Source organism: Nymphalis io, chromosome 4 (assembly GCF_905147045.1).
Source record: "Nymphalis io chromosome 4, ilAglIoxx1.1, whole genome shotgun sequence".
NCBI lineage: Eukaryota > Metazoa > Arthropoda > Insecta > Lepidoptera > Nymphalidae > Nymphalis > Nymphalis io.
In genome coordinates, this window is record NC_065891.1 from 5900327 (window position 1) to 6044505 (window position 144179).

The 144179-nt window shown below is 30.8% G+C and overlaps 8 protein-coding genes and 5 non-coding genes across 16 annotated transcripts; 6 read left to right on the plus strand and 7 right to left on the minus strand.

Annotated features, from left to right (window-relative positions):
• Positions 1 to 1308: 1308 nt before the first annotated feature.
• On the minus strand, positions 1309 to 1395 carry Trnay-gua (transfer RNA tyrosine (anticodon GUA)). Its single transcript is given in 2 exon segments — positions 1309 to 1344; positions 1359 to 1395. It is a non-coding gene; the product is annotated as a tRNA-Tyr (tRNA).
• A 3650-nt stretch (positions 1396 to 5045) lies between these two features.
• Trnay-gua (transfer RNA tyrosine (anticodon GUA)) lies at positions 5046 to 5134 on the plus strand. The gene is given in 2 exon segments: positions 5046 to 5082; positions 5099 to 5134. It is a non-coding gene; the product is annotated as a tRNA-Tyr (tRNA).
• A 1759-nt stretch (positions 5135 to 6893) lies between these two features.
• Positions 6894 to 6982, plus strand: Trnay-gua (transfer RNA tyrosine (anticodon GUA)). Its single transcript is given in 2 exon segments — positions 6894 to 6930; positions 6947 to 6982. It is a non-coding gene; the product is annotated as a tRNA-Tyr (tRNA).
• Positions 6983 to 8096: 1114 nt separating this feature from the next.
• On the plus strand, positions 8097 to 8185 carry Trnay-gua (transfer RNA tyrosine (anticodon GUA)). Its single transcript is given in 2 exon segments — positions 8097 to 8133; positions 8150 to 8185. It is a non-coding gene; the product is annotated as a tRNA-Tyr (tRNA).
• An 8335-nt stretch (positions 8186 to 16520) lies between these two features.
• Positions 16521 to 16609, minus strand: Trnay-gua (transfer RNA tyrosine (anticodon GUA)). Its single transcript is given in 2 exon segments — positions 16521 to 16556; positions 16573 to 16609. It is a non-coding gene; the product is annotated as a tRNA-Tyr (tRNA).
• Positions 16610 to 31164: 14555 nt separating this feature from the next.
• On the minus strand, positions 31165 to 37249 carry LOC126781587 (histidine--tRNA ligase, cytoplasmic). 3 transcript variants are annotated; one of them, XM_050506489.1, is made up of 9 exons: positions 36967 to 37249; positions 36592 to 36870; positions 35706 to 35918; positions 35226 to 35447; positions 34670 to 34876; positions 34168 to 34462; positions 33877 to 33977; positions 32209 to 32391; positions 31165 to 31778 (listed from the first exon to the last, which is right to left on the minus strand). In XM_050506489.1, the coding sequence occupies exons 1-9, from the start codon at positions 37057 to 37059 to the stop codon at positions 31539 to 31541; spliced, it is 1833 nt and encodes a 610-aa protein (XP_050362446.1). In that variant the 5' UTR covers positions 37060 to 37249; the 3' UTR covers positions 31165 to 31538. The 3 variants fall into 3 exon arrangements, with proteins under 3 accessions (XP_050362446.1, XP_050362447.1, XP_050362448.1); XM_050506490.1 differs by lacking the exon at positions 36592 to 36870 and adding an exon at positions 36243 to 36410 and having other exon boundaries at positions 31172 to 31778; XM_050506491.1 differs by lacking the exon at positions 36592 to 36870 and having other exon boundaries at positions 31174 to 31778; positions 36967 to 37248.
• Positions 37250 to 37693: 444 nt separating this feature from the next.
• Positions 37694 to 40472, plus strand: LOC126781596 (vacuolar protein-sorting-associated protein 36). The gene is made up of 7 exons (XM_050506507.1): positions 37694 to 37985; positions 38054 to 38249; positions 38336 to 38694; positions 38785 to 38949; positions 39537 to 39637; positions 40061 to 40175; positions 40268 to 40472. The coding sequence occupies exons 1-7, from the start codon at positions 37890 to 37892 to the stop codon at positions 40436 to 40438; spliced, it is 1203 nt and encodes a 400-aa protein (XP_050362464.1). The 5' UTR covers positions 37694 to 37889; the 3' UTR covers positions 40439 to 40472.
• Positions 40473 to 41217: 745 nt separating this feature from the next.
• On the minus strand, positions 41218 to 42888 carry LOC126781598 (piRNA biogenesis protein EXD1-like). Its single transcript, XM_050506516.1, has 4 exons — positions 42744 to 42888; positions 41762 to 42641; positions 41573 to 41689; positions 41218 to 41495 (listed from the first exon to the last, which is right to left on the minus strand). The coding sequence occupies exons 2-4, from the start codon at positions 42347 to 42349 to the stop codon at positions 41253 to 41255; spliced, it is 948 nt and encodes a 315-aa protein (XP_050362473.1). The 5' UTR covers positions 42350 to 42641; positions 42744 to 42888; the 3' UTR covers positions 41218 to 41252.
• A 2395-nt stretch (positions 42889 to 45283) lies between these two features.
• LOC126781602 (uncharacterized) lies at positions 45284 to 46605 on the plus strand. The gene is made up of 6 exons (XM_050506520.1): positions 45284 to 45344; positions 45443 to 45543; positions 45609 to 45720; positions 45793 to 45879; positions 46123 to 46221; positions 46294 to 46605. The coding sequence occupies exons 3-6, from the start codon at positions 45712 to 45714 to the stop codon at positions 46603 to 46605; spliced, it is 507 nt and encodes a 168-aa protein (XP_050362477.1). The 5' UTR covers positions 45284 to 45344; positions 45443 to 45543; positions 45609 to 45711.
• An 898-nt stretch (positions 46606 to 47503) lies between these two features.
• LOC126781584 (glutamine-dependent NAD(+) synthetase) lies at positions 47504 to 62138 on the plus strand. The gene is made up of 13 exons (XM_050506486.1): positions 47504 to 47642; positions 56928 to 57086; positions 57228 to 57483; positions 57703 to 57848; positions 57944 to 58193; positions 58277 to 58481; positions 58603 to 58749; positions 58831 to 58979; positions 59129 to 59284; positions 60335 to 60549; positions 60789 to 61011; positions 61138 to 61314; positions 61638 to 62138. The coding sequence occupies exons 2-13, from the start codon at positions 56941 to 56943 to the stop codon at positions 61767 to 61769; spliced, it is 2202 nt and encodes a 733-aa protein (XP_050362443.1). The 5' UTR covers positions 47504 to 47642; positions 56928 to 56940; the 3' UTR covers positions 61770 to 62138.
• LOC126781604 (cytosolic carboxypeptidase Nna1-like) lies at positions 48029 to 54422 on the minus strand. The gene is made up of 17 exons (XM_050506522.1): positions 54033 to 54422; positions 53737 to 53912; positions 53513 to 53665; positions 53073 to 53305; positions 52848 to 52994; positions 52522 to 52777; positions 52253 to 52417; positions 51227 to 51342; positions 51004 to 51163; positions 50512 to 50831; positions 50185 to 50308; positions 50036 to 50113; positions 49478 to 49660; positions 49236 to 49384; positions 48958 to 49134; positions 48443 to 48610; positions 48029 to 48359 (listed from the first exon to the last, which is right to left on the minus strand). The coding sequence occupies exons 1-17, from the start codon at positions 54226 to 54228 to the stop codon at positions 48062 to 48064; spliced, it is 3099 nt and encodes a 1032-aa protein (XP_050362479.1). The 5' UTR covers positions 54229 to 54422; the 3' UTR covers positions 48029 to 48061.
• A 139-nt stretch (positions 62139 to 62277) lies between the features above and the next one.
• On the minus strand, positions 62278 to 70966 carry LOC126781600 (uncharacterized). The gene is made up of 10 exons (XM_050506519.1): positions 70717 to 70966; positions 70615 to 70642; positions 69805 to 69876; positions 67516 to 67617; positions 67021 to 67068; positions 66775 to 66843; positions 63864 to 63917; positions 63534 to 63563; positions 62949 to 63029; positions 62278 to 62407 (listed from the first exon to the last, which is right to left on the minus strand). Exons 1-10 carry the CDS (start codon positions 70765 to 70767, stop codon positions 62400 to 62402), a joined length of 543 nt encoding a protein of 180 aa, XP_050362476.1. The 5' UTR covers positions 70768 to 70966; the 3' UTR covers positions 62278 to 62399.
• A 7720-nt stretch (positions 70967 to 78686) lies between these two features.
• On the minus strand, positions 78687 to 91104 carry LOC126781581 (transcriptional regulator ovo-like). Of its 2 annotated transcripts, none has more exons than XM_050506480.1 (4): positions 90765 to 91104; positions 80410 to 82076; positions 79584 to 80009; positions 78687 to 79456 (listed from the first exon to the last, which is right to left on the minus strand). In XM_050506480.1, exons 1-4 carry the CDS (start codon positions 90922 to 90924, stop codon positions 79271 to 79273), a joined length of 2439 nt encoding a protein of 812 aa, XP_050362437.1. In that variant the 5' UTR covers positions 90925 to 91104; the 3' UTR covers positions 78687 to 79270. The 2 variants fall into 2 exon arrangements, with proteins under 2 accessions (XP_050362437.1, XP_050362436.1); XM_050506479.1 differs by having other exon boundaries at positions 80353 to 82076.
• Between the last annotated feature and the right edge of the window lie 53075 nt (positions 91105 to 144179).

Genomic DNA, 144179 nt, shown 5'->3' on the forward strand with positions numbered 1-144179 from the left:
CATATTACTACACATACAATATATTGACTGCCTCTATCGTCTAGTGGCTAGAGGGCAGCAGATCCGGCGGTTCTAGATACAAACAAACCACATTCAAAATAGATTGCGTTTTTCTGTCAAATCAGATTTGCCACCTCATTGGATTATGAGGGAATACTAAGAAAGAGTAAGAGACGAGAAGATCATTAATTGAAAGTTTTAATTAAACGATACAAATATTTAATTTTTAGTAATGACAAATATAATCTTATAATTAAAAAAAATGTTATAATATGACAAATATAAGATTCATATAAATACATTTAAAAATATAGAGAATGTATTATTTTACGTAATACAAAAGCATTTTATTCTTTGCAACGATATGGTTAATCCATAGCAGTCAAGTTTAAATCGCTGCAAACGAAAATGTCAGCTTGTAATCTATGTAATTAAGTGTATGTCAGGGCGGGTTTACTCATAGCAGAGTTGCGCGACTTGTGTCGGGTTAATATGAATAGAAACTTGATAACTGTATTCACTTGTTATAATATTTTTTAATATTTTAAGTAATAAAATAAAAACTTTTATGATTTTTTACTATTATAGTAATTTAGCAACATTTAATTTAAGCACGATAAATTAAATTTATGAAGTATATTATTTACTAATGTTAATTACTTACTAATATTACCAAAATATTAACGAAATAAAACATTTTTTAAGAATAACAAAATATTAAAATGTAAATGATTATTATTTTCAATTGCTCTCATAATTTTAATTTTATGAAAACAGAATCTAGTTAATTGAAGAAACAATATTAGATTTATTAAATAGACCTTAGTCCGTCATAGAAACCATGAAAAATTAAAAAAAAAACGGAAGAACAAGAAGTATAATAGTTTATAGTGTTAATTTATGCACTGCTTAAATACAAGACTAAATGAGCATATTCAACAATGTCAGTAGACGTAACACCCTCGAGATTCGCACAGACTTCGCGAGTTAACTCTTGTTAAATGAATTATTTCCCGCCGAGGTGGCGCCTCTATTGACGGAGCAAACTTTGCTAAATAGTTTCGTTCCCACTGCTATTATTGTTTAGAAACTGTCGCGTAACTTACTGAGCGACAATACCGTCTGTACAATTTCATTGCGTGCGTTTCGGTAGATAATAAAACTGAATACGTTGATACGTGTCAAAAATGTATTATAATTATTACTTATCGCATATATACATATACATGACGTTGAATAAAAACAAATTGTAAGGTTTGGTTTATTTTTTTTTTCGAATAATTTGGAGATATTTTTTTTATAAAAAGATCCTTCGAGCCGGATTTGAACCAGCGACCTATGGATTACCGTTATATCAGCTACAGTCCACCGCTCTACCAACTGAGCTATCGAAGGCACAGGAGATAGTACCATTTGTGGCAGCATGTTATACTTATTATATAAGAAAAAGTGAAAGGTGCGTTCTACATTACGCGAATGTGTTTGTACATACTAAATTAGATTATTTCATTATATATTATTGCCTAAAGTTAGTCTAATATAATAAAGCAATAACATTACGTCTTTAATAATCCTAACTAATATTATAAATGAGAAAGTGAGTTTGTTTATTTGTTTGCTATACTATCACATCTCTCAAAAATGCTTACTAGCAAAATAGATAACGCATTTCTAGAGCACTGGATGCTAAAGTCTATGTCAACCCATTGAAAAACCCTTTGTTGTATTCAAATGAAGTAATAGAATACGTAAAATTTTATTACTACGAAATATTAAGCACATTTACATCTAATATAACGGTATTTTGTCTGAAATAAAGATTACAAGGTAGAATACAAGAAAAAAGAATAAAGATTATAAGCGGCTGTTATTATTAACGGAGGTAGCTGCGCAAGAGATTCTATAGTGATCAAGTGCGAGCAAGTTTATAAGCAGGTCTCACGGATTTACGTGTTTTCCGACGCACTGGAGAGTGTTATCACTGCAAAATACCAATCTACATTTTATCGACCCAGGTTTTGAAGCCAAGACCCTGAGATTTGCAAGCCTATAATTTAGTATAACAGACCAACGAGTAAAATTTTATTTTTATGAACAATTTTATTCTGTAAACAATATATGAAAAAACATTTTAACAATGAGACTCGTCACACTTAATCACATCGCACTTGAGCCAATACTAATTAAATTGGCTATTGTACAGTTTATTATATGCCCAAGTCACAACTAGTATATAGTAAATATTCATAATTTAAAATTTTTTCTGTTCTGTATACTTATTATTTTTAAATTTTAAATATTAAACAAAATACTTATTATTATTTTTTATTTTTTTTATAAATTGACATTGACGTCTAATATACACTGTTGTTATTTTTGACCATTATAATGATTAAAAATGTAGTTTTTTAGTTCTTCATTTTTCGGATGCTTGGAAAACCTTACATTTATTTATTGCTTTAATTTGATGGTAGTAGGGCTTTGTACAGACCCGTCTGGGTAGGTACTACTACAACTACAACTACTACTACTACTACTATAGTTATTGTACTAAGAATTACTATTTATACTTATTGTTATGTTCTGGTTTAAAGGGTTAATTAGGCAGTGTAACTACAGGCACAAGGGACATAACATTTTATAGATATAAAAAACGGTTAATATTTCTTACAGTTCCAATATCTATGGACGATGATTATCACTACTTGAACCATTTACTAGCCCATCTATTTTAAAAAATAGATGTAAATTATACATTCTATGATATTATATATTTTGTGTATTTAATGAATGTTATAAAAACATCCATTGGTAAAGAGTTTCGGTGATATTACATCTCCCTGTCTTACCCCGCGATGCAATTGAATTGGTCTTGTGATCTGATCTTGTACTTGGAAGGTCATGGTTGCGGCTTCGTACAAACACTTTACCACCTGGACATACCGACAGTCAATTAGGCTTCTCTGCATGGATTCCAGAACAGCCCAGGTCTCGATGGTATCGAAGGCTTTTTCGTAGTCCACAAACGCTAGGCATAGAGGCTGATTATATTCCTCGGTCTTCTGTATTATTTGCCTTAGTGTGTGTATGTGGTCTACGGTACTGAAGCCTTTTCGAAACCCAGCCTGTTCCACGGGTTGGAAGTCATCGAATTTTCGGGCAAGACGGTTCGTGATTACCCTCGAAAACAATTTCCATACCATAATCTATACATACTATAATCCATACATTTTGACCTTTTTAAGACTTGTGCGGTGTTGGTACACATATATAGTTGGAACAACGACAATAATTACGTATGTTTCTTTAAGATTACGTAATAACAAGAATGATTTGATGCGCATTTCAATTATAATCCGTTACAGACATTCCCTGGAAGCAAATCAGCTTACTACGCTAACCTGCAGCGATTCCCAATTAATATGTTAATGTAAGTATATATTCGGGTTAGACGGTACACGTTGCATTGAGCGCAAGACGCAGAAACTCCCTCGTTCATATTCATAACCGTTACAGCTTAAGCACTTAATACTTTTCGAAACTAAAATAATAATTAATTAAAATTTATTAATTATTGCCTATGAAATAAATTTTCGCCCTAATTTAAGAAATATCTGTTTCAAGCTGAAATTTACAATAAATATTTCTCATGACGGTACACACAGGGCGAACTCGCAATACTTTCGAACACAATTTTTTTCGAAGATCATTCAAAATGAAAAAAATAACCCTCAAAATATCAATGTTAGGTCAGATTTCATTTATAATAAGACATAAACTGTACAGTTGTATAATTTTTTTTATCTCTGATGCTCAATCAATAATATTACGATTAAAAAAATAAAAAAAAATAATTAATTTAAGTTTATGAGACAAGTAAAAATAAAATAAAAATAATTACGCTTACAAATCCAAACAAAATAAACCCAATCAACAGCCAATCGTTGTCCACTGCTGAACATAGGCCTCTCCCAAGGTGCGCCAAAGCTCCCTGTCCTCCGCCTTCCGCATCCAGTTGGTGCCCGCCACCTTCTTAAGGTCGTCGGTCCACCTGGCTGGAGGGCGCCCTACGCTGCGCTTGCCGATTCGCGGTCTCCACTCTAGGACTCGTCTGCTCCAACGGCCATCGGTCCTACGACATACGTGACCAGCCCACTGCCACTTCAGTCTGCTAATTTTGCAAGCTATGTCGGTGACTCCGGTTCTTTTCCGGATAATCTCATTTCTGATCTTATCCTTCAAAGATACTCCGAGCATAGCTCGCTCCATAGCACGCTGAGCGACTTTGAATTTGTGGACTAGTCCCGCAGTTAGTGTCCACGTTTCGGCACCGTATGTCATGGCAGGTAAGACGCATTGGTTGAAGACTTTCGTCTTCAAACATTGCGGTATAGACGACTTGAGGACTTGACGAAGGTTGCCAAACCCAGAGAAATGTATTTCATTAAACTTTTATTATTTTATTATTTATTATTACACAAATAAAATATTTATATAATTTATGATTAATTGATTAATAGGCAGTAAAGGCCGGTAAGTTTCGTGCTGAAATATAATTTATGCTCAATCAATAATATTACGATTAAAAAAAATAAAAAAAAAATAATTAATTTAAGTTTATGAGACAAGTAAAAATAAAATAAAAATAATTACGCTTACAAATCCAAACAAAATAAACCCAGAGAAATGTATTTCATTAAACTTTTATTATTTTATTATTTATTATTAGACAAATAAAATATTTATATAATTTATGATTAATTGATTAATAGGCAGTAAAGGCCGGTAAGTTTCGTGCTGAAATATAATTTAAAAATTAGATAGGTAATTAGAATATCGTTCGATATTAAAATATTTATAATTATGAATAAGACATGTCGCCAAATAATGTTTAAGTTAAGTTTCATATTATATATAAATTAATGTTTCGAAGAAACTAAATTATTATGTTTACTGGTCAAACGTGATATTGTATAATTGATTATATCAGTTAAATTATACATTCAAAAAAAGTGTTGATACTTAGTTTCGCCTACATTCATATACCTTCGATAGCTCAGTTGGTAGAGCGGTGGACTGTAGAAAGTCATAAATTGTAATCCATAGGTCGCTGGTTCAAATCCGGCTCGAAGGATATTTTTTTAATTACTACAAATTATTTGTCAACAAATATTCTTACCTCGCATTATTATAGAGGTTTTTTGTATAAATATGTATAGTCAGACATAATTGCACGAATCACAAGGAAATCACTGAAAAGATTTTAATGTAACTTTGTGCTGTTATAGTTTATATCCTGGATCAAATAAAAAAGACATTTGTCTTTAGAAAAATATTAGTTGGCATTACGATAATTATTATTTCATAATAATTAAAATCATCAATAATCACAGGTACAGATTTCTAATTTTATACAAGAAAAAATAACGGATTACTTCCATTACATTCTATTCATATTCTGTCGTTTGCCCTTATTTAAAACCGCAACGAAAAGCAGAAGTGAAACAATACAACTTTAACGTACTGAATCTTAATATATCTATTAAGGTAAGTGCGGGTTATTAAGGCCTACGTAAGGAAGATTTGAAATAAATCAAAAACTGTTAATCGAAATCAACTAATTTTAATTTTTAATAAAGTTGTAGATCAACTACTACAAATCAATAAATAAAAAAGGCAAATTCTGCCGTAAACAAAAACAAAATTAAACATTTTTAAAAACCTTATTAGTATTATACTATGGTAGGGTAATAAGGCCTAAAATTTTAACATGCTTAAATAATCAAAATATACTTGGTACATTTGGTAAATGAGATCAATAATAATAGGATACACTAATTATGCTTAAAGCCTTGAGAATAATGAAAAAATCTTGGTTAACAATCATCGAGGCACTTCAAATCATCTGTATCAGCCGGTGACAAGCCGAAGCTAATTACAACCAGACTCAGGGCAAACAGACATGTTCATGCACACAAATGTTTACCCTGGGTGGGAGTCGAACCCACGACCTGCTGCGCGAAAGGCAAGTATCTACCTACCAATCACTCCAACCGACTCGTCAAATTTATAATTACTTTTTTACATTTCTAACATTCTGAAAAACAAACGAAATAAACTGTTAAAACAGACAAATGTTTGTACAAAAAAGGAGGGTGGGTAATAAGGCCTACGAATAAATTCGGTAGGCCTTAATACCCGCTGATACCATGTACAAATAAAGATTAAATAAATAATTATTAGTCATGATACATTTTTTAAACATCAAGTTAATAGAAACCAAGAATAAAAGAAAACTAAAAGGTAAATATTTATAATATAAATATAATATTTAAAAAAATACTTGCGATTGATTCGGACGAATTCTTATTATTTCAGTCGCGCAACTGCTCCTCTTTATGAACGTGGCAGAGAGCAAGCGAAAACGTGGCGATAAGTTTGAAGCAACATCTATGAGAGTTAACTGCCCACAAGGGTGACTTGAAGCGAATACGATCATTTTAAATATCATTTTTGTTATTTATGCCTTATTACCCGCACCTACCATATTTTCTAAGGGACACTCATCAGATATTCTACCGATAAACAGAAATAGTATTATTGCGTTCCGATTGAAGAATGAGTGTGCCAGTGTAAATACAGGCACAAGGGACATAACAACGTTGTTGGCGCATTGGCGATGTAAGAATGGTTATTACTTCTTATATAGCAGTATAGGCGGTAGTGACCGCCTAATTAAAAAAAATATCATTATCAGAAAACCTGACTAAATTCTTGTTTCGATGAAAGTGAATTGAATGATTACATTGTTGCTGGATATATGAAATATTATGTAATTGATTATATGAAGTAAATAAAAAAAATTAAAACTTAATTTCGTCAATATTTATATACCTTCGATAGCTCAGTTGGTAGAGCGGTGGACTGTAGATAGCCGTTAGTAGTAATCCATAGGTCGCTGGTTCAAATCCGGCTCGAAGGAAAATTTTTAATCACCTCAAAGTTTTGAAATTATATTGTAACAAATTCTAAATCCGCCTTATTGAAAAGATCATTTGTCCATACTCAGTTTTTGCACGAATCACAGGGAAATTTACTGGTGGTAGAGCTTTGTGCAAGCTCGTCTGGGTAGGTACCAACCACTCATCAGATATTCTACCGCAAAACAGCAGTACTTGATATTGTTGTGTTCCGGTTTGAAGGTTGAGTGAGCCAGTGTAGTTACAGGCACAAGGGACATAAAATCTTAGTTCCCAAGGTTGGTGGCGCATTGGATATGTAAGCGATGGTTGACATTTCTTACAATGCCAATGTCTAAGAGCGTTGGTGACCACTTACCATCAGGTGGCCCATATGCTCGTCCGCCTTCCTATTCTATAAAAAAAAACAACTGAATAGATTTTAATTTAACTTTGTGATACTATTGTTTATATGCTGGATAAAGACATTAGTCACTAGAAAAGTATTCGTAGGAGTTGGAATAACGACAATTATTGTTTTATGTTTGAAATTAATAAAATCATAGGTACAAATGACTGATTTTATATAAAAAATCTTAGCGGAATTACGTTGTATAACCACTAAAGCAGAAGTAAGAGGACTTTGTTGTACATCAGCATGCACCCTCATGTTTTTAAAGCTGAGTATGTCGTGCTAACATTAAAAAAAGACCAATATGCATAAGTGAGGACTAGACAGTCTGTCCAGGATAATTCTACAGAGCACCTTTTTTTTTTATATGCCCCGGGATGGCAAATGACTCTAATCCGCCTGATGGTAAGTATTATTGCGAAATAGTATTATTGCGTTCCGATTGAAGAATGAGTGTGCCAGTGTAAATACAGGCACAAGGGACATAACAACGTTGGTGGCGCATTGGCGATGTAAGAATGGTTATTACTTCTTATATAGCAGTATAGGCGGTAGTGACCGCCTAATTAAAAAAAATATCATTATCAGAAAACCTGACTAAAGTCTTGTTTCGATAAAAGTGAATTGAATGATTACATTGTTGCTGGATATATGAAATATTATGTAATTGATTATATGAAGTAAATAAAAAAAAATTAAAACTTAATTTCGTCAATATTTATATACCTTCGATAGCTCAGTTGGTAGAGCGGTGGACTGTAGATAGCCGTTAATTGTAATCCATAGGTCGCTGGTTCAAATCCGGCTCGAAGGAAATTTTTTAACACTTCAATTATTTTACCAAACATAAGTCCTAAAATCGTATTATTTGAAAGGAATCCACTGAATCTTATAATATTGAACGATTGCTCATTCAATATATTTTTGTACATTATATTTCGTGTGTCGAAAACGGCTCTTTACGCCAAAGGTTTTACTTTTTAGTTTATCTATGTAGCTGTCCTTCCTGAGAAAAAGTACATTTCATTTTACATTGCTAAAACAATATAGAAAATTATGATGAAATAAAAAATCGACCTAAAGTGATTCCAAAATACGAACTTGCTACCTGTACAACTGGAAATTCGCATAAGTGAGGATCCCCACCAAGGTTCGATAAGAAGAGAAATGTATAAAAACCAGCTGACCTTCTTTCTCAAAAACGTTGCTAGCTATCGTACCATTACAATTGAACTGAAGCGGATCAGCGATAATCTTTTTTGAAATAGCTTGGGAAGGTTTAATAAATTAGTCTTAATGAATATTTAACTAATTAGCATGATTTTTTTTTAAATGAACATTACATACCAGTGACCATGATTTAAGGATTTTCTAGTTTATGACAATTTAAAATGTCCGCAAGGCAAGCATCGTGAAATTACTTTATCGCCAAAACATTAGAGATACCTACGCATAAAATTGTTGATATTTAATAATTGTAAAATTTATTAAAATAATTTGAAACTTAATGTTTATTGTGTCAAGCACACACACAATTCTTAGGAATCTACCACCGAAATCGGAAAGAAGAAAAATATATTAAGAAAAATATATTAAATACTAGAAATCATTCATTAATTTTGTTTTTTATTATGGTATGCCTTTATATAAGTCAGTTGGTAGTGTTTTTTGTTTAATTAATGGTCTGTACGTACAACTTGATACTTTCGTTTCATTAGTGTTACGTTACTGTTAATAGGCTATGTTAATATTGACTAATTGAATCATCAATCAACAGAAATGTAATATATGTATATGATATCATATAAGAATGTTTTAAATTAATAAAGTGTTTCATAACTTATTGAAAACTGATTCATAAAAATGTTTTAAATAAGTTATATTAATGCAATTAATATTTCTATGTTTTATATTGTATTCGAGATTACCCTCCACTAAAAAAATATTAGTCGTTATATTGATTCGTTTATATGATAATATATAAAAATGGATGCTTAGTATTGATATACGAATGATTCGATTATAAACTATCGTAGTGTAAGATCAGCGGGCGTAAATTATCATGGAAACAGAAACTTTTCTTTATGAAATAGGTAACATATGGGAATCTGACGGTAAGTGGTCATTACCGCCCATAGACATTGGCGATGAAAGAAATATTAACCAATGCGTACATCGCTAATGCGCCACAAGCCTTGGCAAGTAAGTTTTTATCTCCCATGTGCCTGTAGTTACACTGGCTCCAACACCCTTCAAACCAGAATATCGCAATACTAAATATTACTGTTTGCCGATAAAATATGTGAACTGCCACTTGGATATATGTATATAAATAAATTCATATGAAAACAGTTAAATTTAAAACGGGGACTTCGTAAGCAGCCTAACGTGTCATGTTGTGTTGATATCTATCGAAACTCATATAGATATTTACCTAAACAAGGTAATACATTACGTCTTGACTTACAAAGTAAAAGAGTTCATTACAAATACAAAAATCATTGGACGTTAAAATATCTAAAGTTTCATTTGCTTTAAGGATACCGGTACCTAATTTGAATAGTATTGTCGCATCGCGATAAGCGGGTTTCCGGCCCGTCATCCTGCACTACTTAGGTCTTTTAGAAGGGAAACTTTTTGAAATGTCTACATGCAATTGTTTTTTGAAATGTGTACATTAATATCTAATCTTGTACAAAATAATACCCAAAAATTCATATTTCGATTACTATTTTTACAATATAGTACAGAATAGCATACGAAGAACGAAAAATCATTATATCTTATATATTTTATCATTTATATTTACATAATGGTTTTTAAAAACAATAATTGCTAATATTTACTAAATTTACTACAAACAGCGAGTTCAACGTATATTTCGTATTTTGACATAAATATAAGTTCCAAATGACATAGCGTGATACATAATGAGCCTTCGAAAGCCCTATCGTTGAATATGTATAAAATATTTACGTGCCAAATTGACAGCAATCATAGTAAAGGGCACTCCAAAGATCAAACATGAGCTTGCCAAATAATTCAGCAGGGCCCAACACTTAGCATAAGGTCAAACTGACATTTCGAACAACATTTACGTCGACGGCAATTCATAACATTGTACGGAAACAAGCGTCACGCGAGACTGGTTATAGTGAATATTCGTAAAACTATCGATTGTCGACATTTACTAAAAGTATACAATAAAATATTTCCTTTGAAATAGTTCAATGAGCGAACTGTTTCAAAAGAAACATACTTATATCATAAAGAGGCAAGTTTATTTATTAATAATTTGTTGTTGTTTTCTATTTAATAAGTTTTTGTTTTTTCATAAGATTTGGCTAATTGACATAATCATTTAGATATAATCAGTGAGAATATTTCGTTATTTTGTGAACAATTTTTGAAAACTTTTGCAAAATTATGACATTTTTTTTAATTTTTTTTTTATAGAATAGGAAGGTGGACGAGCATATGGGCCACCTGATGGTAAGTGGTCACCAAACGCCCTTAGACATTGGCATTGTAAGAAATATCAACCATCGCTTATAGCCAATGCGCCACCAAACCAACTAAGATTTTATGTCCCTTGTGCCTGTAATTACACTGGCTCACTCACCCTTCAAACCGGATTACAACAATATCAAGTATTGCTGTTTTGCGGTAGAATATCTGATGAGTGGGTGGTACCTACCCAGACGAGCTTGCACAAAGCCCTACCACCAGTAAACATACAATGTCTACAGCAAAATCCAAAATATCATCATTCCATTTTATATAAATTAAGAAGACAACCAATCACTTATAAATTTAAAATCAGAAAATTCAGTCAACGCTATTTTTTTTATTGTATTTATATAATCCAAGTCAAATTAAATGACAGAAATTTTCGTCGCTTACATTTTGAATTTCACATGTGGTTTCGCTGATCTATAAAGAAATTTAGAAAGCAAAATTAAGAAAAACTTACAGCAGGTGTTGGTGCTTGAAGACACTGAATAACACGATGTAAAATACAGACTATATGTCTTTTCATTCACCCATCACGCAGTCATCACTTGATTTAAGAAAAAAACTCGATATGCTCTTGATATTGATATATTTTTATCTCGGGAAATAAAATGAAATTCAATAACGTATCAAAACAACATTAAAATAATAAAAGTAGTAGACGAGATATTTATCCCTGAACAATGCTCTAATAGGCACAATTTATCGATACCTTTCTTATCGTACATGCTTGGCGTTAAATAAAAGGGTAGTACTACAAACGGAATTGCCTTGTCGTAGCCACCACTAAAATATTTATCCTTGAGTTAGGAAGAATGCCTGATTTAATTATTACAGTCATTCTAACTGCTGTTTGGCATGAAACGCATTTAATATACGCGGCACTCTTCTATAAATACGTTGTTACGAGATCTTCACGAATGATACGAGTTTTTATAGCAGTCTTTGCGGGATTTTTAATCGACCAAGTCTATTTAACAGACAATCATTCTATAAATATATGCAATCACGAATTCCATTTCCGTTGCAGCTTTTTCTTTTTTTATTTATTAAAAAACGGTTGTATTGCTTGAAATCTTTTTATATTGACATAGATTTACGTTAACTATATAAAGAGTGACGCATTTTCTGTGCTTTGTACTTACATTTTTAAAATGAGGAATGATATAATAAATGAGCTTTTATAACAAAATACTTACTTACTTTTATAAAATAAGAAAAACTGGATGAAAAATTATCTTAAGTGATTTCATTTTTTGTATCGTCGTATATATTTATTTATTATTATTATATTATTAAGGTATATAAAATAATGATATCTAAAAAAAAAGTTGTTCCTACTCAAACTTTTTTTGACTTTTTACTCTCTTGCGGTAGCAACTGACCTGTATAATTTCAATGTAAATGTTCAATTTATATACATTTATTTTTGATGTAAGCACGTGATGATATGACCATTCGTACAATCAGTACAGAGGGCCGAGTTGTTCGCTTCGAGTTACGCGTGCTTCACTCCGTGTTCGGTTTTCGCCGAATTCCTTCTAGTGTGCGTTGCAGGTTACAAGTAGTAGTCGCGTCGCTGCGAGCACACGCTACGTAACGCTTTGAATTTCTATCTAGCATAACATAACGTTTCTATATTATAGTCTAACATCTTTACTACACGAATATTTTACGCATATTTTTAAATGACAATGTAACATATAACGCTCTTTGCGGTGGTTAAAACAATATGGTAAAATATTTGTCTGCTTTAGATATCGAATTTAGATTATATTTACTGAGTTAAAAATATAATCAATAATTATATAAACAATTGTTATATAAACAAGTGACATAATCATTGCGTATTTACATTATTAATATTGAAATTCGTCGCAAATTGGAACATTCGAATGATATCAATATTGGTTAAGTTATGAATGTTATCTTTTAAGAAAAATAACAGCAAACAAATTCTTTAAAGGCGTGTCTATTAAAAATACTTCCACTAATTTACGAAGGCCTAATTAAGTCAATCTCCCATAAAATCCCCTTTTCTTAGCGACTCGTCTCGTCTAAGGCATAAAACGCGCGAAAACCTAATGCCATTTCACGGCGGAGTAAACCTTTCGCGTGGAGTTAATGTCTATTTAAACTCGGCTTAACTTAATCGATCGAGAAGGCTCTTAATTATGGTTTTATCTCAGTAGCAACGAGGATCGAAGTTTCAAGTTGGATTGAATTAGTAGAGTTAAAGTTTTATCCGCTGTCATTGAGCATCATTAAACAAAAAAAAATATATACTCATATAAGTAACATAACATTACTGCGTCAACTATTTGTAAAAATGCCGACCAGATTTCTTATAATAACATAATTTTAATCCTGTATAAATAAAATATAAAATTTGGCAATGATAGATTCTCTATAATATATGAACGTAACATAAACTGTCAAGCGTAGGTTTGTCTGTCTGAATTAGCGTTAAGCCGCTAACCTAGAGTGTCGCCGCCGTATAAATATTCATAATTGCTCCTTGAATGTCATTACGACGATGAGACTTGAGATGTTAATTTATTTTGGCATATCTGATAGAAAATTTAAGGTTATGAATGTTTTGTTCTTATATTTATGCAAAGTTAAATAACTAAATATATATACTCAGATATAATTGAGAGCAAACAAAATTTACGAAACAGTAAATTTATTTCTTTTACTCTTTAATAAATTAAATGTACAAATAGTATTCCTAAATTAAATAAAGACAATTATAAACATATATATACAACATATATATATATATATACTTTACTGGTGGTAGGGCTTTGTGCAAGCTCGTCTGGGTAGGTACCACCCACTCATCAGATATTCTACCGCAAAACAGCAATACTTGATATTGTTGTGTTCCGGTTTGAAGGGTGAGTGAGCCAGTGTAATTACAGGCACAAGGGACATAAAATCTTAGTTCCCAAGGTTGGTGGCGCATTGGATATGTAAGCGATGGTTGACATTTCTTACAATGCCAATGTCTAAGAGCGTTGGTGACCACTTACCATCAGGTGGCCCATATGCTCGTCCGCCTTCCTATTCTATAAAAAAAAAAAATATATATATATATTGTATACAACATTAATATTATATTCCATTCTACAACGTCATATTTACAGATTATCGAAAAATGAAATCCGTGTTAGATTCTGTGACTTGCAATCCGAGCCCCGACGGGACCACAAACCCTAATTACGACTGAGACAATACCGCCTTTATTTTTATCCATTTCCCGCTCAATCATAATTACCACGGTCTATCCTGGGATCCATTGTTGCAGAAAATCACAACCACCTTCCCTCATAATATGATTTAATAATATTGGAGCTCAGAGATTTTTTAAATAATTCTTCCTGTGATACTTAAAAAATTTCGTCTTTTTTGTTCTTATCTTTCGTATAAACTTCATACACAGGTACTTTAGAAGAAATATAAATGTTTTTACATCCCTTATGAAAGCTATATGGGGCGTAAAAGTGCAAACACTACCATATAGTCTGCATTGTGATACAATAAAAGCCTTTGAAATCAAACAACAGCTCAATAAAAGCGAGCGCAATTACCTGCGTCTCGCATATTTATCTTTTTCCCCGATATAAATGCTTTGTGGGGGTCGAACAATAGCGCGTGGGAGGAGAGGGGAAGCTTTATAATTTTTTAATTAATGCCGCCGAAAATATCAAAGTCACTGGCCGTGCCTACTAGTCGGGAATGCTATTAAATTTCTGATAACTTTTTTATAAAGCATTCTCTACTTTTATTATTGCTTAATAGTTATCCCGGGCTTCATTCGTGTTATAAAACCTCTATCCTAGTAAAATTTCACGTATTTATTATTTTATTAAGCATTAACATATATTATAATAATAAAATTGTAATTAAAATTAATATAAAGCGCTAAAATAAACAAACATAATAAAATTTATAGGAATAACCAAAACATTAAAGTATATAATACTTTTATATAATAAAAAGTAAATAATTAAAACAATAGTAATTACAAACCCAATTAGGTGTATTTATTTTATGCTTGTCTAATTATGGGTACACAATAACCTGAACGAGCCCCTTGTAAATGAAGTAATTCTATTGGAAATCCGTGTCACTAAGGGGGTGCGTGCCGCTTTAGAAGACCGAGCGTGAAAGTCACCCATTAGGAAAACTTGTAGGAAAACACGGGTAGAAAGGATTTGTCGCTCAATCTACTCCGTTAATTGTAACGTTGAGTAGATAATAATAAAAGGATAAATTTATTTCGTATTATGTTAGTTTATTTGTACTGTCATGAAACTATAAATTAACGTTTTATTCGAACAACTCTCAAAAACTACTGTACCATTTTTAATGACACTTTTATTAATTTTAAGTTTATGATTACGATCTAAAACAGGTATACTTACGTTCCAATTAATTGTTGAAGGATGGAAATGAAAAACAAAATGAAATTAAGCGTTATAATTATTCAAATAATTGAAACATAAAATACTAATATAAAATAACATAAAGAAACATTGCCAGATATGTTTAATATTGAAAATTATTTCAAAATCCATTCGTAATAATTTAATTAACAAATTGTATGTATAATTTTGCTTCACTTACAAATTCATAAAATATTTTCAATTTATTATACAATTATATAATACATACGCTGCCTGAATTAAATTTTTACGCTTCTTTGATTAGAAATAATAAATTATAAAAATAAATCATTATTCGACAAATTACGATATTAATAATTAAATTGTCACTAACGCCAGTGGAATTACCCTAGAAGGGTATAAATATAATTAAATTTGTATAACGTGCCAGTATATTTGATACTTTTATATATACAACCTTATTGTAGTTAGTAAAAAATAATATTATACAAATATGACTTACATTAAGCATGTTATACCTGTATTGGATGCCTCATGTATATTAAAATTGAAATGTACATTGAAATCGGAAAATACTAATATGTCAATTTATTTCATGGTAAAAAAATGCCATTATAAAATAATATTTGTCATAAATCAACGTTATCAATACATCCGCAGATATCAGCAATTCATTTAAATACACAATTAAAGGGGACACCAGGATTCAGACAATGTTTAATAAAATTTTGTTACACGCACAATAACGACCCGAAATTAGCGTTATTAGCCGATCATGTAAATGGCGTCCACTGTAGGAATTTATTAAAGGTAATTGATTTAATGCATCTCTTTGTTAATTACGGACACTCGCTCTGGGATTCGCGTAAAATTGAATTGTACTCGGTCAAAGAATCGACTATATTTAATCCTTTTAAACATACCTTTATTAAATCGTTAAAGGCAATAAAATATAGGTACTTTTTATCAATTATCGTATCGATAAATTATAATACATTATATAAAAAGTTAATCAACATAATATCATTAAATAGTAATAAAGGTCATTGATATTGATTTCCGAGACTCAATAATTCGCATAATACATAATTAAGTAAATATTTTTTTTAATAACAATTTAACAAATAACATAAAATCATATGTATTGCTAATATTATACTTTATTCCAGATAATAAGAAAAATAAGTCAAAAATGCTTAAACTATAATAAGTCTAAAAAGGAAATCCTTCGAGCCGGATTTGAACCAGCGACCTATGGATTACTATTAACGACCATCTACAGTCCACCGCTCTACCAACTGAGCTATCGAAGGTGTGATATGAGAACTCGTATTTTCATATACTTAAAAACAAAAGTGAAAGTCTTTTTTTTTCTGTTATCTATATAAGAAACTATAACATACAAAGTATATTACATAACGTTTAATAAACAAGTTGAGATAAATTACTTTAGTAATTTGTGATTTTTATTTCTCCAAAATTTTATTGAACTTTATATATATGTTATTAAGATAAGTTATACGTCAAAATCCTACTAGTGGTTTTTAGAAGTAGGCGAATATTGTCAGTTTTATTATTCATAATACTCATCATAATTACATTTTGATTTTAATATCATTATTAAATAATCTTTACTAATAACTAAAACTATAACTTTTATTATTAGTTTTAAATCACATTACTAATTGTTACAACAAAAAGTAGAAAATGAGTATTTTTATATGTTGTATCCATTAACGGTAACTATTTAAATTAATTATTTAATTGAAAGAAACTACATTAAGATCACTATCTTAATTTTTATATAAAACCCTAACAGGTTTAATGGTTCCTAAGTATTAATATTACCGTCGTTTCAGTAATCGTTTAGAAACAAATATAGTTTACTATATGGTAAAATAACAATCAGTAGCAATCATAAAAACCATAATTTCCGGCCACAACGAATGGCTAAAGCTGTAATTATACAGCCATGGTAATTGCTTTGCCAACAGACGCTGTGACTAGTCGCGACGTTTAAAAAATATACAGGTTTTAGTTTTCAATCACCTGGATAACTATTTACTAGATAACTTATTTTCACAATAATTGAGTTGTTAATTATTTATCCCTTCTCTGTGCTTTTGAATTTTCTTGTTTTTTTTTTTTTATTTATAAAATATCTTACACTATGTATATTATTACTAAAAAATAAATATTAATCTCCTTATTTATCCAGTTAAATTTTAATGCTGCCAAGTTCGAGGTCCTTCGTTCAAACCCCGCTCAGAACAGAGAGAAAAAAATAGGTTTTTGTGTCAAGTATCTCTCAGCAGAAGATTAAGGCCTCGTTTTAGCACCTAAACTCACTCCGATGGTGTAGAATAGCCTAGAATAAACGTTCAGCATTATTCGGACATAATTGCCTTTTCAATCTACCAGGCCAAAAAATTTCCTTCTAGTCTTGCTGACTTTTGCTAGAATTTGTCTATCGATTCAGTCTTACTCAGTACCTGTAGGTCTATATCGAGGCAATGCTTTACAATTTTACAAACGCTTAAGCTATAAAAATGTTTGTTCGAATATTAATAAAAGTATGCTCTGTACTTTTGAACAAGATCAAAATTGAAACACGATCGTAAAATATCATAAACTTATATGCGACGTTTACAGTAATAATCATAATATTAAAAAGAAACAGGTATTAAAAATGGTGTTAAACGAAGTGAGTTTTTAAAGCACTGTTGTAACGGATCTTAGTAACAATTTATTAATAATTGTCATGTATGTCTTCATTTCTTACATACATCTCCTTAATTATATGACTTTCACTCTCTCTCACACTTTAAAAATCTTATATTTAAACAGCGATTTATACAAATGGGCAGATTATACCGGGAAATCCGATAATGATCGATGTCCTTAAAATCATGACTAGCAATCCTTATAACGAAAGGAGTCGTCGAGGATTGCTTTATCAGCCCTGTTTAATTGTTGGCGGGAGACTATCTCGCGGTTTACTGGCACCGATTGCCGCTATAAAATGTTATAGCCCTTTTGTTGTGCGCTGTTGTCGCCCGAGTAATAGCGGTTTGAATTCACGTGCTTGACTTTTGTCGAATGAGATTGTTTTTCTTAATTTTTATCGTTATTATACCCTTCTATTTATTTTTTACACTTTTATATTAGCTTCACTTGTATGTAGTTATTTTACTTATCAGTATCGTATCGATTTAATTTTTATAAGTTCATATAAAATGGAAGACAATAACGAATTACAATAATTTGGTAATATCAATGTTCTGTTTATGAAATTAGGGCAACATTTTTGTTCAAATACCTTCAAGTTTTTACATTCATGTTAATGAATATCATCAAGATTGTTATCGAGATTTTTCGTACACATTAGTAAGTTCATATGTATGTATATTTTATACATATGTACAGTATACTCATTATATAGCACAAATATTTTTAAATTCGTTCAATGCAATATTAACCAAATTATAGACGAAGCACACACAAATTATAATTATATTATTTTATGTAATTTATATAATTACTATTAAGTAGTAGTAAGTTTAATATTCGACATAATTATGCTCATTATATATGTTAAAAATTCTTAAATTTAAATAAGAAAATAATGTAGTGGATGAAAAATACCAACTCATATAAACAAGATCATACTAATGTACAATTGCTACCATATTACATGCAAACACTACACAAATTATTTCATACTTTGTATGTATTTTCACGCGTAACATCTAAATTTCTAAATAAAATAAACATGCTCGTGTAGAATCAGCCTTAAATTGTTGTCGAGTATCGTAAACACGTACGATCTACTTTGAATAATTTAGTTTAGAGGGAATTTCACGCACATCCTGCTCGCAAGAACCGCACATAAGAAATACATTTACTTTGGATGTACCTATATTATGAAGTTAGGAACTTTCTTATTGGACAAAAAATAACCTGTAAATATTTATTTACTTTTCTTAATATTTAGAGATAAAAAATAATTAAATTGAGCGTGATCTGAATCTAATTTGGTTTAACATTATTTATAGTTTAATAAAATTACTTACTCATGTATATACGAGGACATGAAATTCACGCTTATCACAACAATAATCTAATTTAAGTGAAAAAGAGTGAATCTGCGAAGCGCAGATATTTATAGATAATATAAAAGCATCATACACTAAAATCTCCGAAATGTGCTGCACATTCTGATATAAGTTTAAGGTAAGCTCAAATTATTCTAAAGTATTTCTTTTAAGATGCGCAACTGGAGTGAGAATAAACGGTCAAGATGTCTTTTTTATGTTCTTCCTATAATGGTTTAGTAGTTAGAATGCATCACAAGCAAAACTTCTTCTCATTCATTAGTACAAAAACAAAAGTTTGCTATTTAAATGATCAAACATGAATAACCTCTATTGTTTTACCCCATTATATATAAATTTTAAATAAGTTTTAGTTTAAATTGTGTTAGTTATGTGTATTTATATTAAAATAAATGTGGCAATCTAAAATCTTTATAATACATTTAATATTTTTTTGTACTAAGCACGTTACTATCAACCGCCTTTTTACATCCGTACCGTACATCGATACAATGGGAAAGTTCAAACGTTCTATATATGTATGTTTTATTTATAAATATTACCATCCAACATTCAGGCTTTTGTGAAAAACACTCACGTCCATTGCAACCAACGCACCGTGATCCAATGTAACGCATGCCTCGCGAATCAAACTGTTAGGGATGCACGAGTATCGATAGGCGATTTAATCTCTTATTTTATATTTATTATGGTATAATTCATTTATATATGATAAACAAGGCCTCCTCTATTCTTAAACAGAAAGGTTGTAGCTTATTCAAACACGAAAATATTCTACAATGCGCGATCAGCTCTTGCAAGAAGTTATACCGAGAGTTCTGTACAGGCTTATTTTGTTATTTATTTATTAATCGATTATTTAATTAATATTATTTCATGTGTTTAATGTTTTTCCTTATTTTTGACCAACTGTTCAATGTAATTTATTGTTTCAATGTCAATGTTGATGTCGATGTACTTCTTAACATCTCTATATAAATAAAATAGGATTCGTCAATAGTTCGAGGTCGCTATTTGCGCGGCAAACAGGTCGCTTCTGCACTGTGTAACGTAGTCATAGGCAATAGGCACGTTTCTATGGAACAATTCACCTTTATAATATATTTTGTGAAGAACTATGCGTATTTATATACTCGTAGATACCAAAACTAATATGACTGAGCTTTATCATATGAACAGAGTTGCTTGAAAACATTTAACGACAGTAAATATTAACGACGCGATGGGCAAATATATATCTAACTAATACAGACATTATATAGAAATTTACAGATCGAAATACTGATCTTTATAATCTGTAAAAATAAATCTTCTCAGGGAAGCCAAATAAAAATATATTGAAAAAAAAAATATTGATTAGTCATATTATTATTATTTTATTACACATCGGTGCCTGCCTTACTCCTACTTTAATCTTCATTCGGGGAAATATGTATTTTTTCTAAGGTAAAAAATAATTAAAAGCATTTCAAATTATGTTTCTATTATGTAGGTACTGGTCTCCATAAAATTTGTAAATTAAAAAAAGAAATTTTCTTGTTTTTAAACTAATGTGTACCATTTTGTTCTTTTATAAAAATGTCCATCAATGTAAAATAGATTAACAAATAATAATCACCACCGAAAACTCTTGCATACCAAGTTTTGTCTAAACACTAGTTAGCTATCGAATAACGTTTACAGCATTCTATACATATACATTGTAAATATTTACAGATGTTATATAAACGAAACAGTTAAAAATAATATATGATTATGATAATTATAAAAAGTGATTACCAGAAGCACGTTAAGAAGACATATGACGTTTTGTTCTTCGCCCTACAAACGATGTTTAACCGAGGTGGTGTTACTCATGGTTAATTACATTGAGCATTAGTCTCACCCAACAAAAATACAACCGCAATTCAACAAAAACAAACGTGAGGATTGCCTCTCAGCGGTGGTAATTTGTCAGGTGTTCTGCGATCAAAGAGTATTTATACCTGTAGACTGTTAGACCGACTAAATATTTATTTTTATTAATATAAGAAAACCCATGCTAAAACCAAAGAAGTAGATTAACAATGGCTTAAATAATAATTTACTTTAAAACAACTTAAAATCAATTTAGGTATAAATTAATTAAAAAATAAAAACAATCAAACTATTGGCTACTTTCCGGCTTTTAATTATCCAAATTTTCCGTGTGTTTCGCACAGTGTTTTGTATTTTTTTTTAAACTACATAAGTTATCTGTGGTCCTCTGGGAGGTAATACATTGATTGCGAGAATGGGCGATTCTATGAGCAAATCCGTGGGAACAACCCGCAACGGTGCCGTGCCGTTGCGCCTCTAACGTCTTCTTCGAGGGGAATGAAATATCTAAACGCGAGTCTCTTAATGGTCCTCATTTATTTCTACCGAATCTCGCACTGAGCGCTCGTAATTATTGCGTTTCCAGTAGGGTTATTAAGTTTTGCTTCGGTTAAAATGAGAAATGGTCACATTTATACCGCGCTCAACTTGATATCTTTGCGCACCAAAGGGTTCAAATTTAATTTTAGATCATGATATTACGATAATTAATAAAATTGTTGAATCGGCTTGACAAATACATAGATAATATAAAGTATATGTAATTATTATATTATTGTTTTTTAAAGATTTGAACTCGATATTCTTTAGATTGGATTGCAACGACTACTTTCTTGTAGTTTTAGTTTAATAAAACTTACTTAAATATGCCTAAATGAAGATTTATATTTTTTTATACCAATATAATACAATATACACTTAGTTAAATAATATATACCTACGACAATAATTAAAATACTGCTATTTATAATAGATAATATTTAAATTACACAATAATGATAAACTATACACGTATTACAGTTTGTTTGTTATTATCACATTTGTTTTAATTATTTAATAATTAAATCCGCCTGTTGTGAAGAAAAATCATTCGAAATTCAAGAAGATTAAATTAGACAAATACCTGTATTACTAGCACTTACCAGAATCTCCTAAATGTACTCTTTTGAACTTAATTTAAATGAAATAAATATAACATAGAAATGTAAAACAACCCAAACATTGTGTAAGAAATTGTGGAAATTTGTTCCCGTGACATATTTCCCATTAATATTTATTCTTTCGAAAAATGTCATGTATTGTTTTTTTAATCGAAAAGCACAACTGACAATATCTACTAAGTTCAAAAGCATAATACATAGTAAAATTATCATGTTGTTCGCTTGTTACCTAATTTTTTCAATTAGGTTTGGCTATTTGCACAATATATTTGAACAACATATGTTTATACGTGTTTAATGAATGTTCTTATGCAGGTTTCCTTATATTCTATAACGCTTGGGAATCGAACCCCTAACATTGCTTGTACTCATTTATAATCATGCTAGTTTTTGTTTGTATTTAGATGACTCGACAAAAAAATCTTGTTGTCTTCTTATTATGTTCATCAAAACGGGTTCAATATTTAACATGATTTAAATTAATTTTGTCATTTACAATACATATTTGAAATAAACTAAATTTCACATGATAATTTTAAGGTTATTGTTGTTGAAGATAATATCAGCAGCTCATTGTCACGCAACAGCGATACGAAGTGCTCAGCTCATATTTTATGAGGCGCCTGGCGGCGTTAACAAATTCCTAACTTTGTTAAGATAACACCGCGCGGCTAAGCCTTCTGACTTAAACTTCAGCAAATCCTGCATAATATGCCATGTACAACTTTGATACGAACTTCATTTTAAAGCTAATTACGAGTTTATATACTTTAATCTTTATTTATAAGTCTTCCATTGCATTTAATATATTAAGTTATATACAATTTAATTAGACAATAACAATTCCCCAATATTTATTAGTAAAATAAGTGTTGAGACTATTTGTTTAAATACGAATCCATTAATTACCGTTACACAAACTAGGCTTACACCGATGATTACGATTCTGAATTCTGAAGTCCAGATAGAAAATTATACTAATGAGTGCTACTTTTCACAGCTGTTATAATTGTAAAATATCTTAATTTTGTTCTCGTTTTAGTTCATATGGATGCTTCGAAAAATATTTTTCAATGATCTGATAGTCGATGGGTGAATGTAAATTTAGGAATTGTTTATAATTTAAATACAAGCGTTATCAAATATCCGAAGAAGCCGGGCGATTTATACCGCGCTCGTAACTATGCGCCTTACGTGGTGTAAGGAAATTTGTGATTGATACGCCTTGATGTATACTCTACTAAGTTAATATTACTAACGACTACTTTATTATTTATGTCTACAAGCTTAACAAAGAATTACAGTTTTGATTACCAATATTTTAATTTTAAATAAATTGCAAATGTTAACTTGTATTGTGTTAGAACTGTATTAAATTTTTTTATTAATAAACGAAATATTTAAATTTCATGTATCATATTATTGATATTTTAACTTTGATGTAAAATGTAACAACTATATGTGTAAGATACTAATGCTGTAAAAATGTAGAGTAAACTGCCCGTTGAATTTCTTAGTGGCCTCATCTCCAAATGCTCCGAAAGCGCCTCGAGGCACGAATGCCAGCCAAGACAAACCAAAATCTTATCAAGCGACCGCCATGTTGGTCTCGTTAATAAGCAAAATTGCACACAAGGGCCGCCATAACTTACCTGAAGGCTGTTTGTGGAACATATTGCGCCGCGCCATACGCAAACACTACGTACCAATAACTTATGAGCGGTTGTGACGGGCGTAACTACTTTGGATCGATTGATCTAATTATTATACTGTTATGTGTGTTGCTTATATCTTCATTCTTACTTCTACGAAAGTATGAACTTATATTTAAAACCTATATATACATACATATTATTTGCGTAAATACCAAATTTCTCCTTTTTTAATATAATGTAAAATCGAAAAGTTTTTTTTTTTTAATATTTCTTTGTCTCTAAACAACTTATTTAAGACTTACACAATGTACAATAAGAAACCCTTCTCGTCAAACCATAAAAATTCCACCATAATGTTGAATACTTTGATTCTCCATTTTCATAGAAAAACTCTTTGAAATAGGATTTTCTCTTAACAATTAAAACGTTAGAGATGCGCTGATGAAAATGTAAGTGTAAAGTGCATTTTTTTCGTGTTTTTTTTTTTTAACTACGTATACCGAATTAAATAAATAAGGTTTCTGAATATCTTGCAAGCGGTAAATTTTGAAGCAATTAGTTAAACTACAAGCAATGGATTCGTCACGAGTGAATGAGTACCCCTTCTGAAAACACTTCATATATTAAGACATTTCGGCTATGTCAATTAATACTGTAAATTAACTTTATTCCATAAAACAATTTGTCGTAGTATTAAATTATTGTAATTATAGATACGTAGTTTTATTTTCGTAAAATTAAATCTAATTAAAAATTAAGTTGTTAAATTAAATAAAAGATTTTATTTTTGTTTTAAGAAAACATTGTATCTTATTAAAAGTCTCAACGTTTATAATTTATTTTTTGTTTTAATTTTTCTACTGTAAAAGTCTGATCGTATCATATAAACGGTATTACGAAAGAAAGGACTAACTTGCTCATCTAAACCGAGATGTCGGGGAATCTGTAACAAAACGGCCATCGAGCCAACTCCAGACAATAAACAAAGTCGAGATAAGCGAGTTGTGACTTCATTGTTCTGTCGGGAATCGAGACAGGGAGGCGGTTGCTTATGAAATAAGTTTCCGTCGTGTAATGTGGTTTTTAATGCAATTTGAAGGGTACTGATTTATGCGTTACCTCCATATACCTAAAATTACAACAAAAATATAAGAAATTTATAATAGTAGTTTACAATTGACGAAACGCAAGTGACGAATAACATGCATTAGCTACCTTAAGATTCATTAAAATATCCAATAAAATTTATCTCTTAAAATATAATAATTATATTCCTGAATATTATATTATTAAACACAATGCGAGATATTTAAAATCTTTTAACATTTTGAAATTAATTATTGATATAAATTATAAAGTTCCATTGTATTCAATATAAATGAGATTTTATTGAAGCTAATTTTTCCCAATCTTCATTGCGTCTTCGGAGACAACCCTGCTCGATATGGCCCATCGAAAGTTCGTTTAAGTAATGTCACTTTATCGCCCTTCCCTTTTCGAGACAACTGAGATGCAAATACACAAGCTCATATGAGTAAAAGAGACAAAGTTCGAGCGATAATATCCTATAATCACACTTTTGTTTTCCAATCGCTGCTAACGATTATTGGCATGTTATTCGGATGTCGTTTTGAAATTGCTTTAGTGCTTTGAGATAAGTCGTTAGTAAGTTCAATAAAAAGGAAATGGCTATTAGAAGTACAAAACTCAATTACATATCTTCCTTTGTAAATATTCCAATCTATTATTTAATATATACAACATTTTGTGTTTTTGTTAACAGATTCGACATGACAGTATCAGTTTTACAAAAGTTATGAAGCTTTTGACTTTTTTACATAAATTAAAATTCAACCTTTGATTTACAAAATTGAAAAGCAAATTTAAAAAGTAAACAATTTATGACAGGAGCTACTACTCATTCAGACAAAGTAACGAAAGAGGTTGAATATTTGAAATTGCAGATTGGCAGGCAATATGCATATCCTTCACTAACAGCAACCCAAATTTAACTGAATATTCATTATTTATCGAATTAATTCCAAACATTATTTTATTTAAATTAATTAAACCTATATCATCAATTAATTAAAACAATAAAAAGCTCGTAAAGATAATATTTAAAAAAAAACATTAAAAAACAAAAAAGAAGAAAACACGTAACATTTTAAATTAATATATTATGAATTGTTGAACACGTTACATCTTTTAAAGATATGTTTTGCACTCATATCTAATTTTAAAATATCATCAAACCATACATAATACAAAAGGATTTTACGAGAGCTTAACGTTTAAATTAGTTTAGTCCCCCATAGAACCACAACGAAGGGTTGAAAATTTAAATTACAAATAAAAGTACTGAAAAATATCTACGAGTGGGTAGTGCCTCAATAACGACTTCCCTTAATTAAAGCGGAAAGGGTAATAAAGAGAAATAATCTAGAAACTTGACTAAAATTATTGTCAAAGACTTTGTTAATTTTACACTCCGGTAAATATATCTATTGGTTTTTTATTGTATTTTATGTAATTATAGGTGGTCACCATCGCCCATATATATTGATGATGTAAGAAATATTAACCATTCCTATATATCGCCAATACGCCACCTTGAGAACTAAGATGTTATGTCCTTTGTGCCTGTAGTTACACTAGCTCACTCAACCTTGAAACCGAACCATAACAATACTAAGTATTTAAGTTTAGCGGTAGAAAATCTGATAAGTGGGTGGTAGCTACCCAGATGACCGAAGATGGCAGAAGCCGTACGTACCACCTAGTTATAATAAATATTTGACTTCTAATTTGTAACAAATTATTTCCAAAAATTTGAAAAGAATTTCCAATCATTCTCTTTTTGTTAAACGCTTCAAATTTTTATCCACATTGGGGTTTATATTTATGTACTTGAATTTTCTTTTCCACAATTTCATTCCTATTGGCACTCAAGTGTCCTAACGGATACGGTATGGATTTATATTAGCCCAACGACCCCGATTTGGAAGGCATCCGTCACGCTTCAGGGAACTACCCGCTCAGCTGTGACAGATGGTCCATATTGAAATATGTCACCCGACTGGCCGTCTGTCCATCACGTAGTTGCCTGGAGGAATATTCTCTTCAAAGTAGGTACCTGAATTTGAACTAAACGCTTCACTGAATATTAGCAAATATGCAATATGAATGTCAGATATTAGATATTTAGAAATACCTATTCGGGAGGAAATATGCGTTAGATATATCTCATCTATCAATCGTAATGTAAGTGATATTAAATATTTATATGGTATATTATGATGTAACTTTACTTGATTTTCATGAATATAGTTATTTTCTTCAGAATTAAGGTATTTCTTCTAGTGATTTTCTTTGAAATCAATTTACATAGGTAATTAATTTTTTAAACTTTAAAAAAAAATAGTATATGTAATATATCAGTTGTCTGGTTTCCATAGCACAAGCTGGTGGTAGGGCTTTGTGCAAGCTCGTCTGGGTAGGTACCACCCACTCATCAGATATTCTACCGCAAAACAGCAATACTTGATATTGTTGTGTTCCGGTTTGAAGGGTGAGTGAGCCAGTGTAATTACAGGCACAAGGGACATAAAATTTTAGTTCCCAAGGTTGGTGGCGCATTGGCTATAAGCGATGGTTGACATTTCTTACAATGCCAATGTCTAAGGGCGTTTGGTGACCACTTACCATCAGGTGGCCCATATGCTCGTCCACCTTCCTATTCTATAAAAAAAAAAAAAAAAAGCTTTGTACAAGCTTAATTTGGGATCAGATGGCCGTGTGTGAAAAATGTCCCAGGATATTATTATAATTATATCATCTTACATTATTATACCAACAACTAATACAATTTGCCCATTTCGGAGTATATTTTATAAGTGCCGTTGCAATATTTGTATATAATAGAATAATATCAGATTATTCTACGAGTAGGTTGTACACATTTTATAAAACTAACATTATTTAAATATTCATGAAGTAATTATATTATAACATTTTATAAAATTCCTATACAAATATTCTTTCATTAAAGTTATTAATGCAAAAAGTTATTAAACTTGACAATTCAAAGATAAAAAGGAAGCAGATATTTTTTTTTAATTCAGGCAGTTTAAATATAATTATTTATCTAAGAATAAATATACAAATTAATATTACTTATATTAAGTGACAAAGGTATGATTATACCTACTACATTAATTTTTATATTATTTCTGTGCGCTTCAGTGTCGTCTATAATTATAAACTAATTTATTTATTTTACTTGCCTCAGCGCCTTTTTCTCTAATAGGTACACTATAATAAGTGTCATCATAGCTTGCATATCGTCGCGAACTCGGTTGAAAGTCAAGTTCTACATAATCTCCTTCTTCTCGTCTTAATTGACCTTTTTCTGAGTTTGCATATCTTGGATCCTCATAAATTGTTATAGTTTGTTTCCGATGTGCAACAACAGGTGCGTTTACTGGTATTTCAGCAACTGGTTCTGCTCTAGATTCTCCGTAACGGTAACCATAGCCATGGTTGGGAACATAACCATAACCTCCATCGTGACGTGTGCCATGATCATAATACCCTGGTCCACTGAAATCTCGTTGCCATGCTGGATTACGATCCCAACCAGAGCGATCCCAATCTCTTCTGTTATTGTTCCATTTTTGCCAATCCCATTCTGGATCGCGATAATGATGAGGAGCTTGATACTCATGACGATCATGCACTTTGCCTCTGTCATAAGAATCATGCCCGTTACGATATTTATTATAATTTTCTGAATTATCCAAATAGTACTTTTTTCCGTAATCTTGATGGTTTGAATGTTTGTCACCGACATCTCCAAATTGATTTGATCCACCATTATGATAATTGTTTCTTAAGTATTCTTGTCCATTATCATGGGCACCTTCGTAACTTCGACGTCCATCGTTATCATACTTATTTAATCTGCTATGATATCCTGACTGATCGCCTTCATCGTTAATATCATCAAAATAAGTACTCTTATTTGAAGATTCGTCTTTGTGATATGAATTTTGAAAACCTTGTTTATGGTGACCTTTTTTATGTCCCCTTTTAAAGCCATCTGATTGGTTATCTTCACTTTTATCTTGCTTAGTATTGTATCCACCGTAAGCATCCTTTTCTGTAGATATCTTGCTTTCGTGATCCTTCTTGAGGTATTTTGTATCATCATTTGCTTTGGAGTAATGATTTGAATGACTGTCTTTAATTTCACTATCTACATGATGATCTTTCAATGCCTTATCTTTTTCCAATTTAATTGTTTCCAGTTCTTCATTATGAGCTATATCCTTTAGATGTTCCTCTAACGCATCTTTAATCACCGACGCGTTTATCCTTGTGGTCAGTAAAAAAACACAAATTGTTATGTTGAAGTAAAATTTAAATGGGAAATTCATCGCATAAAACTGAATCTATATAATATAATACGTTATCACTATGGCATGCAGATGTTCAATAAGAAAGACGATTACCAAAACAGTTTTATATATACAGTAGGTAGTGCTGGATTTCGCGGTAAATTAGGACACAATGTCAGGAAGTACGAAGGGGAACAATGGCCACAACAACATAGTTAGCCCGTCCGTGACATGATGGTTTTGAACCAAGACTACGAGTGAGTACTTCAATAAAGGTCACTATATCGGAAATTAATGGTATTTATCGAAGGTTATTTTTATAAGCTTTTATTTACTTCACCTGTTAATAATTTGAGGCTCAAAGCAAGTCAAGTTGCTACTTTGCATATACTTGGTTGATGTTGTTGACAACTCCCCTCGGTAGCATGCGCAAGCGATCCCGTGACGCTCCTCGTTAAGACGGAAAGGGTCCGCGCAATCCTTTATATTTTTACTTTTGTCAGCACAAGTGTGTCAATTAGTGTTGTCCTAATACGTTAACGATTCTACTTCTTATAACAACCGACTTTATTTAAGAAGAATTTTAAACGATCTTTATCATAAGCTTTAGGTATACTAGGAAAATTCTGAAAGAAAAGACAGTCAAGTGAGCTTGTAAATCCGTAATAGAGGAGCTCATACACCAATGACACAAGTTGGAAACCGTGCTCCAGCAGCAAAATAATCAATTGGAAACCGTGCTCCAGCAGCAAAATAATCAATTGGAAACAAAAATAATCAATTTATATATAGATTATAGAGCATAAGTCAAAGGAAACACCGCTAGAAACAACATCACTTCTTTCACTGCAAGAATAATTGTATAACTTTTACAGAGAGCCGCAATACTTATGTGAAAACTGATGATATCATAGCATTGAGTTTTATAATAATTTGTGTACTTCCGAATTAATAAATAACTAGTGTTACAAAGTGTGAAATTAATCTTAATTCATAATCTTGTTGATAATTTATGTAAATAAAATTAAAATATTTAATTAACACTGCGACATTTTATATTTTTTATGGAAAATTTGAATAATTGTCGTGAACTAATCAAAGCTATAAGGATTTTCCCATAAACAATTTACTACTTTTTACTGGTTTGACATATACCTAACAGAAAAGACACACATATCTTTCAATTTTATTAACTATTTATTCGCCGTATAATTATTGCCTTTTTAATATGTAAATAAAACACCAGGTTGCTTAGTATATTATCTTGCTCAACAAAAGGCCTAAAATCCTGGATATACATTCGGGCGCTTGTTTTGCTATATCACAGCCCAAAGAAGTCAGGATCAAAGGCGCGACATTCACATAGCTTATCGGCAGGCTTCGTATCAAGTCAAGTTTTTTAAACAAGTGAATAGTTTCTACATTATTTATATTTTACATGAATATCTTGAAAGGAATAGGTTTTCATTTAATCACATTAATAAAGACGAAAATTTGACATAATTCGTTTATTTTACATGTGAAAATTACACCTTTAAAAATATTTTTAAAGACATATTTCATATACCGTATATAAATATTTTATATATTATATAAAAGGCAAAAGAACGTTAAAGGTCTTGTTATAAATACTTAATTAAAATCTTTTTCTAACTTATGAAGTTATTGAAATAGTAACTTTCATTACGAAAATAAAATGCTCATTGGCAAAGGCTTTACTAAGAAATGCTTATTAAATTTAAAAAAAACGTAAACACAACACAGTAGGTAATGTGGATACATTAGACATTAATAATATTTAAATAATCATGAATAAATGTTAGAAAAAAAAAACTCAAATAATAAAAAAAAGACCCGGAAGTGCTGAATAAATAAGTTATTCATGATAACAAAATACAAACTGAGTCTGAGAAACAAAATACCTTTGAAAATATTTTTTATAAGATTTCTTAATTTCCAAATTGTATTTTATTATAAAAAATAATAGTACATATAAATTAAGCCTATATTATCAAAGAGGAATCAAATCAAAAAAAAATATTTTTAAATTTAAGTATTATTTTGGTAAAGGACCATTCATCTCTTTGATGTCTAAAACTGCGATTCTTGACTTCAACTCTTGTACTAGGTTCTCTCTAGGCACTTCCTCCTCTTGTCTGGATGTAATATTACGGATTTTGACTAGGCCACGTTTAAGTTCGGATTCACCGAGTATCACGGCTAGAGGAATACCGTTTTCTTCGCAATGTTGCAGCTGATTTAACATTTTGGGATTCTTTTTGTAGGATTGCTCTGTCTGTAAGAATAATAAAAATTTTAAATCATAATTTTAAAGGATAGTTATAATTAATATTAATTTAAATAAACTTAAATTAGCTACAGTTATAAAATAATTATTACGACTCATATCAAACGAAAAGATTTATAAATGGTGGACATTCAAACGTACATTATTCGCAATTTAGTTGCACCTGTACATCTAGAAAAAAAAATCGCGAACATATTTGAAACTGTTTTAAAGTTAAGTTTATTCAATCAAATCAAAATATGCTTCATTCAAATAGGCTCTTGCGATCACTTTTGAATCAGTAATTTAACAAGATTACATTGAATTTAAAGCTACTACAAAGCTTAAGTCTAAGGACACACCGCAAGAAAGCACTTCTTTCACTCTCTACGATACTATTTGGTATTAATATGTTAGTATTGTAAAAGCATGTGTCCACCTTAATGCCCGCATTCCACAGTTCGGCGCAAATCTTCATCCGCTCGTCGAGGAAGTTCTTCTGCGCGGAGGCGACGTACACGTCCACGTCGCTCGTGCGCACGCTGATGTCACCGGCCGCCAGCTTGGCCTCCAGCACGGAGAACACGCGTTCCACGCCTATACTCACGCCCACGCACGGGACCTGCAATATTCTCGACAGCTCATATCGGACGCACTTTATATATACGGACCATATCATATCGTTGGGCTGTACCAAGAAATGCATTTTAGTTTCAAATTTCAAAGAAATTATATACCCTATTCTAATCGAATTAGGAGTAAAGGTAAACAAAACTTAAATTTATAAATTGCAAGCGATTTGCTAATTATTCTACTGTATTATGCACTACAAACAGTTCTTGATTAATTTACTTTTATTTATAATACAACACTATTCCACTTAACTAGTTATAATCATATTAATTTAACTTTCGAAGTTCCGATTACAGCTTCACGGACTTTAAAAACGCAATTTTTTCGCGAATCCATAGTGAAAATCGTATTATTCAAGATCTCGACCAATGATATCGAGTCAAAAGTTGTTTATTTGGGTTTACTCGTCTTGTGGTTGGAATAGGCTATAGAATATAAAATGGACCCATTTTCGGAAATTTAAATTTTGACAAATATCCACTTTTATGGTCCCCCAGAGATAAATATTTTATTTTTAAAATACGTGTTGGAATGATGATAGCAACTTCAAATTAATTGTATCTGACGCTTAATTGCATTGCAAAAAGTAAGTATTAATTAAATGGCCAGTTCAGCGGTTATCGGCATACCGATGGTCGATTGAGCAATCATTTTAGAAAGTAAGACGTTAACTCGTTAACTTTCCTTTCGACTATGGCAAAAAAAAATACTTACAATCGCATTTTAAAGATAATAAATTTTGATATTTTATCTGTATTAATATTATAAATGCAAACGTGACTTTGTTTGATTGTTTTTACGCTATCACGTATTAACTACTCAATCGATCAGATCATCATGAAATTGTGCATGCAATAATTATTTTTTTTAGGAATTTATGATACAAAGTAAACTTACTGAAGGTTTGTATGTAACCTGTTCTTTCCACATGTTAGCTTGATAAAATAATCATACTGTAATTTCAAATAACTATTGAGCATTTTGTAAAGAATAGCCGTGCCCATTAAAATAAGTCTGCATTATGAAAATAATTTAATAAGTTATAATTTATATTATTGTCATATTTACTACAAAACGTGATTTTTGCTTGTTTATTTTTTATATTGTATATTTAAATATTTCGTACTTTTATTATTTAGTAGCTCTATTTTGACTACCGGTTCCGAAAAATATTATATTATGATTAGTCAGTGGAACACTAGCAAGAAGCTCGCAATGTTTGTTTTTTTTTTTAAAAAGAGGAACGGTAATTTTTGAGTTGTGAAACAAACTGTATTACCACTGTGGATAATATTGAGTTATATTAAAATAATAAAACTATTAAGACGGCGAAGAGTGTTTGAATTTTAATACCTTCGAAATTAAGAAAGTTTACACACATAACACCAAAAATATTAATAACGTAAAGTTAAAAATAGAGACTAAATATATTTTTACGAGATAACGGAAAACAAGACAATACTTATTTTTTTACCTGTTTATTTTTCGAGTCAAACATGCCAACAAGGTTATCATATCTCCCCCCACCAGCGATTGAGCCAATTGTTTGGTCTTCATTTCCTATTTTGATTGGTTCTGTAACACAACAAAATCCTCTTTAATTCTCTATCAAACCGCAATGGTCCAGCAGAATCTCCAACAAAATAGATAATTATTTTTTGACAGTTCAAAAAGTAGTGTCACAGACTTTAACTAACAAATTACATTAAATTTATTCATAGATCATCATAAACATCATCATATAATATGAATATAAAATACTTACGCGTTAAAACAGCTTCATAAATAACACCAGTATAATAATCTAAACCTCTAGCGAGACTCAAATCGAACAATATCTTGTCCTTGATACCGAGAAGCTCACAATAATTTAACAGCAATTTAATTCCTTCAAGACCTTCAACTGCACCTTTCGATTTAGACAGTTTCTCATCTTGTAAAAGTTTGTCTGCTAACTCAATGCCTCCATTTAATCTTACATATTCTCCTATACGATCAGCTGCATCAGGTGCTACACCTTTTTCATTAATCATTTCTGTGCGGACTTCATCCCATGGAGACTATGATAAAAAACATTGCATTTTTATTTGTGTAATACTTTCAAAAGGTGTGTAATGATGTTTTAACAAAATTAAAAAACAAGTTAAGAACATTGATTGTAAATTGTTGTACAAAACTATCCAAAGTATATTTAGAAAAACTCTTCCAAAAAAAAAGAATACAAAAAGAGCCATTGCAATAATCATTGTAAAATAGTTACAAATTACCTTATCGAGTTTGTCAATAGTGGAACAAGTAGAGCGGAACTTATCTGCCGATACACCACAAGCTTCAAACATGCCATCAAGTAACCGCCTGTGATTAACTTTAAGAACATACTTGCCAATATCTAAAGCATCTAATATTTCTGTAACCACTTTAAGGCATTCAGCATCGGGTACCATCATGTCATATTGACCAGCAATGTCAAAATCCTGAAAATAACAAAATACAATAAAAATAAATAAAAATTTCTGAAATATACTTGTTGAAATTATTTAATATTCAAGTACTGGTTAACATAGAATTTATCATATATAATTGTAAGTTTTTAAAATGAATAGCCACAAATATTTCATTTACACAACCAACATATCTAGCTAAAATAAAAGAAAATATTTTAATTAAGGTTAAGATTTTATTTATTCTGTTTTAATAATCCATTTATCCAAAACATATTTAATATGTTGTTACACACCCATTAATGCTTCATAATTTTTAATATGTTCATTTAAAAACAAGATAAACCATAATTAAATTTAATAAAATCATATATACACTTACACATTGATAGAATTCCCTATACCTCCCTCTTGTCATGGCCGGATTATCTCTTCTATACACCTTGGCAATGTGGTACCTTTTTAATGTATTTATTTTATTCATTGCCAGGTATCTGGCTAATGGCACAGTTAAGTCATATCTTAGGGATAGTATTTCACCCCCCTGGTCTTTCAAATCATATATCAGCTTAGAATCTTCACCATACTTTCCTGTTAAAACTTCCTATAAATGCAATAATTAACATGAATAAGATAAATAATAGATACATAAGAGATAAGAAATACAGACAGTTGAATATAAAAAATTAATTATTCACACAATTTATCATGATTAAATGAATTAAAAAAAAAAACAAACAGAACTTTAGTTTTTAATGGTACAAAATTAATTTATTTATTTATACACCAGGAAAGGTTAGTCACAAACTGCAGCATTTCAGTATAGCTTTTTGTAACTTATCATTTAATTTTTAAAACATACCTTTAATTCAAATACTGGTGTGTCAATGCATTCTGCTCCATGTCTCTTAAACACCGAGATGATTTTTTGTAATACATTATTCCGAATAGTCATCTGCTGAGGATTATAGTCCCTTGTACCTTTTGCAGTCTTGAGAACAAACTTTTGAGGTGCAGCATCATCAGAGCCTAACTGTGCTTTTAATGCTAACAATTTCGATACTTCTTCTTGAATCTAAAAAAAGTTAGATGTGATGAGAAAAAAATACAAATGATAATTACTATAATGGTAAAGTTTTTAAATAAAAGTAAATTGATATCTAAAATTAACTATGCACAAAAAATAGCAACCCTTATTTAATAAATCATACAAAACAGGAATAAAGAAAATTTGAATGTAAAAAATAGTACAAATATGTTTAAATTATAAAAAAAAATTATTAACATTTTACATGAACATACACATACCAAATGCAGTAGTAGCATATAATATAATAATCATATTTTAGATTATAAACATATACTAATTTCTATATTTATAAGCCATTACTATCAATACCTTGCAATAAGACGTTGTTGTAATAGTTTTTTTGATACTGCTTCTATAGGTCAAGTTGTGTAACCATAGCATGGTTGATCTATTGTCTAAAAGTCTCAACGTTTTATGCAACATCTTTGAATAACTGTCCCAGCTTCAAATAATTCACAATATGATTTCTCGTCACCACTGTTGTTAATGAAAATATGGACCGAAAAAATAAATGAATAATTAATTTTGTATCTTGTGTTTGTATAGTTTAGTGGTAACAAGCAACCATATGTGGAGGTTCATGTATATCAAAATCTAATCTACTTGCTTTTATTTATAAGTGCATACTGACATGTAATTGTTATAATAAACAACCAACCTGCTGATCAACATTTGTGCTATTGCCATTATAACTTTTTACCATAGAATTTAAATGATAACTCTCTGGAAATAAGGACTTCTCAGAGTCACTGAAACTCCGCATATGGTACCACCATCTCTTTAAAAAGGGATATTTTTGAAAGTCTACATTACAATCTAATCTACTGTGTATTTCAATGTCAATTTTACTGGGCATGTGGCCACTGAGGTAACTAAATTCAGCGAGGTATTTATTTATTTCTTCGAGATTTCCATAAGAACTTTTGACTGTTTTAACCTATAAAACGATTACCTACGTTAGCTTCCACATGACGCAATTTATATCTAACAACAAAGAATAATATTCAGTTGTCTTCTATAAGCTATTAATTACCTTTTCTGTTGATTCCTTGGCAGCTTTTAATTTTCTTACAAGATCGCCTTGTTCTTTAATTTTTTGCAATATAGATTCTTGAGAATCAGCCATAATTATAAATAAAAAATAGTTAAAATAAAATGTAACTATCACTCTACACTCAAGGTTATATCTAAAATAAATGTAATGCTACGTGTTCTAACTGTGAAATAATTGCAGGTTAACTTTTCCTTCAAGTCAGTCGTTCCTTTCATTTATATAAAAAAATTATTCTAGCGTCAAACAGCAGCACAAAATTGAGTGTCAAGTACTTAAGTGTCACTGTCAAATGTCAAGGCTATTATATGAAGAGTTGGCGGACTAAGGACTCTTATAAAAATATATAAGACAAATTTTGTATTAATCATTTAATTTTTTTGCTTTTTTGTTATATTTGCTTTATTAACAACTTTATTATCAAAATATTTATAAAATTAAATCACCATTTGCATATTTTATTCAAAAATTTGTGTTTCAACTTTATTATTATAAACCATTATAAATTATTAGTTTTTGTTGAAAATATAAATATAGAAAGGGTAGATATAAATCAAAATAAATTAAAAACTAAAAAGAAATGCGGTGAAATTATGATACCTACTCCTAATACGATTCAGAAAATTGTGTTTTAAAACATTACTAAAACTATCAAAAATGTCAAAGTCAATGTAACTATGAATGTAGGTAATGAACTTAAGGTTGTATTATAATTAAATTCTTATAATTTTGTATGGATGTTGTCTTTCATTGTATTCAAAAAAGAATAAATGATTTACAAATAATATTCTTGATTTAATTTTACAAATTATAATGAAACAATACATATTGATGTACGCAATTTAGTATTCAAATATCTAATATAAACTGAATAATTGTAAATTCATTAAAATTTGTTTATAAGCATGGATAGATTTGAGTATATAGAAGCCCGCCTCTTTGAAGGTGAAAACTATCTTAAACGTGATAAAAATGTTAAAATCTATGATGGAGATGATAAGGTAAAATAATATTTTATTATTCAATTGTATTTAAATAAGGAATGCCTCACTTATCTGTCATATTTTAGACACAATTCATTGATGGTGAAGTAGTGCTTACAACACACAGGATTCTTTGGGGCAAGCCAGGTGACATACCTAAGGGATTAGTGTGCTTGTCTTTACATTTATATTACATATTTTGTATGGAAGAAGAAAGTGGTGGAATGTTTGGTCTTGGTGGTCCAAAACGAATTATATTACATCTAGGACCTACAATTCCAGGTAAAATTCAGAATTAATCTTAATATCATAGCTATCATCACATTAATATAATGTTTGCTTGTAATTCTAAAATCATTTTATTTAAGGTAAGAGGCCAGGCCCAGCAGTTGTGAGCCCGTACCATTTTATAAAATTTTCATTTAAGGATGGTATTGATAATGCCTTTTATAAGGCTCTGAGTGATGCAGTAGCTGCTAAAGCATGGGAGAGAACTCAGCAAGTGTCTACTTCAAGTAACTTGTCTGCAAACTCAACTCCCAAGCCTTCAGTAACACCAATTAATTCTAAAATCCGTTCAGGCATAGTTGGTATAGAAAGAAGTATAGAAGAACAACATAGGGCTACTGATCAGAGTATAAGTGTGGCATTTCAGGATTTAAAAAAATTAATGGAAAAGGCCAAGGAAATGGTTACCATATCTAAAACAATTTCATCAAAAATAAGGGTAATTTTTCAAACTGATACTATTTTAAGCACAAGCATGTATATTTAAAAGACATCATGTAGTCCTTATATGTAATAATGTTTTTAACAGGAGAAACAGGGAGATATATCCGAAGATGATACTGTTAGGTTTAAATCTTATCTTATGAGCTTGGGTATTGATGATCCAGTAACGCGAGATACATTCAGGTCAGATTCAGAATATTATATTGGCCTAGCACAACAGATTTCTGATATGATGGTGGCAGTTTTAATTGTAAGTACATGAAATAAACATTTTGTATTTAATATGAAGCTGTATATAATTGTAACTATTGTATAAGCAGATTTTTTTTTACTTGCTATTACATATTAGCATATAACATATGCAAAGAATTTATCTATTTGAAATAGAACCAATTAGTTTTAACTTTTTTTTTTTTATAGAATAGGAAGGCGGACGAGCATATGGGCCACCTGATGGTAAGTGGTCACCAACGCTCTTAGACATTGGCATTGTAAGAAATCTCAACCATCACTTACATATCCAATGTGCCACCAACCTTGGGAACTAAGATTTTATGTCCTATAATTACACTGGCTCACTCACCCTTCAAACCGGAACACAACAATATCAAGTATTGCTGTTTTGCAGTAGAATATCTGATGAGTGGGTGGTACCTACCCAGACGAGCTTGCACAAAGCCCGACCACCAGTAAGGTACTTTATAAGGAGTTGTGATTTATTTTCTTCTAAATACCTTAAATGTTTTTGTAAAATGTTTAATAATCAATGTAAATAAGAACTTATCTTGAGTACCGAGAGGCTTGTAATATTAAATTAATTAAATGTATTATTTTTAGGACTGTGGTGGAATGATGTCTTTAGCGGATGTATGGTGTAGAGTAAATAGAGCAAGAGGCTTGGAACTTATATCACCTGAAGATTTACTGAATGCTTGCAAGTAAGAATAAATTTGTATAAAAGCATTTCACGATTATACTATAATGTATTCTGTATATGTACCAATTGTGGAGTGTAAATACTGCAACTTCCAGATTCCTGTTATTAAAAATTCTGTCCAGAAATTAGAAAACTGCCCGGATTCGAAATATGAACCAAGGATCTCAGATTCAGTGGCTTTATATTATATAGACCAACAAAGCGGTCCAGTAATAATTAAAATCTTCCATTTATATACATACATTGTGTGCCTATAAACTATTTTATTATTGGTCATGCTATGAACCATTTAACAATCTGAGACTAAACCTACTTACTGTATTTAAAATTAGTAAAAAATTAATACTCTTGGTAGGTTACTAGTTTGATGTTTCCCAATGCTAATTTGAAATTTACTAAATATCATACTCATTTGTTTTTATAGGTTGTTACAAAATGTTGGTGCACCTATGTCTTTACGCAAATTTCCCAGCGGTGCTTGTGTACTTCAGCTTAATAGTAACAAAGATGAAGAAATAGCAAAAGCTACTAGTCAATTGGTAACTGTAATTTCTCATGTTTCATTACATTTTACTATACTGATCAATATTAATTTTGGCAATTTAAAATATATCATATTTAAATATTTTAGCTCGAAGAAAATCGATTCCTTACTCCAGTGAAGCTGTCTCAAATTGCAAATGTTTCCGTCCTACTCGCACGCGAGCGACTATTTACGACCGAAAGCCTAGGCTTGGCATGTCGGGATGAATCAATTGAAGGTTTAGCTTTTTACCCTAATTTGTTTCTTAGTAAAGTATAAATAAATAACTATTAATATACATATTTTTTTCTAATATTGTTGTTTTCTTTACAATATAAATGAAAAGATTTCGTTTTTAAGCACAAATTTATTTCATTAGCAAATTATCTATACCAAAAAAGCATAGTTTATTCTTAACCTATTTCAAGACATTATTGAAGCCTGTCTATTGAGTATATGCCAAAGCCTCACTTCTTCAGGCATAGTGAAAATGAGCAAGGCTGTTATAGACCGTGTCCCAAAATATTACATTCTTAACATTCATGTTTATAAAGATAAGAACAATCTTACCCAAAAAAAGCTTAGCTTGAAAAAAATTATGCTACAAAGTTATACAATACTCAATTTGTGAGAAATTTTACATTCTGTATAAAAATAATGTCTATGTTAGTTAAAAAAGCATATTTGATTTAGTCACAGATAAACAATAACTATCGTTTTTTTTCAACTTTATAATTTCAATTCAAAACAGTAATTACAAATTTAATTATTATATCATGAATGATTTTATTTTTTGAATAATTTAGACTTAATTTTAGCAATATAAATATTTTAACCTACAATAGAATACTGATATTACAATAGCAGATAAAAATTATTATCAATTCTTAGCAAAAATATGAATTCTTAGCACTATCATTACTTGCATATTCAAATAGCTAACTTTAAGATTAGTGGTTATCTATATTAGAAGCATAAATTGCATGTGAATAATTTTAGTGATATAAAAATTTTACTTCTAATGTTCAAATAAAAAATAGGGGCAAAAAAAAAAGAAATAAGCCTAATAACTACATTTTATTTTTGTGGAATGTTAATACTCTATAGCATTCTTGAAATCCTTTGGTAATTGATATTGCTTGCCACACAGCTCCCAAGCTTTGAAATCATCACAAGAGCGAAGATTTTCTACAAAGCACTCAACACCTCTTAGGAAAGGCAACATCATTTGATCATTAATCATTTCAGAAAGACGATGTAAGTAACAAATATTCTTTGCAAGAGTTTCTTTAATACTAGTTGATAGAGGGCGCTCTGTGCACTGTACTATATCCAACTGAAATTAAAATAGAATAAAAATAATAATATATTATTAATGTACATTAATTTTTTTTTTAAATCAGCACTACTTACTTTCTCTTGGATACTGTTTTGCTTCAAACCAAGATGACTGTTAAGACATTCAGAAAAAGTTTTAACATTTATTGGTAAACGTCCTGTTTTATTTTTTGATATGATAAGATCTCCAACCTAAGAAAACAAATATTTTAGGATAAAATTTATTAAATTTCTATATATTTAGCCATATTTTTAATAACAAACCTGAGTATCAAACACAGAATTCAGTTTAACATTGTGTTTGTGGTATAAACAATCAGAAAGTTTTCTACAATCATGGACAATCTTCTTAGGATTTTCGTTCTCCAAAATTTTTTTTAAGCCAGCTTCAAATGCATGATATTGCAGAACTTGAATGTCAAATATATATATTTGTTGTGATGTTGATATAACCAAAAAAGGCATCTTACATTTCCGTCCCATATTTGCACCATCTGTACTCACAGCAATATAACTGTATTGATTCAAGTCATTGATAGCCTCATAAAAACTATGATCAACTTGATTTATATAAATATACTTCTTTGAAGTTTTTATAATTTCTTCGCATTCTTTTAGGGGTATCTTTAAATAAGCTTGTTGATTATCTTCTTGCAACTTTACAATGTTTCGTACTTCTGAGTCATAGTAATGGCAAACTCCATCATTTGGTTCACCCTCAGGTAACTCTTTAACTTCATAAAGTGATATTTTCGATTTATCATTAGTAATACCATAAAATCGACCTTCAATTATTTCGCTATTTTTTGTGTGCACTTGCAAAAGTTCACCTTTCATGTAAAGATTGTCCATTTTGTCAGACTTAAAACTATTTTGTGGGAAATAAGTACTTTTAATCTTTCTTCACAGGTTTAGCGGGCACTTTATCAGTTTCACTATATGCTTTATAAATATAGAGACCTAGGGTTATATGTAAGACGATTACTGCTACAACAGCCGAATAGACGCTGCTTGTTATAGTCTCCAAACGCAACAGGCTATCAAAAACCAAAATCTTTACTATGAAAAATGATAGCACAGGTACAATAATAATGAATAAACAGTATTTTATTACTGTCCGGAACACTTGAAAATCGGGTAGTTCCTAAAAAGAAAATAGGTTAAAAATTATATTTTCTTAACATCAAGTTTACAAAATACTGCGTTATTTTCAAATGCACACCGATTCTAAATGTTAAATACTTACATTGGCTTTTCCTTCAATCATTATAGAGCTAAAACAAAAATGAAAATAAAATTAAAACGAGGATATTTGACCTATCACTTTCATCAATAATCCAAAGACTAAGCGTGATATTCCTTTTGGACTGTCGGCAATGATTATAACAATTGTCTTTGCTTAACCATAGACTAAACACAAGATTAACGTCTAGGTTTTCCTATTAAATAATCGACTATTGCCAGCAAAAAATTTCCAAGTACCATTTATTGTGCCAAACTTGTATGGCTGCCCAAGCACCGAGTATGAATAATGTAAATATGTTGTCTATATTATCTGTATTAGTCGAGATGGCCCAGTGGTAAGAACGCGTGAATCTTAACCGATGAACGTGGGTTCAAACCCGGGCAAGCACCTCTGAATTTTCATGTGCTTAATTTCTGTTTATAATTCATCTCGTGCTTTTCGGTGAAGGAAAACATCGTGAGGAAACCTGCATGTGTCTAATTTCATCGAAATTCTGCCACATGTGTATTCCACCAACCCGCATTGGAGCAGCGTGGTGGAATAAGCTCCAAACCTTCTCCTCAAATAGGGAGAGGAGGCCTTAGCCCAGCAGTGGGACATTTACAGGCTGTTACTATATTATCTGTATTTTAAGCTAAATTAATTAGTTAATTGATGAAAGTGATAGAACAACAAATAAACAATTTTGACTTTGAATTGACCAAAACTGTAAAACTACACTCCCAATTATCTTTTCTATAAAAATATTTTTTTAAGTTGGATCTTTTTGTTGAATTTTTTTTACGAGTATGTAAGGCGGTAAATGTAAATATTATTAAATCAACATTTATTCAACGTACTGACCTAAGAATACCGAATACAATTTTAACGTATAGGTTAAATAATATGGAGTGAATTCTAAAAACGGGTTGATTTTACGGAGTTTTGTAATTTTATTATTTTATTGTTTTATTAATATATTGTTCCTGTATGTAACTTTTTAAATTAAGTGTTGTCATTTAGTAGCCTAACAATTTATTTAGGACCAATTTATGCACGTACGTACCTATTGATTAAATACTAGCTTTTTATCTATTATTGATATTCATTAACTCACTTTAAATTTTTATTTAAGAAAAATAAATAAATAATCAATAGCAAAAGAATTTTGTTCTGTCATCGATATATCTTACTATATCTTACTGTACTTATTTACATACCTATCCTGTATATAATTATTATTATTTATAATAATCCTGTACAGTATAATAAGCCTTATTTATTAATATTACCTAGGAGTAAACCTTACAACAGTATGTTAATATCATATATATATATCTATTATATATTTTTGACATATATCTTAAATTATGTTAACATAACGGCCATCGGGGAGAGATGTGAATGTTAGTTTCTCTGTCTACGGTAGTAACTATCAAATACAACATACATACATCGTTCAAATCTAAATGTATGGTACGCTATCGATTCCTAATCTTAAATCTTCTGATCTCGAATTTTTAACGCTCGTCAGTTTCATTTTGAAAAATTCATAACAAAAAATGTGAATTCAATTAGAACCATCAAATTTTAAAAAAACAGCTCTAAACATACGTACTTATGTGTTTTATAATTTGCTTTGTTGCCTTTGTTACCCACCACTCTCACTTTACGCTATACTGAACATGAATAGCGTAAAGGGATAGTGTGATAATAGTATAAACGTTTATATTTTTGTAAATTTAAAATTAGAATTCCTTGATATTATTAAAAAACTACCACTTTCAAATAGTATATTTCAGTCTGTTTTTTTTTTTTTTTTTGTTAAAATGCGTTAAATTATCAGTTCACTTCTAATAAGATTGTAAAATTTAATAAGGCCGAACCTTTAGAAGACTAAAATCGTCGGGAATCAGGTTACCGTTGATATATAGGTATACGCTGCATTCAGCTTCTCACTGATCAAGATCGTTGTGGTTTAGTCTTCCATTGGTATAAAGGAAAGGAAGAAAGAGAGCGCGTACGTTCTTAAATATTCTGCGCATATTTCTGTTTATTGGACTCTTGAGTTCCTGGCATTTGGCGATGAGGAAAGGTAGAGGAGTCTCGTAGTGATTTTTAAAAAAAAACAAATTTACATTAATTAAGTAGCGATTTGCAAGTCTTTTAGTCGCATATTATGGAAAGTATGATAATAACAGCTAAAAATCGATATGCTACATAATTAATCACTACGGAATCACGTCATAAATATAATATGAATGTACCTGCCAATTTTCTATATTATTCCACTTTTTCACATGCGTGTTACATGTTATTTGTTGGTAAAATGTTCGATATTTTATTTGATATAAAACAAGTAACTAAAACAGGCTGCGTGTTCGTTAAACCTCTTTAATAAAATGATAAAAACAGTTCATTACGGTATAATATTAACACTCCTTGTAAGTATTACTTTTTATATTATTTTGTCAAAACATGCTTAAATAACAATTAAGAGGCCATATTCTTCTCGTTTTTTATTATTTTCAACAGATTGGGATTTATGGTACAATTTTAGATCTAAACGAGGTGCAAAAAAATATTTTGCAATGGAAGAATAACTTGCTAAATTTTAGCGAGGTTAGATGTTTTAATTTACCATATTTAGTCAAACAAAATTTAAGCATATTCTGATATACACAAAACACAAAAGTGTTTTAATTTTATCTTTTTTATAGGTTGGAGTATCTACAAATGGAATTTTTGATTTAAGTGACGTGAAAAACAAGATTATTCAATGGAAAACTCAAAAAATTGCTGCCCTTTGCCCGTCAAATGGGTAAGTTTTCAAAAAATAATAAATGATAAAATAAAAAAAAAAAAAATTATTAATTTTTGTTTTAGGGTAAGGTTGCAAAATTTACTTAATCTTGCTTGTAGTACAGCACAACCTACCAATGTAACCGTACGTGATGCTTGTATAGCATGTTTTTCCAGAGTTACTTCAATGCCAGAGGTGGAGTTAAAATTTTATAAAATATGTTTTAATTAAATTTCATTTCAAATAACATGTTTTTTTAATATATAGGGACCTCGAGAATTGAGTGCTTTAAGCGTTTGTGCGGTGCAATATTTTACGAATACATCGTATGCGACTTGTGCGACAAATTTAATGGTAAGTAAATTATATACCTATTGCGCAACAAAATAGGAGGAGGTTCCATAGCTAATTAAATAGCAAGTGAGGTGAATTATAAACAGAAATAAAGAATTATACGAAAATGTTGTGGAAAACTGTCGTGCTTGACCGTATTTGAACAAGCGAATTTCGGTTAGGAGCCGCGTATTATGTGCACAGTCATTTCGGCACTGAATCGAATAAACACAAACGTACTAATATTAATAATGATTGTTTAAGGCATTATCAACTTCGGCTTTAAATGTTCAGCCTTCAGGTTGCTATATGGGATATTGTGATTTTGCACGATGCTTAAGAAGGATTAATTCTATAAACTTGGTAAGTTAACAAAATTATGTAGTATTTATATTTATTTGAAATTCTAGAATTATTTTTGGTTTTAATTTTCAGATTACACAATGCACGAGGGAAGCTAGGACTGGTATAAATATAACAATCGATAGCGATAACGTAAGATTTTTCACAAATGTAACTTCATGCATTCTTTCTAAAACAAGATGTGGTACATTTAATCCTATTACTGGAGATCCACAAACACCAGGATATACTTCGTCAGGATTAAGAGTTAGCAACGCTCTGCAGTTTTCTGAAACTGGTGAACTTAGAATATTGGCATTTTCTACAGCTACGCCGGTTTCGACTTCATTTTGCTCAACTTCAACTAATTTAACTCAAACAAATTGGCTTACAAATATATGTTAATATATTTTTACTCACATTGCAATTTTTTTTTTTTTATTTCCACCTATACATTGCCTATCATAGGTGAAAAGTATAGCTGGTGCCTCCTTCTTGATGTTGTTTGGAACCAATTGCAATGTTTGCCCAAAGTAGAAATACTCATGAACAGCTTCGAGAGACCAATTCGAGGAAAAGATTCAGCCAGGCCGTTCAGCATATACTGCAATTTCTGCACGGCTTTTGATAGACTTGACTTTTAGTTGCCCTTAGTTCTATAATTATTATGAGTGCTTGAGTGACCCTCTACGCCCCCTTCCCTTCCACGTGGTGAAAGCCGCGGGCAGAATGTTTTGTGTTGCAAGTTTATATATTTTCATAATATATTCATAATCAAACAATAAGAGAAAAATGAAACAGTTTCTTACTAATTACTCTACGTAATTTCATTGCTTTACATAACTCCTTTATAATTCTACCTTGCCTGATCAATAATATTACACAACAACAACTGTGTAAAACCGTTGAAGAGAACGTAACTGGATTTGTAGAACCAAAATTTATGATTTTCAAAAACGAGTTCATACAAATAATTGTCATAAGTTAATGTCATTTATATTACATAACAATATATTGACTAAATTAAACAAATTGTATGAAACTAATTTAGAACCTTAAAGAAACACGTAGGTATTTTAAAATTTTGCAAAATAGCTGTCAAATTGGTTTATTATGTATCAGTGCCAACGCCCACATTATTCGTCAATTATGTTTATTTCTGGCCGCAGGTTGCAAAATTCTATTTAATAATGTATACCGTCACAATTTTGATTGATGTTACCAAAAAAACTAAAATAGGCAGGTAATTATTATTTTTGAAATAATATAATGTCACTTGTCAATGTCAGTTTTTAATTACAAACTTCTCAAATGCAAAGTACAAAAGTTTTGATTCAATTTTTTAAAATTTATTAATCGAAACCTTATGCTATTTTTAACAAAATCAAGTTAACTAATACAAACAAAACTTTTATTTTATAAACTTATCGTCAACTTACTGAGTGAGTATTCAGCTTACATTATTATCCACATTGTTTATTGTCATAAAATCTGTAAATGCAATTGCTTATTTGAATTTAACGATTGTAGAATATTTTCACAGTGTATTTTTTAAAACATTTTCTTATTTAATACCGCCTATACGCTACAAGTTTAGGATTTTTTTGTCACCTTCGATATTATATATTTACAGAATATAACATCCTTTTGCTTAAGAATGTTATGATAGGAATGGTTTCACTTTTTTAATATTTTTTATTAAATTTCAATACTGATTATATTTAAAATAGTAGGAATGAAAAATAAAATCTTTAACAAAACATCATTTCTAATTATTTTATTTAATAATATAATATATTACAATTACTTAAATATGTAGTAGTTATAGAATAAGAACAAAGTCTTTAAATTATTATGTATGTTAATTCTTAATTTTAGTCTCTGTTATGTTTTTTTGTAATTTATTTTTCGTCACTTTGGACTTTTTCTTGACTTTTCTTGTTGTTCGAATTGATTCATCAGAATCAGAGTTGTCAGATACCATATTTTGAATTGTTTTTTGAATGGACTTTTTAGTTTGTATAGCTGTTGCCACAAAGGCACCTTTTCTAAAGGTTGACTTAGGAAGCTTATTTTGTGGTAATGGTTGTGCATTCCTTGGTATATCTGTAAAGCTTGTGTTGTTTGTAAGTGAGATATCAGATTTAATATATTTTAACCTGAAAAAATAAATTTTATGCCGGCATTAGGTTGAGCACACTTTATATATGTCATTTGTGGTAAATTCATAATTAATACATACTTTCCTTTCTTTTTATTTGTTTTAGGTACTTTACTATTTGGTTCAAGTAATTCATCTGAATTTGGCACTTTAACTAAAACCTTTTTGGATTTAAATTTCTTTTTCTTTTTTTCATCTTTGTGTTTCTTTTTTTCACCCTCTAATTCTTCTAATTTCTTTGAGCATGATCTGTTAAGGAAATTATTATATTCAACATAAAATATAAATGGAATAAGAAAAATACCACAATCAATAAAATTTATGATTAATACAAGAAAATAAGGTTATATTATTTCCTTAATATATACTCCTATGACAAATGTTATTATAGTGTGTTACATATTTTGTAATTATTATTAACTAAGTATAGTTTCTGGGTAAAACATGGGCATAGTTTTATGCACTCTTAATATTAAGTAAATACTAAAACTTAGAAAGTTAGATTATAACTTATTAACCACAATCGAAAGTGGCTGCCTTTTTTGAATACAAACTGAATAAGTAGAAAAAAAGGTAATCATCTAGTGTATAAATACCTGAGCAAAGCTTCACTATCTGTGAAATATGAATTCATGGCGAAGCTAGAAATTCCCCATGACAAGGGACCTTTTTCCTCATCTTGAACTCCAATCCAAACATTTTTCCTTAATGTACTTAGTTTTACTTGTAGTTCTGATGGGTTCATATTTCTGCCTTTAATTTCAGATAAACACCTGAAATAATCATATATTTATTAAAAAAAACATAAAAATCTTTTTTTATAAATAGTTTTTGTAATTATTGTAAAAAATATGTTCTGTGGGGTTCTTTATACTTAGGAGGTGGTAAACGTTGAAACTGATGCCATGAAGCAGGATTTAAACGTGACTTATTAAATGGTTCAGTTGTCATCGAGACACTTCTTGGTCTTCTAGATTTTGAAGGTTTTTTTTCGCGGTCAGAATTAAATGTTGAATCACTTGTCTGCAAAGTAAGCAAATTTACACGGTTAACAGGTTATAATTTCACAATAATAGTATAACTAAATATTAAATTGTATATCTGTTAAAAAATTACTGGTGCTGGAAATATTTTTAATTCAGGGGGCATTTTTTTCTTTCTTCTTGGTTTCATTTTTGAGGACGAATGTAAATGTTTACGAACTCTTCTTATAGGACTGAGATTTTCTTCAAATGAATCACAATCAGATGATGCATCCGTCATTGCATCAGATGTTAAGTCTATTGTAGCCCTTGATACCTGTAAAATATTATTTGCAAAATGTCATTTACTACTATCAATATTTTATAGGTACATACCTGTAAGCCGAGGTGGCTTAGTGGTTAAAACGCGTGAATCTTAACCGACGATCGTGGGTTCAAACCCGGGCAAGCATCACTGAATTTTTATGTGCTTAATTTGTGATTATAAGTCATTTTGTGCTTGACGGTGAAGGAAAACATTGTGAGGAAACCTGCATGTGTCTAATTTCATTGAAATTATACCGCATGTGTATTCTACCAACCCGCATTGGAGCAGCGAGGTGGAATAAGTTCCAAACCTTCTCCTTAAAAGGGAGAGGAGGCCTTAGCCCAGCAGTGAGACATTCACAGGCTGTTACTGTACTGTACATACCTGTAATGTTTCTCTTTTTGTCTTTTTCTTCTCAGTTTTGTTTATTTTCTCCAATATTTGTCTTTGTCTCCGTGGTCTCTATAGCAAAATATAAATTTACTACAAGTGGAACAGTTTTATTGTCAAATTATTTCACATTCAACACTTACATCAATTATATTTCTGTTGATATCGGGCAGAATTGGGGACGGTGGAGGTGCGAGTTGTGCAAAGGTTGAAGTTTCTCTTGCAACACCGGCTTCCGAACTGCTACTGGATGTATCGCCTTCGTCACTGTATTCAGGAATGCGAAAATTATTTTGTAAAAACTGTTGCATGTGTTTTCGAAGGCGTTAAATTCGTTCAAGATTCGTATTCGGTTGACTAGCATTAAATATAAGTTGCTGTCTTAGCCTTCGATGTTTAGGTGTTAAAGCTTAAAAGTGCGAACAACATACAAGTAAACTCATTGTCAGTGTTAGTTAGGTTTAACATACCTTGAATAATCAGAAAGATCAATATTTGTTGGCTCATCCGCATTAGAGCCTTCTTTTAAGAGACGTGTAACAATTTTTGTTCTCAATCTTTCTTTGCTAGGATCCTCATCGTAAAAATCCAGTAAAGTTTCGCAGAATGTACGGCCAAGACTCTCGTAATCTTGTGCGGAGAAATGCGTAGACATTCTACTTCCTAGTTCTGATCCTCCGAATGAAGCTTCCATTGTATAACTGTTTGCCACCCCTAACATCCATATTACCACTCGAGCAGTTCCTTCTTTACTACGTTGTATTCTGAATTTGCAATTTTCAAATGAAAACTGAAATAATTACAAAGTTTTGCGTTTTATAATTGTATATAAATTTATTAATACTAGTGTTCGCCTAGTGGTCTATTTTCAACCATTATCATTAATTTATTTCCTAAATATTTCATTGACAAAGACTAAAGCTAAAATATCTTTTCCTATTTATAAATACATTTATATTTACCTTGTCCGCAGCATTTTTATGTAGCATTAAAGGAAATACTTGTTCTTGTAAACGTTTGTCTGAGTTTTTTCGGCTTTCACATCCGTAAATAAAGATATTATGTTTTCTTGAATGTGCATGTAAGTCCACATACATTGCAACTCCGCATTCCTCCTGTAACCTATACTAAATTAGGTTTAGAGCATACACGCTTTTACTAATATTTTATTAAAAATGTTGTTACCTTCGTATCATTACTTTTGTATGCCACACAGGTGGATATGTTTCTCTTATGACTGTTCTGTATTGCCTATTTAAGTCTTTTCCAGTCAGCGAACAACGATTGTTACCAACAATAACCTGAATTATTGATCATTTATTATTCATTTAGTATTTAAAGAAAGAAGTAGTCTCTTATCTTAGTAAGGATTTTGGACAACATTTATTTATTAATAAAATCGGACACACCCTATGCTTAATTATAATGGGCAAAATTAGGACATGCTAGCATGTTCCTATTATCCTATTAAATACTATATGCTCGGCTAAGGATTTCATTAATTCTTAATTTCTTAGAGTTTGAACGACATGCTAAGCCTACATAACCACCTCGCGGCCTGGCTGTAGCAACCAGTAGGTCTAGCTATCTTTCACGTATTTAAAAATACCGTGCTTTTAACAACAGCCGCTATTGACCTTTACGATCAGACCGCCTAATGCGATAATAATGTGGACTGACAGTCTGTAAAACAATGTCAAGTCAATCACTGTGTCGTGTTCTAATGTATAAATAATTTCGAACACAGTACAGTAACAGTACCAGACTGTGAATGTCCTACTGCTGGGCTAAGGCCTCCTCTCCCTTTTTGAGGAGAATGTTTGGAGCTTATTCCACCATGCTGCTCCAATGCTGGTTGGTGGAATACACATGAGGCAGAATTTCAGGGAAATTCGACACATGCAGGTTTCGTCACGATGTTTTCCTTCAACGTCAAGCACGAGATGAATTATAATAACAAATTAAGCTCCTGAAAATTCAGTGGTGCTTGCCCGGTTTGAATTCACGATCATCGGTTAAGATTCACGCGTTCTTACCACTGGGCCATCTCGGCTGTTTTAGTATTTATTAATAGTTTTTGTGCTACAGAAATTTTGCAACGCTCACCAAACGTTTTTATTAATATAACTAACATAAACATTATAAGCCAAATTAATCTTAAAATTCTGTAGTACGTATTAGTATGTTTAATATTATAATAATTTTACTCACCCCATCAGGATTAAGCATTGGCACTAGCTTAAAAATAAATTTTTCTCTTAGTTCTCGAGCTTGATTCGAGTCCCCAGTCAAATAGTCCATAAAACCTTTCATCATCCAGGACGAAGGGGATTCACCGGGGTGAACTCTAGCCGTAATAATTACAGCCTTTTTTTTCTTTAATGAGAAAAAGAAATATTTGAAAAATGTGTACATGATTATGATAATCGAAGTAATTAAATAATATAAGATACTATTTACAAATTTAAATTGAAAGTTACCTTTGGTTCCATTTCGTTAGAGTTTGGCGCAGTAATGGTGAGATAATAAACATTGTTACCAGCTAAAGTCCGACAAAGAAGTCTTAGTTTGGAATATGTCGATTTTACTGGATGTGTTTGTAATCTAGAAAGATATTCCTGAAGATCCGAATATGTGTATGGATAACAATGTGCAATGTATACAGCATCGTCTGTATGCGGAAATTCTAGATTAAAAGTCAATGTATAACTTGGACTTTGTTCTTCTTCTTCGCACCTAATAAATGAATAAATAAAGCACATATAAATGTTGCACTACATATTGCAACACTAAACAAAATGCTTACGTGGAGTCGTTTTTGTAATAGGCGATATTTTCACCGCAACGTCGCCAACCGATCGAATGCAATTGTGCGTCCTTCGTTGAATACAGTAAAGGACGCATTCCTTCATTATACAGACTTTCAGGCTTTGTTAAATTTACTATAGAAAACCTATATATAATTAAAATATAATATAAATTTTAACATAACAAAAAGTAATTAAGTTTGACATAAGTTTTAATTTATTACCTGTACATCATTTGCTTTCTAGTGTTAGACACCCTAAAATAAAACCATTGCATATGTCTATTAGTATAGAGATCAGTACGGAGGTGTAACTCGTAGTAAGCAGACGTTATTTTAATTGCTTTAGCTAAATTGCCGCTCTCAAAACGTGATTCAAATCGTAGTTCATCTTCACCCCCTGCAGTCGTACATGCCGACAAAAATAGACGAGATCCTCCTACAGACGACCGACTAAACTGTAATAATTTGTCATAATAATATATTTCTTTTGTTTATTGCTAGTTTATCAATCGATTTGTAGTTTACAAATGATTAACTAAACTAAGTGTCGCTTACTATTAGTAAAACATTTTACTACTGCAGACAATTACTTTATTATATGAAAAATATAATTTACTAACACTATTATATAAAATTAATTTTATTTTTGGTCGTGAACTTACATAATTCACAGCGCTCATAGGATAGTATTGAAAAATCACTGTGCCTGCTTCTTCTCCGACCGGTTGAGGCTTAAGTTCTTTTCCAGTTGAAACATAATATGGCTCTGGTGATGCAGGACTCCACATAATATGCTGTATTCTTTCTTCTACAACCTTTATTATAAATGAGTGATTTATTGAATGTACTAAAAGTAATAGAAAAAAATCTATTATATGTTCCTTACTTGGCATTCAGATGGCCAACGTGGTGCCTGTTGCGGACAATCAAGTTCTTTTGGAAGTGCAAATAAATCTCGTGGTTCCTTCAGTTTGGCTGTTGTTTTAAAAGTCTTGATGTCAGTATTTATTTCTAATTGGTTTGTTTTAATGTTATTTTGAAGAAAGTTGGATATGAATGTTCCTGCAAAGATAGTCGACTTTAAACCAAACCTCTTGTTGTGTATTTTATCAATGGATCGTGATTAATTAGTTTATATTATGTATATATTTTTTGTATGTATTATTATTGGTGAAACGTTACCTTTATTACAAATAGGAAAAAGAGTGGCTTGCAAAGTTTTTACTTGATCTAAATTTGCTATCAATAAATTATCTTGCAATACGGGATCCCTAGTAGGTAACGTTAAAGTAAGCGTCGTGTTATCTCTTCTCTGTTCCTCTCGTTCTATCATCATAGCGTTTTCTTGAGCACTCTCAAGTTGTTTCCACCATAACATTTTAGAAAAGGTTTTAATTTTATTTTGTATCGAGGTTGCCAAGCTACATATATCATTATGATTATTAAAATCTAAGTTATATTAAATATTCTGTCTCCATGGCTGCAAAACTATTTAGATTGATTGATAAGATTCGACAGATTTTTAACTGCGTGTAAACTAGCGAATGAAACGGCGCACGGAAGCACACTGAAGTTTTCGTATCGGGGCCAAAAGTTATTGTGATTCGAGACGAAAGCTTTACTGTCATGCTTCGATCGTTCACCGTTTTATCAAGTGATTGTCGACGTCACACAATATGCGAGTATCAGACTATACGACTAAATAGCAAAAGCGACAATCATATAAGATAAGAAAAAACAATTACAATTGTTACTTATTGTTATATTGATAAACAATATTTGTTTTTGTTAATAATATGTAAATTAATTTATTTTAGAATTTTAGTACCTATTACTAAGGTTTTCAAAAGTACTTCTCGCCAATATTTAATTTAACCAGAAAATAATAGCTTATGTATTATTTATGAAATAAATTTATTCGTTTATCACCTTTTTAAAGTAGCATAACGTAGGTACTGAATTGTTATTAAAATTGCTACATACAATCTAACTCACCTTCACCAGCTCCTCTTGTAATCTCTTTGTCTATTTTATCGGAGCCTATATGCATTCTTGCAACTTTATCTATTTATTTCAAACCATGTTATTTTTACACATTTATTATAGAATAATTAATAATTGATGAATTTGACACGGTGCACAGTTTTGTAAACATTCAATAAGTCAAAGTCTTCTGTATGTTTAGAAATAAAATACACTTTTATTTTTTATGCTGCTTAATTGTTTTCTAAGAAATATTATATAACTTTGATATTATATATTAAATAATTTTCATAAAACGTTTTTGTGTAGGAAACTGCTTATCATATACGTCTTCATGTAATCATAGTTTGATCAAGAATCTTTCCGAGAAATTATAACTTGCTACGCTTCGACGAAAGCCTGAAAGGTGACTGCACTTCCTCGTAATGTGTTAACTTATGAATAAACGTTCTAACTTCGCTACTAGCTTCGATGAAACTAATACTTTTTCGTAAAACTACATTATAGCTTTCTAGTAAAGGGTCGTTCAAAATAGTTATAACAGAAAAATTGTAAACGCTTTAATCATTTGAAGATATGCATTAGGTATAGTAATAAACTTTACCCTCGAGATAGAAACGAATGAATGAATGCTTAAATTACGAATGTTATCTGATAAAAGAGACATATAATAGATTAATATTAATAGCATCTCCATGATAACAATATCATATCAATATCAGCTTAGATAAGATTTATGATCGTTATTGTTGATTGATAAAACTGAAGTTTACATCACATATTTAACAAAGAATGGGAATAGTTAGTAAATTTGTTTCTAAATTTAATAGGCTTACAAAATAAATAAATTAATGTATGCCCAATTTATATTCAAACTTTGATAATAATCAGGTAATTTTAAATTCACAACATTTAGCAATTTTTGATATATAGTCGTTCTTATGTGGTTTTCAATGGATCGTCTATAACTAATCAATGGAATTTAATAGAATATTTAATTTAAAATATATAACTAAAAACATATGCAAAATGGATAGTCATTAATGCAAGTCACAAATATGTACATTATATTACGTATATGGATTCGTTGTCAAGGCAACAGTACCAGTAAGTCGATAGGTGCTACGTAGTATTCGTGTTTTCAAAGAAAAATCTACATTTTGGTGCAGGTAAGATTTGACTGCAAGTTAATTTATGTTTTGTTCATTTATTTGATTAAAATATCTGTTGTCATACTGTTACAAGTTTGAATTATAAAATTAAAGCTATTTATCAATGCTGACTGTTAATTCTCAATGTTAACAGTGATTTGGATTAAAGGTTTTGTATATATTTTCTTTTTTGCTTTCCTCACTTTAAGGTTATTCTTCGTAACCTGTATCTAGTAGTTACATTTTTATTGAAACCTCTCTTTAAATATATTTTTATTCGTAAGATTCCATTATATTTAAATAAATACATGCATACATCTGTGTTACAACATTGCTTTCTATGAATATAACTCTGCTAATAGTTATTATTCGAATCAAAAACACGAATAAAATTTATTCGATGTTAGTTGATACGTTCGTGTAAAATATAATAACTTTCAATCGTTCACTAGTGCCAAGTTGCGTTCGCATTCCTTTTCTTCGGTGCGTAGACCTCTTGTTGGGGTCGCAGGGCATAGGGCGGGGTGATTGGCCGGAACTTGTTACAGACTGGTACGGATCGATTTCGTTAGACTATCTGCCTGTCGTGTGTCACTCATCAATGAACTAAGTGGTTCATGCTATACAATGTACAGAAATTATTGTTCACGACATAACGAATTCGATTTTTTTCTTAGATTATGTAATTCCTTCTTTTTCATATCTAGGAGACAAATAAATAAGAGTAAGCTATGTGTATATTACTTGTAACCTTCCATGTAGTATTACTGGGTCCTCTATACTTTATTTTAAATATGCAAACAAATGACAATTTCAGTTATGGCTTTGCAGCGGTGAAATATAACTTATAATATGAACAATCATATATGTATATTAAAGAAATGTATAATTTATTAATTAATTAATCCAGTGAAAAGACTATTTCATGTTTGTATTTTTCTAGAAATTAACTAAACATGGGTCGGAAAGTCGTGGTAGCAGTATGTACATTAAATCAATGGGCATTAGATTTCGAAGGAAACTTAAATAGAATTTTACAGTCTATTCAAGAAGCTAAAGAGATGGGCGCTCTTTATAGAACAGGTCCTGAATTAGAAGTATGGTATGTATAATAATTTTCAAATCCATATTATTAGTATTTAGGGAAAGTAGCATTCATTATCATTGATGAAAATAGTCTATGTTAATGGGATAGTATTGTAGAGAAAATGTATTGTATTTGAAAGTAATTTTTGTTTTGTAGTGGTTATAGTTGCGAAGATCACTTCCATGAGCCAGACACTTTCCTCCATAGCTGGCAAGTGCTAGCAGAATTGCTTAAATCTGCCACTTGCAAGGATATTCTTATAGATGTTGGCATGCCAGTCCAGCATCGAAATGTATCATATAATTGCCGAGTGGCATTTCTTAATAAAAAAATCTTGCTAATAAGACCAAAGATGATATTGTGTGAAGATGGAAACTATAGAGAGACTAGATGGTTCTCTTGTTGGACTAAAGTAAGAAATAATGTTAACTATAAAACTATTATAGATTTAATTCAAATGTTCCTGAGTATTTGATCATAACTGTTGTTATATAATTCAACAAAAAAAAAAACCGGCAGTAGCTTTACATTTACTTTAATATGATGCAAAAGAACTTATGAAATCAATATATTTAAGTAGTATTTTGATTTCGATTTATTGTCCTTTTATTTATATATTATGTTTCTACAGGAACGACAAGTCGAAGATTATTATTTACCTCGAATGATCACTCATATTACTAATCAGACAACGGTACCAATAGGTGATGCGGTTATTTCTACTCGAGACACATGTATTGGTTTTGAAATATGCGAGGAATTGTGGAATCCTCAAAGGTTGTTAAAATAATTTAAACTATTAGTTCACTCTTAAATGTTTATTAAACTAAGCTAATCGTTAATAATGTCATGTCTATTTGTTTTTTTCCCAGTCGCCATATTCCTTTAAGTTTGGATGGTGTTGAAATAATTTCAAATGGTTCTGGTAGTTACATGGAACTGCGGAAAGCATATGTAACCGTAGATCTCGTTAAAAGTGCTACATTTAAAAGCGGAGGCGCCTATTTATTTAGTAATTTACGAGGATGCGACGGACAACGAATTTATTTCAATGGATGTTCATGCGTGGCTGTTAATGGAGAGATCGTCAGTCGAGGAATGCAGTTTGCATTACACGACGTTGTAAGCTTTTTTTTTACGATTTGGTATTTATTTAAAAATAAGATTTCTGTTTTAAAATTGATCTATACCATTTTAAATTCCAGGAAGTTATAACTGCCACAATAGATCTAGAGGATATACGTTCATATCGTACACAAATTAGTTCCCGGTCGCATTTAGCTGCCTCAAATGTTCCATTCCCTCGAATATCTGTTGACTTCGCTTTGTCCGATGATGAAGATATATATCTTACAACTAGTCCACCTGTAGAGTGCAAATATCTTACGCCTGAAGAAGAAATCGAACTAGGTGATTAATGTATTACTCGTTATTGTTAATGTAACCTCAAAATAATTTTTCCTTGTTAACAATTAATTGTATTTGGCATAATGATTCATTTGACATCAGAATAATTTACCTTATATTTTAGGTCCAGCTTGTTGGTTATGGGACTATTTACGAAGATCAGGTCAGGGTGGATTTTTTCTTCCTCTTAGTGGAGGGGTTGATTCGACTAGCACTGCTTGTATAGTTTTCTCCATGTGTACACAGATTTGTGATGCTGTTCAGAAAGGAGGTATAACTGTCTATGAAATTGATTTGAATTGAAAGTGATATAAGTGGGTGTAAATATATGTTAGAGCTAATTTGTCCACAGAAAGCCAAGTTTTGTATGATGTTCGAAAGATCCTCTGCCAATCTGACTATACGCCATCTGATCCAATGGAGCTATGCAATAGACTGCTAGTCACCTGTTACATGGCTTCAGAGAATTCTAGTCAAGAAACTAAGCAACGAGCCTCACAGGTAAGGCTACGTTAAATTTATTTACACAATGTTGTCATAGAAATAAAATAAAATGAAGGTATGCAATAGCTACTATTTTATACAAAATTTTAATTAATTATATTTAGTAAAAACTGAAAAAGTAACATTAAATATAAATTTCTTTTCAGCTTGCCAATGAAATAGGTAGTTATCATTTTCCTATCGTGATAGACTCCGCCGTAAGTGCCGTTATTGGTATATTTACAACTGCAACCGGCCTCGTACCTAAATTTAGGAGTAAGGGAGGCTGTCCTCGGCAAAATCTTGCGCTTCAGAACATTCAGGTAATATATAAATAAAAATGTTATGATTATAATTCATCTCGTGCTATACGGTGAAGGTAAACATCGTGAGAAAACCTGCATGTGTCTAATTTCACTGAAAATCTGCAACATGTGTATTCCAACCCGCATTGGAGCAGCGTGGTGGAATAAGCTCCATACCTTCTCTTCAAAAAGGGAGAGGAGGCCTTAGCATAGCAGTGGGACATTCACAGGCTGTTACTGTTACCCGCATCCAAATCCACATGGGCCAATATTTAAAGATTCGATCTCTCGAGATAATTTTTTATATATATATTCTAAATTGAGGTGACGATGATAATAATTTGGAGAACGTTGTTTAGTACCGATTCAAATGTTCGGTGATTTTACTTTCTACTGCTTACTTGGCCGTAGTAGCTAGCTCATAAGACAGCAGATACCGAGGTCTGGCAAATTGAAAGTTATTATGTTTTCTATTACGAATTTCTCAGTAGCAGCAGCACTGAGTTTGGAAGAAGGCAATCGTTACACTCACCTGCCTCTTTAAGCATTTAAGGCGACGCTTGAGCTCTTTCCAGTCGTGACTGATTTACCTTCTCATCGGATTACGCGAATGAGAAAATAGAGAATGGACCTGTGTTTATGCACTATAAAGACAAGTCCATTAATAAGCCGAGATGGCCTAGTGGTTAGAACGCGTGAATCTTAACTGATGATTGTAGGTTCAAACCTGGGCAAGCAAGTTTGTGTTTATAATTAATCTCGTGCTTGACGGTGAAGGAAAACATCGTAAGGAAACCTACAACCCATAAAGGATTTCATTAAAATTCTGCCACATGTGTATTCTACCAACCAGCATTGGAGCAGTGTGGTGGAATAAGCTCCAAACCTTCTCCTCAAAAGGGAGAGGAGGCCTTAGCCCAGCAGTGTGACATTAACAGGCTGTTACTACTTATGCACTATATAATGTCCTACACAGTTTCCTACTTTATGCAGAGAATGGTCACTATGGCTGAAATCTGTCAATAAAACTGATGATTTCCTTCTAAATCCTCAATTTTATTTTTTCAGGCTCGCCTTCGAATGGTCTTATCTTATCTCTTCGCGCAGTTGATGTTGTGGGTGCGAGGAAGGCCGGGTGGATTACTTGTATTGGGCTCTGCGAATGTTGATGAGGCTTTAAGAGGATATATGACCAAGTATGATTGCTCAAGTGCGGACGTCAATCCAATTGGTGGAATATCTAAAACTGATTTGAAGTCTTTCTTACATTATGCTAAAAGCCGGTGAGATTCTTTGGCTTGCGATTTTTATATACATTTGTAATAATATATAAATAGGCAAAGTTTACAAAACAGTTCAGTAACTTTAGCTCCTCAGTTTGCCAATTTTCTTTTTTTTTTTGTTTGGTCGTTAAAAATAAAGATTATCAAAAAAATATACATATTGCGTAAATAAAAAGTTTCTATTTGATTTGATCCAATATTCGGAAAATTACAACCTCTTTTGATTAATATTTTTTTAGCTTTTTCTTGCCATCTCTATCTGAAATTTTACAAGCACCACCGACAGCTGAGTTAGAACCGTTAACAGATGGTCAGATCACTCAGACCGACGAACAAGACATGGGGATGACGTATGCGGAGTTATCCGAGTTTGGTCGTCTGAGGAAAACGTTCCACTGCGGACCGTTCAGCATGTTTCAAAAACTTGTACATTTGTGGAGTAATAAATGTACTCCACAGGAGGTAATATACATGTTTATACAAAATTTTATATGGGTGTTAGTTTTCAACTCAATATATTTTAAGTATTTTTCGATATTTATTAAAGCTTTAAGGTTAATAATAAAATTGATAAACATGTTTTTTCAGGTAGCGGAAAAAGTTAAGCATTTTTTCCGCTGCTACGCCATTAACCGCCACAAAATGACAGTGCTGACTCCATCATATCACGCTGAGACTTATAGCCCTGACGACAACCGCTTCGACCATCGTCCCTTCCTCTACCGTGTGCATTGGAACTGGCAGTTTAAAACAATAGACGACGCTGTAAGTAATATTGTGTATATATTTTTTTACAAAAAAAGGTTTAGGTATAGCTTCATACAGACTCATACACAATTATATAAAATGTCACAAAATCATTTAAAATGAAAGCAAGATATAATAAATATTTGTCTGATATTAGAAACGATTTTTAGCAACAATTAATATTTTATATTCGAATTTCGAACATAGTTTTTTAATATTAACATACATAGTTAATTTACAAATACTATATCTATTCCTGTATTACTTACCTTAAGATTAATTTATCTTCATACACACATCTGGTATAACAATTAATAATTTGAGTTGTTTTTTTTTTCCAGGTAGCACAAATGGCGAAAGACAAACGTGTCAAACACAGCGATTCTAGCACAATACAAGAAGTTTCAGGTTCTAACACAAATATCGCGTCGCACTTTAATATGCGACGAGACAGGAAGGGAGTACTTATTTAAGTATATTATAATGCTATAATGATATATAAGAAGTAGCGTTAAAAAAAAAAACAATATAATGCGTAACGACAATATATTTTAACGTTAAGTAGGACTAAATTGAAATGAAATATAGGTAGTGATTAGAATATTGCTTTGTAGTTTGGTTGTAGATATATAAGGGTATTTTTTTTTATTAATTTTTTTCTATAAATATATATTTTTTTGTATTTACTTTTCTATTGACTTGAGTACAAACCGTTGAGTAAGTATTTTTGGTAAAGTTTATGACATAATAAATATTTTAAATAATTTTTGTATTAGAATTTCACTAGTACGTTGTTATTGACTTTTGTATTTAATTTAAAATACAGATTATAAATTTAACGAATTTAATTAGTCCGATGCAAAATACTCGTTTCTAATAATTAAATGATATGTCATGTTATAAAAAATAGCATTGTGATGCACAAATTAATAAATGCTTTATATTTGTAAAAATGTATTTATATAAATAAAACTTCATATGTTTATATTAATTTTTATCTGTTCCAAATGATAAACTATGAATACAAATTTTATTATATATGATTATATATACATATAAAGTAATACAATAGAAATGTTGGTGTTAACGCATATAAATGCGTATTATTTACCTGAAAAGGAAAATAAAGGTTTATTTACATAGATCACATAAAGTCATTATATACACTAAGAAATATTAACCTTTCCATACATTGCTATGCGCTACCAACCTTGGGAATTAAGATGCTACCTCCCTTGTGGTAATGAATTTTTCTGACAAACCGACATACTTTCTCTTTTATAATATAATAAATATAACAGTAAGAATATATATATATATTTCAGTTTATTAATACAAAAAAGTAAATAACAGTTCCATTTAGCGAAGATGGCTTGGAGCTTATACAGCACCCTGCTCTAATGTGGAATGCTTAGGTTATTTATACATATATACAGATTTTCAGTTGCCTAATGAGGTACGATGCCTTTCCTCACTGTCGAGTACGAGATAAATTGTAAATAAAAATTAAGCGCACGAACATTCCACTGAATGCTCAATTTCATCGGTGCTTGCGTGTGTTTGAACCTTCGAGTTATAAAAATGTTAAAGTTTTTGTATACATGTTATATTTTTTATGCAAGTATTACTTATCTTAAGTATATAAAACATACCGAATTTAAATAAATCGCCCATTAAATTTGAGCCTGTATTCATTGCAGATTCTATTGGATTTTTACCATCAGCCGCCTTACCTAAAATAATTATCACATTTTATAAAACATATGTATGTTGTCTAATGTTAACAGCATAGTATTTAATTAGAACTAAACAAATTATTTTTAAGTAAGAGAATATCTATCTTTTTTTTTTCTTACTTCATTACTTAACAGATAAAAAAGGACGAAAAACAACTGTGTATAAAATGTATGACCCTTAAATATTTCTTCCGGAACATCCAAGAAGGCAAAAATATTAAGACAGATAAATAAGACGTAGATACGTAAAAACACGAAATCTAAATTATAATGTAAAATGAAAATCAGATCCCACCAAAAATATAAAATGACAATAAAAGTCTCACAAGGCAGTCCTTCCACATAGGATTAACAACTTTGACATAAATTGTTTCCCAATTAGTTACCGACATTTACACTGGCCGTATCAATATTAGATATGTTGATATATCCTCTATATATAATTTAAAGTCTGTAAAATAAATATTTAATAATAATTATTAGGTTTATTCAAAATCTTACTTGGTAATTTTGTAGCTTTATCGCTGGCTGCTGGAAAGGTAACTTCATACATTATTACTCATTTCTAAAGTATAAAAATGTTAATATAATTGTTTGGCATATAAATATCATATAAATTATGATTTTTAGTTCAGTTTCATACAACATAGTATATTAAATTATTAGTATTATATATTATGCAAAGTATGTGGTATTTTATAAACACTGCAGCTCATCAAATGCTACCTAACAAAATAAAAGAAGAAATTCTGTTGACAAACAGACCAAAAAAAGATACTGATCGCTTTTGATTTTGAGTATTTGTTTATTCATTATATTATTAAAACTTACCTGCAGCATCGGGTGCTTTTAAAAGTGAGTCTGCGCCAGAAAGAGGCGAAGCACCTAAAATTATACATTTCAACGATTATATATTATGTAAACAAACCTATTTAAGTCTAAACAATTATTATATCATCATACTCATCTAAGGAATTACAGTAGAAGTGTTTTAGCCTGGTCAAGCAAATTTCTCCAAACAGATTGTTCTCTGATTTTAATATTATTACAATTTTTAATGCATTTTTCAAAGCCATATAATCAACTGAATTTTGGTGTCCTGGCCTCTATTTCTACAACCGAAATTTGCCAGACACGCAAATTTCTAGTCCATTAAAAACATCCAGTTATTATCGTTCTAATGACTATGTTCACTCACGTTCTTCTAATTACACACCAAGTACATTTAAAGCTGACTATGATGCTATTAAGCTAGCTCTTGACAACACAGATTATTCTCCCGTTATGCGCTCTATAGATGCAAATGGCCTATAAATAACGGCCTATAAATTCACTTCGCTAATTAATAACGCTATAAGCACTTACACAAAAATGATTATCACTCCGCACAAAAAAAATATTCTAAAGCTCTGGATCACCCCAGGTTTGCTACGGTGTATGCGTAATAGAAACAATATGCATAGAAAATGAGGTAGATCGTGACGAAGTTGAGCGTATAATAAGAGGCCTGCGAGATAACTGTGCTCCTGGATGGGATAGAATTCCTCCATCTCTAATAAAAGCTTGTAAAAATGTATTAAAACATTTTTACAAGCTCCAATTACTCATTTTTGTAACCTATCGATTTCCACCGGCGTCTTTCCTAGAGTAATGAAAAGAGCTGTTATCAGTCCTATTTACAAGCAGGGAGATAGGAATGATGTAACTAATTATAGGCCAATATCGTTCTTACCAGTGTTGTCGAAGGTTCTGGAGAGAATACTTAATAATTCGCTAGTCAAATACTAAAATAAATATAAAATTGTTGCCAAAAATCAATATGGATTTAGAACGGGTATCTCAACTGAAGATGCTATCGTGAGCCTTACTAGTACTGCAGTAGATATTCTCGATAATGGCAACAAATGTTTCGGAATTTTCCTTGACCTCTCCAAGGCCTTCGACACTGTATCAATCCCGAATTTGGTAAATAAGTTGGAATATCACGGTATTCGGGACATGGAACTAAAAATATTTCAAAGCTATCTTTTGGATCGTCAACAGTGTGTTAAAATTGACTCCTATACCAGTGACTTGTTACCGGTTTGCTACGGTGTTCCACAAGGCAGCATACTAGGGCCTACACTTTTCTAGTTGTTCATAAATGACCTATGCAAACTAAATATTCCAAACCGCTCTTCTGGTATATGGCAGTAACTGGAAGAGTGCCAAACAGCACGCTCAAGAAGCACTTACTATAGTGTCTCGCTGGCTCTCAACCAACTTACTAACTATGAATACAAAAAAAACACTAATCCTTCCCCTTTCCAGAACATCAGCTTCTTCGGTTCCTCCAGAATATTCAAATATCATATCTGTTCCACCCCATCCCCCACTTGTGGTTGTCTACCCCTTGGCACTGTGTCTAGCATGAAATATCTTGGAATTAAGATCGACTCTAACTTAAAATGGCACTCTCAAATTGAAGATTTAATAAAAAGGGTTAGAAAATTAACTTACATATTTAAGATCATAAGACACCTGACCGACCCTGAAATTGTAAAAATTGTCTACCTTGCCTTGTGCCAATCTGTTCTGACTTACTACATCCCGATTTGGGGTGGAGCCGGACAGACTATAATGTTCAACTTGGAAAGAGCCCAAAGAACCTTTTTAAAAATAATGACCCGTAAAAATTCCCTGCACCCCACAACCCAGCTGTTCTCAGAATGTCAAGTTTTAACTATCAGGCAACTTTATATTCTTCGGACTATTCTGCGAAAACATGCTGGCCTACCTTTTGATTCGGCTGTTCCAGCAAGGCGTCGTGCTCATAGCTATATATGTCCAACTGTCAAATGTAAAACGGCATTCGCAAAGCACCAATTTGCTTCCCTCTCCGCTAAGCTTTATAATAGGATTCATAAGATGACCCCTATTTATACCGATAATAGATTCAAAGTCAAAAAGAAAACTACTGCTTGTCTCTTGAAGTTGTCTTATTTAGACACAGAAAATCTTTTGAAATAAATAAAAGTAATCTTGGGCATGTTGAGTACAATTATAAATGCCCACAAGCACACACACGCGCACTCACACACATATATACATACAAAAGCACGCGTAATAACATACTATTATTAATTGTTTTATATTCCTTCTTGTTTTCTTTCATATATATATTTTACTACGCCTTTAAAGGTATCTAGGAATCTAATCTAGTGTGCAATGAATTGTCGAGGAATCGCTGACTCTGATAGTACAATTTATATTTGTTTCGGAGTCAGGGATCCGCCAATAGTACTGCTAATGTTAATAAAAACCCTAGAGTTAGATAATACTGCAAACAAATTGCGTACATGAATCTTTTAGGTGTGTAAATAAATTATTATTATAAATAACGTAAAATGTGTGTGTCTATCTGCCTGTATGGCTCATTCGAAAAATATACAAAATTAAGTACTCGAAGCCATAGGCGAGTGTTCGTCTTTTTTACTTAGATATCTTTTCTAGACAGGAAAGTAATAGCTTGAAAATTTTGAAGTCTGGACGAAAATGCTAATGCGGATTGGTGTGACGTGTGCCAGATTTTCATCCGAAACATGCAACCTTACCTTACGATATTTTCTTTCACCGTCGAGCACGAGATGTATTGATTATAAAAACAAATCGGGCACAAGAAAATTCAATAAAATATATAAGTGTATATTAAAATTTAGCATAAATATGTGCAAAAATCTTATCAAAATTAAAAGTTACTTACTTAACATTTTCATAAAATTATCCATTACATCTTTTCCTTTGCCTGCCATCTCAGCGGGATTCATTAAACCTATCGAATTATAAAATGTTATAATAAAAATGAGTGCATTTATTATAAAAAATATATTTTTTAATCAGAATACAATGTTAAAAAATAACTTATTATAGATACTTAACATCATTCGAAAAAATTCTATGTAGCGGTACTCCATGATAGGTTATAAAGTCCAATAAAAATTGTACTTACTACTAATTTGTGGTAAATTATCCAAGCCAGGTATGGTTGAGTTAGGATCTGTTTTAAAATAAAATCGTTATTTATATATTAATATTATTAGTATTATAAAAAATAACGTGAACAAAAATATAATCATACATATATCATGAAAGGTTAAGTTAGTTATCTAGGTTTATATTTTGAATTAGGAACGGGTAAAACACCCAGAAACAACGAGAGAACCCAGAAAGAAAAGTCTTTACAGTTAATTTTGGTTTATAATAAATAATTTTGTATGTGGCAGCTATATAGTCTATTAACCTGAAGTTATGAAACTTAGACATTTGCTCTTTGATAGATATACATATAAAAGTTAACTGGATATTTTCTACTTAAATTCACAGGAGCATTTTTTATTCTACAAAATAAACTCAAATAAAATATTTTCTATAACAATCATTCGGCTTATTTTCACGTAGCGTGTTACGTGTGCTTATTTTTAAATTAATATTTAGTAATACTTACTGAATTGTTTTATCACGTTTTTCATAAAATGTTGAGCTGCAGATATTACGGTTGTAATAAATATCGTTCCTTCTTTTATTATATTGGTTGAATTAGAAATACCTAGAATTTAACGGAAAAATGTATTATTCTGAAAGGATGAAATGAATTCCCATGTGATAATTATAATTGAGTAATGGTTTGCGCATAAGCGATCTAAATTAAGCTGTTTTTAGGGCATGTTAAATTTCGATCAATAATGATTCTGTTCTGACATCAGCTAATATTAATAAGGTTAGGTGCGGTTAGTTATACACGTTTATATTTTGTATAAACTTTGCCTTATTGGCACAACTAAGCAGTGGCGGATTTACTAGAGTGGCTTCAGCCTAGGGCGGCAAATTTGGCGGCTCAAAGAAATTAAAAAGATTTCTTCTTGACTGTTTTCTGATATTCTACAGATAGAAGTCGGCAACAAATTTTGCCGATGACTTGTCATTGTACATTTAACGGTGCAGCAAAATTCCACATTCTAAAGTAAAACAGCCAGTTTGCCGCCTCCTAACGGTGAGTCCCGCATATCCTCATACTCATGTGGGGGAAACGCGTAAACGCGTTTTTCCAGCGAGAAAATAAACGCCTCCAACCAGTAGTAGGACTGGCATGTAAACGCGTTTTTCCAGCGAGAAAATAAACGCCTCCAACCAGTAGTAGGGACTGGCATGTAAACGCGTTTTTCCAGCGAGAAAATAAACGCCTCCAACCAGTAGGACTGGCATGTAAAAATATGACAGATATAGCCTTTGCCTCATATATATATATATATGAGGCCGCCCTTGCCTCATATATATATATATGAGGCAAGGGCGGCAAAAACTTGCCTATACCTTGAAAATTTGTAAATCTGCCACTTCAACTAAGAGTCAATAACCTAACCTAAGAATTGAACTCTGTTTTTTAACAGCATCAATACTTCGATCTAAGGTATTAGATTTTTTAAACATTAATAATATTAATAATTAATTATGTAATTCAGAATATGGATTCTATCAAGAAAAGACAAGAAGCTTAGTAGTTTGTTTGTTTGTTAACTTTTGTGCAAAAACAAAACATTAATGAATTAAACATTGCCTAACTTTTTTCGAACAGAAATGTTATAATTATATCATATATAAAGCCGAAAAGTTTGTTTATTTGAACGCGCTAACCTCAGGATTTACTAATCCGGAATAAACAATATTTTCGCATTAGATAGATTTTATTAAAAGAGTATATATTATAGTTATAAGGGGTGAATTGTTCCAAGAAATTGTCACTTTATCGTAATCGAATCGAAGTTTTCCTATTCTAATACACTTATATAGTTGCGGTTCGGTCGGTTGGATCGGAAGAGAACTGGTAACGTATCGTGACCGCTGTAAATTAGAATTGGTTCCGTTAACGTTTAACGCGGTTAAAACCGCAAGATGCCACTAGTGAAAAATTAAGACTCAGTTATGTTTATTTTAAATAATCTAACAACGAGTCGACAATTAGTATTCGTACAAACTTAATTAGGTTGTTAAGTATAATGTTTCTTTTATTGTATGTTTGCAGCGCTTGTGTACTGAATATTCCGTAAATATCACGTTTGGTAGATAAGACACGGTGAAAATAGATGGGTTGAATAATTATGAAAGTATATCAATGTTAATAAGTTGCAATACTGAAACGTAACAAAAAAAGTTTAAAAAGTTATAAATTGATATATACATTTTGTCATCATTCAATTTTTTTTGATAACACTGGTATAGCACGATTATTATGTTGTACAGTAACAGTACAGTAAAAGCCTGTTAATGTCCCACTGCTGGGCTAAGGCCTCCTCTCCCTTTTGAGGAGAAGGTTGTGGAGCTTATTCCACCACGCTGCTCCAATGCGGGTTGGTAGAATACACATGTGGCAGAATTTCAATGAAATTAGACACATGCAGGTTTCCTCACGATGTTTTCCTTCACCGTTAAGCACGAGATGAATTATAATCACAAATTAAGCACATGAAAATACAGTGGTGCTTGCCCGGGTTTGAACCCACGATCATCGGATAAGATTCACGCGTTCTAACCACTGGGCCATCTCGGATAATGTTATGTTGTAATAACCATTTATTTTTTTATCATGATGACATCTTAATTTTATACTTTTTAATATACTAACTTAACTAGAAATGTGGTCGTGTATTTTTTTATTTATAATGATGAAACGTTAAATAAGAGTTACTTTAAGACGTACTAATATAGTAACTTATGTTTACTTTTTTTTTTGGCTCACCTTCTAGAGGATTTTTTTCTTTCATAGCATCGAGAGCAGTTGTACCTGCGTCGGTAGCGGCCTTTGTAAGGGCTGTTGTTAATAAATTATTAAAATATATTTATTACAAATATTAATCTTAAAATACTAGAACTTAAGATTTAATAAGATGTGGTCGGGTCGTACAAATATACATATTGTAGATATTTACAAAGATTTTTGTTTATATTATAGCCACAAACTGAAAAATGCCTGTTTCACAGTAAAGCTGCTTAAAAGGAAAGTTCTAAACTTCCTGGTCATTTAAGGGTTGTATATAAATTACCTAAATTATTTTAAAAGGAAATTTCAGTATTACCTTCAAATACATTTAGCAAATTTGAATTCTAGCTTTTGCACCGTTTTAGTTTGGTTATTTATAAAATAATATTATACATTGTGTAATATATTATATAAGATTATCCATAAATACTGGCTGCATGGGTAAAAGTGTACCGCTTGTAAGTTGCAATACCGATCGTCTGTTATAATATTTGTTTAAATTGAATTTTACATGAAATTTAAATCGAACCAATCCTGATTATAAAAAATCTAGCTGTCTTATAGCAACGTTGTGTAAGCAAAAAAGTCACATTTTATTCGTGATAATAGAAGATGCAACTTCAATGCTTATCCCAAGTTACATTCTTCAGTCCTTAATCAAAGCGACCTTAATTTAAAAAAAAAAATGTAATGTGTATCTTCATGTAAGTATCTAATAGAATTTCTTAAAAGTTGTTCTTTAGTCGTTAAAATAAAAAAAAAAACCTATATAGTATTAAATTTACTTACCACTATCGGCGGTTGGATGTGAAATACACTGAAAAAAAAGTTATTATGTAGTAAAATATTGGTTATGAATAAAAAATAAAATACACCGTAAAAATCGCTTACTAATTGAGCGCTTAAAACCGCAATGAAAATAAATAACGCAATTATTTTCATATTTTGTGTTTAAACCAATACGTTTTCACAGGTAATTATTGTTATACTAATCACCAGTCCAAATAAGATGCTACTTTATATGGCAAGCATTTGTACGCAAGCATACAACTGAATAAATATACGCACACTTAAAATTGAACAATTGGAACTTATTCGGATTTCGTGTTAAGCCGTCAGCATTGCACGTATTGTTTCATATAACTATAACCGTAATAGTTTTTGAACGGACTGAAGATAAACATGTCATTTATCAAAACGTTTGCTGCGTGTTTAGTAATATTTAAAACTTATCTACTCAAACGAATAATGTATGTTAGTACGTTGACGTTTACTTTGTACGTAAACGGTGTATCTTGACGTCACGTAATCTCAAAACACCGACTTTTATTTTTCTCTCCTTCAGCCAGTGTTCGATATAAATTCATTTAGGCCGCAATTTTTTTTATTACGTTTAGTTCCTTTTAAGACATTTGACATACAAAAATACAAAAAATCCTTTTGAAAACAAACAAATTTAGGTTTTAACAAGTATGTTGTAAGAGCACTATGCTAATCAAATTGAAACATTTTTTCTTATTATATTACTAATGTAATTTGATTCTATTTCACGCTCGTGTTCATTTAATGAAAATAACGACTATTATATAGAAAAGGCTTAATATTGTTTTGCGTATTAATTATGTTGTTCGATTATGTGTCATCATTGAAGTATTTATTTTTCTTCAGTCTATGACAGAAATATTTCAGATTATTTTTTAATATTATGGCGTAAAGTTATATCTAAACGATTTTTGTAGGTTCTCTGCTCTTTGAGTGACGTTAACAATAAGGTGGCCAAAAATGTTCTAACTGTAATAAATAAAAAAGTTTATTTTTATAGAGGTTGCCTGGAACAGATCACAGTAAGTGATAAGACTTTTGCATGCAGACTCGATTGCAGTAGATTCATCCTGCTGCAAAACTCTCATATAAACTAATCAATACCTTGTGTGATTCGACGGGTATTGAATGGAGTTGTGAAGATTGCTTTGACGAGACGAAAGAGGATTCGAACATGGGAGACGCATTAACTAAACAGAACAAAACCCTACTATATAATGCAAAACAAACACTTCGAAACTTTTCTCAATTTATTTGATTCAGGGATGACGGCTTGTGTTAGGAAAACGAATATCAGCTAAATATTTTATATTCGATGCCTACACATACACACACATACACACACACACACACACACACACACACACACACACACAAACACAAACACACAAGTAAAATTCATTTTGATATAATGTTAGTTTACGTACTGATTGTGAGTTTTAGTATATAGTAAGATATTGTTTATTCTTTTTAAGAACATGGACAGAATTGTATGTTATGGAAGAGCGGGTCCTTCTGTCACGAGTATTATATTATACTCACTAGAGGGTCCCAACCTTTATTTGCTATGTACAACTTGATAAAGAATAAACTATTTTTCATTTTTTTCAAAAGCAAGTAATGAAAACTAGGTGTATTTTCGTGACTAATCTTAAGTATTGTATGTACTTACAGTACTGTATTTTAACATCTAGGTTCCTAGCTTTTTATAGTTTTGTTCGTGTGTCTAAAGTTATAGTAACTTATGATTATAAGTCAGTTGATTGTTTCTTTCAACATCTAACTAGCCATAGTAATGTTTACTTTACTTGGTTACAAAAAAATATAAGATTACTGAATAAAATCTGTCTTAAATTGTTAGTGATTAACAGATATTCTTTCCTATTTTATATGACTGGTGGTAGGGCTTTGTGCAAGCTCGTCTGGGTAGGTACCACCCACTCATCAGATATTCTACCGCAAAACAGCAATACTTGATATTGTTGTGTTCCGGTTTGAAGGGTGAGTGAGCCAGTGTAATTACAGGCACAAGGGACATAAAATCTTAGTTCCCAAGGTTGGTGGCGCATTGGATATGTAAGCGATGGTTGACATTTCTTACAATGCTAATGTCTAAGAGCGTTGGTGACCACTTACCATCAGGTGGCCCATATGCTCGTCCGCCTTCCTATTCTATAAAAAAAAAAAAAAAATGATCATACTACAGAAGCTGAACTATCACATATCGCACGCATTTAAAACTGCGAATAAACAGTAAAAGAACAACATGAAAATTTGACTACGTACTTTAAATAGAAATTTAAAAAGTTTCTATGGGTCGAACATGAATTTCATTAATTGAACTTATCTCAAAATCCGGTATTCGTAAATATCATTTATGTTAAATAAGTTACCTTTTAATTGTATTGTTAACCATCGGTTATGGGATATATAAAATTTTTTTTTTTTTTGTTTTTTTTTTATTTGGGATATATAAAAAAAAAAAAAAAAAAAAAAAAAAAAAAAAAAAAAAAAAAAAAAAAAAAAAAAAAAATTAAAAAAACATGGGATATATAAAATAAAATACTCGTTTAAAAAATATTATTTATTTATTCATTAACATTTTATATGCAAACGTTACAATTCTCATTTTATTCATTTATAAAATATAACGTTACTAAATCGAGGAATAGCGAACTTCCGAATTCATAAAATTCAATGTAGTGATATTGTGTACTAATTGTGTTATATTGTGTATTTAATGTTAGCTTAGTTGTTCATGTATATAAAGCGGTTGAAATAATAAATAATTAGCGAATGAATATAACATGAATAGAATTATTAAAATTGAAATTTCTATTATATGCTTGCATATTTTTTATAAATAATACATACAGGCAGCATCATAATAGTAATTTCAGTATTACAATTTTAGTTGTTTTATTTATGTTTGTTGTGATTTCTTTATAGTTTTGTGCCAATTGTCTTCCTTGTGCAATTGATCTTAGTGTGATCTGTATGTTACTTAGCCATCTAACTAATTAATGAAATAATATAATGAGTTCGTAGTTTCACGCTTAATTGTGAAAATATAAGATTTAGGAATCGCATCAGAATCGAAAAGCACCTTTTGTAAAATCTTTTTAATATTTTAGTTTTGGAATGCTATAATGAATATATTATTAATTAAAACTTGCAGCCATTCAGTAGCTCACTTAAAACTAAAAAATATACGTCGTGTTTGTTGTACTTGTATTATATGTTAGCGGGTTATTATTGGACATAGATACTGATATATGCAACTGTATGATAATATAGACCATCAGGGCAGTTATAAGTTTCATAAACATTCCGGCGGTGGCTTCGAATATTCCATATACAGAAATAATGGGACTTCTTGTATTTAATGTCATGAGGATACTCTTAGCAAGCTGTATGATTTTCGCTACAAGTAAAAATGTTAAATTTATTAATGAACTGTAGGTAAACGTATTGATAAATGTATAAAAAAGTATTTATACTCGCCCAGTAGGCGTATTCCGACCATAATCAGTATTGAGATTGCGGACAATTGAGGCAAGTAGATTCAAATTCCATTTTTTTATTAATAACTAGCGTTATATTCGTCAATAGCTAGCTATCAAAAACAAGAAAAAAATTGACAAACATTGTAGGAAAGTATGTTTTGTCTCTTTTATTAATATGTCCTTTTTATTATTGAATAATGATTATATTTTGAATTGTTAGGCGTGATCGTATTTATAGAAACAAGGGAGATTTTTACACATAGATTGTTGTAGAGTGTAAGAATGGGGTTGGTTGGTGTGTTTACTTTAAAAATCTTACCTGGCATTGATTTTTTTAATAATATGTAAGTGCATATTAGCTTAGTTCTCTCTATCTCTTCACAAAATATATCTAATTGTATAAATCCAAAAGCCGCATATAACCAAAATATTACGATCCAATACGGGGAAAAAATTTTAGAGCGGTTCATCTCATTATCAGCCTGCAATTTATAAGTACGACTTTATTTCGTTACTTAAATGTTTTTAAAAATGAAATAAAATACCACACATAAAACAATTAATCCAGTATTTTTAATGCATCTTGTTATTTTTTTTTTCAAACAAGTGTGTCAAATATAAAAAATATAAATCCAACTTACTATATACAAATAATTATCAATTAATATCTGCACCATTATCAATGTCGCTGTTACTGTTGCCAGAATAATTACAAGTAACTGTAAGAAACACATTATTTGCAATAATAGTTGTTTAATATTAGCTAAAAAAAAGCAGTAGCCTGTAAGTGCTACAATGCTGGGCTTCACCTTGGTGGTTTTTTATTCGAAACATCCATGTTTCCTCAAAATGTTTTTCTTTACCAGCGGACTATGAATGATGAATTATAAATTAAGCACAAGAAAATTCAATGGTGTTTGCCTGGGTTTCATACTGCAATCACTTCTCGGTTCGGCTTATTGTTTTATATTATATGCATTAAAATTATCATGGGATAAATTTATTACTAAAATACTTTCGTCATTGAATTTAACTAAACAGATTGACCCTTTATAAAATTAAAACGAATGTAATAAAAAAAATTACTATGTTTGTTCCTCTTTCAGAACTTATACTTATAACTATTTACAAACTTTTATTATTAATAAAAATAATGTAAATATTCTTAAATTAAATAGTTGAAAAACTACTATTAAAAAAATATGCAGGCACAATAAAAATACTTACAGAAAATCTTAAATATGATTCTGCGAGTCGTATTTGAATAAATATTTGTTTGAAAGCCTCTATGTAATGTTTGTCTTCAGCTCTTTTCTGAAATTTCACCCTGTTGTCTAACTTCTCCAGCCAAAAAAATCCATCAAAAAAAAAATGCTTTGGAAAGTATTCAGGATTTAATTTAGCTAATTTTATTATAGCAACATTAAGATAACGCACTCTCATCGATAGACATATAATCACTATAAAACAAAGACTCATTGAAAGAAAAATTGTCATTAAATTAAAAAAACAAAATGCGACAATTTTATTTTGCCAATCTACTATTACAAATGAGATAAAAGTAATAAATATTATATTTTGAACAACCACTGATAGAAAAAAAGAGAAAATGTATATTCTGGCGGCATTTTCTCTCATAAATTTTGTTTCATCTACACCCAGGAAAACATCTATATGAATAATACGATCAAAAATATTTAATGCAATCTTTCGGTTTTGCATTGAAGTATTTAACAAAATTAAGTTTTGCGCTAACATAAGTAGTAATAGAATCAATCGCTCCGAAAATTTGTTGTGCTGTAAGATCATTGTATTAAAGTACAAATAAAAACCGATGCAGTTCCATAAAATTAAATATGATACGGTCCAAGATACGCCTGATATCTTTGTTGGAATTATAAATCCATTTTTGGCGTGAAATCTTAATATTCCTGATATTTTCAACGGCACCACATAAACGCTGTTTATTTTGTTTTCGTAATCCCTTCGAAGTTTTTCTTTTTGTTGGTTCATATTTTATGTTGTGATAATCTTGAAAGCTACATTAATACTAGTTTGTATAAAAATGAGTTTATAGATAGTATCAATTTTTGTAATTCCATAACAGCCCCCTGGGGCACAGCTATTTGTATGAATAATATATTGTAAACGTATAATCGATATACGTCTTAAAAAAATAAAATATTCTTTAATCATGTAGATATGTTGAACTAAATACAAAGTTACCAACGGATCGGAATGGAGGTTCTACCGAAACGAGCATCTCTGTAGTTACTTTATTTATCCTTCTTAACTAATACTAACTCCACGTATTTAACCACCTATATATATAGTCTTTTATCGTATAAAGTATTTATCAATGTATTTTTGACATGACATTTAAATATATTAACAGGCTAACTTAAAATATCTGCAAAGTCTTATTATGTAAACAAGTACCCAGGAAGGATGTTTTGACTTAGCGAAGTCGGAAAATAGGTGTTATAAGCTTTTGTTTACTCATAATGTTTATTATTATACTTTATTCTTTCAACAAGATCTATTTTGTTTAGACTAAAAGTATTGTGATGCAACTATAAGTATACTCACTTTGTTAAAAACTTACCTAAACGATTTGAGTTTTTATACCCAGACACTCACTTAGTCCAGTAAGTGGGTATTACCGTTACCTAAAAGGTGGTAGTTACAATTTTGAAATATTTTGTCATTTAAGCTTGTACTTTGATGAAAAATACAAATTTGTGAAGTTGTTTGTGTTGTTGCCATCTTGGATGAAAGGTGCCAAAATCTGTTTTTTCAATATAATACCTTAACGGTTGATTCTACGACTAAAAACGTTCAATACAAACTTTAAGGGAATAAAATTTTACTCATTTTCTGTTACAACATTTTTTTTTCATATGTATTGATTTATGCCGCGTAATGATGTCGTGTAGCATCTGTCAATAAATTTGCTTTGCAATAAATAATTTCGTTTCTTTTAAGAAACTTTGGTAGCAGACTTCTTCCAATGTGTTCTTTTCTACCTAAACAACATATTTCAAAATTGTAACTACACCACCTTTTCAAGCCAAAGGACCATTTTTGTCCCTACTGACTGGACTAATTCTATTTTCCTCTATTCTATTTATCTTGGTGCAATCGTGAGGCATTGGTGGTTATAAGCTTATTATGTAAGATTTCATAAACAAAAATGGACATTACATTTACGAACTGGCCTTAATTAAACTACTAAGGAACGATTATTGTAATCAAGGTAATCTAGTCCCATGAAAATTTTCTATGGCTCTCTTGGGGTTTGTTCAGATTAAAATAAAATGAAAGCGTAATTAAGTGCTATTTCATATAGGTACTGTTAACAATATAAAAATCTAGCCTCATCACAATAATATTAAAGCAACATTTAATAATCTGTAATAGTACTATGAATTATTTTTGTACTGTTTTTGTAAAAAGTAGATTAAAAGTATATGAACAGCTATATAATAAAATGGCCAACAATGCTCAGTGCAAAACTTGTCTGCCACTGCCAATATATTTTTCCAAGAAGAAATGGGTATTTGTATGTTTTGTATTTCATTAAAAATGTTTAACGTTGGAAGCAAAATACTTACTTTAGCCAAACACAAAGCGTAATTCATCATTAATGACATATTACATATATATATTTTCCATTAATATAATTAAATAAAACAAAAGGAATTTTTTTAATTTGTATATATTGCTTATCAGTACAGAATAACAAGAGAGTTTCCAAAAAACGTGAAACTACAACTTGAGGTTGGACTCAAAATGCTAATAAATGCAAAAGACGTGTAGGGTAAACCAAGGTATTGCGCTATCACAATATCATGGAACAAAATCATACGATAAGCCGATATATTAAATAAACGTTCAGATCTCTCAATTCCTATCCAATCGTAAAAATTACTATAACAATTTTAACTTTTTTTAAAATCTCATATACACTAATTAGGTACTACTAAAGTATTTAGATAAAATTATTTTTACTTCTACTTACTAATTTAGACATATTTACAATTTCTCATTGTACCCACAAGCTTCGCTGCGAAAGCGCAATTTAATCAAAAAATTGAGCATAATAGTACATAAAAAAATTACTTTCAGAATAAAAGCGATTCACAATATTTACCTCGATGTTTTGTTATGCTGTAACAATCAACGCACATAATAACTTAATTAAACAATTAGATAATTCTCACACTCACTCACAGCGCAGACCGTATCCAAACAATTCTATAATTTAAATTATTAATAAAACTAAAAATGCATTTAAACTTGGTACGACTTTTGGTTGCGACACCATGGAGGATATCGCAAAGTTTACAAATATATCATCGTAAGTACCAACAAAGACAAAATATAACATTAAGTACATAACACATAAAACTTGTGACATGATTTGTGTTATTATTTGAGAGACGATTAGAAGCTAATATCACTAAACGAGGAAAGAGATTCCTTATTCCTTATGTTGAGTTATTTCAAGACCTTATTGGCATTGATTTATTAATGATTTGGACAAAAACAGTCATCCGAATCATAATCGTTTCGTTTCAAGTCAGTGAAAATTTGAATACATATATTTAGCACCATCCAATCCAAACCAATCTAATAAAATTAACGCTGAATTGAAATGAAACTCACAAAAAATTATTAAAATTACAAATGTTTATCCACTTAAGGTAATCGATACTACTAATATTATATCTAAACTTAAAATAGATCCCGTACCATCACCAAAGATTGCACATAATACCCGATACTTTGATTTCTAATTGCAGTCGCGCCTACTTATTAAGGCTAGTGGATTTGCTTGACTGATAAAAAAAGGTATTTTATAATGGAACATAAGATCGGTGTTCCTAATTTGAACCTAAATCGCAGATGGGTTACAAATTGAGTTAATACCTACATTAAGTTTGGAAGACAGCGTATTCGATAAATATTAAAAATTAATTGCGTGGGCAAAAGTTTCACACACACTGGGATTTTTAAATCCTTTCAAAATTGCTTTTTATACGGACGGAATAAATTATTTTCTTTTCCAATTTTGTACCGAAACGGTACAAAATAGGTTACAATAACCGAATTTCTTAATTATGAACTGGCATAGGCAACTGGCCCAATAATTGATTGGCGAAGGATGCGTTTGTGAATTTGAAGTGTCTTTTATCGTAAAATTTTAGCAAAGCAGGAGAATAAGGATGTTGCTTTTTAAGATGCATGTAGTGTTCTTCAGGTTCTGATGTAGTGTGACCGCATTCTTCACACACGTACATCTGAAAAACAAAATTACCATATAAGAAAATATTTTATGATGCAATAAAAATACATAACAAATACAAATACTTATAATACATAACATATTTTTGAATTATAAATAGTTGAATTACATAATAAAGTTACCTTAGTTCTTCTTTCTTTGTATGCATAGGTATGTTGAACTCCATGGACTTTCAAACAATGGGATTCTAAAGAACATCTTTGGGTAAAAGATTTTTCACACAAATTGCATTTATATGGTCGGACTCCAGTATGTGTTCTAGTGTGCCTTTTAAGATCAAAAGTGTCATTGAAACCCTTGCCACAAAAAGTGCAGAGGTATCGTTTCACATCAGAATGGCATTTCATATGTCTATTTAAAAGTCTTTGAAGGCTGAAATTCTTGGAGCATACTCGACAAACAAATTTGGTCGGGTCGTCTTCGCTAACTAGAACTTGCTTATTCTTCTCTTCTTCTCTTTGTCTAGCATTTGCTTCTGTAGCTAACGGATTCTTAACGCCATGTCCGCCATTAATAAATTCTAATGGCAATTCAGCTGGCAGTCCTAACTGTAAAGAAAAAAGAAATTAGTGTTTTTTTTCTCATAAAGGACAGCCAAGTTGAAAAATATAACAATATTAGCAGCAATAACTAAATATTTTATGTGATAAGCTGAGCTTAATCAATTGTAGCTGTCCTCTTCAATATTTTTATAATCATATAATTCTATTTAATTTAAAGTACAAGAACATGAAAGTGCAATAGGTGAAAGCAAAAGTTGATTCAGGCTCAGCGTTATATAATAACGTTGTAAGTTTTGTCTTCAGTGTCAACAATATTCTTTGATTTTTTTTTAATGACACTGAAGGCAAAATAAATTGAAGCTTCGCCTTAAAATCAAATAATGCTTACCCTTTGCTGCAAGATTTGTATTTTGCTATCGTTGACAGAGCCATTCTTGAGACTTACAGCAGCAGCAGGACTGAGAGCAGAGTTCTCGATGTGATTGTTGCCATCCAGAGAATTATTTCCTCCCGGTGATGGCAGTGAAACTCCTGTTGGCGAATCCAAATCCAAAGCGTGATTTGAGAATGGAAAGCCAGGTGAAATTATTTGTTGCCTTTGTTGAAGTTGAACGTGAATTTGAAGTTGTTGCATTTGACCTTCGTTGTGTTGCAGAAGAGCCGGATTTAATTGCATTAATAAGTCTGGTCGTTCTTTAGCAAAATTGTAAGTAGAGCTTTGATCTTGGCTTGCGAATGCTAAGTAATTAGCTTTTTCGTAATACTGTCTGCTTAGACTAACATGTTCTGCCAGCGATTCAATATCGACTGCATTATGTACAGAGTCAGGCGTTATTGAGGATGATTCTCTTAACTCAGTATCGGTAATTGATTCAACATGATTATTAAGTAAACTAGCAAAATCTTCCGTTGAATCGGAAAGATTTCCCAATATCCCTTCATTCGGTGCAAAAGTCAGTGTAGTGTAAAATTGATTATTATCTATAACATCTTCCCCCATATCTACAACCATAGAATCGTCAAAATTACTACCATAGTTGCCAATGGCTCCAAGGTTTTCAATTTTATTTTCATAATCAATATCTTCATCTTTTAGAGCTAATCCATAATGAGCATTCTGCATTAAAGAATATTGTTTACTCTGTTCGGGGAAATTTGTATTTGTATTTTCAGTATTTTCACAATCCATATTAAATCCATTAATAATATTAAATTCATTAGAGAAGTTACCATTGGCATTGTATGTGTTTTGACCATTTTTAGAAGAAGGTCCTAGGGTTTCATAAAATGGAGGAAGACTACCAGTTGGTGGACTGTTTGGGCCGTAATTAGATCTACCATCGCGGCCATTGCCACCGCTACCTGAACCGCCTCCTAGAGCTCCACCCCCACCGGATGACGGGGTTGCACTACCTGTACCAGAACTAAAACTCCCTGTACCTCCACTGTTTTGCGAGTTTCCATTTGAACCATTTCCACCTGTTGATCGCCCGTGACCAGCAGCTGCATTAATAATTCCTGGAATTTTGTTCCCAGGGCGATTTCGTAATACTAATACGGGCCTAGCTAAAATACCATTCGCAATTTTGGAACTGCTAGTTCGTCTTTGCTCTCTAATTTTTTTTTCGGTTTCTTCATCTTCGGATTCTCCTCTTTTTTTTGCAATAGCATAATCGATAGGTTGATCTTGTTCAGGTTCTGGAGTAGGTAGTGTGGCTGGAAGTGTTACATTTGATAAATCTTTTTTATTGTCACGGAACTGAGATTGAGATGGTGTCCTTTGTATAACTGATACTTTTTGGCAAGTGACATTATTATCAATACCAGGAGATGGTGTCGACTCCGGAGAAGGCGAGTTTCTAGAAGGAAGGACAACGGGTTCGCTCTCTAATAAGTCCTTTTCCTCTTTAATCAAGGGTTTGCCTTCCGATTTTTTATCTTCGAGGAATACTGGTAAGTATTGCTTCCGTTCTGCTTGCGTAAGTACATGCCCTCTGTGGCTTCCATATGGAATTTCTCCCCCTAAAATTGACGATATAAATCGCCTAGGTTCTTTTGTACGTCGCTCTTGAGAATTTTTGTCGCTATGATTTTCACCAAATACGTCACGATCTGAAACAGAAAATGAACCTCACGTTAATATATACAATTATGTATATTGTCAAAAGATTATTTTATATAAAACAAGTTACTGAGCAATGTCTATTCTTGTTCGTTTGTAACGTATTCGTGTAGCGTCGCAGACGTAAGGCCTCGTTGACGTCACTGGTATGTGCCTCCATAACGGTAATACTCGCCTCCGCTTACACACCCACAACACTAATGTATGTATGTGTGTGTAAGTGTCGCAGTAATATAATTGACGTTCTAGTAGCTAATTCAAACTCCGACATCAGATTGATGACTTTGCATCATAAAAAGAAATAAATAGACTTATGTACTTGTAAGTTAAGCGCATTCGATTTCAGTCTAAGCTTATTTTTTAATGTTTAAGCATATACCTCACTTCAGTCTTCGATTATATCAATTTACTTATAATGAAAATATCAGGAAGGAAGTAATAGAATTTTTTTTTCTAGTTACACCAAAAAATGCGTAGGTAGCCAGTGAAAGTCCCAAGGTTGGTCAAAACGAGTTCCTTTGCCCTTTCTCGGCTTTTGTTAGGGATCCAAGGACGACGCCTGCATTGTTGCGCCTTCTTTTTTGTTTAATTCTCGTAATTGTATGCGTCTGAGCAGACGGGTGTGACAACATAACCTTCTATTATTTATAGATCGTGCATACCATATGTATAAAACACTAATTTAAAAAAAACGCATTAACGTACTTACTTTTATACAACACTTACATTAAAATTAATCGAAAAATGTAAATTCGTTGGACAACGTAAATTGTTTACGTTTAAATAGCTCGATTAGATAAATATTAAATTTCTGATGATTTTTTATTCGCGTCATTTTAAAACAGTATATGTAGTTAGTAAAAATATTAACTGTATCAGTATAAAATATGAAATATTTGCGGTTAATGTTGTTGTTGGTTTAATTTAATTTATAAATAAGAGTATTTATTGAATTGAAGTACTGAATTAAATTGCTGTGGACGTTAAGTAGCTCGTTTAGTATTAATAATTTAATATCGTTTAGAATCAAAAATAGAAATCTTCTATATCACAATTGATTACGGTTATTGATTGTATTGGCATTTTACATTACTAATTATTAATCTGTCAATATTAAATTCTAGAAAAAAAATACAACATTTTAAATTGTATATTTAATTAAAAACACCGTGATTTATTTATGAACGAATGTTAATAAAAGATTGCCATACGCGATACTTTATAAACATAGCATTGAAGTCATTGTTAACGAGGCCTATTTAAATAGTGCTGTTTTTGTTCTAAAACGGTAAGTCAAGGTCCCGTAATTATCATGTCCATATCTATTCAGTTACTTGCTGTTTCCTGTCGAGAAACTGTATGGACAACCTTGAATGCGAGCAGTCATTATTCGGCCATTACAGAGCTAGCCTTCTTCGCTCACCGCATTGGTTTTTGGAAATAATTATTCATACACGGTTTGAAACACTATAATTATATTATGTTTAAGTCATTTTACACCTTGTCACGCTTGGAATTAGAAATAAATTGTTATGGCATAATCTCTACAGTATAACAATATCTCTACAAATTACAAATATAAGAAAAGAAGCATCCTTTGACAAATTTATTTAAAATGTATGTTGTTTAGTACTATTTTATTATTTAATTATATCTAAAATTTGAATTGCTTATCATCAACAAGGCGAAGATAGCGTTTATTGTAACTGATAAAATAAATTAGAAATTATTATGTCCCTACATATTTAGCCAAGCTATTATTATTGTAAGCTAAAATACTGAACGAATTCTACAGCTGCAATTATTAAATATGAGATTTTTAAATAATCACAAATCAATTATTCATAGCAAATTAATATATATTTTTTTATCAAAATATTTCTTGTTTTATTAATTGTTATATTTATTAGGAGATTTGCAATGGTTAATTATAAATGAATTCTTTAAGAATTGCGTTGATGTCGTAAGATATCTTATTATTTTATTTATATGATTGCTTTTAACATTAGACATTCATATTGATTCTTTTATTTGCATTCAAAGTGTACATACAAGGAGACTATAAAACAGGTCATATAGGATAAAAAAAACTAACGAGAAACTGCGGGCGGACTAGTATGTCCTTGCGCTCGGGGTTATCGGACGCTAGTAGCATTTAAAGTATTAAAAACGTAAGACAGCTATGAAGAACCGCTTCGGACGGAGCACATAAAATTCCGTTGAAGCCTTTTTTCATAACCATAAGTACCGATAGCACACGGTACAGCGGGAGCACACTGGCCGCAAAGGATCGGTTGAAAGGTCGTTTGGAAGGACATTTTTTTGTTGAATTCTTGATTATTGTAGCTGCATCACGCATGAATGTTATATTTACTTGATGGTACGTACCTTTTGTCATTTACTAGTATTAAAAAAAAAATCTCTCTGTACCCACTTTTTTTGTTTTTTACGACATTTGTAAAAAATTACAGTTTATCTGTAAGATATTTTTATTTTATAAAAGATATTTTAACCATTACATTTTTATTAGGTACATAAATCTTACGAACGCCAAAATTGTACCTATAATTATATAGTAAACGAGCCTTCCGGATATTATCAACAGAGCACTGTACAAAAAACATCGCTAAATTACTTTTTGTCTCTAAACGAACGGCTACAAAAACTGTTCAACGCTTTATTATTACTTTGATCACAGCGTGAATCACAACCAGATTTGGCAAGGGTTAATGACCCAAATATGTTTGCCGAAGTGTTCAAGGCTAAAACCGACTAATTTGGTTTGCTAAACGAAAAAAATTCCGACATCTAAGACTACCATCTATTAATTTAATACATTATATACATTTCAGCTTGTTTTAACTGTTATTTGAAGTAGTTATACAATTAATGAACACTGCTATAGAATAAGGTTTGATAAAACTTACTTTGATACTCTTTTAACTTCTTTGTTATAAAAATTGTTACTTTATATATTTTAAACAGAGATAACAGCGAAAATAATTATGTTTTACGAATACAACATTCTTTAAATTCGTTAAACAGGTTCTGGGATTTAAAACTATTCAAATGTTATGTAGAACGCCTGTACATTGTCCTCAAACCTAAGAGGTCGTGGGCGGCGTTCAGTAAATCACTTCTAAATATCTATATGAAATGTTTATATTTTATAGCATAACACAACAATAGCTGAGATGACCTTACTTTAGTAATTATGTATTTAAAAGAAGAAAAAAAAAGTTGTCCAATAAACAAAAAATATCTGTGATTTATATAAGTAGAATCGCCTCTCAACAAAATATTACTTTATGGGCGATGCACATTTAAAACGAAATATATTATATTGAAAACAGATTAAAAATAAATAATCATCTTTACTACGAGGTGGTCTTTAATGCGTTTTGATAACAGAAACGGCCTTTAATATCGATGGAAGCTATCAAAATCTTACAGAATGCACTTAAGGCACAAGACTTTTTATCGTACACACAACATACATTTTTGTCGTCAGGCATGATAAATATTTGTGGAACTTTTGCTTCAGGTAGAATTTGAAAATTTTGTTTATAAAATACTGCTATGTACATATGTATATTTAAATCTACGTTTGACGTGCGTTGTATGTATGACGAATTATAATGAGTTACAATTTATACGGGATAAACAAACGAGCAATACTAATATTACCGTTTAGTTTAAACCACTAACCTTAATTATTTCAGTAATCACTTTGCAATATACATAATTTAAATATACCGTTGCTTAGTGCAAGGAGACATAAAACATTTATAAGACATCTTTATGTTTGTATGTATATTATTTTATTAAATCATTTACGAAGTTTTAATAGGTTCCATAAGCTCTATGTACATACTTGTATTTATATTCTGAGAGTAAATAATTGGGTTATCTTTATTTTCGCGTGCTCATTATAAAGTAAGAAATATTAACAGTTTGTTACACATTCATGGCATTATGACTGAAATTAATGCCTTATACATCTTATTGAACTGATAGTCACCTTTCAAACTTTAACCCTACATAAAAAAACCATGAGAATGATGTATTTAATATATCATACATAGTAATTGTTATAATATTTTATCAATTTGGTTAAACCGCTTCTATTAATACTTAAGCGTGAGACTTAAGACACCATTCTGGACGTCGTTAGCTCTGTCGCTAAGTCGACAAAATGTATGAATAATTAAAAAAAAATTACTAATTTTCAATTATGTGTAGATATTTAGTCTAAGATAGAAAAGGCTATTTTATAATTATGTTAGGCGATCAAAGTGATGTATTTATAAACGACAAATCCAGGTGCATAATAAACATGGAAGTCATCAAAAAATCTAGCATGTACAAATAAAGAAGCAGATGTATTTCCTTTGACTACGAGGCAATTAAAACTTGTGCCCGCATCTCGGCAGCTTATTGCAGAACCGGTGAACTTGAATATTTTAACAAGACATGTGTGACCATTCCTAGAACAAATGCCGCATCACGTGCAACCCATCTTGCTGCGGACACGCAAAAAATATGCCCTTATACAAGCTCTAAGTGGCATCGAGTATTGACTTCTGTAAACGTGAGTTTAAAACATATTTATATTTACCGGTTAGAGTAAAAATCTGTTAACATCTCACATGGCAATTATTTAATTGCAATAATTGCGTATTTATAACATAAACATGATAATAATTTAAATAAAATGTAAGGATACTTATACGTACAGTAGTTTTAACGTTATGTTCTAATTATTTGAATTACTTCTTTATTTTTACATTTAGTCTTGCATGCCTCAAGGGTCAGTATACTATTTTTGTTAAATTGAATTCAAGTTTTATTTGCATATAAGTAAAGAAAGAAATCAGATAATCTCAAAGATTTCTTAGTAAAGATACAATAACTGAGCAATTGAAAGAGCGTTATGATTAAGTGCAATTGTTTGGACCTAGCCGTTCCAAGAACGGTCTTACTCCATTATGAGTGTATTTTTATGATAGCAAATCTTTCAAAAGGTAAATCGTTAAAAAGAAACAATACACGGAGGATACAATAGCGAGCCGGCCACATGGTGAAATGTTTTTCTTTTTGTTAATCAAAGATTACTTTGTTACTGTTCACGTACAATGCAAATTTGAGATAAAGGGGTTGGAATAAATTTTAAATACCTTTTATACATTTGTTTTATATTTTTCAAAGAAATAGTAATAATTTTAATATGACTGATAAATCCTTCAAGATGGTTTAAATCTCAGATCTTCCTTATATACAAATGTAAATATTAAAAATTGATTAATTTAAATCGGACATCAACACCTATAAGTAACACTTGCTAAATCAATTATATATTATTCTTATTTTATTTCAAGTCACTTTTTTTTTACACAAGTTGTGGTCTCGAAGATACTTCTCAACATTTCCTTGACATTAATGTGAAATGTATGATCTAATTGATGGATGAATGCGTTCATATATGAGATATTTAATTATTGTATTATAGTTTTATTGAGAGCCAAGTAAAGAATTGTGCTTTAAATGTTATTTTCCTTGCTTTATTTTAAAATAATTGCATTGTTTTATTTATTATCCAGCATACAAGCGAATACAAGCGAAAACGCCGAGATGGCCCAGTGGTAAGAACATGTGAATCTTAACCGATGATCGTGGGTTCAAACCCGGGCAAGCACCACTGAATTTTCATGTGCTTAATTTGTGATTATAATTCATCTCGTGCTTTACGGTGAAGGAAAACATCGTGAGGAAACCTGCATGTGTCTAATTTAACTGAAATTCTGCCACATGTGTATTCCACCAACCCGCATTGGAGCAGCGTGGTGGAATAAGCTCCAAACCTTCTCCTCAAAAAGAGGAGAGGAGGCCTTTAGCCCAGCAGTGGGACATTCACACACAGGCTGTTACGGTATACAAGCGAATGTATAATATTATTTATCTATCGATTCAGTAATGTAATAAAATTTGTGTAAAAGTCATAAAATTCATTAAAATAAAAAACAATTTAAATAGCTGACAGTTTTATAGATTTTTAATAATAATTTAATTATAGAAATAAAACTTCATACGAAGAACACATAACGATAGCAACGCGTTGAAATCTTTTGTATAAGGTTATGAAAGTTTATATTTATGTTAATGTAATTTTTTACCTATAAAATTACTAAATATTCATTTGTTTTGTTAAGTAATAGCATTATATGTTGTAAAAGTATATTTTTTATAAATGTTAAGTATAATAATACACCATGTATTGGATTATTGTTACAAGGCGATACTAAACAATATTTACTGATATAATAATTACAAAAAACTATTAGACTTTAATAATAGCGAAGCGATAACAAGGATTCGACTCCCCTTGCCCTTATTTTATATTACACTTGTCCCCTGACCTTAAGAACAATTTGCCTTTTTGTACAGGTGTCAGTTCACCTGGAATTACGACGTATTCTGTTTGCCCTTTATGCCAAACGTTCCGATAATAGGAATGCGGGCTTTCCGTAACGGCGCGATCGATCAATATTTTATTGTTTTTTTTTCTTTTAACAAATTTTATATTGCATGATTTTTTATGTAAATATCAAAAGAAAAAAATTATAATTATTTTTGTGGACTATACTTTATGGACATATATATTATACTTGTTTTCCAATTTTTGACCTGGACATAATAATCACAGTTTGAAATTAGGCTTTGAACAAACTATATATATTATTAAAATTCTTGATGGAAACGGTCAGCAGGCAAGAACAGTACGTTAAATGTTAAACCGTAATACGTATTGTAGTTATTATTGAAATGACAGAGATCGCGGTGAGTGACCTAAATACAAAGCGACGAGCGGAAACGCGCCATTGTGCCGCAATCATTGACACCTCACACCACGGTTCCTGTCATGACTCGACTTGCCCATTTAAAACTGCATATATTCGCATGGCTGATGTTATCACATATTCGACGATAAGAATCCTAAAAAGCCAAGGATAATTTATATGAAGTTCATGGTCTCACTCTCGCGACTGTTTTAATTGGTTAAATAATCTTCCTCCTCGGATGTAACTAAAAATACAAGTAATTAATTAATTATTAATCTATTATTATTATTGTAGTCAAATTGGCCGTTTATATACCAATTGAGAGTGATTAATCCTATTCTGAGTGACTTTCCATGTGATGTTTTTTCTCAGAACTAGATAATTAACTGACTAGTGGTTACAACTGCTTTTTACTGAATATTATGACAATGCCGGTAATTTTCTAAGTATGTACCAAAAATTGAATGCGGTTCTTAATTACTTTTCTTTTCTTTTCTGGCGTGCTTAATTATCTTATTAAAACATTTTTACCATTCTTTTTAAATATTTTTGTGTCAATGTATTGATATTCTTGGGAACATAGATTGTAAAAAACAGTGTTTAAATAAAATTATGTGACTTATATACTATATACTTATAATAAAAATCCCTTTTTTCTTCTGGTAGACTATTCACATGGTCTATTGCTACTTTGACTTTATAACAATAAAGTCCATACAGTACAGTAACAGCCTGTTAATGTCCCACTGCTGGGCTACGGCCTCCTCTCCCTTTTGAGGGGAAGGTTTGGAGCTTATTCCACCACGCTGCTCCAATGCGGGTTGGTAGGTACAATACACATGTGGTATAATTTCAATGATATAAGACATATGCAGGTTTCCTCATGATGTTTTCCTTCACCGTCAAGCACGAGATGAATTATAAACACAAATTAAGCACATGAAAATTCAGTGGTGCTTGCCCGGATTTAAATCCACAATCGATTAAACGAATTTAAGATTCACGCGTTCTAACCACTAGGCCATCTCACCGCTCCATACTATTTTTAATTTATCTTTACACAGGAGAAGTCGCATTTAAATATTGTATATAGTCAAAAATTAACATCATTGTGTGACAACCCGTACAATATAATCTGCGAAAAGACGCAAAAACATGACAGTTATATCTGTGATTCACGCGCTGTTTCTACCTGACACCGTTAATATCCTTGGTTACGTTTTGTCCTGCTCGCTCATACTTTATGCGTTTATAAATCTTTAAAATGATAATTATATACATACTCTTCTGCGAATTGGTCCGCTACTGACGATCATCTTAATCCAAATTTTCGTTTGTTATTTTTGTCTAGTCGAATAAATCAGTCGTTATAGATACTTAAGTACAATCTAAACATTAAATATTGGCAAAAATGAGTTTATATTAAAAAGTTGACAAAAGAAAAAACACTCGAAGGATCACGCAAGTCACACATGATCGCAGGTAGACGTTTGTTGGCTTAGCGTGGTCGAGAACTGGATTGTCTGTGTGAGTATCCTTTTTTTTTGGTCAGGCGAGTAGCCGTTATGGAGGAAGTAAAAGAAAAAAGTATTTCATTTAAACCTTTAGTATATAATAACTTTTGATGGTTAGATCAATTATTGCCGATAGTAATAAAACAAAAAAATGAGAGCTAAAGTTTTACATGATATAATGAACTTCGAACAAGTGTTCTAAAATGAAAAGTAAAACGGCATGAAAGAAGTCCTTATTAATATGACATGATGACAGCAGAAGTGTTTGTAAAAATATGTCTAAATGAATGGATTCATTATGTAAAATGATTTTATTGGAACTTACCGACGCATTCCTTGTCCTTTTTGGAGAGGAGCGGTATGGGACCGTCATCGAGAGGAGAGCCAGGACAGAGTGGGTCACCTTTGCTTAGAAGCTCCTGACCCTCCTGTAGCTCTAGTTGCTGCTCATGCAGCCGCTTCTTTATAAGGAAAATCTTCGGCATTTTCAAATGCTAATTAACACTGCACTGGCTCCTTCAGTTCGTTAAAAATCACAAGTTCTTTTAAAATCACCCCGTCCAATATCGGTAAACACAAGTTTGCATCATAACACTACACGGTAAGTTTCCTCGCGTCGCTGTTTACTTTGTGCGGAGCAGCTAGCGGCACATGCGGTACCGTTGGCCGCTGCGAAAGGACTGAGAGCTCGTAGGTGTGCGGTGCCCGCGACACCGTTGCCCGAACAGGTCCGCCCGCGCCCGCGCCGGCGCCGCCCGCCCGGCCCCGTGCGCCCGCGCCGTCGTCGCCATAAAACCGCCTCTACGCTATGCCATCACAAATACAGATTCCAGTAAAAGTGCAGGCACATAGACGTCCCTGTCGTAATACTAATAATACCGTAATTTTTTCATGAACTTGGACCTCATTGTCTGAGATTTCACAGATTTAACAAATGTGTCGCATTATGTAATGCAATAAATTGGAAATTTATTTGAATTGAACATAACTTTATTTACTCATTAAACATTGCCGCATATTAAATGAAGAAATACCATATTTAGAATACTCGATAATAGATATATAACATTTATGAAAATAGGCGAAAGACAGTAAGTTATACATATGCAATACTATAAAATTAGTTAATAAGTATTTGTTACACTTAAGAGCATCTGGAAAAAAAGTTTTTTTCAAAAAATCTGTGTCAACCATATTGACAATCAAAACATATACATAATTATGCATACCTATTCAGTTGGAAGTAAAATCAAATATAAAACTAAACATAATATTTGGTAAGATTAAATGATTAAATAAGGAATACGAGCCATAAAATAAAAATAATAAATTTTATGGCTACCTTCGCAATGTTTCTAAACTAAAATTATAACTTAAGTCATGTTATTTACTTTAAGTCATATTTTTTAATATTGACCAATGAGAATACAATTTAATTTAACTTATCACATAAAAAAGTTGAAGTAAAACTATTACAGACAAATAATTTTAAAGCTACATAAATTTAATACCAATAAAATTGTAGATCTTATTGCCTCAGCTGGTGACAGACCAGAGTATCGGAATTGCGATTCAAAGGGGAAATGCTGCTAGCATTCATGCGACCATTCCACGCGGTCTTAATTAGCAGTAGCTATTTTTAATTCATAAATATTTTGTTTTTATAATTAAGATTTTAATAAAAATATTAATTCCGTTCATAAGTGACCTTATTATAATTCTACTAGTAAAAAAATAGTATAATCGTCATTTTATGAATATATGTATTTGTAGCCTTCTAATAATCAGGAATATTTAACTTACAAAAATAACCCTAATTAAATTTAATTTCTACACTGGAATTAGTAACATAATCCTTAAACTTAAAATAAATCAAAAATAGCTCAGTTATAAAATAAGGTACTACTTTGATAATTTGCTTTTCGAAAATTAAAAAAAACGAAATTCCGAACGAAATATTTGTTTTAACTTGGTTCTCGATGGTAATTGTACTTGCATATTCATAAACTGTTTAAGTAGTTTCAAAACGGTTCAGGTATAAATATCACAATTGTTGGTGTCGGCGGCCTTTCAAGTTTAAGACGGATTACTAGCAGTTGAAACCCCTCCCACTAAAGGCAATCAGTACTGGGTATTCATTACTTTAAACAAACGAACGGACCTTTAGAATACGAGCCATAAAATAAAAATAATAAATTTTATGGCTACCTTCGCAATGTTTCTAAACTAAAATTACAACTATATTGTTCTATTATTACTGCAATGAAAGACCCTTGCTGATGTGTCAGTGTATATGTACATATTATGAAACTTTCGTTATTTAATTATTTTTTTTTGTTTTAACAGACACTTTAAGAATGTCAATTGAACACATTTGTGAGAAAGCTTTTTTATTCAAAGTACCGAAATGTTGAACAATAAAAGCCTTCAAGCTTAGTAACAACTTAATATTTCCGTCTTCATGCGATAAATTCTTAATTTATACTTCCGTTTGATTTCCTATTTATATTATAGAAATTCTTTCAAATGCATTTGAGCCATTGCCAAAACTAGAATGTCTTAAGGAGTTGATAAGGTCTTTTAGTTATAAGTAAGATCAACAAAAGAACTTATTCCATCCGAGATCATCACAAACAGTTTCTAAATGCAGATTCCAGCGAAAACGGTATTGTTTTTTTGTGGTGGCTTTTGAGAATATATTTTTTTTTTAAATAGGAGATTAAGATGGTTTTTAATTTCGGTACTTATTTAGTTTCAAGATATAAGGTAGGTATATTTATCATAACATTTTTATTTGTAAAAACTTCTGATATTTTATAAGTAATATTCTTTTTGAATTTGTAGTATTTTGTAGCTTTATGTAAAATATGTATGCTATCCTCTATATTCGATTGCCAATTTTTCTTTTTTATCGAGTTTAAATAAATATTTTCAAAACGAATAATAATTACACAAAAAACCAAAGACTAAATAAAATTGTTCAACTACAGTCATATAAGGGACGTTAAAGGAAATTAAACGAAATTTATTTTCGACGATAGGCAAGAAAACAAAATTTCATTACGGTTATAACGAAAACGCCTTTTAAGAACATCATAAATATGTATTTCTTTATTTGTATAATCCAGCTAAATCATCAAAATGTTTTCGTAAGGTAAATAAAGTAAAGTATCGAGTTGCTACCGAAACGCCTGTTTACTTTTTGCCTTTAATAAAAAATGGATTTTATTTATTTCTGCACTAACCATGCTTAAGTTTTTTTGTTCATGGTTTTATAAAAACTATTGCTTCGTTCATTGATATGCGATTTTGGTTTTAGTTAAAATCATTTTACGATTATGTCACGGTGGTATTTATCTAAAAGTTTTTAAACAAAGTTTATAGAATTTCTATTTCCTTGAATAATTTTATATGATGATAATTTTAAAGCTTTTAAAGTGAAGTTTATATATTATAACATTTTATGTACCTACTAGTCTTTCCTATCCAAACGAACCTTTCTGTTTCCTTAGTTCAGAGTTTCAGAAACAAACAAACCTTGCCCTTCGAAGAAGCTTAAATTACCATCCTGCACTTCTCACTATATAAGCTATTCTTTTGTAGTGAAATATTTATCATTATGGAATTCAGTGCCATTTGATGTACCAGTGCCAGTTCCAGGTGGAATTATTAGTGTAATCTTAAATGTAAATTGTACCAACTGCAATGCATAGACTATGAATTGTGATCAAAGTATTTTCAAGTGAGGTTGTTTTTTAAATAAACTGATGAATAATAAGAACATTTAAATGGGCAATAACTTTAAATGCTAATTATTTTGTTGATTTATTAGTTTTTTTTAAACATATCAAAATTGATTATGTGGTAATCGTATGTTACATTTGACCAATTTTTACTTATATACAATCAAGCGAGAAATCGTTTCGTAAACGATAAAAAACATATTTCTCCTACTTATGTATGTGTGATTTTAGACATTTTTAAAATTCGTATAGTACTAAACATTCGAGTAATTCTTACATTGCTGTGCGTGCGTAAATTGCGCAACTATTAGAGGCTTGCGCCTGCGCCGGCCGGTTCCGCACCGTCGACTCCACTCAAGTTCTTGGCAACGTTAACCTCTTTCAAGTTTAGTTGCTAACTCGGCTGGTAATAATCAGACTTCTAGCATGACATACATAAACTCTAAACATATGTAAGTATCAGTGGCATTAAGTTATGATCCACTATTATAGAGCCTTCCCCATAGTTTGTCACAGTTATTGAAAGCACCTATCAAAATTCATTACCATCATAAAGTAAATTGCAAAATCCATTTTTGTCTTGACAGTAGTCATATATCGGGCATTTATGAAATTAATACTTAACCGATATAATACACCGATGTATTATTTAGAGATATTTAAAAACAATAAGACGTAAAAGATGTTCGTGTATTTAGGAACCTATTCATATTTAATCGGAAATAAAACTTATACATATGTAAGCTACGTAATTTATATACTGTCATGAAGAAACTAGCTAGGTAGCTAGTATGAGCAGTATTAATGAAATGAAATTTATTATAATTAAATTGAATCAATGATATACTTACGTATTTTTTATATAGAGCGCGTTAGCTTAATTCTTACATTTTCTGTATGTATAGCAAAAATGGAAAAAATAGAACAAACTTATTTTTTTAAATGTTATCTGTACCTAAATTAAAATATGTTTTAATATTGAGTATATATAATTGCTACTAAAAAGCAAAATCAAAACAATAAAATCTCAAGATTCAGTAATAATAAAAGGCCGTGTAATACATTCCAAACGATTAAAAAGTTTTTAGTGGAGGTAACGAGAATATATTTTTCATTTAATTAGCTTCAGATCGATACGCGAAGCAAATCTGGAGCATGTTTGGGGAAAACCAGATCGCATTAAACGTATATCCAAAGTTCTGATGCTTCATCAAGTGTGTCGCCGATACAGATCGTCGGACAACGGTAAACTTTATGCATTCACGATTGCGTCGAAGCACGCGCCATGCAGCATTTGTAACAACGCGAATAGATTGCAATTCCATTAATTTTTATAACCGGTTGAATGGATAAATGAGGGTTGATATTGTTTAATTGACTGAAAAATTATACGTATCTCCTTTCCGTACTTACTATAAGTGGAGTACACTGTATGTACCTGATTTATATGAATTATTTATATGTATATTTAACGTACATGACATTAAAAATGTAATCATCATCGTTGAGTCGATCCAATCCACTGCTGAACATACGCTTCTGGCAAAGAGACCTCCTTCACTATATTCCCACTACCTTTTACGTATCTTGTAAATATATTAATATATATAGTGCATATCCTGCTTTATTTAATATTTAATGACTTATGTATGTCGTATATACAACGAGTATGTTATTTATTTGAATTTTATGTAATATTCCAAATATTGTATAAAATTATTAGATACCGTAAATAAAAGGTTACTGTCTCAACCAAATTAATAAAAGTTGTTTTTTTATGTCTATTCCTTGTTTTTTAATGTCAATTCGAACTATTAATAATTAATTTAAACTACTTTTGAACGTACTCATTATTTACTAAAGACATGAAAAGTAAAGTTACAACACTTCGTTACGTGAATTGGCTGTCAGAAAACTCTTAAATGTTCACATTCATGTTTACTATGTACCTATACCGGTTGTCAAAAGGCGAGGAGGTACGAAGCGCGGGGGGCGCGAACTGGGTACAGCGACCGCAATAATGCTACTGTGGGATTAAACGACGTATAACAACGACTGCACGTTTTGTAAAATATACTTTAACAAAATGCTAGTGAGTTGAATTTGAAATGTAGCTAGTTTGAGATACGTATTCTTAGTTTAATAAGCTGGTAGCGTCGCCGTGCCGCAGCGCCCAGCCAGCATTACCCATTGCCAAGATCACGGACCGAGCGGCGAATGTCAGCCACGTCACGATCGAGCTTTGTGCTAACGTTGAATAGATCTAATTTCGAGTGAGATGTATTCATTTATTACGATTTCGATAAATAATCAACGTATACAACAAACACGATCGTTTAATGAAAAGTGTGGATGTTTAATTTTTGTTGCCCTAATATTTGAGTTATAAAGGCAAGTAATACTTACTATTATTAAGCTCATCCTAACTAGTAATGCCTAATTCCTTTAAGACTTCTAAAAAACTAGTACGTTCTAGTACGTTAATAAAATAATTTTATAATCTCGAATTCTGTTACATCTCAAAACGAGTTAACTTTTATTTTAAATACATACATATTTCTCGTAATACAATTTGTATTATATCCAGATCCTTACTCAATAATTTATTTACAAATCACGCACTAACGCCGCCGTTCCCTAAATGTGTCGCTATTATGCAATCATCTCACATGGACGTTTTTTGCCCACACCTCCCCACGGTAAATAGAGCCTCAAGACTCTTAACGAGTTTTACTTTGCATCGTCTTCATATAATAGCCCTTGCCCTATCTTTATATGGGCCGAGCCGTAGCCTCCCGCAATCCTCATTCAATTCACGTAAGGTAGCGGCTCTAAGGACCGGGTTTTTGTAATAGTGCAACAGGTAGAAAGGAAAGGCTTGCCAGCGTACAGCAAGTGAGACAGCAATATGTCATCTTCGTTTTCTATCTCGTTCTAGCCGGACGGGGCTCAGAGACGTGCAGCGCGAGCACAGGAATGCCGTACGATTTGTGCTTGCGCATGCGGACAGTTAATATAGAATGATATGTATATTGTGTAGCTTAGCGCTTCTCCAACACACACTGCCCTAATGCGTATGGGTCATATAGCGGGATCACAGAGTTTAGTCAGTGAAATTAAATTGAAAGGGAGTCTGATAATTTTTATCAATTTTCGAGTATTGTCGTCACTGACCTCACATGTTATTTTTATTTCTTATGTTCAATGTGAAATAAAATAAAAATAAAATGTCAAGAGGCAAAGTTAAATATATGTACATATATATTTATATTATGCTGAATTATATAATTTTACCATCAGTAAAATTGATATATAATATATATTTAATTTATTATCCATTTTATTTGTAAGAATAAAAACGATTTTGTTTCATTTTATATTGTAATGATGATTTTTATTATTTCAAAATAATATAATCTACATACTGTATATATATATATATATATATATATATATATATATATATATATATATATACATATATATGTTTTAATAAATCTAAATAATGTCTTTTGTCATTTGTATACAAAAACATTGAAATTAAAAATTGATTTCTGTTTAAATGTTTACCGCGTTGAGTTGTGGCAGGAATATATTAGTAGTAAAGTTTAGTCGGACGGTTATTGTGGACCGCGGATCACGTAAAGCCTCCGCATTGTTGAACAGATTATTCTGTACACGTTCTCTTATATTTACAAGAGAACATAAGAATTTGTTGATCGATTGAAGTTATGTTCTAGTAATATTGGTTTCTTGTGTAAACATGACACTCAGTCGCCGGTCACATAAAAAGTTTCCTCCAAGATCCGGTCCCACTGGTCTGTAAGATCGACGACCTCAGTTCGCTGTTTGGTTTAATGGAAATTGCTTTTCTTACTACACTTATATGATAAAAATGAATTTGATTGGATAATATTCAAATCGGTTATTTCCGCTTTTAATTATCTTTAGACTTGTTTCGAATGTTGCTAACGGGTTCTGTTTCCGCACTTGGGTTGTTTGGAGGATGATAATTAAGAATTTTAAAGGTGTTCAGGTTAATAATAATCAAGATCCTGTCAGATATCAAAAACCGAAGGGTTGGAAATACTTTGCAGGAACGTTTTCAGTGTGTGGAGGTTTAAAATCTGTGCTGCCATTTTAGTACAAAACAGCATTTCTACAAATTTATGTGTCATATGCATAATGAAGAATGTCTCACGATGATCAGTATATTCAGATCTTTCTTTCCCAAGACAAAGTCAAGCTAAGTCGTGAGTTCACTAACGTCTATGGAATGTTCTTTCTTTTGTATACTGCTTACATCAGTAAAATACCGTTGCCTCGATTACTGATATGATAAAGTGACGATTAATTGATTGCAAGCAGTTTGTCGCGTATTCGTGTATCATGGATATTATACTGACACTAAAATATGTTTGTCAACGACGTTTACTTAATCGCTATCGCGTAGCACTGCGCCTGCGCCGCCTGCCGACCGTACTTACATCAGCGGCAATAACATTACGCGACTTGCGATACCGGTTACGCCGTCCATTTCTACAGTCGACATGACGGCTACGATCGCTGTAAAGGCCTTTGTAATGAAGGAAAGTATAATTGTCACCTGGTACCTAATGCTTTGATTAATTTGCCTATTCATTCATGTCTATTTTTGATATTTATTTAAAAGACAAGGGTGTTTTTTATCCGTATAAAACCGTATTATTCTCGCAATATTTTATTATGATGATGTGTCTATTTAATAAAAAAAAATCTACTAGTAGTGTCATTATATTTAGAAAAAAAAGTCGAAGGCATCTAAGACCAGGGATGATGGAACTGTGATGCGTAGTTGTGAAGAGTTAAAATAAAACGTGTTACAATAGTGATGTTGCAATGCAAGTCGTGGGTTTAGCGGTCGCGCTCGGCGGTGCAGCACGATCTAGCGTTCCGCTTTGCGCCGGCGCACATCCACCCTCCCCTCCCCGTCCGAACTTACTCCCATTGCGCCCGTGCTAGCCCTGACCGAGACAGTTCGTGCCATTACGAAACTATCTATTGAGATTTTTTTTCTTAATCTTAACGTTGCTTGATTGCCTGGGCATATTTCGGGATAATACATAAGGTATTATAAATAAGAAGCTTGATAATTTGTGATGGGATGACGAGCATGCTTATTTTTATGTTTAATTGTTTTTATGTTAAACTTTGTAATTTATTATTATAATAACCAAAAGCAGATATATTTATAATAATGTGATGTATTATGTATGATTTATGTGTTTTTTGTTAAATAAATTATCCAGTTCATTGACCGAACTACGTTCAAAATAATATTGTGGTTTTCTTTTATTAAGTCCTACTTTGTTGATTAAACCATAAAAAACAAATTTACTTTCAAAATGAGTTATTAAAACAAAAATAAAAGAACTTGTATCCCAAAATTTATCAAAATAATTAAATTGGTGAAGCCATTTAAAAAAATGAAAATAATCATTATTACATACATTCTTCTATTACTCGCGTATTAAATGTTATAGCAGAATGAATTCGTAAATGAAATTTCTCTAACAATAAGTTTTTCGAAATTATTTTTGACGTCTAAAACACACCTAAGCAGGTGTGTTTGTGTGTGTGTGTGTGTTCTTTATTTTACTTTTAATTATATGTAATCATGTTAAATATGAAGATTCGAATCTACTAGCGTTAATTTATTACCAATCTATGTTTCGTGATCAATCGTGATAATTTAACTCAAAGCATTTTGCTTTATCGTCCTTATTAAAAATTTGCAGGTGCCAAAGATCAAAATAAATTTTGGCAACGTGCATCGGCCTAATAGCCTAATATGATGGGTTGGAGACGTGCCTTGACATTCAAAGTTTTGCACCTGCTTAACATATTATTTTGTTTCAAGGTTTGCTAATATGTACATATATTAAATAACACAACGTACTTTTTACCACAAGTTTAACATAGATGGTTGTATATATGAGTAGATTTAGTTTTTGGCTAATCTTGCTTGACGCTGTGGTCGAAATAGAAAGGCGGACGAGCACATGGGCCACCTGATGGTAAGTGGTCACCAACGCCCTTAGACATTGGCATTGTAAGAAATGTCAACCATCGCTTACATCACCAATGCGCCACCAACCCTTGTGCCTGTAATTATACTGGCTCACTCACCTTTCAAACCGTAACACAACAATATCAAGAACTGCTGTTTTGCGGTAGAATATCTGATGAGTGGGTGGTACCTACCCAGACGAGCTTACACAAAGCACACCAGTAAATATATATTACATATTTCATAAAAAGAAACACGAAAAAAAAATCGTTAACTTGCGTAGCCCTCCATGCTCCCATTTGAAGTCTTGATTATAATTGAATATAATAAATTTGAAATTTAACGTAAAGAATTACAAATATATTACTAGTGATTTTATTTATAAATACATATATTTTTTTAATTGGCATTTTTAATTACTTGAGTATAACATAAAAATCTTATTATACATTTTTAATAAAATTGGGTCTATAAAATTATAGGAATATAATTTTATAGACCCAATATTATTTCCTATATATATATATTTCCTATATATATATATATAGGAAATGAAGTAGGCCATCGCCTCTGTCCGACTGTAATACCATATTATATACCATCACAAACGTAAAATTGAACAAACTATTACGGTGAGAGTATATATTTATGTATTATAACCTATAAAATATGTTGATGTTAATAATGTTGTCTTCATTGATCGAATATATAGTTTTGAAATATTTATATATAATCTGTAATTTTATGTGACTGTTTTTATTGCTATATTATATTTGCTATTCTCCGTTTTATTTCAACACATAGGTATATTTATTATTTCATTTTATTTTATTATTACCTTTTATTTCTTACGAAGGTATTCTTAAAAAAAATTTATGATAATAATCAGAAATAATGAGAACGATTTTCATACTTAATATTTATAAAAACAAAAACGTTTCTTTGAATAGATGTTAGAACGTTTTGTATAGATAAACAGTAAGTGTAACGAATGGACAGGGAGTTCAAGACGTTTGCTTGTTACAAACATTATGCATATTCATGTGCTCGCGTCCTCCTTACAAAATGTCGCGACTAACATTGTCCCCTCATCGTGACACGGTTCCGTTGTTAACTATTTGGAGACACTAATTTGTCATTACACGACATTGAAAATTTTTATACATATTACTCATATATACACTGCAACACCGTTTACACGTGCATCATCTAACTTATTTGTGTTTATTTACTAGATCGATTTAATTATATATTTTATAAATTCGATATAACTTAAGCTTACTTGATTCTTTTGTTGCGAATAATTTATATAGTAATTATATTGGTTTAGTTCAGATGTTTTTTATCTGAATTTTTTATTTCCTGGTTTTCCCAAAAGACAGAAAATTATGGTAATATGGTATAACGATAACTTATACTTCTGTTAATTTTGCAAACGTATACAAAGTGTTTAAGGCATCTAGCAATTTAATATTATACATGTTATAACCGAAGAATCTCTAAAATAAAACAAATAATTATGAAAAAATACGAAATAAATACATAAAAAAACAAATATACTCTCAATACATACGGAACTATGATAATGCGATGCTTAATTTTCAAACAATATCTAACAATATGCAACTGTTGTTGACTAGTTTGCGACGAAAATGAACATACTTTATCGAGTTAATTTACTCAATGACGAAAATTTTAAAAGTGTTAATTAAGGTCAAAATGGATGAATTGTTTTCAATTTAAATTTTTGTCGTTACGAAAAAGTTATTAGGAAATAGTTAAATTAGACAGACAATGTACTCTATTTCAGTATCTCGTATGAATATTATTATTTTATTATCTGTTACGACCATCTTAAGGAGTATTGTAGTTAATTTGTGGTTTTATCCTTATTGTTTTTGGTCATTTAAAGTTTCAATTTCAAATTATCAATTAGTTATAATAATTTTACATTACACTTTAAAAAGTATACAATTTAAATTTTTAAGTAGATTATAAAATTGGCTTTGTATTAATTATAAGAAGATTATATTTTTAAGAAAAAAATGAAAAGTTAAAATTTTATTAAGAATAGTTTCTACATAAATAATAATCGCATAGAATGTTGGCAAGAATGTTAGCAACATTTCCTCGTATCGGGTTGAATTCTATAAATGAAGTAGCCATCCTGGCTGGCAATATCACCAGTACAGGCAAAACCTAACAATCATACAATTATACTGCATATCTTAGAAATATAATTGAGTAGACTAATTTTTAAATAGACTGAATATTAATTGAAATATTAATTTGTAAATTCTTTTTCTTAGTTGTTTTAGAAAACGAGTTTTTTCACAATTACAATTTTACTAAATCTATTTAATTGAGTACTACGTATATAGTTTAACACTATTTTTCAAATTATTGTCATATATTTTTATATTAATTACTTATATACTTACTTTCAGTTTTGTTTTAATAAAAAATAAAAGGATATAAGCGAAATCACTTTTTTTTAATAATCCATAAATTATTATTTAAGTTTAATTACTATTATTTAATTTCATCTCAATCGTCATCGGAATCCGTTACTGCGCTGATTTTTTGCACAACATGATAAAATTCAAGAAGTAGATAAAATTATGATTGAGGATGTGACTATGCAAAAACAGATGAGCTTATATTGTCAATCTAGTATCCGAACGATGAAGTAGTGTTAAAATTCGCACCATATATGAAAAAAGACAAAAACGGTATCTGTGTCGACGACCTTTGAAAGGATGTTTCAAATGAGAGACGTCTGTTGGACGTGGCTTATAATTGTGAATAACTTCACTAAAGGCCAAGCGTCTGTGCTTGATTTTTTTAAAAGTGTGGCTGTGATTCGGTATCCTTACAACAGTATCTGTCTACTTTTGTGCAGTTTATTTTATTTTGTGTAACTTATCGCTTTAATATATAATGCAAACAACAAAACACATGAACAACCTACGAAAAGTAAAGAATCGAACCTGGAAACCTCAATAGATTGCGATCTGTGATCAGTTGAAAATTCGAAACCAACAATTAATTTAAATGGATAATAAATAATAATTCCAAAAACAATTGGGTTGTCCAGACAGATATACAATAACTTAAAATATTTTATTAAAAATAATAAATCGAATCCAAATTGACGCAGGGTTGTAATAACCTCCCGGGTGGGTGCTGTGCTACGCGGATGACACCCGCGGATTCGGTGATGGGACGTACCTTTCAGGAGGTGGCCCGTCTGGCTGAGGTCGGAGCGTCGCTCACGATGGATCGGATCAGGATGCTGGGCTTGAGGGTAACAAAAATGGAGGACCTCCTATTTCACGGTCCACGTCGGGGTCCCCTCCGAAGGGCGTCTATCACCGTCCAGGGGACGGTGATTAAGGTGCAGGCCCAGATGAGGTATCTGGGCCTGATTCTGGATGGAAGATGGAGTTTCGGGCATTTCGCTCAACTCAGCTCGAAGCTCATCATCGCCGCTGCCGCCTTGGGCCTTCTACCCAACGTAGGAGGGCCGAAACAACAACACAACAATTCTTACTCGTAGTATTTTTTCTGTTTCGGCTTGAAGGGTGAGTGAGACAGTGTAACTACGGGTATAAATTACATATCATTTTAATTTCCAAGGTTAGTGGGGCATTGACAATGTGAAGAGTAGTTAAAACTTCTTATGACGCCTATGTCAATGGGTATTGTTGACCAATTAATAACATTTTACCTTATGGTCCGTTCGCCCGTGGTTATATTAAAAATAAAAGAAAAACCTTTTCTTCAGTGTTGTTATAATTTCTACCTAAATCTTAACTAAATTGTGTCTTGTCCTTAAAAATAAGTATAAAACGACGATTCGACGCATAGTGTGCTAACATTTTCAGTAAGAAGTTAATCAAATTTGAATTTGTCTCATACAGAAACTATTGTTGCTCTATTCAAACTAATACTTTAGCAGTACATGTTAACAAAAAAACAAAGACCAGTCTTAAGTCGGAAAGTCACCGTTTCATCCTAAAAATAGCGACACGTTAATTGGTGACGTAAAGTTGCCTTAGTTGTTTCATTTGGATACAGGAGAACTTGAACTGTATAAAAAATACAAACAAGAAATAAAAAATCTTCATACTCATTAGAATCGCAATTAACTTCATAAATTACATACTATTTTAATTTACTTATTTGAGAAAGTAATTCAATAACTGTATTGGTATTGTTGCTTGTTATTTTGTTGAAAAATATCATTTGTTTCATATTTAAATATATTAGTATATGTACATTGTAAAAAATGTCACTTTGTATTTTTTATTAAAGGAGGATTGTTTCATTAGTTAAGCGAAACTTGTAAGGTTGCAGATATCGAGGCCTTGGCATTGGACCCTTCAAGAAATTCTCAATAAGAGTGCAATGTTGCCATGAAAACTATATTTCTTTCTACCTTAAGGCTTTTTGTTCTATTTCTTCTTGGGGTTACATGCCTTTCTATGGATGAGTTAAGTAATACAAAAGTGCGCCTTTGTTTGCGCATGCACTTGTACTATAATATCTCTTGCGTTGCTGGCTGAAATGAGACTTGATGAGAACGACTGCCGTAACCGAATTCAGTAAAAAAGACATCAATATTAGTAAAGGTAATGTTGTCTATATAGGTAAACTTCTATATTAAAATACATACAAATAATAAAAAGAAAATTGCAAATCGTGTTTCAACTCTATTCAACCCATTATCATAAATTTAGCATACACGTTGTCAGGGGTATGGACACCCCCTCAAAATCATAACATAACAACTAGTAACTAAACTATCAATGTAAATATAACATTCGTTCACATATAAACCCGCGTTTATTCATAACTATATTATTTATGCAAAAATAATTTATATTAAGACATTGATATAATATATTTTTACAGAATAATATGTAGACTAGTGTTATGTTATTTATAAATCTCGCAGCTTCCTCAGTTTTTTACAGTAAAGTACGTCTTACCAAGATAAGATAGGTCGAATTTCGACTCTGATTATACTTATAAATTATAAATACAGCTTTATATTTGCTTCTACTTATTATATAATAAGTGGGATATTTTATTTAAGCACTTTTAAAATCAGGACGTCCTGCTTAAATCGTAGCTGGTGTTGCTAGTGTAAACAGCGCACGTCTTGGCAACAATTGTGAGCGGATGGAGTCAGGCCAGCGTCCGGTCTTAGTATGGAGCAATCCCGCGACATGTTTTAATTATTGGTTTAACTGCGACGTATCAAAATATGTGCTTATTTATATCGATAACACATAAAAAACAAGAAATTATGAGATATCCTAGCACTAATGCTTAAATAACTTGAAGTTTGTTATGTACTGCTTACTAGATTTCCTTTATCTAAATTTTATTTGAATTGGGTTGTTATTTAATCATGATTAATAAATCACTAATTTACCTTGAACTTCAATATGTAGTTTTTAATATTAGTGCGTTATCGGTTACCAATGATTTACAATAATGTCGATGTGGAAAATACAGACTGATAAATTAGAAGAAATTAGAAATAATTTCTTAAAAGGTCATAAAGATTATATATAATGTCTTGATATAGTTATATGAAGACATTTATATAAAAACGATTCATAATTTATTATAATTACATGAAATTGCGATTTTAAGAAAATTGTGATACAATAAAAATGAAAGCGTGTTAACAAATGCCATAAATACACATAAGTACGAGTATCTCAGTTATAATTTGAAATTATACAGTTTGATTAATAACGTCTGTTTGTTTTACTATAACTAAAAAAATATAATAAAAAAACTATTAATACATTACAAAGTCGGAAACTAGTAAGAATTGTATCTATAAATGTACGATGTACGACAATGCGGGCGCCCACAGGTATCGACGGAAGTAATGTGTATGCAGATATTAGAAGTAGGTGCAGATACTTTTATACGTATATACATTGAACTGAATGACTTCGTGGTTTGCATTTTAATTACAAGAATTGTGTTTAATAAAACACAACTAATAAGTTGTAAATAATTTACTTATAAATCATAAAAAGTTAAATCGTCATTGTAAGTGTTCTTATGAAAATTATAAAAAAAAAATTAATAACTGGTGTACAGGTTACAAGATCTGTTGGACTGTCGTCACAAGTGACTCTTATCACAAGTTATTTTATTGAAAGCAAAAATATGCAAAGTTATTAACTAAAAATGGAAATACGTCGTTTTTGTTACAAGTTAAATAATTTTACGAATAAAATATGTTGTTTTTATTTATAAAATTAAGTGGAATAATTAAAGAGCCAAGTGATGGAAAGTCGTCACCGCCGCTAATAGACAACAGCCCTGTAAGAAAAAATTAACATTCCTTTGATCACCAATGCGCTACCTTGGGAACTATGGTTTATGTCGTTTTTGCAAATACATTGCTTCACTCACCCTACACTACCCTTTGTATCCTAAACTTTGTACCCTAGTGTACCAAATTCGGTCCAAGAACGAAACATCTTCTATGAGTTTTTATAAATGTATTCGCATTAAAACTTGATACTAATGCACAAGAAACGTCTAATAGATAGCAATGGTGTTGTAGTTCATATCCTGGGAGCGGTATAATTAGTGCCAAGTATAAAATAGTTTTTATATTTACAATTGTGATAAAAGCCTGAAAGCAGTTGGTATGCAATTAAATGCAAGTATTGTAAAACTAAAATCAAAACATTTTATATGAAATTTAGATTCTTTTTAAAACTAATAAGTAATTGTTTAATTAAATATAGATCATCGTAAAAATATTCTGACGGACCTTTGCTATCGTTCTGAGCGGTATGAGAAGGTATGCGCGCCATTTCACGTCAAATAATGAGTTTGAGTTTTTTATAAAGTGCATTTTAAATAAATAAAATGTCATGTCAATCCAACCCTGTTGTAGAGTAGATAACTGGTTATACAAAGTAATAATTCCCGTCACGGACCACTTATAGCGTAACTTGAGCTTGACTATTTGGCTAGAGCCTTATCGATGACATTTGTTACATTACGGCTATTGCTTTACAAAATTTCTAAGGTTCTTCTATTATAACATGTAATTTTTATTTATTTTTAGCATCGCAGTTTGTCTAGTTGAGGACTAGATTAATCAAAACTATCCAGTCCTTATCGACTTTGTATGGCAAAAATTCTATACGATTAACCGCCGCTGTCATGCTATTACCTTATTTTGATTATTTCTGTAATAATAAAATATATTTATTTCTTATTAAATCTGAAAATTGAGACAATCCTAGTATTTTACTAGCATTACAACCAGTACTTGTAGCAGGTGACACCTTTAGAATACTTCATACTATTTTATTACATCTATTATCTGAAAGCAAAGATTTGCTTTGCGCATGCTCCATTTCTAGAAATTTAGTTTTTGAAGCCCCACCCCACTCCATAATAAAATATCTTATAACAATTTTCCTTAGCGCAGGGCAGCTACAGTTATAAGGGTTTTTGTTGTTACAGCCGTGTATTTTAATATGAAAATTGTAATCGAGATGTGTTTTTTTGTTTATAGAATATAAAATATAGCTAATTTTCTCAGTGTTTAATGTCTTAGATAGAACTCCAGTCTTTCTTAGGATTTCTAGATACAGTTTTATTTCTTGTCAGAAATAATGATAGTAGTGTCATCCGCATATGAGAATATACGACCGCCATCTAGTTTTGCATAAATCGTTTATATAATAAAATGAAAGTTGGGATTAAAGCGGTATCTTGGGGGAGGACCCCAAAGGATAATGTAGTTTTGGACTTATAAAGTCATTAACGTACATAATGACTTCTATGATATACGCAACTCTTCAGTAACGATAGAACATTACCTCCCATTTCAATATTTCTAACCTTTGTATAAAAATAGAAACGGTATCAAAGGCTTTTTTAGCTCAAGAAAGTTGGTTAAGCTTTTTTTCCTTCATCAAGTTTGTTTGAGATTATATATAAGTTAATCCTAAAATAGCATCTTCGGTAGATTTTTCTTACCTAAAATCATTTTGTGAATTTGAGAGAATATTAAACTTGAAATTTATTAATTTTCAATAATTTTGAAAATGGCTCGTTTGCCACTGCCTTACAGTGGTGTATTAAATCCATCAGTTTATTGAAAAAGATAAGGAAAAATATCCAATTAAAACAGAGATATGTTAGGCGATTACTTATTGGGAGAAACATTTTATAGGCATGTATTCAGGTGTACAGACTGAGTTAAGATTTCTTATATTATTAATCACTTCCTGGGGATATGTATCCAGTAGAATAAATGAAGATAGCATTGAGGTATTTTAAGTGTGTGTGTGTTGTTGTTAAGCCATAATAAGGTAAACACATACATATTATATATTACATCTCTGTGTGCATAATTCTTTTTTGAAGCATTTGTTCAAATATTCTGTAATGATTTAAATATCTGTAAACGCTAAACTACCGGTGCAAATTGCAAGGTTCATTTGTATTAGAGAAAACGCTTAAAATAATATGTTGAACTATAAAAAATTGAAATACCCGGACTTTCTATAGTATTGTAACTGTTTTGACAGTTTTCCGACAATTTTATGTATAATAAGTTATAAAATCAGTAAAATATTGTAACAGTTATTACGAAACAACATATTTCATAGCCTGAACCCGAACTTATCAAAAATATCCAAAAATCTGCATTCGTTTCAAACGTGAAAAAAACGAATGAAGTAAATAAAGTGACGTAAGCCGACGTAAGTAAATTTCAAGACGATGATCCGTAGTTCATCAACATTGCACGCGTAGTCGTCTTCCCTAATCAATTTCACAGAATTAATATCTTGTAACTCGCCATAACTTGGCAACAACCCCAGGTAACTGTAAATCTGTCTTGGGCTGAACATTGTAAAAAGATAATCGTTAACAACTGGAGCAAATCGGACGAACGCGCTAATTGTAAAACCAATTAAAATGATATTGTGCAATATTCGATACTGAGTCCGAGACAGTCACGGAAGTTTGTGAATAAATCGTTGCTCTATGATAATGTTTAAAGTCAATGTCATAATATATTAGTTACGACATTTGCAAGAGCATACGCAAATATATTTTAAGTTCCGCGTTGAATCATTTTATAGTTTTCTTTCTTTTCAAAATGTAGTTGTACCTCTTTGAAATTAACTCTTCTGTAAGTTTCTAAATAACGATGATTAAGGTTCGACGTTAAAAACTAACATATTTTGAATTAATTTATAATTTTAATATTACTTACGGACGAATTAAACGCGCATGTGGCCACTTAAATGTTCAGAATAAACAAAAAAAACTTAATTAACTTAATCTAAAATTAAAATTCTAAAGGTGTAAATAATTCTAAGCTTGAGTATAAGATTGTCAGTTTATATTGTTACTCAACGGTACAGCGATTGGTAGTAGCCGTGGGCAATGTGAAATGGTCGGATTGTTGCAAAAGAGGTCGCGAGGGAAGCGGGAGGGGGCGGACGATGACCGCGACAACCTTATTGCGTAGCAATGTCTAGGGTAAGGTCCTCAACACCAAAGTGGAATAATGCTTTCGTCATTTGCTTAGTTCCGTGGGCGATTTTAACGCCACATTTTACAGCCATTCTCGTGTGTAGTTTCAATTTCTACTAAGTGATAGTGATACTCGTTTGCCAACACTATTGTTTCTTTTTAATAGTAATCTTTATGATTATTGGATTAAGGTGAATTTTCCATAGCATTTGTTTCCCTTGTAGCCATTTCAGTTTTAATTTTGGAAAAAATAATAATGCTTGGTTTGAAAGTAGCAATAATACGTGGGTAAGATCTAATTAACGATGTATATATGTTAAGAAAAACTAAGCCACAAAAGGACTGTGATTTGAAAATGTTCAAAAGCTTTTCAATGTTGCGAGTAATAGCTAGTCCGCTCGCCTCCATGCTAGGTGTTTTCGAGAGAAAGAGAGAGGGTAATGCCCTCTGAGGTTGTTTGTGGCAAAAAATGGGGACACAGAGACCGGCTCACTTATTTCGGTTGCGTTATGAATCAGCATGAGATAAACAATATACCTAACTTATTAATAAGGTACCCGCATTTGAAAGTCAAATAGGTCATGCAGAAGTTAATATGGAAATTCGAAAGGAAAACGGGTTTCTTCTAAAGTGCATGATCGTAAATTCGATTTAATAAACCTCAATTAAAAATCAAAGGAAATAAAAAATGTGATAAAATGCCCAATATTGTTCGCACTGATTCGTTTATTTCTTAAATTGCTAATTATTAAATTGATACATGACAGCTTTTATACAGCGTTACACGCTGTTTGTGTTCTTAATCATCATTTTTATTTGGTACATTTTATTCGAGGTTTTAGAACTTTTTAGGGTAGCTTTTGTACTAAAATTATTAAGAAATATGTAGATATTTTGGTGGTTGGTTTAATATTATATAAACATTCAAGGAGATTACAAATATTTTAAATATTTATTAAGCTAAAGTATTTTATTGCCCAAAACTTTTTAAATTGAATCTTGTCTCAAAGTTTATCTGTGTGCGTACGCTATGCAAAATACGTTATATGAAGATCGACCCATTTCTGTCACCAGCCATAAGTCGTGAGATATTGACCTTTAAAATTATTCAGAGGATAAACAAATTATTTGGGGTTAGCAGAAAGTGGTTTACTTAAATATTCAACATTACAAATAACTTCAACTAACAGAAAAATATATTATTTACTTTTTTTTTAAAGTAATACCCCCCCTATGCCCCTAATTTGGAACTACAATAAAAATAAATCTGAAATTGTCTGTTTAATTGAATATAATACATTATTTAATTTATTAAAAGGTTAACTAATGGTTAATGATTTATTGCCAGTACTTCTTGTTATAATTTACATTCCGAACTGATGGCATCTTTATATTTAATTAAATTTTGTAAAACAGTGTGACGAAGTCTACTCGAATAAAGTATTGAGACTAAGATAATTCCTTAGAAATAGAAAAGGTTAAGTAATACTTGAAATAATAATGATTAATTATTATTTATACATAACTATTATGTATTTCTGCATAAACGCAATGCATGCACTCTTTTTTTTTCTTTTTATTTAGCCTTATTTAAATCTCGGTCATGTAAGGATATAAACAGTGTAATATATGATTACAAGTACGTTCACATTTATGATGAATATAACACATAAGCACATAGTAAATAATGTATAAAATTAAACTTTATGTATATCGAAATAATGTAGATATTTCTCTGACATGCGGAAATTGACATGTCTGACCATTACATTGAAAATTAATATTTGTACCGCCAGCAACAAAGTTATAATTTTTTTCTAGTTATTAAAATTTGTATTATTGTTTCAATTCCTAAACAAAATACATATCATATTTTATTCAATATTTCAAAATATTGTGTTTTCTTATGTAATTCTTTATTATTAACACACATATTATCCATAAATATTATTTTTTTGCTTGTAACATGTAATTATTGCTATGTGAAATTACGAAACGTGCCAATGTTTTATGATTTCAGTGTGTTATAATATATTTGATCACGTTGACAGTTATTATTTTTATGTAACTCTTTTGGCAACATTACTATTTATAGATTTTCCTTTCCATGTGTTGAAGGCTCGGCGTGTGCAGGCTAACGGTCCGCTCACGTGTCTCTCAGAAGGCATCGACCCTCAGCGGCCTCCGCAATATTCTACGCGCAACTTCCATTCTCACAACACGGAATGATCTAAAGGAAACTTACCTTATTTTAAATTTGCGCTTTATTCAAATACATAATAAAACTTAACATACGTTGCAGCATTAGGACGTTTAATCTATTATAGAATTAATATTTTTTACAGAAGTATAGGTAAATTCTCTGGTTTATTTGAAATTTAATTTTATTTCATCTGTGTGAGAGCTCATAATAAATTGTAGTCTATTTTTAATATTACCTAAGAATTAATTTGATTATATATAAGTTTTAGTAAAAATTGTATCGATACAATGATGTCAATCCATAAATGCAATTCTAAATACCTAAAGGAGAATGGATGAAATGGAGAAGAGAACCCAATGTTTGAGAATTACATTTCTGAGTTAAGCTTATATAATAATTTATAACCATATAACCCGTGCCCAATTCGTTGGACGGTAAACTTTTTTACCTGTGATGAAATTATGATTGTGGTTCGCTTAGTCAGCTGAGTGCTTTGATTTATTTCCTGACTGTCAAAAGTCGCGTTGGCCGAACATTAATAAAATTGTCTCGCGTATTTGATATTTTAAATTATCTCCTAAACTATGCAACTTTTCCGATTTACTTTGCAAATCCGACTACCACGAAAAAGTCTTTTCATTTTTCGGGTTAACCTATGACACTCACAAATAATGTGGCTTTCTATTGGTAAAAGAGTTTTCAAAATCGGTTCAGTAGATCCAGAGAATACAACCTCACAACCCCACAAACTTAGGTAAAGTTTTTATAATATTAGTATAGATGTGGTATTTTCCTTTTTTAGAATAGGAAGGCGGACGAGCATATGGGCCACGTGATGGTAAGTGGTCATTGACGTCCATTGACATTGGAATTGTAAGAAATGTTAACCATCGCTTACATCACCAATGCGCCACCAACCTTGGGAACTAAGATGTTATGCCCCTTGTGCCTGTAATTACACTGGCTTACTCACCCTTCAAACCGGAACACAATAATACCAAGTACTGCTGTTTTGCGGTAAAATATCTGATGAGTGCACAAAGCTCTACCACCAGTAGATATCCTTTCCATAATAATAAATTTCTATTGATTTCCGTCTTTTTCTTATTAACTTAACTTGCTATATCCTATTGCTATATAATAAGGATTTGCCTATATTTTTACTCAAAATGTGTCAATTTCGTTACAAGCGCTCTAGTTATATATACAAATGTGCTATTTTGACTACCATCTTAAATCCTCTAGCTACAAACTAAGGATGTGTATTTGTTACGCAAAACATGTAGATTTTTCGACAAGCGATCAAATTGCACCATGTAATATTATTGTTGTTATATCATGATTAATGCATAAGTTGTGCTTAAATTAGAAATCATTTCATATTGACTCAAAACATCCGAATTATTATAATAATGGATATTCCCTTTTGAAATACATAGTTTTCAATTTTCTTACATAAGACATTACTAGCTAAAGGTGCGGCTTCACCCGCTTAGGATTCAGTTGGAATGAAAATCGATCAAAATTGGTATTTTCACGTTGTTATTTTTTAATAAAAAGTAATATTTCAAAGTACATTCAAATCCGTTTAAATGGCTTTGTTTGAAACATTAACGTATTTATCAGACATGCATTAGAAGTATATTTGTATGAGTCTATTGCTAGGCAAGGAGTTATTGATAGGTGCACTAATATAAAATACATTTTATTCAAGCCCTTTTAAATTAAAAATTAGTCACGTCATAATAAAAAATAAGTAATATTTTATATTGATTTGTTTTTGAATTTAATATTGCAATTATGATAATTGCTTGTGTAAGAAATATTTGAAATATTCTAGATTTGTCCGAAATTGGATACTTCTTCGAGATAATATGGTAAACCGCCGTTTTCACCTCTTGCATTTCGTAACGTCTATCTTTTATTCAACATGTATACGTATTTCACTATGAAATGATATACTTATTTAACATTGATTAAAATTAAATAAATAGGTTTTTGTTTAAAATGTTATAATATATTTATAATTGAAAAAGTTTTCGATCTTAAATATTTGGAGACACAAAAGTCCACATTTATATCAAATATCAGGCTTAAAATTTGCAGCAATTAAATAAAATAATATTAAAACATAGCAGCGTTAGTAAATACCTAATTTCAGTTTATCTGCAATCCCAGATACAATGTTATGGTTTGGCGAATAGTAAATCTATGCGTATGAATTTATTTTTAATTTTATTTATGTATTATACCGATAAGATGTATAGTACATATTGTTGGTATATGATTATTTAATTATCCTTTGATTGATTCGAATGATCTGTTGATATAAGTAAGTTGGTAGTTGGGACATCATAATATAGTGTCGCCTTGTCTGAAACATTGCGAAGGCAACACAACGCAAACGCAACTAATATAATCTTAATGGCCCAGCAAAAAGTTATAAGTAAAAAGTTGCAGTAAAATCTTTTTGGTTTTATTGTTTGTATTCTTCTAATTTTTGGTTCTGCATGTTACTTACAAGGGTGATGAGTATGAATGTTGATGGATACAGGGGACGGGGGAGGCCGAAGAAAATTTGGATGGATTGCGTAAGAAATGATATGAGTATGAAAGGGATAAGTGCTGAGATGACGAGTGACAGAGAGAAGTGTAAGGATAATACATGTTGTGCCGACCCCACATAGGGGGATAAGGGCAGGAAGGAGAAGAAGAAGAAGATTTGGCTGGTTTTGATATTATTTTTAAAAAATCATATTTTTTCTTGAATTAGGCGCTGTGCAAACGATACTTTAGTGTGATGCGTCAGTTTAAGGTATTAAGCGTTGAATCTTACCTGCATCAAAATTTAAAAATTATATATAATGATAAAAAGTGATAGATACTTGATAATGATACTGATACTTAAAAATGATAAGCAATTTAAAAAAAAATGAAATACTTAGTATTGACTTAAAATATTTTGTATTATTAAAGTTTGGAAACTTCTCCATCATTCCAGATCTAATGTTTTTAAAATTACCAAACGATAATTTGAAATTAAAAAATCTTGTTTTTGATCTGTAAGACCACGAATAATTGAAACCTACTTGTAAGTCGAACTAACTATTATTTACAAGAATGTTGAATAAATGATAAAATCATATTATTGAAATAGAAATGACATGGCCAAGTTGGTTTTTCATGTAATTTATCAACTATATATTAAAACTTATAAAAAATATAACTGTAAATTTATAGTTATAAACTAACCTACGAATAAAAAAACAAACAAAGTATTTATTTAAAATATTTTTATTACTTTCACACGTTATTTTTACCAGATATGATAAACGATTAGAAATTATTTAAACAATAAAATTGATCGATGTTTGTTTATACACTACGCGATTAAAATACGTGTAATTTTTATTTGATTTTTTTTTGAAAGACGAAGAAGAAATGAAAATAGCTCTACTTAAGGTTTCGGTTCACTTTACCTATAGATACCAGTACTATAAAGTATATTAACCACTTCTTAAAGCGACGATGCGCTGCCTACAGCGGGATCTACGATGTTATGTCCCTTACGCCTGTAATTACACTGGCTCACCGATTCAAACCGGAATACAGCATTCAATTTAACCATCGGTAACTAAAAGATATAAGATAAGGATATACAAATTGTTTCATTTTATTTTATATATATATTTATATCTACATGTTCTTATTATAATCCGTATAAGCATTTACTGGGTTTCTTAGTGGTACCATAATTAAAAGGTAGAATATATGATTATCATTGAAAAACAGTAACGATGGTAAACTTAATTATTCTGTTAAAATGGCGATTTAAAAGTACTTGTAACAGTTTTCTTTTGTAATAAATATGTTTGTTAGACTTAATTCATTTTTGTTACAAGATAATTTGGTAATCAGATAGAGTGTAATGAATTGTATTCGTGATCGAAAAATCAAGATAGCGCCGTTAAGGCATGGAGAATGCTCGTCGAGTTTCGATCTGGTTAAAATCTGCAAAACACACCTCACGTGGCGCACGTGTATACTCAAGGACCATTTGATATCACTGAATAGATTTGTGAAGAGATGATAATTTATAATTTAAGGTAAATCATACATACTGTGTTTATATCTATGGCAATAAGAATGTATTTATAATAAAATCTTATGTATTATGGTCTCCATTTCATAACTCATCAGAGTAAGAAAATCAAATCAAACCAAAGCGATACTCAATATATTATCAACTTACTGAATATTAATAAAGATATAATAATAATAATAATGTCCTCCAGACCGATTTCGCCCACGGCGGCCAAACTCAAGGGAGATCAACTGCGCAGAAGATATTATAGTGCACAGGTGTGTGCGCAAACACAGGTGCACTCTCTATTCCCTAAGTCTCATAATCCGATGGGACGGCAATCCGACACGACCGGAAAGAGTTCAGGCGCAAGACCAACGGCCTTATGTGCTTTCCGAGTCACGGGAGTGTACACAGTTCCAAATTACAAACTCCGGGTTGCTACTGAGAATTTAAACAAGAAAACCCAATAACTTTTTATTGGCCTGACCTGGGAATTGAACCCAGGACCTCCGGGTCTGCGGCCTTACATCAAGCTACTAGACCAACAAGGCGGTTACATTATGCTAGTTATATAAATATATTATATGCTGCCGAATGTAAGTAAGTATAATCGTCCAGATATGTAGCTTATTAAGCTTTAGCATTACGTTGGAAAACTTGAATTGTTATTAGCGTCACTATCGGTTGTTGTGATAATATCTACAGGTTGTATTTAGTTTCGAACTTATCTATCTACTCCCCAACCGTTCCATGAAAAAATCATTATGTATCTGAATTTTGAACTTCTAGACTAATTCCGATGTTTTAAATTTGTCGTAGTTCAATTGTGTTTTTAGAAGGATGGCTTGTTGTTTATCGATGGTTTTTTGGACCAATTATTATATCAATTTGTTTAAACACATAGTTGTAAGCAAGCATATTTTTACAATAATTAAACTGCCTTGAAGAAGGTGAATATTATCTGTATGAGTGTCAAAAAGAATGTTTTTAGCAAGACTGAACTGGATTTTGTAAATATTACGATCTAACTTATGTCCACGAATAACTCTTAGCAAAGAGTGATAGAATCAGGTCAATATTCCGTATGTCTTAAGCGATTATAGCATGGTTATAAATAAACATCAATAAAAATATTATTTGGTTGCATTATTATTATTATTTACGTGATAAATAGTCACGCGGACATCATGTTCACTATTTATATCAATTTGACTCCGAATAATTTTTCTCGGGAACTTGAAATGGCATACTATGGTTTTTTCAAAGAAAATGATAATTACACCTTTAATAATATTAAGCATGATATGTTTTGAGTGTAATATTTAAATAAAGCTTTAACTTATGGGTGTATGTGTTGTTGTGGGTCTCGTTTTATCATTATTTTACTCAGTGTAGTTCACACATTCTATTGCATACATTACATACATTAAGAAAATATTTTGAAAGCACAGTTTTAAGGTATGAAATATATATAGTTAATAATTAGGAAAAAACATTGTCTTCAAGTGCCAATTTAATAACGTAGATCTTTAATTTAGAGATGAAATTTTCATAAATTGTTCATCTTATGGGCCTCTAAAGTTTAGATTGGACTTGCAAAACGCACGTGTTATTCAGGAGATACCGTAAGTTCGATTCGATGTTTGAATACTATTGCATCACCGACTGATCTGTAGTCAAAATTATGTAACCCGTATTTGGTTATTATGATTTCACTTTTGAGTCCGAGGCCACTTTTATAAGCCGGGACTCTGCAATTTGAAACAGTTTACACCTTCATAAATCATGTCGTTATGTAATACCATCACGTGTATTTAATATATATTTGAGTTTACAATGTATTTATAAATATATCATTATGGTTAAACATAATTATATTTTATAATATATATAATATATAATAAGTGGGTATAAACGTTCTGATAATCACTATCAGAACGTTTATACCTCTTCTCTTTATTTAAACATAAAACAAATAAATTATTGTCGTATATAAATTTAAAAAGGTTATGTCTATATAGGTGTTTTTATAAAAGCAATATTTGCAATGAGAGAGAGATGATGAGTAGATTCATGGGTTCAAATCTGGGAAAAATCTATTTAGTTTCACGTGCTTAATTTGTGTTTAAAATACATCCATTTCGTGTTCGATAGGAAAGGATAACATCTAGGAGGTTTGCATATTATGTGTATATCGAATGGAATTCACATGTGTGTTTATTATATGCATACAAACCTCTCAGCCAGCTTTTTCTTAAAAGGCAGGGCAATACTTCTTAAGCTCCGTTTGGCTTAAGGTGCCTCCTTTGAACAGCCGTAGGAAATTTATGGTTCGTCATTTTACTTTTTTTATATGCAATAAAAATACATATCCAAACATTTAATTTTAATTTACTTATATCTGCGTATGTTATACCTTGACTTATTTTTCCAAATTTAAGAAATATAAAATAAATTTATAAAATTTAATTTAATTAAATAAAATTTGAAATTGTAGACTATGGGTATGATGATGATGATGGAATAAAATAATTTTATAATATTATGACATCACGTTATATAATTCAATTTTGCAACCAAATTGCACTGTGATATACCTATAACAGATTTTAAAACGTAAATGGAAACAGTAGAATCTAGCTATAAGAGAAACATGAATGTAATTTATTTCGTTTTCGATTGTACTAGAAAAAAATAAATAAATGTTAAGTATTCGATCCCATTTGACATTATTGTAGGAAGCTTAGTCGCATGATAATATGTAATAATTATTTGAATCTTTAATTTATATCCTGTCGTACAATCACTGGTAACAAATAGAATGATATTTTTTATTATCATTTCCTGTGGTTTTGTCTATTTGAGTGCACAAAATAAAACAAAATATAATATATTGGAACCAGATAATTTGTCTGTTTTCGTATTACTTTTCCAGAATAGTGTCTGAATTTTTAAATCTAAACCAGATTTAACAGAATACTTATTTTTTAGTGAGCTTTTTTTTCTGATCTTAATGTGTCCTTGTGGTTCTATTTAAATATTGCTTGGGTATCAAATTAAATCTTACTGTCTAGAATACGACTATGCCAATCGATGACACTGATGCCAGACTGTGTCTTTCCGTTGAACTGTTGGGTTCAGTTCGTATTGTTGGCATTAGCTGTTTAAATAGTAACTATATTTAATTTAATGAACCGTTGTAATTAATTATTTAATGAATTATCAAATTTGTCAAAATATATTCCTTGAAATAACTTTTTCATGGGCCATGAATACAATAAATATTAGTCTTCGTGTATTAAAATTAATTGTCCACTGCTTTGATAACTTACTACCAATGCCCTGCTATTGTCACAGAGTTCTCACAACTGTCTGCGTTATTTGTCATCAAAGCTGTTCTATTATATTTTAATGTATAACTGCCACCGCCTCCGCATCTTTGTTTCCTACAGGTGCCACATAGTTCGTTTTCCCATTCATTCGATATGTTCCCACGCTCGTACGTTCGTGAAGTATTGTGAACCACCCCTGTGATTCATAATAGCCTTACAAAAGGTTAGGGGTGAATCTTGCGCACAGGTAGCGTAGGTGTATAGATGAAAGCCAGGCAGTGATCTTATACTGCATACAAATATATCCTCTATTTCTTATGCAATGATTTCTATAATTGCTTGGTAAGTTTTGATAGAGAACGTGAAGAAAGATTCTTATGATTTAAAAAAAAGGATCTCAATTGTCAAAAATACGTTATGACCGTTGGTGATACGTTGAAATATTTTATAGAGTGAAAATAGCTTTGATATTTTAAAAACTTGAAGAGATTCTAATTTAAATTATCAAGCAGAGTAATTTCAATTTCAATTCTAGGGACATTTCGGCGAAGGTTTCTAAGACCGAGGCCACGGCTAGTGTTTCATCTCATTTAAAAAACATTTAATGACAGACCCATCACATTTTTACACAATTTTCAAATAATAATTGCATATGTATCTATATGTTTATTGTGTATATATATATAAGTATACTTGTTTAATTAAAACATTAAAATGAATAGTTTTTACGTGAAACTGTTATAAGTTTCATAAAATAATTGAATTTTTTTTTTATATTAATAATATTTGGATATAAACCTATTAAAAGTAAGAAGCAAATTTATGTATGAATAGACTAAAGTCAGATAATATATTGTGAATACAAAACAGGCATGTTTTTTTTTAGTTTTGATTGTCCGTATGTTTATATAAGGAAGTCGACGACAATGGCGAAGGAAACGGAAGTATATCGGGGCTCATGGCGGTTCTTGACTTAGTGAATCGACTGATAATTGACCTCGAAAAAAGCAATGGAAACTCCCATGCTTATTAGGGTACGATTGATATGATAGCTTAAAACTAGCTGTAAAAAATTTAATCACTAATTTGTACAAATGAGACGTTTGAAAATAATCCTATCTGCCTTTGGCTGTCTTTCTACATACATACTAGTGTAAATACAAGCAATAAAAATGTAATCAGTTTCAAACTCCAAGTTTATGCAAATATATTGCTCATCATAGGATAATCCGTGCTTATATTTTTTAAAGGAAGGACACCTAATTTAATGTATAGGTGGGATATTCTTTATTCAAACAGTAAAAAATTATTTAAAGGAATTGTATCTTCTTTATTGATTTAACGTTTTTGCGACGAAAGTATTAGTAGCATATTATAATATAATAACGCAATACAAATTATACGGTAAAGAAAATAATGTTTATATATTTATATAATAAATTAAAATATTATTTGCAATCTCCGTTTCAACTAGAGACCACACATATTTATTTAAACAAATTAAAGCTTTAACGCGACAAACACGATTTTACGTACCATTTATATTTTCGCAAACTGAACGATAAATCTCTTCAATTAAATTATGTTTGAGTGTCATAAATTTACATGTATCATAAATTTTAATTATTAAATTACGATCTTCACGATGCGGAAGTCATGAACTCGATCGAATGATTCGAACAGAACAATTGTTTCGGGTTATCGTACTGCAGTACCATTTCGGCGAAGGTCCCTAGAACCGAGGCCACGGCTAGTTTTCATCTCATTTAAAAAAAGCATGCATTTCAATACAATTTAGCATATATGTAAGCAAAATTAATTTAAAATATACGATAAAAGCGTGATTGGTAAAATTTTCGTTCAATAGTTGTATCATAATTATTTAGAGTAAATTTGCAATCAAGCTAGTCGAAATAAATGCTTACGAATTTGGTTCATTTGTTTTTATAAAACTCCTATTTATGATAATATATACGTTAAGCAAGTTTTGAATAGTAAATGTTAAATACAAAATAAAAACCAAGCTTGTGATGCCCTGATACTTATACATATTACCTTACATATGAAATTAGCGTTTTGTCGTACTGACCACTTTGATCTGAAATATCTCCTCTTTTGTTAAGAATTCCAAATTCAAATTTATAAATTCATTTAGCTGGTACATTTGAGTTTTGAAAACAGTCATTCATTTGTTTTTTCCTCATTATTTTTTTCTTTGGCGCTTATTAAACACAATGGAAAACATGAAATATCGTTGTATTTACGAGTACGAGTTCTACCGCGGCACCAGTTCGGCAGAAACAGATCGAAGGATTAATGATGTGTACGGCGCTGGTGTCGCAAAAGAAAGCACGGTTCGTTTTGGTTTCAACGTTTTCGTTCTGGAAATTTCGACCTTCAGAACCAACCCCGTGGACGGCCGGAGATCAAAGTGGAAAATAAAGAATTAAAGGCTATTGTGGAACCGGATCCATCACAAAGCACTTCAAAGATAGCTGCAGGCTTCGGGGTAAGTGATAAAACTGTATTAATCCACTTGAAGCAAATCGAGAAAGTAAAAAAAAATGAACGATTGGTACTTCATGAATTGAGTAAATCGAACTTGCAAACATGCGTCGACTGCTGTGTTACTTTGCTCAACCGACACAATAATGAAGGGATTTAAAATCTAATTATTACTTGTGATAAAAAATGGATACTGTACGATAAACGGAAGCGCTCGTCGCAATGGCTGAATTCTGGAGACCCAGCCCAATCCTGCCTAAAACGAAAATTGACTCAGAAAAAGTTACTTGTGAGTGTTTGGTGGACTAGTGTCGTTTACTACAGCTTCTAAAATTTGGCCAAACGATTACGGCAGATATCTATTGTCAGCAACTGCAAACCATGAAGGAAGAACTAGCTGCTAAATAACCGAGATTGGTCAATCGCTCTAGGCCACTGTTGCTTCACGACAACGCAAGATCACGCACTGCACAACAAACAACCACTAAGTTAGATGAGCTACAATTGGAATGTCTGCGATACCCACCGTTCTCCCCGGACCTTGCTCCAACAGATTACCATTTTTTCCGGAATTTGGACAACTTCTTACAAGGAAAAAATTTTAACTACGATGCGACAGTCCAAACCGCCTTCAAAGAGTTTATTGATTCTCGACCCCATAGTTTTTTTAGTAAAGGGATCAATGAACTACCTATTAGATGGTAAAAGTGCATAGAAAACAACGGTGCACACTTTGATTAATTAAATATATTTTACAAAAAAAATGACTTTATATTCCTCCCGTACAAAACGCCAATTTCATATGTAAGGACCTAATATTTATCAAAATAAAATACTATTTATTTAAGTGTGAGTCTTATGAGCACTTTTGAATAGGAAAATAATTATGTAAAGAAATTCATGATATTAAAAATTTGGGTATTCATTTCATTTAAGATGTTATACTGAGTTTTAAAAAGTTTTAAATTATTTAAACTAATTATCATATTCCAATCAAAAATACTTATGTAATAAATTTAATATGAGATGTGTATAATCCTATGTATTCGATTGTTGTTTGAAATTTTATTGTTACATAACGCAATTTCAAAGCACTTATTACCACATTAAAACACTACTTCTTTTACTTGAAAAGCATTTTAAAACTGAAGTGCCTTTACGTTAATCTTAGCGTGAAGTGTAAAAAATTTATTGTTATGACTCGTAATTTAAGCGATGGATATCTAAGTACCTATGCTCCAAACTTCTTTGGGTTTCGGACCGCGGGAAAATTTCTTCTTAAGATAACAACACTGCATTTATATTTGATTGAGCACTATTAGTAATACTGTTCATCTCACTATTAGTTATACTAATAGTAAGATGTAAATAAAATATTATATGTATATATATATATATATATATATACTTCGAAAACACAAGTACACGACATTAATCAAGCTACATACTTATAATGTTTATTACAAGCAATATATAAGTCTCATCGAGAAGTGCTACTAATCATTTTTTAATAAGAAAATATAACAAAATGCCTGAACAATAGAAAATCGTTATAAAATTGCAATAAGCATCGATTGAACCGCCATCTAGTACTGTTCTAATACCACAAGACGTATTAGCTACGCACACAAGCAGAGCTGCAATGAATGCGTGTGCACGTTCACTTCACGCACACAGATAAGTTTGACATAGAAAAACGAACATTAACTCACACCAACATAGCATTACAGCCTCTTACGTGAAGAACGTAAGCGACTGCGGAACTCAAGATGGCTGACATTGGCAATGGTCGTTGACCCAGCGCGCTCAGCCTTCAAAGCTTAGATCTGACATTAGAGAGGTTGTTATTTTCCGTCAACATTCAGTTTTTTCTGTTTTATTTAAGAAATATAACACATATAGTACATACTATATATTAAAATCGTTTTTAATGTAAAACGGTTAGTTATTTGATGCTTTAAATTATTTTAAAAGAGTATAGCATAACACACTATTGGTAATTGATGATATTTTAAAACTTAGTTAAGACTAGTTTTACTAAGTTTTAGAGAGTGTAAAAGTTATTAAACTGTTGAAATTAAGGTTTTAATTGGATAAGTTATAGTGCCCGCAAATAACCTTCTCATTTGGCTATAGTTTTAATATCAGAGAGTTAATACGGCAGCAAGTGTGCTATTAAATTATCGTACATAGCGCTGTGGTGCCACCAAGCGGCTATAGAAGACAACCGCGGAATGTAGCTCAAGCTAACGGTGCGCGTGCGCCGCGAAAAAACTCAAGTTCACTATCACGGAAGATTGCGCGCCGCCATTACGCGGTTACGTTGTCGCCGGCTTGGTATTATGATACCATGTTACCAAGTATTATATAATGGCATTTTTATTGATTTTATCGTTCAAAATCAGATATTAACTTACAAAAAACTGCCTAATACATAGTCTTACTAATAAACATTGCCTTATGTTAACTTTTAAAAATAATTATTTTAAAAGAATTTCTAAACTAACTTACAGACATATGTATACACTAATCCATTATTATTAAGAATATATCATTTAAATTGTTCACATGTTTCTATCCAATAATTCATGTGTACTTATCATTGAATTATAATTATATTATTATCTTATCACGGGTGTTTATAAATTCAGCTACATTATAATAGTTATGTTGAATTTCTCTAAAAACCAAGGGATGATAAATTTGAAAATCAATGACTATGTTATCGACATTGTAATATAACATCAACTTACGGTATATACTAAAACATTTTATTGAATATCATAAAATATATGATTATAAAATCAAATGATTATTAAATATATTTACTTTTAATTTACTAGTACTGCGTACGATACGTTTTATCATATAGAAATAAAAGCATGGAACGAATGAATTATTGATTAATATTAAAGGATTTTTTAGATTCACGTGGCCTTTAAACATTGCACATTTACGCCCATCATAGACCTAAAATTTTTTACAATATTAGTAAAGCGGTCTGATAAGTCTGATCATGACAGTTATTATGTGAGAGCACCATTGTTTTAGATCAGCTATCGTGGGGAAATTGCCTTTAACTCTTAAAATGTTAATTACTTGACTTGTATGTACGTATTTAATTATTTTTATATTCGTGCGAACATTGCTTATATAAGTGGTCCATGCGCATAATTACATGATTTCCGTGTAATCAACTCGAGTCTGCCGTAATATTATAGTAATAAAGAAAAGAAAAATATCGTCATTAATTTATGTTTATGGGAATGTCTGATTCTAATTATGTTCTGTTTCATGTCAAATCATTGTGTATTGTTTGAAGTATTGAATACTCTTGATGTCAATATTGTCACAAACAAAAACATTTATAAATACAAAAAGTTCTTTAAAATAAATACAGAAACAATATATTTGTGTCTTCAAAATAATGACTCAATAATGATATACTCTCCTTTTCAATTCCGACGTCATTTATAATGAGCCTAGCACCTGTTACAAACTATCTATCAGAAATAATATTATCAATCTTTGTTTAGGACATTCGTTATTGACGATATATTTATAAAATGATATACTTATTTAATTTTATAAAATGAATATACGCAATAATGGTTTTTATCTGTAAAATGATAAAGTTTATTTTTGATATTGCCTTTTGTAACTGAACTATATTTGTAACAAGGCCGAAGAGGCAGCTGATCGAGAATGTCTTACTAAGGCCATAATTTTGATCGTTATTATAGGATATTGATTTTCTTTGTTTTGGAATGAAAAGGATTGCTGGGGGCACGACATACTAATAGAAACAATGTCGGAATTAGTCAAAATTTAACTAATATTATGAAGAAAGCTATGTATCAGAGAAAAATAAAGGAACGTAAACTACTTTTAATTCCATAAAAATAATAAATTTTGAGAATTACATTCGTTTTGCTCGTAGTTTTGTTGATTGTATTCATTTGTACAATCTTAAATTGTCTTATGTCTGCTCTTGGATTGGGATGAATTTTGTTTTAGACTTTTGCACCTTGTGATATCGAATCTTTTCGTTGCCTATGAAAAAAAATCTTAAAACAGGTGTAGGGTCGAACTGATTTTACTTTCTTTTTATTTATAATGACATGTGTGGTTTATTAAGCCGCCTGTAATCAGTTAGGCCCATATTCAATTATACAATTATATTATAACTTAGAGGGATATGGAGGGTATGTAGTACTTTTAATTAAGTTTTTTGTTGTATTAGTGTAAAATATTTTGAAATATATATCCTTTTTTTTCGTCGTAGTTTAAATGCTTATTTTTGTAAGTTAGTTGTAAAATATGTGAGTAAAAAGATAATACTATATTATAGTAAAAATATCATTACACCACAGACAGTTTAAAAAACCTGTGAAAATTTCAAACTGATTGTATGAAGAATAAAGATAATTATTTAAACGCATATTAATAGCATGTTACGGTATCAATTTAGTTTGTACTGGTTTTAAATATAATATAAATTAAAATGACTTATTCAAAATAATGATATATAAACGTTTAAAAAATATTATAACTTACTAAGTCGTATTTTCTACTACTATGTCAGAATCATAAACTAAGCGCAGTTACTACGTATGTTTTTATGATCATCTTCTCAAATTGCTTCAGCATAATCAACGCTATATCTTTCAAATAAGAAAATATTAACGCCATCATTTTGCTTAATTGTGAGCTACCAGACACACAAATTACATGTCTGAATTTATTTGAAGGAGACAACTGATTTCACAAGATATTATCCTTTACCGTGCAATACATGAATTGTAGAAAAAAATATCTTGTTTTCATTATAAATCTATGAATTTTAGTGGTTATTTTTACTGACGAGCAGTTATCAAAATATACATTCTTAAATCGTGCACAAAAAATTGAGTAAGGAGTACATAATTGGAGTCGGCAATTATTTGTTAGACTACAAAACTTGAAGTTTTATCGTTCAAGCATTCACCTTTGGAGCTGGTATAAGAAACAATCACTTAGTTAAATTGAATTACTTTTTTTTTATAATATTTACAATGTAAAGCAAAGATGAATCACAATATCATTAGTAAGATTTTTTATGAGAAAAAGAGTTCAACGCACTTTGTTTTACTCTACTTACATTTTTAAATTTGAAATAGGTAAAACATTTGCTTGTATAACAATTGTTAAGAATTAAGTAGTTATTAAATTGCACAACTTTTAAATTTCATTAAAAATTTTCCTCTTCTTAAATTTTATTATTTCTCAAGTATTTAATAATAACTTTCTCACGACTTTACCCGTTTAATTTTTTATGATAAATCAGATCAATAAACAATCTTAATAGAATTTGATATTTGAATTTGAACGAGTGGTTGACTAGTTTCTAAGAATATTAACAATACATATTTATATAATTTCGTTTGTTTCTCGTTGTGACATGTTACATAAAACCAAATAACCCGTATAATTAATTTAAATATATTTTAGTTATTATAATATAAAATGATTGTTATCTATTAATAAGTCCTTGCATCGTCTATAAATTAAGTCTACAAAATGTATATTTAATATAAATAGATGAAAGTATTTTCAAAACATGTAAGCATAACCATTCCATCCATTGCTTACTGAAGTAAAAACCACTTCAAAGTTTTTTTTTCTGCTGATTAATACAGAGTAATAAGCAGTCGTAACTGTTAGATATCTATGGGAAGTACATCTGCAGGCTTTGTAGGAAACGCTTGTTTTATATCACCGCACCTGCGGCGGTCTCCCACGCTAGTGAACTACTTGTACGTACGTACTACACTCTGAATTACTTTACTTTTATACGTCACTGCTAAAATAAACCTTATATTAATAGTTGTAAAGATGTTTTAGCTGTATTCATGTTAGTTTTCCTTAATCTTTAGCCTCTTTACTACCTGTACAGTAGACCAATAATCATATTATTTCGAACGCAATAGATTATAAGCTTTATTTTGTGTGTAATAAGTACAATTTTCGCATGAATGAATTCGTGCGCATGTTAACATCAATGTTATTTCTATATTGCACGCGTTACAGTGTATTACAGTAACATCTATATGTAATAGTAAAACGTGTTAGATGCCATGTAGCCTTCTAATATTTTTAGCCAAGTTTATATTTTTGTTTTAATATATTTTGTTTATTTTACTTACTTACTAGTTATTTATCGTTAATCTGAGTATAATATTTAAAAACCATGAATATACACACATTTTAAATCTTTTGTTAACAATGTATAAATTTTGTTAACAAAGTTTAAATAAAACTTACTCATGTTACATAAATGTTAATCGGTCTTTTGGCGGAAGAAAAACTGTAATTATCTAACTTTTATCTAATTAATTAACTAGTTAACTAGTAGTTTATATTTGTTTATAGTAACATACATTATGATTTTTTTAAATATATTTAAAAAATAAATTGTTATATTTTAAATCTGAAACTAATAAAATACAAACAAAGTTTGCTTTCACTTCCAAAAAAAATATTCCCATAGGTTTTTTGCTTTCGATCAAATTTGAAAAAAATCCCTTTCGATTTCCGTCCACATCCGAGGCGCCATCTGCCTTTATCCCTGTCATGTGTTTGTTTGAATTAGTTTTTTGAGATTTCACCGGAAATCCCTAAGGGCTGTAGTGAAGGTGGGTAAAATTAATTTTATGCATTGTATTACCACACAGATTTATCTTTTTTTGTTTGTATTTTTTTTTTTGTAAATGTAATCAAAATAAGCTTTGGTATAGAAATCATGGGTATTTCGAGTTCTCTTGACTGCCTCGTCGGTCTAGTGGCTTGATGTCAGGCCGCAGGCCCGGAGGTGCTGGGTTCAATTCCCAAGTCGGGCCAATAAAAAGTTATTGGATTTTTCTTTCAAAAAATTCTGAGTTGGATCCCGGAGTCTGGAATTTGGAAGTGTGTACACTCCCGTGCCTCGGAAAGCACGTAAATCCGTTGGTCCTACGCATAAACTCTTTTCGGTCGTGTCGGATTGTCATCCCATCGGATTATGAAAATGAGGGAAGTAAGAGTGGACTAGTGCGCGCACACAATTGTGCACTATAATATCTCCTGCGCAGTTGGTTAATCTTTCTTGAGATTGGCCGCCGTGGCAGAAATCGGTCTGAAGGATATTATTATATTATTTCGAGATTTCGATGTTTTATTAATTTCGTTTCTTATTAAGCTTTAAACCCTTCGTAAAGGTTTTGTGAAATAAAAATTTAAAGCCTTCCCAATGCTGGTTATCGTCCGCTAGACATCTTGAAAATTCTATCAAACTCTATATAATCGGTTCATGCACTGCGTCATCCCTACTTATAAATGTATATTAAAAATGGGTAGATAGACTGAAAGTATATAATAAGCCACCTGATGGTAAGAGGTTACCACCGCCCATAGATATTCGCATTGTAAGAAATGTTAATCATCCTTTATATCCTTCTATATAATACATGATCAATACATCCAAGTGCCTGTTGGTATACTGATTCATTCACCCTTCAAACTGGGACAAAACAATATTAAGTACTCCTTTTTGGCGGTAGAATATTCAATGAGTGTGTGGTACCTACCCAGTGGGCGCAAAAAGCCCGACGATTAAATATAGGAAATGGGGACAAGAAATATATATTTTTTAATATTATTTATTAAAATTTAATAGTCACTACTTTATTTTCACGCAGTATAGTTTCTATAAAATTTATGGTTTATGTGTTATGAGCGCAGATAGTCAGAGAAACGTACGACTAGTATGTTCATTGTGAACGCTCAGAACAATTTATAAAAATATTTAATGTACCGAAAATAAACGGGTTATTTTATTTTATTTATGGATAATATAAAACTATTTCAATAAATATTAACAAGTAACTGTTTGTAGTAACATAGTTAGAAAGACTTTTGAATTATATTGTCCACTTTATCATTTCTAAATCGATAAGACTGTGTTGTTTGTTTCAATATAACTTTTACTCTTTGGGACAAAAGACGGTTATATATAGAGCGCTTTTTACCTTTGAAATTAACAGTTTCAGAGACAATATTTTGTAGAAGGACACTTGTGTTTTTTCTATTACTTTCTGCTCTTATTTTACGTAACAGGTAAAGGTTTTTGTTCTTCTTCATAAGCCGCCATCGGTATTCGACTTTCTCTCGGAAATCTTTGATCTCTTTTATAATTAATACTTAAAATATTTTTTGAAACTAATATCATTAGCCCTTATTATGTCGTAAGTAATATACCTACTTTCCTAACAAATGTTTACAGATTTTAGACATTATTTTACGGTTTGGTTACGATATTTTGAGTGAGTGAAAATCGTATACGGTCCCCGGAGCCCAAACATTCTCACGGTAAAAAAGCACAACGATATAATTAATATATTTAAAACGTGTATATACTAAAAGAACTACGAAAACTATAATTTCTGGAATCACACAAGTATCGGTTAACCGGATGTGTCATATCGAAGTACCTTTTAAGGTTTATGTTTTTACTATTGGTAGTTTCGAAGTGAATAACGATTGCAGTTTGTAATTTCCTGTTTTCTAATTCTATTGGTTGTTCAATTCTATGAACAGTAGCCATTATGTACAAATGTTACGGATAATTTATGTTTGTAATATAAAACCAAGCTTTACTCTAGTTATTGGAATAGTTTTGATATTAAATAATTTTTTTTTATTATTTATATTTAAAAAAATGAACCTTTTAACTGAACTATTTTTTTTATCCAAAAATATAGAATTGCAGAGCACTAATTATGCGATATCCACAAAATGAAAAACAATTAGGGAATAATTAGAATAAAATGTTTCTATGTCAAGAGAATGTCGAGAGATTTTGTATTATTTAAAGATGTCCTGGTTTATTTCAAACTATGGCAATAGTATCCAAAGGATTTAGAAAAAAGGCATCTCTAATAGAAACGCATCTGCTGAGGTTCCCACAGATGAAAGGATTGTACCTTATGTCATTCTCGCTATTACCTACGGGTATTTTATATATGCTTACGATTTTACTTTTACTTATAGTTCATATTTTAAAATTCAATGTAAAATTAAAAAAAAACGTTAATTATGCTATACTCTGAGTCAAAATGTATAAAGATAAAATAATACAATTAACAGAAACACAAAAACTAACTATTTTTAAAAGTGTATTGCATATTTGTTTTACTTTTAAAGGTTAATGTGAATTAGCATTAATTACATGAAAATATCTAGTTCTAATAAAAGACTTCAACGCGTGGTAATCTACGTCGGAACTTTGTGATTAGGCAGAATAATATTATTAATCCATTTGATTACAGTCGTAATGATATAGAAATTCAATTAATTAAAAACTGCATTTAAAGCGATGCTTAAAATACTGAGTATTTTAGTATATTTTAAAGGAGGTGGTTTTGTACACGAATAAATATACTTTTTAAATTGTTTAAACAATAATCTTGGTACAACATTCCTTTAAGATCTATTTCCTCGATTGAATGTATACCTGCATCTGTTTTTGAATACCGGATGGCATGATAGTTTGCAATAAAAATTGCCTTTATTACACATAAACACTATGGTTAGAGTGGTCAGCGCTTAGGAAACTAACGTCTGTGGTTCGCGAATTGGATATTTAGGAAAATTACCAGCAAGCTATTTGAAAATCATCTGGCTGAATTTATAAAAATCATGTTTTGTTGAAGGTTTTGTGCACATATGTTAATTTTGCTTTTGTAAGGTCTTTTGTGATTGTAGTGTATTGTATTCAATTTAATGAGACATCGGATGAAATGGGGCATCGGACTTTAAAGTACGATTATTAGGCCTTATGATCACTCAGCAATACGTAAGCGATACTATTTTATTATAACATAACAAAGAATAATAAGGTAATAAGTTAATGACTTTTTATATAATACAGATATCCAAGTTTTTTCTGCTAAAAGTGAATTCAAATTTGAATAAATTCGTATTGCTGCTGAAAAATGAGAAACTGCTATGATTTTCTGAATTTCGATTGAATATATGTGTGGTTCTTTTATTTACTAGCATTCAATACAATAATTATCTTACTTTACTTCTCTTAGTGTGAGCCAAGTTTGCGAGGTAACGAATTTCATTCATTCACATTTCTTCTTCTTTTTTTGAAATAATCAAGAAATGTAAGGCTATTTACATTGTATGTGTAGACTTAGTAAGGAAATAAAAAATCTGCTGAATTTGCCGATCTAGTGCTGAAAATTATTGCTTAAATTATCAAAAGTAGGTCTATTGAATACATAAATGTGAATTTGGATAATTTATTTAAAAACATAGTTGGTAACCAAGTTCGGAAAAAATTGTCTTCAGGCCATTTAGTATTTAGAGCAACAGCCTGTAAATGTCCCATTGCGGGGCTAAGGCCTCCTCTCCCTTTTTGAGGAGATATTGAGATGCGGATTGGTGGAATACACGTGTGGCAGAATTTCAGTAAATTAGACACATGCAGGTTTCCTCACGACGTTTTCCTTCACCGTCAAGCAAGAGATGAATTACAGTCACAAATTAAGCACATGAAATTTCAGTGGTGCTTGCCCGGGCTTGAACCCACGTTCATCGGTTAAGAGTCTAGCGCTCTTACTACTAGGCCATCTCGGCTTATAAAATATTAAAAATTAAACGCTAATTTAATTAAATTTTTATCGAAAAATAAAACATAAGAATGGAGAATGTTTTTTAATTTTATTTAAATGAATTAATAGCAAAGCAGGTTTTTTGCTCAGTTGTTTTTGAATATTTTGCATCTATATAAGTTATTGAGATATTTGTACATGCTAATAACTAACTGGTTACATTTATATCATAAACCTCAACCAATAACGTTAATTTTTTTTCAGCCGACAGATGATTATATTCAATACACAATCGCGTGACTACGGATCTAGCAAACATTCGATGTACTCTGTATTCTTCATTGTGAAATATAAAGAGATTTCGCAATTTACACTTACACATTGCGTTGCGTATATTTTGCATACAGTTGCGCACAAGGTGTGTAATTGTGAATAGGCTTCGCGGTCATCTATCATAACGTATTGTATATCACAATAAGACTATTGTACACTAAAGGACCGATGTATCTTCGTCAGCCGATGAATGTGACATAATAAAATATGTTAGTAAAAGTGCAATGTGCAGATTTTTAATGTCACTTTCAATTATTTTCTTTCCGATTTTATTTTTAGTTGTTCTAAAACATCATACAATTTATAACGTTTCTATTTTTAATTGTTGCATAACATAATTTTTATATTTCTTATATTAATCGTTATTTACATAAATGTTTAAAAGAATTAAAGTTAAGGCTCGTCATCTTTAGTAACTTTTATTATAAAGATTTGGAATTGCGATCCAATGCTGTTGCTAGCATACTCTCCACCATGATTCATTTGGTCATGACTTGTCTTCTTCTGTCCGAGTTATTTTTAATTTTGATCTGAATATATTTTCTTAAATTCCCAATGTTACTAAATATTTTGTGTTTAAACTTAATAAAGGAATAATTGCTTAATGAACATTGAAAATATCTAAATACTACTATATCTAGTTATGATAAAATAATTTGCAAAAGAAACACATACAGTTTCGATCGGGAGTTCCTCATTACTCATCAAACCTTTTTTTGGATAATAAATATGTAAAAGTATTGAGTCAATTTTACTGGTGTCTTATATTCAAGGATATCTGAAACATAATATATTCTTGTTGGTTATGTATAGCTTAACTCATAATAGAATTTATAATAATATGATTGAGAAACAGACGTGCGAATGCCCCTTGAAGGTAAGTAACCACCTTCGCCCATAAACACCTCCAACGTGCCGTCAACAAAGGGTTCTGAGATGTTGTGACGTGTGTCCTCATGCATGATTTAATTTAATTTTTTGTGCGAGTTTTTCACCACTGTTTCTAAGGTTTTAAACGGAAGAATTAAGTCGCTCACTGCGTCCGCCCTGGAAACGTACATGCTCGCCACAATAATAACGAGCCTGTCGTTTTTGGCATGTCCTTTGAGTGAATACAATAATTATTTTCATTTAAAAAAAACTATATATATATATATATATATATATATATATATAGTTTTTTTTAAAGTAAAATTATTCCACTTTCAAATCATATCAACAGTATATATATATGTATATATATATATATAAATATATATATATATATATATTTATATATTTATATATATATATATATATACATATATATATATATACTGTTGATATGATTTGAAAGTGGAATAATTTTACTCATTAATTACTTTGAACAAAATCAGTAAAATTAAAGCGTAATATTACTTAGCTTAAATAATGTTTTAGAAAAAATTAAATTAAGCAACTTTATTTTATGAACTAAGTTGATATTGTATAAATTTATTTATTTTTTTCTGAAAAAAAAATACTAATAATGTTTTAGAAATCATAATTATTAGTCAATTAGTTTTTAAAAAAAAAAGAAAAGAAAACTTTTAAGACTGTAATTTATATTATTATGACATTCGTACACTTAACTTATATAGCAATGAGGTAAAAGATATTCATGAAAGATAAATTTCCGAATGTATCAAGGCATATATTAATAAAGAAGTAGCATGCACCATAAAATATGTTTCAATAATCCTAAGTACTTCAATCTTCCGCTACGTCCATCTCATTCGAGTACATTAGAACCAATCACATAATGACACTCACATACGAGGTTGAAGACCGATTGAATATTTGCATAGCCTTAATTACCGAACAAACACATCGCTGCACGGATCGCCTTGCGAAATGTTTGACGTGCGATGGCTGCAGCACTATTTGCCCAAGTTAACATCCTTGTTTTTTAGCGACGAAACATATAAGGGAGCAAAATTAAATTAATTGTTTAAAATTAACTTTTTCATACACAAAGTTATCTCTATCAAAATTGGTATGATGAGTTATTATCACGTTATTTTTGTTCACAATTATCATGTTCTAATGAATATTATGTCGTGGTTGTTACATATGAAATTAAGTCCTTACATATGAAATTAGCGTTTTGTCGTACTGACCACTCTGATCTGAAATATCTCTTCTTTGGTTAAGAATTCCAAATTCAAATTTATAAATTCATTTAGCTGGTACATTTGAGTTTTGAAAACAGTCATTCATTTTTTATTTCCTCATTATTTTTTTCTTTGGTGTCGCTTATTACCGCACAATGGAAAACATGAAATATCGGTATTTTTACGACTACGAGTTCTACCGTGGCACCAGTGCTGCAGAAACAGCTCGAAGGATTATTGATGTTTACAGCGCTGGTGTCGCAAAGTAAAGCATGGTACGTTTTTGGTTTCAACGTTTTCGTTCTAGAAATTTCAATCTTCAGAACCAACCCCGTGGACAGCCGGAAACCAAAGTGGAAAATGAAGAATTAAAGGCTATTGTGGAAGCGGATCCATCACAAAGCACTTCAAAGATAGCTGCAGGCTTCGGAGTAAGTGATAAAACTGTATTAATCCACTTGAAACAAATCGGGAAAGTAAAAAACTTGAACGCTAGGTACCTCATGAATTGAGTGAATCGAACTTGCAAACACGCATCGACTGCTATGCATTACTATTGCTAGTATATAGTATATTATGCATATACTATTGCTCAACCGACACAATAATGAAGGGATTTTAAATCGAATCATTACTTGTGATGAAAAGTAGATACTGTACGATAATCGGAAGTGCTCGTCGTAATGGCCGAACCCTGGAGACCCAGCCAAATCCTGTCCGCACCGTACTCCCCGGACCTTGCTCCAACAGATTACCATTTTTTCCGGAATTTGGACAACTTCTTACAAGGAAAAATATTCAACTCCGATGCGGCAGTCCAAACCGCCTTCAAAGAGTTAATTGATTCTCGCCCCATGTTTTTTTTTAGTAAAGGAATAAATGAACTACCTATGAGATGGCACAAGTGCATAGATAACAACGGTGCAGACTTTGGTTAATTAAATATATTTTACAAAAAAAAATTGACTTTATATTCCTCCCGTACAAAACGCCAATTTTATATGTAAGGACCTAATATTATAACTTTGATCTATAATAAAAACAACTTTTTTTTATGAACTAAGTTGATATTGAATAAATTATACAATAACATTATAATATTTACTTAAAAAGTGTTAATTTTACGCATTACATTGCTGTTTTAGAATTATTTTCGCATAATGAATATTTAAATGATAACCATGAAATACCCTAGTTTTAGCATTTGTACCGCCTGAAACTCCACTTCCTGTATGTAGTGGATTTTATAGACAAAAATTTATATTGATGGATTACTAGATTGCTTTTCTAAAAAAAGTACAAATAAATAGATTGCTTTACTAAAAGTAAAAAAATTACATAAATTTTTAAAACGTAATTTTTCAAGATACATTAAATGTTAAGTTATCACACGTCAGCAAATCCTAACTAATGCGAAAGTGAGTTTATTTGTTACCCTTTGACGTCGTAACTACACAAGTGATTATTTATGAAATTTTGCAAACACGTTTTTAGGGGTATAGAAAAGGTTAGGACATAGGTTACCTAACACCTGGCCATGTCACACGCAGGCAAAGCGCGCGCGGAATTAGGTACATATATTCTTGATATACATTTTAATTTATATGTATACAATATTGTTAAGAAAAGTATATCTTTAAAATGTTTGTTGTCTTAACATAACATTTATAATTTAAATTGATAAATATAAAAATGTATGAGATTTTTTGTAATTAACGATAGATTGACAGACTGGCAAATGGTTTGCCTAATGATGAGTGTTCTCCATTGCCCATAGACATTGGCACTGTAAGAAACACTAACCATCTCTTACATTGCCAATGCACCACCAACCTTGGGAACTAAAGTGTTATGTCCCCTGTACCATTAGTGATACTGGCTAATTCATCCTTCAAACCGAAACATAGCAATAATACTTTTTTTTTGGTATAAGTAGGCGCACGTGCATATGGACCATCTGATGGTAAGTGGTCACCAACGCGCATATACATTGGCATTGTAAGAAATGTTAACTATCGCTTACATCACCAATGCGCCATCAACCTTGGGAACTAAGATGTTATGTCTCTTGTGCCTGTAATTACACTGGCTCACTCAACCTTCAAACCGGAACACAACCATACCAAGTACTACTGTTTTGAGTGGTACCTACCCAGACAAGCACAAAGCCCTATCACCAGTAAATTGCCTTACGAATCTCACAATGACCTCTCACTATGAGTTAATTGATATTGATAAATAATTAATAAAATATAACTATAATTGTGTTTGCGGAGCGCAAACTTGTCGTTACAATTTTGTCTTTATTTTCGTCATACAGTCTTTGTCACAATTTCTCTCAAAATAAACAACAATATTATGGAAAAATATTATAAGCCACATTAGGCAGAGTTGAATATTGTAAGAAGCGATTAAAAGTTTTTTCGTGTTAAGTGCATCCATACCTTATCAACGCTTTTAGTATTTAGCGTCTCACCGCGTTTTATGATAACACGCCACCAACCGATCAAAAAAATTCATGCTTTCCCAAGGAGGGTTGGCTTCAAATTATTGAAATCATACAAGTCTGCCACATCATTTTTTTTGAAATTTTATGTAAAACACATTAAGCTTACGCCAAATAAATGGCTCAAAATGGATCAGGCAAGGATACTAGACATGGTGGTAAACGTAAGTTCACACAAACATCCCATAGAGCTTCTCAAGCTCCAGCATTACAAATAGCCTGAACGGCTCTTTTTTTAAAAGTGTGAAACTATATTTACTGGTTTCTTTTTATTTCACTCTACAAGCAAGCAATGGATTGACGTAAGTTTTTGATATATTATGTGCAGAAGTACATTCGTATATTATCTTGTGTAAAATCAAAATACAAAAATTGCATTAATTGAATCTACACAGGAGTTTTTAATGCGAAAAAAATGGGAGGTAAGGCTGCCGGTAAAACTAGCCATTTACAATTGTTACTAAATTATTTTTTCTAATTCAATTGCTACAGCCAAAGTAATTCAATTGTTTGATACATATTCATTTTTTAAATAATTATTATATTCTATTAACTTGCTAATTTACATAGAACAGAGAACCATGGAAAAAACTGATTAAGACATATACTAAGTCTTTAAGACTTTTTAAATCTTTCATAGTTTAGTAAGTAAGTAGTTCACAAAATAAGTTAAATTGGAGGTTCTTTAGAGCGTTGAAATGCTGCAGTAGAAAACTTTAACAATTAAAAAAAGTAGCAAATTGGTTATAATTGTAAATATTTATTTTCTCTTTGATATAATCCTGAGGTACCCGATAGAGACAAGCGTAAGGTGAATGCCCTGTCTTGTCCTCTGCAAGAATTATAGATACCTCATAGAGGCCAGTCGCTAAAATCGTCTCCGCTGATTTTTGTTTACTTTAATTATTTGCATTTACATACGGACGATATTAGACACTATGTACTTTACTTTTATGCTATTTTAACATATTTAATTTAATAAATATGCTTTGCAGAAAAAGTTTTAAATGAAATATAAAATGTCATGTTATTTTCAGTAAATGTATGTGAATGATATGTATAGTAATATCGCAATCTGTTCGTTAACTTATCACAATCACAATCTTTTAACCGATCGTAATGAAATTTGACATTAAGATATTTAATTAAATAGGGCCTGGATAAGGACATAGTTATATATTTTAACTATGGAATTAACGAAAAAAAAAGTGTTCATTATGATTCGTCAAAATATATTATTATCATATAAATCATAATCAACTGTACACATCAGACGTTGAGATTTATAAGTATTAAATATTCATATTTCTTTATCATAAATAAAGTTGCGAAATGTTATCAAAATGATTTTCGGGTTAATAACCTCATTATCCTTGTCGTTAAAATGTTAATTCAGAATTGAAAACCAAATTTCAGTATTTAATTTGGTTCGTTTATTAAGAAATCGTTTTAACAATATGAGAAAATATTCTTTAAAAAATATTATTTATATATGTTAGATATAAATAAACATTTGTATATATAACAACATAATTTATACGTACAAGGTATATAGGAATCTGAATAAGATCATTATCAAATAAGATTTCTCAAAATCTGCTTTTTAATATATAAGTAAATGAAATCAAAATACAAAAATTGCATTCATTAATTCTTATACTTCATTCCGTGATAAATTAAAAAAAAAATCAAGTACAAAATTTAATATAATTTCAAATCACAAACAAAAATCTTTGCTAATAATTGTGAAATATATTTTTTGTCTAAGCTATGTAAATGACTCAGGAAGTCCGTTATAATAGTAAATATGAAATTATATTTTAATGACACTGAAATATTCTTATAGTCATTGATGATGACGAAAGAGGAAAGGCCAGAACAGCCTGAACGAGTCTGGGCTTCCGACTCATGGCTGACCCACTGCCGGAGTATTGACCTCCGCTCGCTCTGTCACTTTTAATATTTGCGTGCTGTTGAAAAACCTTCAACGAACGCACCGTGAGACTTTTTTTAAGTAATTCGCTAACTATATCAGGTTGTACTTGACTACGAGTGAATATTAGATTCATTAACGTACAATTTTTACTGTTATATTATCTCATTTGTTATTACAATACGATTAAATTTAGGAAAATTTTAAGCTTCAAAACATATATGTGTGAGTGTAATCTATATGACCAATGTACACCACTATTAACTTAAAAAATGCGAGTATAGATATAAAAATTTTATAAGTTCTTCTGAGCACTTGTGAATCGTCAATCGTTAATTGTTACTTAATACTGTAAATTAATTGTAAGGCCACCACAGATTCAGATTGTACATTCTACCAAGAAGAAACGGCAATAAACTCAGTAGTTACTCTTTTCCAGCAATACATACCTATCTAGGTATGTTAATTAAATACAATTTAATGTTTTCTTATCTTACATGTAAATCAACGAATTAATCTATCTATATAGTATTTTACTAATAAGCCTTTTTTGTAGATATTTTTTATTAACACATGACTTAAATTTGTTGATAGTCCAAGTTAAAGATATATGAATATTTCAAAACTAGTAATACACTCCTACTTTCCTTATTATATTTAAACTAATTTTCTTCATGCAAGTTAATAAGTATTTATATTATAATTAGATATGTCTCGAAAAACCTAAAAAAATATTTTTAAATCAATGAGACACACAGTCGGCGGCCGAATGTTACTCTCAATTCGATTTTAACAATGGTTAATGAAAAAGTTTTGATCGCAGGGCCTTCACTGGCCTACATTTTAGAGTATTGACCCCAAGAACACGGCATAAAACCGACAATAATTTGTACAACCTAAGCGAAAAATCATCTAATTAATTTCTTTATAGATAGTCACTATTTTTATAAAGTATTTTGTAATTCAAATATTAATAAAAATATTGTAACGGCAATTTTGTATTTATTTAACTAAAATTTGAATTTGTTATATTATTATCGTAAAATCTATTGCGTTTCAATAATTTAAATTGTTTTTCTTGTTATTTTTGTTGCCTTATTTTAAGTTAATGATCATTAAACATAAAGAATACATAAATAAGTAGTAATATATAGTTTAAATAATGAATAAACAAGTTCACTTCTAGATACCGTTTTCATGTAGAGACGTAATATTGTATCTCAAATGTCTCATAGTTCAAACAACTGAAGTGGCTTGTCACGTTGACTTGGCTTGGCTTGAAGAATTTAGCACATTTTATTTTCTGTTGTCGTGACGTCGTGGTTCTAACGCTTAGCTTTCCATTAGAGCGTTACATTTTCATGTTTTAAATAATTTATATATGAACATTAAATATATAGTTGTCTTACTTACACGCTAATTGCTCCAGTAGCTAAGAATTATTTATGAATTGTTTAAAATATATATGAAATGATTGAATTGTTGGTGTCAATGGTCTTTATATTTTTCGACCTCATTTTATTTCCACAAATGGCCTATTGAGTCATACTTAAAAAATTCCGTAAATATTTATTCCAAGCATCTTAACACAATGGGTCATCTGTATTCAATGAATTACATACAAAAGTACAAACAAATAAATAGACGGTAATTCCTAAAGCATACAAATTATTCTGAGATGTTGGTTGATCTCGGTGAAATAAATAAGTCTATCTTTATATAAGTAGTTTCCATCCGCGGATTAGTACGCGGTTTGTACCCCTGACAACGTGTATGCATGTAAAATTTCATGATGATGATGAGTCATGAATACGTGGAAACGTAACAAATAAACAAATGAACAAACTCACTTCTGCATTTATAATACTAGTTAAGATAAATTGAGTATGAATTTTGAATAATATTAATATGCCGTTGTTTTTTCATTCTGTTTTATAATAATTTAAACACTTGAAACATAAATACTCACACATTAAAACATTGTTTATTTAATTGTAAAATTGTATACATATTACATGAACGTCCAGAAGCGTCTAAAGAAATAATAATTCTATCAAATGCTTTTATGTCTCTGAAGAATGTTTTTCTTATTACAACTTATCTATAAATAATGCCCATATAACTCATGAAAACATCTTGAGGTATACAGAAACAGCCCACACGATTGTAGCGCAGACATGTAACAAGTATCAATAGACCACGTTTTTCTTTTAACTTCAATTAACTCTGCGATGGTTGATAAACGGCTTGGCATTTGCGAGTGCCCAGTCCGGCAATGCTGTGTTACTTGTTCCCAGCACGGGGAAGCAGGATGCAAACCGGTCTCCGATAAAAACCAACATCCAGAATTGAACTTTGTTACTCTTGTATATGAAGTATATAATGGGTAAAGGGTACTTTTTTATTATATGTTCAAATCAAAATAAATAAAATTTATTCAATTAGGGTTTTACAAGGGTGTTGTATTGTTAACATAACATTACTGGTTCAGTATACAGATTCTAACGGAAACCGAAAATAAACTCAGTGGTTATCCATACGAATTATAATATTGGATTCATAATTTACACTTTTTTTTATTGCCTGCCTAAAAAGATCAACGTATACTATTTATAGGTTTTTTATAATTTTTTGTAAAGTAATCGCCTTCTCTATAAATTTGTTTAATATAATCTTTAAATTTATTTAAATGGCAAATGTAGAGTTGATTGCCCCGAGTAGGATGTATTGATATTGCAGCGTCAAAAACTTGATGTAATAAATTTATATAAATGTTCAATGAAATACTCAGGTCATTTCTTATATTTTATAATATATGAGCAAATCAATGATATAGCTACAAGCAGATGATATGAATAGCTTAATACAAGTAGTAAGTTATCAATATATGTCACATTAAAAATCGTTAAAACACAATACGAAGTCGACTATAAAAAGTCTTGAATAAGTTATTCGTCGATTTAGCCGCAAAATATATATACTTAATTGTTGGCAATAAATATATATAACATTTGTATACAAGTATAATGTCGTGTCTATTTATGTTTGCAGTATCCCGAACGAATATTAGCGTTACATATAATTGTCTTGTTTTCAAATACTTACAAAAATTAGAAAAATAAAATAAATATAAACAAAAAAGGAAAATAAATATTTAAAATTGTACTAATGAACTTATCTTTTACAAAATAATTTCTTATTTCTGTCAATTAATAAAAACGAGAACTTTAGTTGAGGTTTTCATTGAAATTGATGATATTATACTCCATTCAAGAGACGATAATGCTTAAGTAAAATATTCGACGGATTGTCACCTTTACAACAAAATGAACGTTGGCACATTTATAGCCCATGAAAATGAGTCTTAAATAACCTGATAAAACGAATGTTAAAAGTCGATTTATTATAGAACGTGATAGTTTGCACATATCTTGACAACCGACATAGCCGTAATATAACTTAAATGTTTTTCATTACATAAATAAATATATTTGAAAATAATTCTATTTAATTGATCTATAGATATGACTTTGCTTAATATGTTCTTTTATGTTAAAGGTTCAAAATTAAAAAAATATATAGACTACTATCGTAAAAATATTATAAAGCTAACTTAAAAAAAACACACCAACAAGTGTGTGTTTTTTAAGTTCGGGTTCATGAAAAACAAATTCGACCAATGTGAAACCTTAATAAAATTTTAGTAATTGTTGTAGAATAGTCATCGGCTGGATTGTAAGTTAGATACTATTATTTTGACGTAATTGTAGGGTAATAAATCTTTTTAGGCACTGTTCAGACTCTACCAAAACTGTAAGAGATAAATAAGTACATAAAAACTTTGAATAAAACATATATATACAAATAAATAAAGTTGAAGTGTCTGTCTGTGATTTAAAAATAAATATTTTCAAAGTTAATGTGGCTATTTGCGAATCACCAAAACTAAAATAATAATTTTATTATAACTTTTTACTTTTAATGCCTTATCCCTTAGTTGTTGGGCTTAATAAAGTTTTTTTAAAATGTTAAGTTTTATCCTTATTTATAGTTTTATTTGATAAGAAGAGTGAGAAAATACAATTTTTTCCTCTTACTTGCTGCTGCTTTTCCCATGGCTAACTATATGTAGCATGTTCACGTGTAAATCATGAAAAATATATCGTTCTTCTATCAAGTGGAGTAGTTGTAGTATTATACCTAATAGAGTATGTAAAGAGGCATTACAATAATTCAGTAGTTATCTTTAATAACAAGAATAATCATAATGTCCCCCAAACCGATTTTGGTCACGGCGGCCAATTTCAAGAGGATTAGCCAAGTGCGCAGGAGATATTAGATATTATAGTGCACAAGTGTGTGCCTATGCGTGTACAGTCCGCGAAAGCGTTTGCTTTAAAAATCAGATAAACAATAACTTTAGTTGTATATATTTGTCATGCGTTATTTATTCCTTATGAAAGTAAACCAAATATTGGTCCAAGTATTACTATCACTTCCACCATTTTCTTACTGGTTCCATTATCGGATTAGCTTCATGTTAATGAATGCATAACATTGAGCGTGTTAGAAAATCCTGTATTATGTCGCTATTTAAATAAAGACGATAAGGTAAAGCTTTTATTTTACTCGTGCGAAACCGGCCAAAATAGTGTTGTGCGTACCTGTGAGTGTCGTGTCACAAATCAACTCTTTACACATGTATTTATAATTTTGTAAAAGTTTTGTGACTTA

Bases quoted from the DNA above. Each gene is read 5' to 3' on its own strand.
- LOC126781581 (XM_050506479.1), bottom strand. From the start codon at position 90,924: ATGCCGAAGATTTTCCTTATAAAGAAGCGGCTGCATGAGCAGCAACTA. The intron at 82,077-90,764 runs GTAAGTTCCAAT...TTTCTGTTTCAG, and splicing joins AAAGGACAAGGAATGCGTCG to ATCGTGACGTATTTGGTGAA. The intron at 80,010-80,352 runs GTAAGCATTATT...TTTTCTTTACAG, and splicing joins TACAAATCTTGCAGCAAAGG to TTAGGACTGCCAGCTGAATT.
- LOC126781600 (XM_050506519.1), bottom strand. From the start codon at position 70,767: ATGAAAATAATTGCGTTATTTATTTTCATTGCGGTTTTAAGCGCTCAA. The intron at 69,877-70,614 runs GTAAGTAAATTT...TATTAACAACAG, and splicing joins ACATCCAACCGCCGATAGTG to CCCTTACAAAGGCCGCTACC. The intron at 67,069-67,515 runs GTAAGTATTACT...ATTTTAAAACAG, and splicing joins AAACGTGATAAAACAATTCA to ATCCTAACTCAACCATACCT.
- LOC126781596 (XM_050506507.1), top strand. From the start codon at position 37,890: ATGGATAGATTTGAGTATATAGAAGCCCGCCTCTTTGAAGGTGAAAAC. The intron at 37,986-38,053 runs GTAAAATAATAT...GTCATATTTTAG, and splicing joins TCTATGATGGAGATGATAAG to ACACAATTCATTGATGGTGA. The intron at 38,250-38,335 runs GTAAAATTCAGA...ATTTTATTTAAG, and splicing joins TCTAGGACCTACAATTCCAG to GTAAGAGGCCAGGCCCAGCA.
- LOC126781604 (XM_050506522.1), bottom strand. From the start codon at position 54,228: ATGTTATGGTGGAAACAACTTGAGAGTGCTCAAGAAAACGCTATGATG. The intron at 52,995-53,072 runs GTAATAAATTAA...AATTATATATAG, and splicing joins AGAAAGCAAATGATGTACAG to GTTTTCTATAGTAAATTTAA. The intron at 49,135-49,235 runs GTATAAAGAACC...TGATTATTTCAG, and splicing joins CAACGTTTACCACCTCCTAA to GTGTTTATCTGAAATTAAAG.
- LOC126781598 (XM_050506516.1), bottom strand. From the start codon at position 42,349: ATGGACAATCTTTACATGAAAGGTGAACTTTTGCAAGTGCACACAAAA. The intron at 41,690-41,761 runs GTTTGTTATTAA...TTGTTTTCTTAG, and splicing joins ATTCTGTGTTTGATACTCAG to GTTGGAGATCTTATCATATC. The intron at 41,496-41,572 runs GTAAGTAGTGCT...TTTTAATTTCAG, and splicing joins AAAACAGTATCCAAGAGAAA to TTGGATATAGTACAGTGCAC.
- LOC126781602 (XM_050506520.1), top strand. The intron at 45,880-46,122 runs GTAAGTAAATTA...TGATTGTTTAAG, and splicing joins CTTGTGCGACAAATTTAATG to GCATTATCAACTTCGGCTTT. The intron at 46,222-46,293 runs GTAAGTTAACAA...TTTAATTTTCAG, and splicing joins GGATTAATTCTATAAACTTG to ATTACACAATGCACGAGGGA.
- LOC126781587 (XM_050506489.1), bottom strand. From the start codon at position 37,059: ATGGCTGATTCTCAAGAATCTATATTGCAAAAAATTAAAGAACAAGGC. The intron at 36,871-36,966 runs GTAATTAATAGC...ATCGTTTTATAG, and splicing joins CCAAGGAATCAACAGAAAAG to GTTAAAACAGTCAAAAGTTC. The intron at 34,877-35,225 runs GTAAGTGTATAT...TGTTATTTTCAG, and splicing joins ATAGGGAATTCTATCAATGT to GATTTTGACATTGCTGGTCA.
- LOC126781584 (XM_050506486.1), top strand. From the start codon at position 56,941: ATGGGTCGGAAAGTCGTGGTAGCAGTATGTACATTAAATCAATGGGCA. The intron at 58,194-58,276 runs GTAAGCTTTTTT...TTTAAATTCCAG, and splicing joins AGTTTGCATTACACGACGTT to GAAGTTATAACTGCCACAAT. The intron at 61,012-61,137 runs GTAATATACATG...ATGTTTTTTCAG, and splicing joins ATAAATGTACTCCACAGGAG to GTAGCGGAAAAAGTTAAGCA.